The sequence below is a fragment of the Hyperoodon ampullatus genome (assembly GCF_949752795.1).
Source record: "Hyperoodon ampullatus genome assembly, chromosome: 5".
Lineage (NCBI taxonomy): Eukaryota > Metazoa > Chordata > Mammalia > Artiodactyla > Ziphiidae > Hyperoodon > Hyperoodon ampullatus.
In genome coordinates, this window is record NC_136918.1 from 143241592 (window position 1) to 143384842 (window position 143251).

At 50.4% G+C, this 143251-nt stretch overlaps 2 protein-coding genes across 2 annotated transcripts; one reads left to right on the plus strand and one right to left on the minus strand.

Moving 5' to 3' along the window:
- Nucleotides 1–1469: 1469 nt before the first annotated feature.
- On the minus strand, nucleotides 1470–14430 carry RSPH1 (radial spoke head component 1; the record flags this gene model as incomplete). Its single annotated transcript, XM_079705304.1, has 10 exons — nucleotides 1470–1495; nucleotides 1666–1806; nucleotides 2568–2727; nucleotides 4959–5030; nucleotides 8076–8211; nucleotides 8697–8787; nucleotides 11094–11136; nucleotides 11386–11448; nucleotides 11551–11664; nucleotides 14377–14430. 10 exons carry the CDS (start codon nucleotides 14428–14430, stop codon nucleotides 1470–1472), a joined length of 900 nt encoding a protein of 299 aa, XP_079561430.1.
- A 27675-nt stretch (nucleotides 14431–42105) lies between these two features.
- Nucleotides 42106–102577, plus strand: SLC37A1 (solute carrier family 37 member 1; the record flags this gene model as incomplete). Its single annotated transcript, XM_079704376.1, has 19 exons — nucleotides 42106–42161; nucleotides 50485–50566; nucleotides 58966–59098; nucleotides 59747–59825; nucleotides 63453–63588; nucleotides 65079–65155; nucleotides 66079–66245; nucleotides 70973–71010; nucleotides 76625–76705; nucleotides 81616–81747; nucleotides 84981–85071; nucleotides 86765–86827; nucleotides 87276–87361; nucleotides 88524–88572; nucleotides 89927–90000; nucleotides 91431–91509; nucleotides 97368–97465; nucleotides 101134–101198; nucleotides 101636–102577. The coding sequence occupies 19 exons, from the start codon at nucleotides 42106–42108 to the stop codon at nucleotides 101649–101651; spliced, it is 1602 nt and encodes a 533-aa protein (XP_079560502.1). The 3' UTR covers nucleotides 101652–102577.
- Nucleotides 102578–143251: the final 40674 nt, after the last annotated feature.

Genomic DNA, 143251 nt, shown 5'->3' on the forward strand with positions numbered 1-143251 from the left:
CCCGGCAGGGAGCCCCAAAGCCCACCCCGAGATGCTGAAGGCGCAGAACGGATGGGAGTGCCCCCTCCAGCGGCACCTGAGGGCTTCTTACCCAAGCCTGACATGTATTTATTACGTTGTGTTTTATGAGCATTGCACACAGGAATTCTTATTTTCTAGGTGTTTTCCTGGCTCGCTTGAGGGTAATTTGAGAGAGGGACTTCACTATCTAGTCACTCAGCTAACTTAGCCAGAATCCATTTCCATTAACCATCTCCAGCAGAGTTACAGTCATATGATATTTTTCTTTCTCCTAGGAGAAAATAGCACTTAAAAAATCATGGCAAAATAACCTGGTAACTTTTTTTTTTTTTTTTGGCTGTGTTGGGTCTTCATTGCTGCACATGGCCTTTCTCTAGTTGCGGCTAGCAGGGGCTGGTGGCTTCTCTTGTTGCGGAGCACGGGCTCTAGGCGCACGGGCTTCATTAGTTGTGGCACACGGGCTCAGTAGTTGTGGCACACAGGCTTAGTTGCTCGGCAGTATGTGGGATCTTCCTGGACAAGGGCTCAAACCCGTGTCCCCTGCATTGGCAGGCAGATTCTTTACCACTGTGCCACCAGGGAAGTCCCAACCAGGTAACTTTTAAAGAACTAGAAGCAGAGGCTATTTCATAAACAAATGATAATGAAGAAATTTATTTGCAATTGTAAAACATCTTAACAAACAACTAAGTAAGAAAGATTAGCGATAGATTAGTAATAACTACCCTGGTAACAGAAGCATCTTTAAGACTCAATCTCCTACCACTCTGGCTTTTGCTTCATCTTAATCCAGCAGTTCTGGCTGTCTGACTTCCTGTTCTTCAAGATTAATGTTTCCTGGAAAGAAAAAGGAAATGTGAGTGTATTACCTTTTTTCTATTTAAAAATGCATGATTTGCTAGCAGATCTTTTGCAGTAGGTATTATAAATATTAAACATTTCTATTTATCAGGCAAAATCATGGAATGTTAAATTTTATCTTACACAGACTTTTATAGTTTTTCTTTTGGTACCAGTAATAAACTAAGCAAAAGGTTTATTCAGAGTAAATGCTAAGACAAAGAATATCCATGTAAGTGAGAGTAAAGGCCCAGCATTATCTTTTGCCTGCACACACTCATCAGTGAATAAAATTGCTGGACTATAATTTATAAGTAACACTGTTGAACCTCTGATCTCTATGGAAGCTGTACTCCACACTTCCCACCCTCCTCCCACACCCCCGTAAGAGCATTTGTGTGTATTAATGCTGAAAAATTAAATGGTAAGAGGGTTTAAATTTTGAAGGTGTTTGCTCTATATTATTATACATGCATTATAAAGCGTTATAAAGGTAAAAACATGTAGTAACATGAAGCCATGGGATCAGTCGACTGGGACCTGTGGCCCGAGGCATGCCGTATTGGTGAAATGCAGATTAGCAAGGACCGAGTTAGAGAGAACGTGCATCACACGGCTGTTCCTACCAGGACACCTAAGAAGGAACGACATTCCCAGCAGGGCAGGTCCTCTGAGACGTCCCATCCCTCAGGCCTGGCCCAAGGACGGCCTCGGTCAAAGGCAGAGAAAACCCTGCGCGCCCACCCCGGTGTGCCTTGTACCTCCTTCCCTCCCGCCCTCCGGGCCCCCAGAGCTCAGGCTCACCCTGGTCCAAGCTGTTGTAGCGGAATTCCTCTCCGACCTCCCTGCTGGCATCTCCCTCCTCCTCTCCGGGCTGCACTGAATCTAATTCCCCCTCTGACACGTCGGTCAGAGGCTGGACCTCCTCCGCCGGCTCTCCCCTGCCTGAGATGGAACAAAGAGAAACGGTATCAGCAGGTGCCTTGCCGCACCCACCCTGCTGGCAGCAGTGCCCGCTTCTGCATCGGGGGACCACTCCCCAACTCAGAGTCACAGCTCCACCCAGGCCTGGCCTCTGTTCCCTCATCCCCATCACAGTGATAGGTTCAGGGATGGGCATCACTGGTCTGAAACGCTAATTCCCAAGGGCTTTTTATTTTAAGTGTACAATATATAGCCCAAGGGTTTTGATGAGCATATGGAGAAAGAAGCTCTCTGTTCCCTAGGGTTCTTGAGCGGATTGGGGGGCAATCTGATAAAGTCACTGAGGTTTGGTCGCCAAAGGGGAGAGGGTGCTGGCGAGCAGAGCCCGTGCACAGAAGAGTGGAGATCCGAGCGCAGAGGCCTGATCCAGCCACACCTGAGGCTCTCTCACCCCCACCGCTCCAGTTGTACGAACCAATGAGTCAGTATCAGTATTTTTCCACTTAGGCCAATTGGAATTGGTCTTCAATCACTTGCAACAGAAGGGCTCCTGCCCAGTGTACCCTTTGACACTCCACAGCCCCCTGAGGACTTCTTAGGAAGCCCCCTGTGAGGGTCACAGAGAAATGCTGTCCAGATCCCCTTTAGGAAGGACCTGTCACCCCAGCTGCTGTCGGAGCCTTGCCCAGGTCACACCCACGGCCAATCACTGACCGAGGGGAGGGACTCAGAGCCTGCTTCCCGAGGAGCCCCACTCCATCTGCCCCCCAGGGCCTCCATACCCTCAGCTCCTGGGGCCTCCCCCTGGCCTGGTCCATCCGCAGCGGGCTGCTCCTGGGGGAGGGTCGGGGTCCACAAGGCCAATTCTGTGATTTTGGTCACTTTCCATTTTGGAACGACAGTTTCCAGTGTCTCCTCCTCCTCTTCCTCTTCTCCTCTTTCCTAAGTTAAAAAATGTAACTTGACCAACATGCATGGGATATTTAAAGTGAGGGGAGACGGGACAGGTTTTGAATTGCATTTGGGCATTTTTATAACAGGATTCAGTGATCAGAGTAATTGCCAACTCTCCATAGTATAATCCAAGGGCTGAAAATGAATCTTGAGAGAACGAGGATGAGACACGAAGGTGAGGGCAACACAGTTCCTGTGCTCATTCCACTGACAGCACAGAAGGCTCTCAGACGTAACGCTTCCTGGTTAAGAGATGACCAGGACTGGGCTTCCCTGGTGGCGCAGTGGTTGAGAGTCCGCCTGCCAACGCAGGGGACACGGGTTCGTGCCCCGGTCCGGGAGGATCCCACATGCCGTGGAGCGGCTGGGCCCGTGAGCCATGGCCACTGAGCCTGTGCGTCCGGAGCCTGTGCTCCACAACGGGAGAGGCCACAACAGTGAGAGGCCCGCATACCGCAAAAAAAAAAAAAAAGAAAAAGAAATGACCAGGACTAAGTGCCCTTTGCAGCTGCTCAGCCACATTTCAGCTCTAAGTTTCTTTAAACATAACAAAACAAACATTGAAACTGAGCAGGACCTTGTGAAGCTCCTGGACACAAAAGCCTTTCTGTGTCCCCCGTTTTTTGTTTGAGGGAATAGGCCCCTAAAACAAGACCTTCCCTAAATTCCAAAGGGCAGGTTCAAGCAGTTACTAATCAGGAAAGGGAGGGGATGCAGAGATAAGGGGGGAGGAACCAAGAAACAGTGGTGCAGCCTTGGGGCAGGGTCCTCCTTCTGCCTCAAGGGATACACGAAACAATGTCTTTGAGCTCTTCTGCAGAACTGAAACCCCCAAGAAATGGAAGATGTTAACTACTTGATGAAACATTGCTCATTCCAGAGAGAAGGTCACAGTTTGATAACCTTGAGAAGCTCATCAGGAGACCACCTGAGGCCAGATTAAAGGAGTGCAGGCCCTGCACACACCCTGATCCTTATCAGCAACCCTTCCCTTGAAACATTGCTATAAAACTCCTCACCAAATCCCACCAGGTTGGGACACACAGTTTTGAGGGCATTAGCCAACTGTGTCCCCCTTTGCCTGGCAAAGCAGTAAAGCTGTTCTTTTCTGCTTCACCCAAAACTCTGTCTTTGAGATTCGATTCAGCACAGGTGTACAGAGGCCAAGTTTCAGTATCAACATCATTGTAAGAAAAGGCCTAAAAACACCCAAAGACATCCATGTAATGACATGGAAGGGCATAAACCCTGAAGCTCTAGTCTCAAGGATTATGGAGAGAAAAATAAAATGCAATGAAAGTAGACAAAGTTCATCAGTTCCAAATGTGGAATAATTTATAATAATGAATAATTCCGACAAAGGTTAACAGCCAACACATGTCAATCTTACCAAGCATACTGGTCTACTTCTCAGTTTTGTAACTATCACAAAACTCCAAAGATTGAACATCAATCTATAAATATGGAAAACTTCACCGTCGCAAAGATGATAATACCTGTGACAAAGAGTGACAGACCCCTGCCTATTAGTTCCATTGAGTCACTCAGAAATACACTGCTCTCCTCCGTGTCCAAATGTCTGAGTTTCTCCAGGACAGTGGTGCTCAAACTTGAACTGCACCAGAATCCCGTGGAGGGGTTGTTGAAGTCCAGATCGCTGGCCCCAGCCTGAGTTTCTGATTCAGGAAGAATGGGGTGGGGCCCAAAACTCTTCATTTCAAAGAGATTCCCAGGTAGGGCCAAAGCTGCACGCCGCCAGGACTGCGCTTTGAGAACCACCCCCAGGGGTGTCTGCTCTCTCATTGGCTCCTATGTGTTTACGTGATCTCCCCCACCCTGCCCCCGTTCAGGCGCTCACTCCTCCAGCTGCTGGGGGTGTTGACAGCTGGTTGCTCATAACAGAGCTCCTCCCAGGAACTGCCCTCCATCAAAGGAGGCCACATCGTCCAGGTTTCATGCCCCTGTCCACGGGCAGCCCACAGCCGGTGACTGGTCCACATGCAGGTCAAAGGTCCTGGCCTCCATTCAGGACACTTTGAAGGGTCATCCCATTTCAGAGCTCCCATGGGGTCCCGTCAGAACCCAGCTTCCCCTTCTGCCCAACCCCCTTTCCTATACTCCCGTAGGGCAATTGGTCCCGACACAGATCTGTAGGATCAGTATCACCGAGCAGCTCGTTGGCCTATGAACGTAGGAGTGATATAGACTCTGCAACCTACCACGTCTGTTAAGCGATATTCCCCGTGCTGTTCACAGCCAATATCAAACACGTACTTTCCAGGGCCAACGGGCTACGAGCAAAGAGAAACCAAGAAATACTTCACTCTTGAGCGCCAACACCCAGTAGAAAGTACAAAATGCTTTATAAATGTGACTTTCATAAAACCTACCCCAAATCACGGAACTGGGGAAAATTCAGTATGGATTAAAGATGCTTTTGTGAACTAATGGCTAATGGAATGCAAAGTATAGGTCCCCTTTTGTTTGTTTTAAAAAAAACTTGAACTACATTTTATCTCTTTATAAAAGTAATGTATTTATGACAAAAATTTCACTTAGTTCACCCTCACAGTCAAACTAGCTAAAAATAGTACTACTGATATTTTAAAAAATTTTATCTATAATTGATTTACAATATTGTGTTAGGACTACTAATATTTTGATGTAGTCTCTGTAACCTTATTTCTAATACAGAGATTTTTTTAAAATAAAAATCTGACCGTAACTACACGTGCTGACTCTTATTCTATTTTTACTTAGAAATAGGGCATGAATGACCTCCCATATCACAGATATTCTTCCATAACATCAGTTGTCAACCTGGTATGTTATTTCATCAAAGAATTATAATCTGTTTTACTCACTTACTATTGTTGATATTTGGTATGCTGATACTTTGACAAAAAGTGCTATGGTAAACATACCCTGAGTTAAATCTTTAGGTCCACCCTTGACATTTTCCTCGGGGTAAATTTTCAGAAGTTGAATTTCTGGACAAAAGTATGTGTTTTATATATATATATATATATATATATATATATATATATATATATATATATATATACATACACCAGAGTAAGGCTCTAATAATTTTCTTTCCCACAGCAGCACTTAAGAGCCTCTCATCCGCAAACCCTTATTTTTTCTGGGCTTAACATTTGTTATACTTTTACATTTTTTATATATATGTAAAAAACAGGACCTCATCATTTTAAGTCACACCTTTTAAGTTATTCATAAGGCTGAATTTTTTTTCAACATTCTTGAAATTTAAATCATGTTGATTAAGTGCTTTACAAATTAAATGTTACAAATATCCCAACCCCATTTGTCAGATATCTTTTAAATTTTCTTTATGGTGTTCTCTAATCTATATTAGATTATTTTTATCAAGTGAAATCTTTTGGTTTTTCCTTTCTATTTCTGTATAGAAAGTCCTCTTCCTCATTCCAAAGGTCATAAATACTTATTCTTCTGTGACTTTCTTGTTTGCATTTAAATCTTTATTTCTTCTAGTAAGTTTCTTCATCTACATGCTGGAGGACAAACTTTGGTTTTATTTTTTCTCCCAAATGGTCATCAAGCTGTCCCAGCACCATTTCTTGACTTCTCCCCACCACTCCTTTTAACTGGAAATGACATCCTTTCAAGTGCTAAATTATTTTATATACTTCGATCTGTCTGTGGACTCTCTAACCTGCTTCACTGATCTATATTTCTCTATCCTAGTATCACACTATTTTCATTACTGAAGCTTTATAGTGTGTTTTCATAACTTGTCAGCAAGGATGTGAACAGGTAATTGTCTGAATGAAGAAAGTCAAACCAGCAATAAAAGTGTGTAAAGTTGCTGGGCCTCACCAGGAATCAGGGAATTGTATGTTAAAACTATGAGATAACATTTTTTAACCATCAGATTTGAAAAGAAAATGTTAAAGACTAATACTATCCAATGTTGATAGAAGAAGTGATGAAGAGACTCCCATATCCTGCTGACCAGAGTATAAACTGGCTTAGCTTTTCAGGACAATTAGAGTATCCATCATCATTTAAAATGTCAATACCTGTAGATTTCGCAATTCCAGTAACTAACCTACATAAAAACTTCTGAATGCACAAAAAGATAGCTTTTTCTCGGGGTATATTTTTGTGTCCTGATATAGTGTGGTTCTGTTTATGTAATTAAAATCCCCGTGCTGTAATTCTGTATAAGCTGTACGTATAAGTCTGTGCCTTTGCGATGCTTAAGGAGGGCAGGGAGGATCCAGAGCCTGGGCGTTTCACAGTTGGAAGCTCTGGCACAACTTTAAAGTCTTTTTCTAACTAGCAGAACAAAGCCCCACTTCTGCTCTTTTTCCTCAGATGAGTGTAGGTCCGCAACATTCATTGGTCCCTCCCAATTAACTTGTATCAAAGTCTCTTTCTCCTCCCACCTCCGTGTGCCGAAAAATATCTCATAGGGATTGGGAGTGACCTATTCCATGTACAGATCTGAGGGGAACGTGCCTTCACTTACAAAGACTAAAAGTAGAGTCTGCAATTAGGGCATGAATTATGTGGAAATGAAAACTGAGTTTTAAGGGTCTGAGGCTACTTTATTAAATCAGTTAGATGTTCCTCTGTCAAACTCTTAACACCTTTCATTTGCTCAGCAAACTCTTTCTTCGGGGAAAGTTTCTGCTCAACCCCTGATCAAGGCTACATGGCAAATGCAGGGTCGTAGGTAGGTTCCAAATTATTCAGGGTTTCTCTGCATCCCATCAGGGCTCGGGCAACAAGGACACGCAAGGCCACAGAGTCCTCCAAACAGAAATGACTCATCACGGGTACTGCGAACCGGAAGCCTTCAGACCCAAGGCCTCCAGTCCCACCACCACCTGGAGCAGGTGGGTGGGCGTGAGGTTCCAGGGAGGACCTGGTGGGTCTTCCTCCCTGCGGCTCTGGCTGCAGGCCTCCCAGGGAAAAGAAAGTCAAAACACCCACAGGCTCAACTGCAGGAAACGCTCAGTCGTTCCAGACAAATATGTATTTCATATCCGATTTACTCATGAGACCAAGGTCAAGATGCCCCCAGTGCTATAATGATTCCTGCTGCTGGGAGAGAGCATGGATGTTACTGAGATGCAGAGAAACGGGCTGAGCTTCCCCCGCCCCCGCCCTGCCCTCTGTGGGTATCAGTGAGGCTCGGAGCTCAGCACGGCTGCCCCGTTTCCCTATCTGGAGCGGGTGGGAGGGTTTGCCTGGGTTTGTCCTATTTTCTGCTCACACATTCACACGGGCTCGGGGAGGAGGGTGTTGCTTATTTCATTGGCAAACATTGCTGCCCGTTGACTTACATTTTTGTTCAAGAACTTGCCCTGGTACCTGTGGTTCAGGTGGATGAGCTCGGCCGTGCCCTTCTGCCGGCCGTTCACCCAGGAACCCACGTACTTGCTGCCCGTCTCCGCGTAGAAGTAGGTGCCTTGCCCGTGCCTGGTGAAGATGAGGAGCACGATGCACTTGGTTCCGTTGCAGTGAAAACCCTTCCAGGTTTATGAGACACACATTTAAATCAAGGGGGGGCCTAGGCTGAGGCGGGCTCACAAGAGGCTTCTATAACTGGGCCCAATCGAAGCACACCTCCTGCTCGTGGCCCAAGCTGAGAGCAGGCATCCCTGCTGGACAGCGGCAGCCTCCTGCCTATCAGCTGGCTGGCTCGGGGGAAAAGGCAGGGCTCCTGGGAGCTGCAACTCAGCCCCCAGAAGGTTCTCCTGTGCCCTCCGTGGCCTCTGGGGCCCTTGGGTGGGTTCCCGGGAACCTGCGCCTGCGCAGCAGTCCATTGCTCCCATGCTGGCCTTAAAGCCATGCACCGTGGGGCAGAGCTGGCCAGTGGGCTCTCCGGCCGTGATTCTGTTGCTTAGTCACCGTCATGTGCTCATGACGTGAACGGATCTGTGGGCCCAGGGAGAGAACCGAACCTTTGGTGAGCAAACCACTCCCCGGTGTAGCTGTCATTGTTGACATAGTAGTACACGCCGTGGCCATGCCTCAGGTCGTCTGCCCACTCCCCTGGAAGGGCCACACAAAAGCAGGGGTCAGGAGGAAACAGCTCCGCCCTTCACCGCTGCCCCTGCCCACTCTGACCCCCCTCCATCCCTGCCTCTCGGCCGGACCGATGGACACATGGAGCGGGGAGCCGGCGGAGGGAGGCTCAGCCGGGCCTCCAGGGGGACGGGCTGGCAGGTGTATGTACTGGGCCACTGTCGCCTGCAAGTGCTAACAGCGGCTTTCCCACTTGGCCGGCGGCACAGCAAGGCTTCAAGCCAGGGTTTGCTGCCCTAAGGACAGTGGCCCCAGCTCCACACTCCTGCTGCCTTGCGTGCGTTCAGTGATCCAGCAACAACTTGGAGGCTCCGTGGTCTATTCTCAGCCACTTGCCAGCATTTCAATCTGTTTCCCACCTCGCACCTGCTCCAGCGCCTGGGGCCGCCCCACCTGCACACCTGTGCTGAGCATCCTCGCCAAGCGGCCGGGAGCCGGTCTGCGCCCCTCTCGGCCAAAGCAGTGGCGAAGAAGTCTCATGTTAACTTGGGCTTTGGGCTGGAAGACTGTTGACTTACTGAGCTAAAATGAGTACTTAGCCTCCGACCTCAGAGAAGAAATCCCTGGGCAGTGACTGCGTCCTGCACCCGCTAAGGTACAAGACACGACAACTTACAACTGCCTCCAAAGACGTTTTATATGTTAGCTAATAACGTTCACAGTAAAAACTCCTTCAATCCCCTATTCTGAGTGCGTGTATATGTATCTCCACATATGCATATATCTTCTCATACATAACATATATAATATATATATAAATATATATGTTGTTCAAATTAGATTAACATCTACGCTGAAATCAAAATGACAATAATGAAATTAGGTTCATCAGAATCTGGAAAGAATTAAATCCTAAATTAGATTGTGTCAAGTTGATTTAAAAAGCAGATGGGCCCTACGTCTGGAGCCAGGCTTCCAAGATTTATGAAACAAAACCCAAGAGAAATTCCATCTCTAGTAGGAACAGCAGTGACACTGTCCACCCAGGTGTCGGATTCCAGCAGAAGCCCTGTTTCAGGATGGCTGTGTTCTGGTTTTATGTGGCCACCAGACAGGCAGCTCCAGCCCACACCCCCAGAGGGTGGAATCCGTGCTAAGAAGTGCTGCTATCACACAAGCTACATTGTCACCCACCAACATTTACTGAACACATACGATCCGTCAGGTCTGGTTCTGAGCATCTCACGTGTGTTCACCCATCTGATCCTCGCACTGCAGGGGAGAAGGCTGAGGCAGGGAGGGATGGGGTCCCCTGAACCAGGTCACACCTACTGTCACACTAGTTCCAGGGTTGGGCTCACAGATCTTTTTGGAAATCTGATGAAAACTAGATAACTTCTTCCCAGAAAAGCAGCCCAGAACATAACCTTTGCACACCATTTGCGAGGCTCACAACCCACCCCGGCTCGTCTCTCTCCCTGGGTTAGGAATGGCCTTCACCGGTCTTTGGGGTGAGACGTCACACTGTCGTCACACCAGGTGACAATGGTGGGTGGGGCGGCAGTGCAGTTCTTGGAAATAAGGTGACAAGAATCTTCCTGAGCCATAACATTGGCACGTAACGCACTGCGGCAGAGGTAAGAACATCAGTTTAACGAGGCAGAACGCCTCCCAGATCAGAAGCCTTCAGTGAAGGAACCACCATCTAAACCAACAGTGTGTTCATCAGAAGAGGGGCTGGTCAGAAGTGGAAGAGAGAGGGCTTCCCTGGTGGCGCAGTGGTCGAGAGTCCGCCTGCCCATGAAGGGGACACGGGTTCGTGCCCCGGTCCGGGAAGATCCCACATGCCGTGGAGCGGCTGGGCCCGTGAGCCATGGCCGCTGAGCCTGCGCGTCCGGAGCCTGTGCTCCGCAACGGGAGAGGCCACAGCGGTGAGAAGCCCGCGTACCGCAAAAAAAAAAAAAAATAATAATAATAATAAAGAAATGGAAGAGAGCAAGAACAGCTCCAAGAAGAAGACCCACTGAGCACCAGTTGACCTGGGTCCAACCCACTCCCCGAGGTCCGTGCTCGCCCAGGAGCCTCTCTCAGCACGTGGGCCCCCAGGAGGGAATGTGCAGGTCACAGGGACAGTCACATGTCCCCCTGTGGATCAGTTCACTAATTACAAGGCTCTCTGGTTTGTGCATCAACCCTGTGAGCACAGGAACATAGTTCGTACTTGTTGAATGACTGGGGAACTTGAAGCTTTCACGTGTGTCTCAGCATCCACAGAGAAGGTCCAGCCCCAAGTCCCCCACAACACGGACGTCTGCTCTGTGGTGCTATTTTACCTTCATATCTTGATCCGTCTGGATAGATAAAAGTGCCTTGACCGTGTTTTTTTTTTTTTTTTTTTTTTTTTTTTTTTTTTTTTTTTTTTTTTTTTTTTTGTGGTATGCGGGCCTCTCACTGTTGTGGCCTCTCCCGTTGCGGAGCACAGGCTCCGGACGCGCAGGCTCAGCAGCCATGGCTCACGGGCCCAGCCGCTCCGCGGCATATGGGATCCTCCCAGACCGGGGCACGAACCCGTATCCCCTGCATCGGCAGGCGGACTCTCAACCACTGCGCCACCAGGGAGGCCCCGTGTTTTTTATTTTTAACGTATTCTCCAATGTACCGCGCACCACTTTTAAATTTGTAGGTCCCCTGAAACACATTGATTATATAATTCATATCAATCCTGAATTTAAGAATTGCTAACAGAGTATTAAACTGGGTAAACCACCCACTCAAGTCACCGATTCTGACCTGGCCGTGTCTTTTGCCATGTTCGTATTTCCCTTCATACGTGTCCCCATTGGGCAGCCTCGCTTTCCCGTGTCCGTGCCGCTCACCGGCCTCGTTCCGCTCCCCTTCGTATTCCTGGACCGAAGGAAACAAGACGATCACAGTTACCGTTTATTACGCACTAACCAGGGACCTCCCTGGTGGTCCAGTGGGTAAGACTCTGCGCTCCCAAAGCAGGGGACCTGGGTTTGAACCCTGGTTAGGGGACTAGATCCTGCATGCTACAACTAAAGATCCCGCACGCTGCAAGGAAGATCCCACGTGCCAAAACGAAGACCCAGCGCAGCCAAAATAAATTTTTTAAAAAAGGAATAAAATAAATAAAAGCACTAAGTATGTGTTAGGCATTTTATAAATAGTATTCCATTGCATCCTCCCAGTGCTTGGCCTTGTCTTACAGGTGAGGTAGGTACCAGACCTGGGTGACATGGAGCATCCGTCCAAGGTCACACAGCTGGCACCTGTCCATGGTGGGACTTTCACTCTCTCCCTCCAATGTATTATGATAATCCTTTACACTGTAAACAAAACTGACCATTTTGAGGAAAATGCGAGGTGCTCCAAGTTGTGTTCTTTATAGGAACACATTTGAAGTAGCATTTGTGGGTGGAACATGTCCTAAACCCACCTTCCTCCAATAATACAGAACTTAAAATGCAAATCATCCCTGGGGTGTCTGTGGCCTGAAGGCAGCTTTGACCTTCAAGGAAGCTCTGATGGTGGGAGAAGGGCAGGGGGAGCTGAGGAATAAACTGGGCTCAGTTGTCAACTTGAGTCTCCCAACTCAATTTAGTTTATCTTATCTTTAAACTCCTATCAAGAGACTTAAGGTTCAAACACTCATAGCTAAGATCGATAATTAATCTATCTTAAAAGTAAATCAATAAAAAACATAATACAAGCTCGTCGCTTCCCTATTTTCTCGATCCTTCATGAAATAAACGTTTCTCAAGCACCTAATACATGAGTGTAGAGTGCAAATAATGAATAATGAAATGGCGAGGGCATAGAGCAATGACTTGACATGGCATTGGCTCTGGATGGACATTACACACAAGCTCAGACACATTAAGTCAAGGGCTTCAGAAACAAACATTTTTTGCAGTTCTTGTGCTTTTCTAGCACTGTTTGGGTTAGAAATTCATGCTCAGATTATAAGAAAGAATTTTATAACCTTACAAACTTGTTTCAGGGTTATTCTAAGTCAAAGTGTACAAAAGGCTCCTCCTCCCGCCCCAAAGACCTCTCAATACACCCAGTACTGAGACGCTGGGGTGCCTGAATAGGAAGAGAACCCTTGAAAATGACCCCAACTGTGAATCGAACCTGAAAATTATGGGCACTAAAAAGTTACAGATCAGTAGGGCCATTTGAGGGGACGAACTAGAAAGCTTACTAGGAAGGTGATGTAGCTTGGGTTCCCCAGAAGCAGACCTTGGATGGAGAGAGATTTTTTTTTAAGTGCTCCCAGGAGAAACCAGCAAAGGGGGTGCGAAAACAGACGTGAAAGAGGCGGCTGCCAAGCACGGGTGATGCCGGGTGATGTCCCAGACTCAGCCTCGTCGCACAGGGGGTTCTGCAGTGTAGATCACTGCAGTTTGTCCTGCCTTTTAGCACTAGCTGCTGGCTGTCCCGGGATGCGTACATCCCAGGCACTTCCACCGCTCCCTACTGGCCAGGTGGCTCCAGTGCACAGAGGTGCTTGTCTTGAGCAGCAAATCAGGCAGAAGCTGGAAGATGGGTGTGCAGAACTAGTAAAAAGGTCTGAGCAAGCACATCTATCTCAGCAGGGGTGCTAGATTTTTCAGGTAATTCTGAAACTATTTCAACTCTGTACCCTGCACACACACAACAGATGAGGTTCCCAACCTGCCAGCCAGGCAGTAGTCACCCTCTGGCTTCGGGTAGTACAAATATGCCCACATGGAGCCCAGCTCACATCACTGAATGTGCATCCCTTACCTCCTCTCTGCAGTCTAAACCAGGAAATAGTTCCAAAGACCCGGGTCATTTCCAACAAGAGTGAAGAAAGCACATGTGATTACAGGCCTGCATGGTAATACTTCAGGAAGCCTTCGCTGAGCCTGGGACCTCCTTGGCATTCCCTGAAGGCTGCCAGGAAGCAGCTTTCCTTCATCTTCCTTTAATCCTGAGGAGCCAGGCTCCATTACAGAAATAGTTTCAGAATAATATACAAAATTACATTCAAGAATAGTATGGTAGGGCTTCCCTGGTGGCGCAGTGGTTGAGAGTCCGCCTGCCGATGCAGGGGACACGGGTTCGTGCCCCGGTCTGGGAAGATCTCACATGCCGCGGAGCGGCTGGGCCCGTGAGCCATGGCCGCTGAGCCTGCGCGTCCGGAGCCTGTGCTCCGCGACGGGAGAAGCCACAACAGTGAGAGGCCCGCGTACCGCAAAAAAAAAAAAAAAAAAAGAATAGTATGGTAGCTTGGGATGACCCAACCATCCAAGGAAACTGCCTCGATGGAAGGTAACAGCAGGGAGGAGGACGCTTCCAAAGCCTTGGATTTGGAAATCTTTGCCTTTAACGGTAGGAGGAATCGGTGGAGGGGGAGCGAGAAGGGATTCGGCAGGCGGACGTCGTAACGTTTCACCTTTCACAGCCATCTTGCAGGACGCAGCGCCCGCTGTGGCCTGCGTGGTCCTTGTTCTTGGCTGGGCCTCCCAGTGGGACTGTGGCTGGCCTCCAGGCCACCCCACTCTCCGAAACCGGCTTCCAAGGGTCCGCGCACCCCTGGGACACCGCCCCCTTACCCGGAGATCTCACCCCAAGATCATTCTCTCCCTCCTCCTCCAACTCTTCCGAGCCCAGGTCCGACATGATCCCGCCCCAGTCTGGATCCCGGCTGCAGTCTGAGCCTTTCTAGTCGGTAGGTACCAACTGCCTGCGCCGCGTCCGCCGTCGCCATGGAGACGCGTCCAGGCCCGCCTCCCTCCCAACTGGGGCTTAGAAGCCGGAAGGTGGGGGTAGGAATCACTGTTAACCAACGCATGCTGTCATAGCAACGGGATGCATCCACCAATCGCCGCTTCGGACGGGAGAGAGGCGGGGCCTGGGGCGGGAAGGCGTGGGGAGAAGCCAATGGCAGCCTTCGGGGGCTGTCATAGCAACGAAAAGGGGAGCCTCGGCCAATCGTCGCGCAAGAGGAGGGAGGGGGCGGGGCCTGAGGCTTACTGGGTACCCACCTGCTCGCTAACCTGGACACCACGTGGCTGGCCCCCTTTAACCAGCTTCTGGGTGATGCTGCAACGAGGAGGGGTGCAGGAAGCGCGTCGGGCCAGTTCTCTTGAGGCCTTCACCCCTGCCTAGGGCTGGGCACTGCCCCTTCCGAGCCCCGGCCACTGGTTCCTCGGGTCCCTCGGCAGGCCCTCTTCACCTTTCTGAGCTCTTCTGATCCTTCGGTGTTGGCGGTCCACAGAGGTGTGTTCTTCGAGATCTTTTCTCGTGTTTGTAAACATCTCCTCCTGACTCAAGGAGTCGGCTCCGACCTATTAGCAGATGCAATCTACCCTGATGCCCGTCAGGGTTTGACGTCTCTCCTCCACCCTGGGTGTGAGTCCAGCCCCCTGGGGTTCCCATATGGAGCTCGCTCCCTCACACACGCCTAGACAGTCGCTCACGCGCGCGCGCGCGCACATACACCTGCACATTCACACTCACTCCCACTCGTTAACGGGCCCCTCCTCCTAGCTTCCCTCCGGTCATCTGACCCTCGGCCTGCCCAGGGCCCCTCATGATCTCCTTCCCAACTCGTCTGTCACCAGCGCTGATCCCAGCCTGTAAGCGCTAGCCATGGCCTCTAATTCAGCCTCTCTATCTCTAGCCTTCGGGACTCTCCGCCACCTCACGTTCCTCCTCTGCTCCGAAGCCCAAATGCAGACCAGCCTTATCCACTGGCGTTCAGTCCCTCCACGTTCAAGCCCTAAGTCGTCCTCTCAGCCTCACGGCCCACCATCCCCTTCCTATACTGGTTTAGATGCTTCAGACAAAAGAAAACCACAGGCACTTGCCGCAGTACATCCTTCACTTCCCCACTTCTATGCCTTTGCCTGTGCCAGACTCTCTCCCTGGAAAGTCTTCCTTCCCCCAGCCTCACCTATCAAAAGTCATAGCCATTCATCAAAGACTGGATAAGAGACCACTTCCAGAAAAAGCTCCAAATTCATGGTAAGGGTGCCCTCGTGGAGGAAGAGGGGAATGGGGCTTAGAGAAAGAGGAAAGGACTTCAGCTCTCTGTATCATCTATCTGGCTCTCATCCATCCATCTACCTATATATTTTAAAGGTCTGAGTGTGACAACATGCAAAATTTAATTTTAAGTAGTGAGTTTTTATTAGTATATATTAACCATAGTTCTCTGTATTTTTAATGTTTTGCTCTAAATGTCGGACACCTCCCTCCTGTGTTTCTATTGATCCTTCAAGTTAGCTGTGCTCACTGTCTCTCTCTTAATTCCCATCGTACCTTTAACCATCTTCATCAAATACACAAGACAAGTTCTGTCTCATGTGACAGTCATCTGGGTGGTTGTCTGATTTCTGGGTATCAGGAGCCATGCCGCCCTCATCTTCATTTCCCCCTCAGCCCCTCACATTTTGCACACAGTGGATGCTCAACCAACCCAAGGAAATCCAGTCCATATGGGCCTTTAGATCCCCTGGTGAGATAGAAATATGTTTTTCCTTTATCACTTTTATTTAAAAGAATCTCTATTTTGTGTGTGGAAATAAACAAAGACCACCCAATGAGGACAAGCAAAGACTATTTATTCGCGGCTTGCTATATAGCAAGGGATTCAGCCACCATCACTTGCATTTTGGCAGAGACCCAAAGGCAGGCAGAGGAGTGGGAAAGCTTTACAGTGGGAAAAAGGAAAGGGGTTGGTGCCCTGATTGCACGCTGTGGTTGTGGGAAAGCTGCCAGAGGGCTCACGAGAACCGAGACATCCCATGTGTTTGGTTACGGTAAACACTCAGCTTTCTCTGGTTGGTCCTAAGGGGGAAGGGGGGTCAGAAATGAGGGTGCCTCTCAGTTACGATCAAGTCCTGGCCGTTTGGAGCCGATTGTTAAAGGGCTTGTTGTTTGTTCCTGGATCAGTTAGTAGAGCTCGCAGCTGACTTCCTGCCAGTCTGGCCTACAGCAGGCTGGCTTCTTGCAATGGTTACTGTAGATAGTGGGTTGGTTTCCTGGGCTTGTTGCTGCAACTTGTGGGTCAGAGTTCTATTCCTATATACGGTTTGGCCATCGTACATTTGTATATCCAATTTTAAGGTGTTTTTGCAAATTATACAAATAACTGTGTTTCATCTTAAATCTAAATATTGCATGGTGCTCTTAGTTGCTTTTGAGATTTAATACCTTCAACAAAAAATAATAACCCCAACTTTTTATTTATTTAAATCTAATATTTAATTATTTTAAAAAATTGATCTAAATGGAGGGAAAACAGGTCTTAAAGTCATCATCATTTAGTGGAAATATTACTCACCTAGAGCCAGAATGCCCAATTTCAAATTCTGGGTTCCCACGGCCGATTAGCTTTGGTGACCTCAGGCAACTCACCTGCCCTGAGCCTCAGTTTCCTATTCTGTAAACTGAGGGGAATAAACCCTTCCAAACTCAAAGAGCTGCCCTGGGGATCAAAAATGGTGTTTTATTAATGTATTGTTATTTATTATGATAGCTATATAATGCCATCAGTGAAGATCTAACAAAGAAATCACATATCATTAATAGAAAGTTCTCCTCACACCCACCCACCCCCCTCCTGTGTTGTGTGATGTTGCTGGGGGATGGGGAGATGGGGGAGGGTAGCAGTGCCTGAGTAAACACAAAGGCCAAATCCATGAGGCGAACAGCTGAAGAATCGACAGATCTTCCAGAACACACATAGCATAATGGAAGGTTGCAATCTTAACCACATCTCAGGCCCCAATCCATCACTTACTGAAAAAAGAAACAATGTACAAGCAAATTAGCACACAAGACCCTACAATTATATTGTTTGTTAGTTGCAAAGATAAAAAGATTGTAAACACCCCAAATTAACAGTTTTTCTTGTGGGGACTTTAGGAGGACAGATGACTATGATTTTCTTCTTTATACTTGTCAGTTGCCACATTTACTACAATGGGGTGTGTCTTTTGATAATAATACCTCAAAATATTTTAAATATTAGAGATCTGGAATGGTAATACCATCAAGAATATGCAACCAGATGTTAGCTTTTTTGCATATAAAAATAAATGTCAGAAATTCAACTTTCAAATTTTCTCTAAAAATGCCAGTGAGTAATGTTTGCTAAGTCCTGACTCTGTGCTGGCAGTGTTTGAAGCATTTTATATATGAATTATCTTAACAAATCCTCACTGTCATTTCTCCATTGTACAGCTAAGGAAAGGGAGCCACAGAGAGGTAAAGACATTGCTCAGAATCACACAGCGAGTGGGATTCCAACCATGCCATCTGACTCAAGCTATTGCTGTAAATCACTACACCCTAATGCCCCACAGATCTCTGATTTAAAGGAATAACTATGCTTTTCTGGGAGTTACTTTAACCATCTACCAAGCAGAGAACCACTGGCTCAGAGAGCCTTGGATTAAAAGTCTCAAAAAGTGGTTTAAGCACACCCTGCCCTGGATCACATCATAAGCAGTTGGGTGCCTAGCCATTGAATGATTAGATCCTAAAATTTACAACTGGATTTATGGCTTGTGCAAATTAGCCAGAATCTTCCCCACCCACCCAAATCTTTCAGTCAATCTATAGTAATTTCATTACCCTGCAGGTTTAGCAATCGTCCAAATAAGGCAAGATCAGGTAAACATCAGGACCGGCCTCCCAGCCTCCTGCAGCAAAGAGCCCAGAAACTCCTTCCAGAAAGAGGCTGCTCCCCGCTCAGGGCAGGTAGAAAGCCCCACCTACCCTCTCCCTATGAGACCTGCGTAGTCCAGAAAGACCTCATTAGGCCAGCCTGATGCCGGGCAGCCCCAAACTCCTTGACCCTTAAGCCCCACGTGACACGCAAGTACTTGGTGATCACAGAAGCAGCGATTTCAAAACCCGAAGGCCTGCGAAACTGTGGCATAGCTCATCCTCCTCCTTTCCCGGAGACAAAAAGGTGAGGCCTCACTAGGAGGAGTTCCTTCACTGGAAAAAGGAGGAAATCCTACTTCTCAACCTTGACAGGGAGGCACTTCCCCTACTCCCCCAGCCGGCCCTTCCCATCACCCCCCGGGAGGGGGTTCCCTGCTTCTCCCCCCTCCCCCCACCGCAGGGAGCATGCGCAGATGAGCCCCCCGTGGAGAAGGGAGGGGCGAGGCGGCAGGGCTTCAGGTGAGCGGAGGAGGTGAAGGACCAAGGTATCTCCCAGCTCCATTCCCCCAGGCAGAAATTATCTTCTTGCTTTTCGTAAATATAAATGAGACCCTCCTCTCTCTACTTCTCCCACCCCCGCCAAAAGAAGGAGTGAAGGAAACCCGATCCATGGTTCTTCCCAGAGGGACTGGGGATAGTGGCTTCGGCTTCTACGGCGGGACCGCCCCGGGGGGAGGAAGGTGACTTGGAGGCCTCCTGGGGGTCCGCTTCCCATGTTCCACACCTTTCTGACCCACCTCCGAGCTGGGTCGGGGCTGCCTGGCAGTTGCCATGGCGACAGGCTGAGGTCCTGAGCCTGTGCCTTCTGGACCGTGGAGGACAAGGCAGAGGGGAGTCGGCAAAATGCAAACAGGGTTGTTTCTGTGTTTGTTTACGAACTGCTCAGATAAAAAGCAGGGACTTTCAACAAAATGAATTCAGGCCCATCTTCAGTGTGGAAATGTGTGGTTGTTTATTAAAATACTTGTGTTCTTGAGAATGGAACTATTATATATATATATATATATGCACATTTATAAACATACACTTTTAGGTATATCTATAGGTAGATATAAAAACACAGGCCTTGTAACTTCTTTTTTTAAATGGAGTTTTTATGGCATTTAGTGGGTGGGAGTCAGACCCAGGTTTGAAATCCTAGCTCCGTTTGCTTCTTTCTGAAGCCAATTTACCCACCTGTAAAACGGAGGTAATAGTTCACTGCCCTTTTGCGGCTGTTGTGAGGTCTAAATAAGATGTTTATAATGAGCTTAGCACGGGCCTTGCACAGTAAAACACCTAGTAAATATGAGCTATTATTATTAATAATTGCATTATTGTTACTCAGCACTTAGTAACTGTTAAATAATTACTCTGCGGTTACTCGTATAGTAACCAAGCACGTTCTGTCTATCCGTAGGTCTTTGGGGAAGTTCTGACTTCGGGTTGTCTTGTCATTTTCAATTGTGTCTTCCCGGAGAGGATCAAACTGCCAAAGATGGTTCAACCAGGTAATCGTGACAATCAGAAGTTAGTCTGGGAAAAACAGATTATGTTTAATGCTTATATCCATTAGCACTGATACACATGAAGGTGGGAAGAGACCAAAGTTTCTAGAAAGATATAGACGTGTAGATTCTTATGTAAAAGGAACTCTTTTAACTGTTTGAGGTTATGTCTCTTATAAAAGTGACAACTGATGAGGAAGTAAACAGATACACACACACACACACACACACACACACACACACACGCCCCTACACACCTACGTGAGGTATTCGGTTTCATGGAAGGATATTGAGAATGCTGTAGTCCAGAAAGGAAGTAAATTATTTTCCATCCAGGTAGTGGGATTATTCAGTAATTCAGCAGCAGCAGCAGTGGGCGGACGGGTTCATGCAGTCAGACAGGGTGGAGCCAGGAGACATCAGGAAGTTGGGCCAGCTGGAGCTCATGTGGGGCAGCAACTTGAGGGCACAGACTGTGCTCACCTGTGCTCCCCTGGGCTCCCCTCAGCCCCCTCGTAGCAGTGCCCGGCACACAGTAAGCCCTCAATCAAAGAAGCTTGTGATCGTGGTGTTAGGTAGCATTTTGTAACAGAGTTGTACTTTATGCAACACTTGGGAAAGAAAAAAAAAAAAGGTAAAGTATATCAATTTCTCATTCTTTCTCATTCTTTTTTTCTTCTAGCTCATATAATATCTTTTTTTAATTCTCCTTAAATCAGATTCCATTTTCCAGGGGCTCTCTCCGTATGTGAGTTAAATAACTATGGCTTAGTGTGTGCTGGGTCCCTGGTCATATACTAGGGGTTATGAGGAAATGAGGAAAGAAAAAGTACAGACCCATTTGGGGCAAGTTTGACATGAATCCATGCTATTTAAAAAATTACCAAAACTATGATATCTGATGGCTACATGTTAGTGCCTCAACCTAGAATGGATGTCCTTTCCGACTAGTGGATAGGAAGGTTGCTTCTATGTTTGATATTACCTGTCACCTTGCTCTGGCCAGTGGTAGAGGTGGTGGGAGATCCCATGGTACAAGGGGCTGCACCTTCCAGGCCTAAGGATGGATCAGTCTCTCTGAGCAAGGAGCATGTGGGGAGGCTGCAGGCCGCTCTCCCCAGAGTCAGGCTCACCCTACCCAACCTGCAGGAGGTCGTAAGGACCAAATAAGACGGTGAGGATGAGAATGCTCTGGAAACGGCAGATGCTGGAGAAATGTAATGTGTAAGTTTAACTCACATTTTTAATTCACTGATCGTACAATATTTGATGCATACAGAAGAATACATATTCATATGTGTCAGTGATGTAGCAAAGTCACACACAAATACCTGGGAACCTACTTCTCCAAATAAAGAAATGAATGAAGAAATAAAGAGAATCACCATGGACATCTGAGTGCAGAGATCTCTGTCCACATCTCAAATCCGACTCTGTAGAATTTGGTTATAGAGAATGAAGAGTTACTGCGCCGGTGGGAAGGAACCTTAAGACTAAATACCCACTACCACTTTGCCTTTTAGAACGGCCGGCCTAGGCCCGCTCCCTCCAGCAGAGTGACTGATTCCTGCTGCCTCCTCGTCTGCTGTAAGTCATTTCTCTTCTTTGCTAATTTGCTGGGCAAAACAGCGTCTCCTGGTGCCTTTACTTTGTATTTCCTTGATTATTTGTGAAGATAAGCACTTTCCCCTAAGGCTCGTTCTTCTTCCACATTAGCTGTTGTTAACTATTTAGATCACATTTCTCCAGGACACCCTCAGAGATCCATGTATGTCGTTCTCTCTTTCTGAAACGCAAGACCTACCTGGGTCTTGTTTCTCTACCTGGGGAATAGTTCTTCAACTTTAATACCTTACCCAGATGTCACCTCCTGGGGACGCCTTTCCCGACTGCTTCAGGCCCCTTCTGACCACCCCTCTGGCTGTGCCTGTTGCCCTCCTCGCATAGTTGTGACTTGTGTTTCGGGGTCAGCCTCCCTAAGGGCCCCAGGGCCTTGGCCCCTGCAGTCTAGCGCAGAGCCTAGGCTCGGATTATTAAAAATTACTAAACGCTCTCGGTAAATTGGGGAAATAGAGTAAAGTATAAAGAAGAAAGTAAAGATGACCACTAACCCCACCTCCCAGAGGGAGGTGCCACTGCTGTCCTCTGGTGCGTGTCCTCCCAGGCTTTTTGAATGGGTATATATAATGTTTGTACTTAATTGAAGTCGTTTTATTTATCACTTGCCATTATCACTTACCATTATGGGGTGACATGTCCAAACTTCTTCAAAAGTGTTTAAAAGACTGAAAAGTATGTCACCTTCAGGATATACCAAAATTATCTTGACTCAATCAAGATTTGATAAAAGAATGAATGAGAGGGCTTCCCTGGTGGCACAGTGGTTGAGAGTCCGCCTGCCGATGCAGGGGACACGGGTTCGTGCCCCGGTCCGGGAAGATCCCACATGCCGCGGAGCGGCTGGGCCCGTGAGCCATGGCCGCTGAGCCTGCGCGTCCGGAGGCTGTGCTCCGCAACGGGAGAGGCCAAAACAGTGAGAGGCCTGCATACCGCAAAAAAAAAAAAAAAAGAAAAAACCCAAAAAACTAATGGTTTCAACCATAGGAGTTAAACAATGGGTGAGCTAGGAAATGTAGCACCTGGAGGACCCCAGGGCCAAGCCTTCCTGTGACCACAGCAAGAGCTGAGGTCATTAGTGGAGGCTGTGAGGAGGAGTTGCCTCTGTGGACTGTCACCCCCTGTCTACCCCCGGTAGACTCAGCTGACTGGGCAAAGACCCTCGCCGTGCAAGGTCGGACTTTCCCAGGCTCCATGTTGGCTGGGAAAAGATGGGCAGGCAAGACCGCTAAGGTTTGGTAGAGAGAACAGGAGGACAATTGTCCCTCGGTTTCTGTTGGGGTTCCAGTACCCTCCCCCCATGCCCACCCCGCAGATACCGATCTCCAAGGATGCTCAAGTGCCTTATATAAAATGGCCTATTTGCGTATAACCTACACACATCCTCCCGTATACTTTGAATCATCTCTAGATGACCTCTGATACCTAATACAATGTCAGTGCTGTGTCAAAAGTCGTTGGTGTGCGGCAACTTCAAGTTTTGCTTTTTGGCGCTTTCTGGAATTTTTTTTTTCCGAATGTTTTCCATCCACGGTTGGTTGACTCCACAGATGCAGAACCCAAGGATCCAGAGGGCCCACTGTAACTGCATTCTCCCACCAGGCTGTTAACATATTGTTTCACGTAAAAGTACCCTCTCTGCGTAAAGCACCAAATACAGGCCCAGAGGGAGCTTTAAAGTACAGTCCCTTGGTTTATAACACATATTTTACCAAACCACACTTAGGCTGAAAAGTATTGAGCCTTGCTGAAGACCTTATAAAAATATTCCAGCTTGGTTATCCTATTTCTCTGCACTAGCTCAGCTGAGGGGTGACTCCCTAGTTGATGGACCAGCTTCCTATTTCCCTTTCCCTGACCTGCCATGACGTTATAGGCTTAAAACTAGGAGGAATTTACAGCGGATGGGCTCGGGCAACACGTGAGCTCCAGAGGGGAGCTCCACTGCCAGGAACACTTGGCTGATGGAAGCAAAAGTCCCTGCGTTCAGTGCAAGCCTCTCTAGCAGCCCCGCTGGAGTCAGGGTCCAGCTACGCCGAAGGCACTCAGGCATCTTCCAGCGACCACTCCCTTCACCCCAATACAGAAGAAAAGCAAGAAAGCTCTCAACTAGGAAAAACTGCCAGGGCCCTGGAACCAGGGACATTTGCCCACCTGTCTTACACGAGCAGTTTGCCAAGGACCACCCTTGCAAATGGCAGTTGCCTCAAGTGTTAGGTGTTATCATAGGACTTACAAAGCTCCTCTCCCCCAAATGCGTCCTAACTTCGGTATCACGGGCTCTAAAATCCTACTGCTAACAAGCCATTGCCTAGGCTAAGCACATCATTCTATCTTTTTTTTTAACATTAATGTTTATTTTTATTCTGTTTGAAAACACACAGCTTTGTGCTTTTTGTGCCTTTTCTCACAGCCCAGAGGCAACTGCCTTCCATTCTTAGCCTTTTCTCCACGTTTCTAAAGACGATGAGTCCACTGCGACTTTACTGTCCAGCTTAGACCTCTTGCTTTGCAGACGAGATCTAGCTGTCTGACATCCCCGAGGATAATTCTAAGTGCTGTTAAGGCTGCTGCCTGGGCTTTTCCCATCCGGGAGGAGAGCCTTGGGTGGAGACAGAAGGGGTGACTCACAGAATACGCGAGTCAACTAGGGTCGAATCAAGAGATCTGCAGCCCGAGGCGGCCGGAGGCCTGGCCGTCTCCTCTCTGGGCCCCTGGGCATCCAGCAGACCTGCTCCTCCATTCTTGGTCAGGCTACGGCTCCTTGGTGTGTGGACTCTTGTCTGCCTGGAACACAAGACGTGCTTCTAGTGGGAGGCTCTTCATCCTGTTCTTTACCAACCACATTAGCAATGGAACCAAAAATCTCCCCGGCTCACCGGTTGATCGCCCCGTACTGCTAAAATATTTCTTTTTGATCAGTGGAGGTAAAATGAAACTCCTTCACGGTCAGGAAACACGTTCTGTTTCCTTATCTCTCTAATAATATTTCATGCTTTTCTGCTTTCCAAGCTGGAGGCATTTTCACGAGCTCTGAAGCCCAGTATCCTCAAAGCTCCCTACAGGGAGCCCTCGGCCCGCTTCCGCCCTCCCCAGGCAATGTCTGCTCCTCCCTGGATGCACACGCCTCGTGGTTTCCCTGCAGAGACAGAGCTTCTGGGCAGAAGGTCCTTTTTTCCAGTCTTACTTCTCCTTGCAATGCCCACTACTAGCACAGAGCTTGTTTTGCACATAGTAGGTTTGCATTCCTAGTGCCTCTCCACCATGGATGACCCAACCCTCCAGCAGGTGTCAGAGTGACCTCTTTCTTAAGACCAGGGAAAAGGAGTGAGTCTTCCCTGCGAGTTGGGGGCGGCGAAAGCCGACCCTTCCAAGTGGAGCTGTCCACCTGTCTGTCCTCTCTCAGCGCCGCTGGGGCTCACGGACACGCTCGCACCACCTCCCAGAGCGGCGCTGAGAGAAGTTCATTGTCTCATGACCTTCCGTCTTGTCTCCGGGCCACACCTGCTGTCCCCTCCCCGGGGTCCCCAATGGTTCCCCAGAACCCTCTCCATTTCCCCAAAACACCTCCCTCTTCACTTTCACAACTGACTCCCTTCTGCGACAAAGGGGACAGAGTGAAGCACCCTCCCCTCGTACCTGCCCACCGGCAAAGTGACGGCTCTCTGACCTTTTCCCATCGTTTCTTCTTCTCCAACCCGAGGCTCATTCCTCCTCACGTATTCTGGATTCCTTGTCTTTCGCCTCTGGAGGGACATGTGTCATTCAAGCACGCAGCTCCCTTTCCTGGACGTGTCCACGCCCACCCTCCCTTCTGGCTGCTCTGGAACCTGGGCCTCCTGTGAGAAGGGGCTAATTTCCAGGTCTGGGGCAGGAGGTGCATGGGATGAGCTCGTAAGGACATCTTGTCACCCTAGAAAGCAAGGACACTATCAAAGGTACCCGGGTCATGTCAGAAGGACTCACTGGCCAATGCGATTCAACGAGGAGAGTAACTGGAATGGATACAAATCCAGCAACTGTGGCTCAGCCCACTAGTGCGGAGAAGAAAAAAGCAGAACAAAGGAAAACTCATGGCTAACTTTTGAAGAATAGTAGAAAGCCAACTCATTACTTTGACAAGAGGCAAATAAAGGAATTCCACATGTATCCTGCCTTTCCTATATGAACTGTGCTTCAGAGTTAACTAAGTAACTGATGAGGGGAAGTTTCTCTTTAGAGAAGTAGGCTAGCAAATAAAAAAGAAACAATGGAATTATGATGTCACCATTTCACAACTATGAATTCTACTTCTAATGAATTAATGAACTTAGGCAAGGAACGTCTAAATACGGCAGAAGATGACCAGATGCCAGATGCCTCACTGGCTTGAATCGACCCGAATCTGATCAAGCCTCGGGAGCTCCTTGCCAATTTCAGGTAGTACACAGGAAGTACATACAGAATATGTTCGGGGGCTTCCCTGGTGGCGCAGTGGTTGAGAGTCCGCCTGCCGATGCAGGGGACATGGGTTCGTGCCCCGGTCCGGGAGGATCCCACGTGCGGCGGAGCTGCTGGGCCCATGAGCCATGGCTGCTGAGCCTGTGCGTCCGGAGCCTGTGCTCTGCAGCGGGAGAGGCCACAGCAGTGAGAGGCCCGCGTACAGCAAGAAGAAAAGAAAAAAAAAAAAAAAAAGGAATATGTTCGACCGTATCATAACGATGGGGTCAGCACAATGCAGAGTGTAGGAAACTCTGCAAGAAGAATGGCCTGGCCTCCGTGACAACAGCAAGAAATTGCTTCGGACAAAGACGCAGGGGAATCTCCAGATGGAGAGACCTAGGAGACACATCAGACAATACATGTGTGGACTGTTTGGGTCCCCATCTGAAAGTAAACTGACAGAGAGAGACCCTTTATAGGGCACTCAGGGGAGTGAGAACACGGGCTGGGTGTTTGATGCTATTACGGAATTATTCTTGCTTGGGGAGCCCTGATGACGGTAGAGTGATTATGTTTAAAACTATCTTTTAGAGATACACACTGAAACTTTACAGGTGAAATATAATGTCTGGGATTTTCTGCAAAATATCCTGAGGCAGGAAGTGTGTCAAGACAGAGAGGAAACAAAATTGGTGCATTGATCATTGATGAAGCCAGGCGATGGGTACCTGGGGCTTCATTATAATGTTCTCTCGACTTCTGTCTACGCTTGAAAACGTACATGCACTTCCCTGGTGGTCCAGTGGGTAAGACTCCGCACTCCCAATGCAGGGGGCCCGGGTTCGATCCCTGGAGGGGGAACTAGATCCCCCATGCACGCCACAACTAAGACCCAGCACAGCCTAAATAAAGAAAGAAATATTAAAAAAAAAAAAAAAGAAAGAAAGAAAGAAAATGCCCTTGCGTTTAAGAAATGTCCTTCCTCCCCCTGAGTCTTTCTCCAGCTTTGGGCCCTTCACCTCTCCCCAGCGCAGCCAAACTTCCTGAAATGGTTTTCTGCTCTCCTTCCTCACCACCACTCAGGCCTCCGCCCACCCCACCCCCGGCCCAGGAAGCTTCAGTCACGACCTTCAGGGTGAGGCCAGTAGACAATGACTTCCTTGCAGCCTCCAGCTCCACGCCCACTCCCTCCCCATCAGCAAACACTGCCTTGCTGGGGCTTCCTGGACATCACACTCTCCTGGCTTTTCCCTCAGCTCCATCCACAGCTTCCAGCACCTCCTCCCTGCCTGGCCCTTAGATACTGGCACCCCTGGGGGCTCAGCCCTAGTCTCCGCCCCGGGCAAGCTTTCTCCTCCCCCGCTGTCTGTACCAGGTCTCTCTCACCCACCTCGGATTCTTCCAGAGACTCCAGACTCACACATCCAACCCCAGTCAACGGCCTCACTGAGACACCCCACGGGAACCAAACGCTCAACAAGTATAAATTAATTCGTTGCCCGCACCCTGCCCCTCAAGTCTGTCGGTCCTTTGTCTGTCGACTCTCTCCACGAAGATGCCACCATCTAGCTGGCTGCCCAAGCCAGACAGCTGGGTGTCATCCCAGCTTCTTCTTCTGCTTTCTCTCACCTCTTGGGCCTTCCTTAAGTCTGCGCTCCCAGACAACCATCCTCGGGCCTAGATTGCTGCCAGGGTCCTCAGCCCTCCCGCCTCCCTTTCCCTGCTCCATCCCCGCTCCCCATACCAGCCTGCGGGCTTTTGTCTATGCTGTGCTCCCTCTGCACAGACCATGTCCCTTCTCTTCCCCGAACGCTTGGCCAACTCCTTTTTTTTATTATTATTATTAGTTTCTGCTTTATAACAAAGTGAATCAGCTATACATATACATATGTTCCCATATCCCTTCCCTCTTGCGTCTCCCTCCCTCCCACCCTCCCTATCCCACCCCTCCAGGCGGTCACAAAGCACTGAGCTGATCTCCCTGTGCTATGCGGCTGCTTCCCACTAGCTATCTACCTTACGTTTGGTAGTGTATATATGTCCATGTCTCTCTCTCACTTTGTCACAGCTTACCCTTCCCCCTCCCCATATCCTCAAGTCCATTCTCAAGTAGGTCTGTGTCTTTATTCCTGTTTTACCCCTAGGTTCTTCATGACATTTTTTTTTCTTAAATTCCATATATATGTGTTAGCATACGGTATTTGTCTTTCTCTTTCTGACTTACTTCACTCTGTATGACAGACTCTAGGTCTATCCACCTCATTACAAATAGCTCAATTTCGTTTCTTTTTATGGCTGAGTAATATTCCATTGTATATATGTGCCACATCTTCTTTATCCATTCATCCAATGATGGACACTTAGGTTGTTTCCATCTCCAGGCTATTGTAAACAGAGCTGCAATGAACATTTTGGTACATGTCTCTTTTTGAATTATGGTTTTCTCAGGGTATATGCCCAGTTGTGGGATTGCTGGGTCATATGGTAGCTCTATTTGCAGTTTTTTAAGGAACCTCCATACTGTTCTCCATAGTGGCTGTACCAATTCACATTCCCGCCAGCAGTGCAAGAGTGTTACCTTTTCTCCACACCCTCTCCAACATTTATTGTTTCTAGATTTTTTGATGATGGCCATTCTGACTGGTGTGAGATGATATCTCATTGTAGTTTTGATTTGCATTTCTCTAATGACTAATGATGTTGAGCATTCTTTCATGTGTTTGTTGGCAGTCTGTATATCTTCTTTGGAGAAATGTCTATTTAGGTCTTCTGCCCATTTTTGGATTGGGTTGTTTGTTTTTTTGCTATTGAGCTGCATGAGCTGCTTGTAAATTTTGGAGATTAATCCTTTGTCAGTTGCTTCATTTGCAAATATTTTCTCCCATTCTGAGGGTTGTCTTTTGGTCTTGTTTATGGTTTCCTTTGCTGTGCAAAAGCTTTGAAGTTTCATTAGGTCCCATTTGTTTATTTTTGTTTTTATTTCCATTTCTCTAGGACGTGGGTCAAACAGGATCTTGCTGTGATTTATGTCATAGAGTGTTCTGCCTATGTTTTCCTCTAAGAGTTTGATAGTTTCTGGCCTTACATTTAGGGCTTTAATCCATTTTGAGCTTATTTTGGTGTATGGTGTTAGGGAGTGATCTAATCTCATACTTTTACATGTACCTGTCCAGTTTTCCCAACACCACTTATTGAAGAGGCTGTCCTTCTCCACTGTACATTCCTGCCTCCTTTATCAAAGATAAGGTGTCCATATGTGCGTGGGTTTATCTCTGGGCTTTCTATGCTGTTTCATTGATCTATCTTTCTGTTTTTGTGCCAGTACCATACTGTCTTGATTACTGTAGCTTTGTAGTATAGTCTGAAGTCAGGGAGCCTGATTCCTCCAGCTCCGTTTTTTGTTCTCAAGATTGCTTTGGCTATTCGGGGTCTTTTGTTTTTCCAAACAAATTTTGAAATATTTTGTTCTAGTTCCGTGAAAAATGCCAGTGGTAGTTTGATAGGGATTGCATTGAATCTGTAGATTGCTTTGGGTAGTAGAGTCATTTTCACAGTATTGATTCTTCCAATCCAGGAACATGGTATATCTCTCCATCTATTTGTATCATCTTTAATTTCTTTCATCAGTGGAGAAGAGCTAACACCCATCCTTCTCAAACTCTTCCAAAATATAGCAGAGGGAGGAACACTCCCAAACTCATTCTATGAGGCCACCATAACCTTGATACCAAAACCAGACAAGGGATGTCACAAAGAAAGAAAACTACAGGCCAATATCACTGATGAACATAGATGCAAAAATCCTCAACAAATTACTAGCAAACAGAATCCAACAGCACATTAAAAGGATCATACATGATCAAGTGGGGTTTATTCCAGGAATGCAAGGATTCCTCAGTATACGCACATCAATCAACGTGATACACCATAATAACAAATTGAAGGAGAAAAACCATATGATCATCTCAATAGATGCAGAGAAAGCTTTCGACAAAATTCAACACCCATTTATGATAAAAACCCTGCAGAAAGTAGGCATAGAGGGAACTTTCCTCAACATAATAAAGGCCATATATGACAAACCCACAGCCAACATCGTCCTCAATGGTGAAAAACTGAAACCATTTCCACTAAGATCAGGAACAAGACAAGGCTGCCCACTCTCACCACTCTTATTCAACATAGTTTTGGAAGTTTTGGCCACAGCAATCAGAGAAGAAAAGGAAATAAAAGGAATCCAAATCAGAAAAGAAGAAGTAAAGCTGTCACTGTTTGCAGATGACATGATACTATACATAGAGAATCCTAAAGATGCTACCAGAAAACTACTAGAGCTAATCAATGAATCTGGTAACGTAGCAGGATACAAAATTAATGCACAGAAATCTCTGGCATTCCTGTACACTAATAATGAAAAATCTGAAAGTGAAATCAAGAAAACACTCCCACTTACCATTGCAAAAAAAAGAATAAAATATCTAGGAATAAACCTACCTAAGGAGACAAAAGACCTGTATGGCCAACTCCTTGTATGCTGCAGAGATGTCACCTCCTGTGACCATCAAGTCTGGGTCAGGTGACCCTCCATTGCACCCCTGTGTCCCCTACTGCACTGTGTGACACAGTGTTGTGATGAACGCTGGTGCCCTGTCGTCTGACCTCTCCACTAGCTGGGAGCTCTTGACGGGAAGGACCACATCTGTCCTGGGCTGCGCTGCGTCAGGGGGCTCCCCCGGCCTCCGCCCCACTCCTAGATCAGGACAGTTGGAGGGCAGGAGGGGAAGTGGGGCTGCGGACTCTCTGCTTCTTCCCCGCTGCTGCTTCTCTGCCAAAGCGCCGCCCTGGTCCAGGGGGTCCCTCTTCAGCCTCAGCGCCCTGGGTTCCAGGAATGGCTCACTCCCCGGGCCTCTTCAGGCCTCGGGTGCCAACTTCCTGATGCCGCTGGCCTGGGAGTGCCTTCTCCACCACCTGCTCAGACTTATTTAGCCTCGTAGTGGGTTAAATAATGTCCCCCTCCTGCCCCGCCCCACCCCGCCCCACAAACTCATGTCCCTCCCTGAAGCTCTGAACATGACCTTACTTGGAAATAGGATCATTGCGGATACAGTCAGCTCCGCTGAAGTCCTCCCGGAGTAGGGTACAGCCTAAATCCAACACGACTGGTGTCCTTACAAGAGGGGGAACACAGAGACACAGACACACGGAGAGATGATGTGAACACAGACAGGCCAGGTGATGATAGAGGCTTATTAGAGCGATGCACCTACAAGCTAAGAAACACCCAGGATTGCCAGCGACGCTGCAAGCTGAGAGAAGGGCACGAAACCCATTCTCCCCTGGAGGCTTCAGAAGGAGCACGGCCCCGCCAGCATCTTGATCTAGACCTGTGGCCTCCAGACCTGTGAGACCATAAACGTCCATTGTCTTAAGTCCCCCAGTCAGAGGTCATTTTTTACGGCCGCCCCAGGAAATGAACCCAAGGCCCTTCCTCACGTTCGCATCAGTGACCACCCGCTCTCACCGCAAGCCTCTTGCTCTGTGGATTCTGCAAAGGCAAGGCCCCTGTTGACTGAGGCCTCAGTGCCTGGCACGCTCTGGCCCAGGTAGGCACCCAAGATACATCTGTTGGATAAGAATGAATGTGCCTCTCATTTGGTCTGTTCCTCTTGTTCTGAAATAAAAATCAAAATAAATTCAAAGCAAGCGTGGAAGTCTCGAGTTAAAGCAGAGGCCCGGCCAGGCAGGTGTGTTGAGTGGGCAGCCCCAGGTCTGGGCACCCTGGACTCATCTCTCTGGAAGCCTGGCCATGGGCTGTGGCAGTGGCAGCCTGAGGGCACACTGCCACCGGTCCCCACACTGTGTCATGAGTTCGAAATGCTGGATATGAAAAGTTCAACTGGGTTGGAAATTCATTTATTGATTCGCACAAGAAATGTCAATATTACATGTAGAAAGAAAAGGAAGAGTGTCAGAGTCTTAAAAATAATTTCAACTTTTGTGAAATTTGTGTGATTGTAAAAAAGACTTTAAAGTTATCATCTACCTGCACCAAGAAAGTGTCTCCAGGGTGACATCCCAGCTGTGCCCCCGTCCTGAGCTTGTGTGCAGCCATTTCAAGCATGACACCTGATATGATCATCAAAGCAATCACGTTTTCATTTCAAATGTGAACTGTTTTATTTGGAGATTTCATACAAATTTACTAACTCCCCTAATCCATTTTTAGGTGTTTCTTACAATCATACAAAAGATTAATATAGAAATTAATGTTTTCTAAAAGATTAATATTTTAATCTTTGTAAAATTAATAGATGAATATTTTGGCAAATATTATATAGACCACCTCAGGTCCGTCTGGTTTTCCCCAGTGTGCCATACAAACATCATCATTTTCTAGGTGAGAAATGGTGTGGAAACGTGGAGCATCCCTGTGCTGAGTCCTTCCGCACCTGTTTATGCAGTTGGCAAACGTGGATGAGACCTTCTGGGTCGGGCAGGGCCCTGAGAACCCCTCCAGTCTCAGGCTAGGGGCCAGGAGATAGAATCAGAAAGAACCAGTACCAGTCTGGTGTGCTGTCAGGCACAAGAGGTATCTACAGTGCCCTGGGAAAGCAGTGAAGATGGCCTGAGAGAACAGACAGACACTTGACCTGGGTCTCGCAGTCCGAGCTCACTAGGAAGAGCCGGGGTCTGGAGGACTAAGGCAGAAATAGCCACTCAACGTGTGAGAAAGTCCTGGAAACTAAAAGAGCGGTCCTGAGCTTTGGTTGTGAAGTCAAGAGTGGGTTAGGGTCTTGTTTTCCAGCTACTAAGGACTGAGGCTCTCTCCTGACCCGGAGGGGGATCTTGAAGGGTTCTCATCAGGATCGCCAGCATCCCATCTGCTTTAGGAGGGCCATTTGAAGGGCTGGAGGAGTGGATCTGGGGAGGGAGAGCTTGCAGGCAGGGAGGCTGATGCACAAGCTCAGGGAGAGAAGAGGAGCCCGGAGCAGAGGCTGGGGCGGGTTTAGAGCAGGGTGATCTGGAGAGAGAGACGTGCCAGGCTGGGCAGGCTTGGATCACCATGAACGGAGAGTTGGGGAAGGGAGGGAGGAGGACTGTCTGAGAGAGGAGGTCTGCGGAAAGAGACCTTGCCAAGGGGAGGGAGAAAGCAGAAGGCGCGGGCCACCTCCCTTGCAGGTGAGGGGCCAGCAGCCATCCTGCGGCTGAACCTCAGGGCTACAGTGAGGCTGGCCAGTCTCCTTCCTGCACTGAGAACGCTTCTCAAAGGCCTACAGAAGCGGAGCGTTTGACATGCAACTCAGCCAACGGGAAAGGATAGCAGGGTGTCCCCAAACACAGCAGGGTGTCCCCAAACGCAGGCCTGGCAGGGGAGGTGGGTACCTGCCAGGAGGCTGTGCGCGCTCTCCTTCTGACCTCTTTGGGCAGCTACTGCCAGACCTTGCATTGGTGTTATTTATTTATTTATTTATTAACACCTTTATTGGAGTATAACTGCTTTACAATGGTGTTAGTTTCTGCTTTATAAACAAAGTGAATCAGCTATATGTATATATATGTCCCCACATCTCCTCCCTCTTAAGCCTCCCTCCCACCCTCCCTATCCCACCCCTCTAGGTGATCGCAAAGCACCGAGCTGATCTCCCTGTGCTATGCGGCTGCTTCCCACTAGCCATCTATTTTACCTTTGGTAGTGTATATATCCATGCCACTCTCTCACTTCATCCCCGCTTACCCTTCCCCCTCTCTGTGTCAAGTCCATTCTCTACGTCAGCGTCTTTATTCCTGCTTGGATTGGTTTTAACTTTAAGCATTGTTTTAACCAGGGGGAGACTTCTTCCTGCAATTTCTTCTGCAAAACATGCTTTCTGCCTCACTGGGCCCTTCCAGGGAGGTGCTTTCCTGGGAGCTGGGCACCTGGGCTGGATTTAGATGCCATGTGTCTACCGCGGGTGCTTTGCAGGTACCCCAGGAAAATAATCAGGCTTGTGGGGGGCGGTGCCCGAGGTCAATTTTGGGCAAGAAGTGAGCGTGGGATTCGCAGAACACTGTTCCTGGGTGAGGTGGGAAGCCTGTTATGGCACCGGGGAGGGTCCGTCTGGTTCAGGTGACTGAGACCCAGTGAGGTTCTCCAGCACAGCCACGTGAGGGGCGTGTCACACACACACACACACACACACACACACACAGGTGTGATCAAAGATGGTTCACCACAGTCGATCGTGGGCCCATTTTCACTTAATACGAGGCTAGTCTCATGAGTCTGACCCCTGAGAGGAGGTAATAAGAATATGTCCAGGAGACCAAGGCTGGCCCCCTTTAGTGCCGGTCCTTTCTCGGGAAGCCCGGCTCCGCTGCTGTCGGGGAGGACTTACCTTGAGGACAAAGGGTCCTTGGGGAGCTCCTCTTTGGTCACTTTCGAACTCAAGCCCGGGCGCCCGCAGGCAGGTGCAAGGAGCGGGGAGCGCGGGGAGGACTCCTGAGCGGCGGTGGCCCGGGGTCTCCTCGTGGGGGCGCCCCCGCCCGGCCTCCCCGGGGCTGGCTGGGCCCCCGGGTGCGCTCCGGGGCCGCGGGAGGACCGACCGAGGGGATGAGTCGGAGGGGGAGGGGCCGAGCCGCCGCCGCCGCCGCCGCCGCCACCGCCCGGCCGGGCGCCCCGCGGCCTCAGGAAAGTGAAGGCCGCCGGGGCCTCCGCGCGCCGCCCCAGGAAGTCGCGAGCAGGAAGCGCCGGCGGCTGCCGGGCCGGGCGGCGGGGCTCGGGCTTGGGGGCGCAGGTGAGACGCGGGGACCGGGACGGGGCCGGGGGGGGGTAGCGGGCGGCGCGGGGACCCCCTCCCCACCGCCCGCGCCGGCCGGGCCGCGGGACTCGGGCGCCGCGGCCGAGCGACACCTGCCAGCGCGGACGACGGGCGGGGAGGCCGGGGGTCCCTGCGCCGTGCGTGCGTCTTTGTGCTCGTCCGGGGCGGAGGCATCCGGCGGGCCCCGGGCCCGGGGCGGCCCTTGCAGCGGGCGGGGGCGGGGCTGGAGGAGCGGCCGGGCGCCACCGGACCCGGCGAGCGGAGCCCGGGGAGCCGGTGCTGGGCCGTCAGCCGCCCACCGGAGACCCGGGCGGGGGCGAGCCCAGCCGTCCTCCGGGCCTTCTCCCCGGCCCGCGCGGCCGCGGTGACAGCCCAGCCCGGGGCTCAAGAGGGGGAGCCCCGCGCGGGGTGGGCGGCGCGGCGGGACGTGGGTGTGCCCGCCAGTCCTCCTCCGGGACGGGCCGCCGGGGAGGAGCCGACGCCAAAGCCCGCGGGAGGCTCGGGAGGCTCGGAGCGCCGGCACCCTGGGCCTTCTGATTGTTGGTCTGAGCAGCTGGTTCCCGGAGCCGGTGAGCCTCCTGGAGGGATTTTACTGGACTCAAAGCCCCAGAAAGTCACCCGGCCTCTGGGCCCCAACCGTCAGGCTCTTTTTTCCAGTTCCCCCCCGCCACCCGCCGCCGGCCCTCCCAGCCTCTGCAGCCACGCTGCTGATCCTGTGGACCTGGCGACCTAGGACTGCGACCAGGATCCTGGAAGGCCCCTCTGCACACCGCAGGTTTGAATTTCTCCGGGTGGAATTCCAAAGCCCGCCTTTCCTTTAGTCTCCCTGAGCTTTCTGTCTGGAAAGTGCCCACCTGCCCTTGAATCTCAATTGTGTGAGGATGTTCGAGTTGGTAACTAGATGAGATCTCCCCCTCCCCCCATGGCTCCTTCTTTAATGTCTTTTAAGGTCAACCTTGAGAACCCAGGGCTGTAGACCTCCAGTGTCTCACCATGTGGCTTTGGAACGGCATTTGCAGGTTCTGTGTTGTACCCGCCACCCTGAGGTTCTGTTTGTTGGTGGAAGAAAGTGGTACAGGTAGAGGATTCCTTTTTGTATTTAAGCCCAGGAAAGAAATACTGGCTGTTGTCATTCATTTTTAATATTGCTTACAGCCTTTAAAGCACAGACCATAGAAAGTGTTTTCTCGGAAAAGGAAGTTGTGTTTCTCTCTCTCTCTCTCTCTCCTAAAAGAAAAATGTCTGAAAACTTGTTTGGGGGACATGCATTCCCCCCGCCCCCTGCATTTGCCTTTAAATAAGATCTACTTTTAAAAACCTTGCCTTTAAGTAGATTCTTTAAGATGCGCCTGGGGCTGCTTTGATTACTGACCACAGCGCTTCAGTTGTGGGAAGACCCTTTCAGTGTTATGCGCATCATTGCTTTTGAGTCTCATTTTCGTCTCCAGCGAGTACACGGAACTGTTCCCCAGGTAGTGCGTCTGAGGGTGGGGCTCCAGAATGCGTATTGCCCTCAGGTCATCCCATTTTATAGTTATGTAGTTTATAGACTAGGTTGGGCACTTCCGGAACATGGGTATAAAAATGTGCATTTTAGATAGTAAGAGAGATGCTCTAATGGGGTGTTTCTGAAGTTGCTGTCTTTGACAGTAGAATGAAACTGGGTATTCTGACACGTTTCCCTACTGGAGTGGTGAGTTCCAAGGGTGCCTATTAAGAGCCGTTATTTTTAAAGTACGTTTTCTTTTTTTTCTTTTTTTTTTTTTTTTTTGTGGTACGCGGGCCTCTCACTGTTGTGGCCTCTCCCGTTGCCAGAGCACAGGCTCTGGACGCGCCGGATGCGCAGGCTCAGCGGCCGTGGCTCACGGGCCCAGCCGCTCCGCGGCATGTGGGACCTTCCCGTACCGGGGCACGAACCCGTGTTCCCTGCATCGGCAGGCGGACTCTCAACCACTGCGCCACCAGGGAAGCCCACGTTTTCTTTTTTATGTGCCCAAAACGGGGCTTAAACCAAGTGATATGCTCCAGTTCTGCCGCCCTCTCTTTGGAGGAGACCTGCCCGGAGGAAGCGGGTTGGAGGGAGGAGGGCACTGCGGGAAACTGGACCAACCTGAATTCGTCCCACAGCGTCCAGCCAACCCGGACCAGCCTCCGGGCCTCTTCCTCGACAAGGCAGTGGGGCTCACAGGAGAGCACGGAATTTGTCACTGATGACCTTGGCGGTCTTGACCGGCTCTCGCTGGAATGATTTTCAGTGGGCACGGTCCAGGCCTTGGAGGAAGGGGCCTCATTAAATCGAGCTCTTAATGTCCTACGTGTAAAATCTCTATGTTTACACATCTTAATTGCACTTAGAGTGAAAACTTATAGCACTCGAGTTAACCCATTTTACAGAGGTAAGAACCATGGTTTTAAAAGGAAATCAAGATTTTTTCTTTTCCTGCTGACTTTTCCAGTGTCTTCTGGATTTTTTTTTTTAACATTACAGGTTTTACCAGAATTGAATTGAGATTTATTGATTAGTTGATGTAATAGATGGCAATAGACTATTTCCAGATGAGCTGTAGGTACCTAGAGAAGCAGCGTCTGGACAGAGGAGGAAACTTGACTCTGACCATCCATTTCCAGGTGCTGTAAAACTTAGACCAAATCCTTTACTCTAAAGGAATCACTCAAAGATTGTTTCTCAAAGTATATTTAGGCCCAAACAGAAGCCCACTCATTTTGAGCAGAATTTTAGTAAAACGGTTTTTTGAAATCTAGAGATTTGAGCAGAAACATTGCAAAGCACTTGTGGAGCTTGGTTCAGCGCATCTCTTGACCGCTTGCTCTGTGCTGGGTTCTGAACCAGGGGATGGGGACCAGGTGGCAGCCTGCAGCCCTGGGCCATCCTCCCCTGATTTCTACTGAGAACGGTACCAGCTGCTGTTTACTGAGCATCTCGTCCACATCGGGCTCTGTGCTGAGGGCTGTCCGTGGATCACTCATTTCATCTTTACAAGAACCCTAAGTAGGTGCCATATCCCTGTTTTTCAGCTGGGGAAGGTGAGGGAGCAGAAAGTCTGTGGCATGCCTGGGATTCCCCAGCCCAGGGCCAGCTGTCGGGGCAGGTGGCACTCTGGTGGGATGAAGAGCTGTGGCTGTGACATAGTTAGGGCCCCGGTGGGGTGTGGGTGCAGGCCGAGTGGCCAGGCTGGCTGTCCAGAGCAAAGGTGTAGTTCCCCTGGCTGGAGCAGAGAGGCCTCAGTGCCTCACTGAGAGGAGATGGTGGTGGTGGGGGGATGGTGTGAGAGCTCGGCAAGGTGCACTTTGAAAACTCACTCTGGAGGGAGAGCGGGAACGAACACGGGGAAACTCTTAATTGGGAAGACACAGGCACTGAGGAATAGTTTAGGTCTTCTAAATGGGAACTATTTGCTATTACTTATCTGTTCTCTCAAGGAAGTTGTTTAAAGACACTGAATACGTTTCAGCTTTAACTGGAGGTTAATGTTTAGTCAAAAGTAGCTTTCTTTAAAAACGTTATATAACCTGTGACTTTTTGATGAGTATTAAGGTAGAACAGTGCATGCTTCTGCATGCACTGTGTGCCGTGTGATTTAATGCATGGGTCCCAAAGATTCCTTGTCACCGAACATAGGAGAAAAACTGAAGAATAGCACAAGTCATTAGGTTGGCTTTGGGACAGGAGACCAGGCCTCCCTGCGCCTTCCTTCCCGTCTGGCTCTGCCTTCAGCCCTGACTGCAGAATGGGGCCATTTTCCAAGGCCTCTGAGGTGACCACAGGTGTGAGAAATGAGGTGGCACAGACGAGCTGAAGTTCATTCCCACGGCATTACGTGCATTTAGACTCCATTGCAAAGCCACAGTCAAATGATGGGCTTCATGACCTGCCACCTTGTCCAGGCCTATGTTCCTCTCTGTTACTGTGGCTCAGACGTAGCCTGGGACACAGCTTGGGGGAATGGAGCACGGCCAGTTCCCTGGCGCTCTGGTGATTGAGCACCTGGTGCGACCACTGGGCACATATGGGTCTCCTGTGAATATAAATGTTAGCTGTACAGAGTATTGTGATTGAGAGTGAACAGGTTGATCTCAGGAGGGCTTCCAGATAAAGAGGAGTTCAGTGGTTCTTTCTATTTTTTTCCCACTGTCCATCTGTTTATTATTATTATTTTTTTACATCTTTATTGGGGTGTAATTGCTTTACAATGCTGTGTTAGTTTCTGCTTTATAACAAAGTGAATCAGTTATACATATACGTATGTTCCCATATCTCTTCCCCCTTGTGTCTCCCTCCCTCCCACCCTCCCTATCCCACCCTTCTAGGTGGTCACAAAGCACCAAGCTGATCTCCCTGTGCTATGCGGCTGCTTCCCACTAGCTATCTATTCTACATTTGGTAGTGTATATATGTCCATGACACTCTCACTTTGTCACAGCTTACCCTTCCCCCTCCCTATACTCTCAAGTCCATGCTCCAGTAGGTCTGTGTCTTTATTCCCGTCTTACCCCAGGTACTTCATGACCTTTTTTTTTTTTTTTTTTAGATTCCATATGTATGTGTTAGCATACAGTATTTGTTTTTCTCTTTCTGACTTACTTCACTCTGTATGACAGACTATAGGTCCATCCACCTCACTACAAATAACTCAATTTCGTTTCTTTTTATGGCTGAGTAATATTCCATTGTATACATGTGTCACATCTTCTTTATCCATTCATCTGTCGATGGACACTTAGGTTGCTTCCATGTCCTGGCTATTGTAAACAGAGCTGCAATGAACATTTTGGTACATGTCTCTTTTTGAATTATGGTTTTCTCAGGGTATATGCCCCATAGTGGGATTGCTGGGTCTTATGGTAGTTCTATTTGTAGTTTTTTAAGGACCCTCCATACTGTTCTTCATAGTGGCTGTATCAATTTACATTCCCACCAACAGTGCAAGAGTGTTCCCTTTTCTCCACACCCTCTCCGGCATTTATTGTTTCTAGATTTTTTGATGATGGCCATTCTGACTGGTGTGAGATGATATCTCATTGTAGTTTTGATTTGCATTTCTCTAATCATTAATGATGTTGAGCATTCTTTCATGTGTTTGTTGGCCATCTGTATATCTTCTTTGGAGAAATGTCTATTTAGGTCTTCTGCCCATTTTTGGATTGGGTTGTTTGTTTTTTTGTTATTGAGCTGCATGAGCTGCTTGTAAATTTTGGAGATTAATCCTTTGTCAGTTGCTTCATTTGCAAATATTTTCTCCCATTCTGAGGGTTGTCTTTTGGTCTTGTTTATGGTTTCCTTTGCTGTGCAAAAGCTTTGAAGTTTCATTAGGTCCCATTTGTTTATTTTTGTTTTTATTTCCATTTCTCTCCGAGGTGGGTCAAAAAGGATCTTGCTGTGATTTATGTCAAAGAGTGTTCTTCCTATGTTTTCCTCTAACAGTTGTATAGTGTCTGGCCTTACATTTAGGTCTTTAGTCCATTTTGAGTTTATTTTTGTGTATGGTGTTAGGGGGTGATCTATCTCATACTTTTACATGTTCCTGTCCAGTTTTCCCAGCAGCACTTATTGAAGAGGCTGTCTTTTCTCCACTGTATATTCTTGCCTCCTTTATCAAAGATAAGGTGACCATATGTGCGTGGGTTTATCTCTGGGCTTTGTCTCCTGTTCCATTGATCTATATTTTTGTTTTTGTGCCAGTATCATACTGTCTTGATTACTGTAGCTTTGTAGTATAGTCTGAAGTCAGGGAGCCTGATTCCTCCAGCTCCGTTTTTCGTTCTCAAGATTGCTTTGGCTATTCGGGGTCTTTTGTGTTTCCATACAAATTGTGAAATTTTTTGTTCTAGTTCTGTGAAAAATGCCAGCGGTAGTTTGATAGGGATTGCATTGAATCTGTAGATTGCTTTGGGTAGTAGAGTCATTTTCACAATGTTGATTCTTCCAATCCAAGAACATGGTATATCTCTCCATCTATTTGTATCGCCTTTAATTTCTTTCATCAGTGTCTTATAATTTTCTGCATACAGGTCTTTTGTCTCCTTAGGTAGGTTTATTCCTAGATATTTTATTCTTTTTGTTGCAATGGTAAGTGGGAGTGTTTTCTTAGTTTCACTTTCAGATTTTTCATCATTATTGTATAGGAATGCAAATGCATTAATTTTGTATCCTGCTACTTTACCGAATTCATTGATTAGCTCTAGTAGTTTTCTGGTAGCATCTTTAGGATTCTCTATGTATAGTATCATGTCATCTGCAAACAGTGACAGCTTTACTTCTTCTTTTCCCATTTGGATTCCTTTTATTTCCTTTTCTTCTCTGATTGCTGTGGCCAAAACTTCCAAAAGTATGTTGAATAAGAGTGGTGAGAGTGGGCAACCTTGTCTTGTTCCTGATCTTAGTGGAAATGGTTTCAGATTTTCACCATTGAGGACAAAGTTGGCTGTGGGTTTGTCATATATGGCCTTTATTATGTTGAGGAAAGTTCCCTCTATGCCTACTTTCTGCAGGGTTTTTTATCATAAATGGGTGTTGAATTTTGTCGAAAGCTTTCTCTGCATCTTTTGAGATGATCATATGGTTTTTCTCCTTCAATTTGTTATTATGGTGTATCACGTTGATTGATTTGCATATATTGAAGAATCCTTGCATTCCTGGAATAAACCCCACTTGATCGTGGTGTATTATCCTTTTAATGTGCTGTTGGATTTTGTTTGCTAGTATTTTTTGAGAATTTTTGCATCTATGTTCATCAGTGATATTGGCCTGTAGTTTTCTTTCTTTGTGACATCTTTGTCTGGTTTTGGTATCAGGGTGATGGTGGCCTCCTAGAATGAGTTTGGGAGTGTTCCTCCCTCTGCTGTGTTTTGGAAGAGTTTGAGAAGGATAGGTGTTAGCGCTTCTCTAATCAGTGGTTCTTTCTTACACATCACGTGAAGTTCATTTCAGTGACCTTTGAACAAGCTGCCCCCCACCCCACCCCAGGACGGATGCTCTACCCCTACCTGGTGGCTCTCGTGGTGGGAGCACCCTGTTGCAAGGAAGTCCAGCTCTGCTGTGGGCTGGGTGACCACACCATGTGCGGTTACTTCTGCCAGGGCCTCCGACGGTGCCATTGTCAGACCACTTGACCTTTCCACCCCTCCTTCTCCTTGTAGAGAGCCGAGCCTCTGCTGGAAGGAAGAGGGGAGGCGAGACCCCACAGGACACCCCTGCATGCTTCCCAGGATTAAGAACCTATTTATGAAGCATCTTATTTCGTGACCGAAGCTCCACGGTCAGTGAGACATAAATGGCCCGACTTCCCCCCGGCATTCGCTTCATCGTCTCGTTCTCCAGGGATCAGTGGTAAGTCCTTGGGCGCGGTGCCTCCGAGCAGCCAGTGCCCCCTGCCCCCAGTTTCATGATAAAACGCACGTGGATGACCGGCCTCCCCATAACTGTTGAATGGTTTATTGGTGGTGGAAGCGGTGACCCGGAACACGGCCGAGTTGTCCATCTTTGGTTCTGGCAGTGACAGACAGACCGAAAACCTTCGAGGTTTTCCGTGGTTTCTGGTCCACTGAAGATAATCCTGGTCCCCACCCACAGAAAAATGACCACTGACTACTGGCAGGATAGTAAAATGGCTGTAGGTGAAATAAGTATATTAACTCTGAGCTTAGTGAATGGCCTCGCTGGGTCAGGACTTTCAGAGAGAAAATGAAATCTGAACAAGTTAAACACAGATCACTTTGTGTTCTGAGAGCACCTGGTGTGCTCTGAGAATCTTTCTCAGAGGAGGTTCGTGAATCCCACACTCCTTGGAGCAGGCAGATGGTGAGGGCGGAGTGCAGAGCTGGGCTGTCTAGTCTCTAACCCACACTCTCAGTGGGTTTTCTCCCCTGCTGATCTCTGTTGGGAAGGAAGAATTGTTCCTCTACCCTCTTAGGTTGGATGATTGGGGGCATGTGAATTAAACTGACAAAAAACAGATTCACAAGAGAAAAGACAGATTTAACCACATATGTGTGGGAGTTCACAGAAAAACGTGACTCAAGGGGGCCTTAGAGTTTGGGGATTGTATACCATCTTAATAGGGGAAGAGGAGCAAGGGAAGGGCACTTTTGGGAAAACAGGTAACTTTTTGGAAAGGTAAATGTGCCCTTAGGAGACTAGTTGAGAGCTAGGATACCATTGTGACAATGTCTGTTTAGGTGTGATGTGGGCACATCCCGTTTCTGGTATTAAGACTCAGTCTCTCCTGGCTGCTCCCAGGGGAGGATTTATGACAGCTGGGTTCTTTCTCAGAGGTTCTGCTTTTAGGCAGATAAGAGATTTCAGGACTCACGTGCCTTCTGCTCAAAATAACGTTGACGCTGCAGCAGCGTGTTCTGAATCCCTTCAGCTCCGTCTCACCAGCGCACTCTTGGCCTCCGCACCTTGTGCAGCTTCTCAGGCCCAGGCTGGTGGGTGGAGCGCCCACAGTGTCTCAGGTGTGACTTCAGACATCTGGCTCTTTCCACAGCAGTTCGCTTGTCCACTCATCTCCCGTCTACTGCTAATCTAGCCACAAGTGGTTCCCTTTTATTTAGTGGGTGTTCATCTTTCCCTTGTTCTGAAACTTCATTTTGATACAATTTCAAACTCACAGCAGAAAATACGAATGTTACCAGGAGCTCCTGTAGAACTCTTATAATCACAAATTCTATTTTTTTTTAAGGTTGAGACCTACAGAGATAGAACAGTGCTTCTCACACTTTAGTGTGCATGGGAATCAACTGAAACTTGTTAAAATGCAGATTCTGACTCAGTAGATCTGGGTGGTGCCTGAGAGTCTGCATTTCCCAGGTGATGCGGTGCTTTGTGTCCATAGACCACACTGTGAGTTGCAAGGAGATAGCATATTTGTCTTCATTTCTATTCCATCTCTACCTCAAACTTGCTCTTCGACCTTGAAAGGTTACTTAACCTTTCTAGATCTCAGCTTCCTTAGCTGTAAAAGAAGAGAATTAGCTTTTCTTCTAACATTCCTGCGAAGGACATTTTTTATGTTTTTCTACCCAGCATGCGTTGCCTCTTCCTAACAGCACTTTGATTTCCTTTGGAGAATTGACTTCCCTCCTTTGTGTGCAGGTGTGATAGGTAGGTGAGTCTCAGGATTTTCCATCCCGTTATGGCAGCCCCGTGACCTTCCTCCATAGCCCAGGTCCAGCAGGAGGCAGGAGAGGACCTAAGGTGGGCTACGGGCCTCTCTCTTCTGGGACTTTCTGTCTTGAGTTGAGTGAACCTAGGGCAGAGGAAATGGTGACTCACCTCTGGTCCAGCCGTGGGGGGCCAGGTTCAACTGGCAGACAGATTCTTAACATTTGTCCTCATCTGCTTCTCCCCCTACCTTCTCTCATCTGTGTGTGTGTGTGTGTGTGTGTGTAGATGTATGTATATACACACACACATTTTTTTCCTGAACCATTTGAAAGCAAGTTAAAGACATTATGCCCTTTTATTTTTAAATACTTCAGTATGTACTTCCTGTGAACAAGACATTTTCATATAACTGCACACAAAGATCAAACTAAACACGTTTAACACAGATATAATGCTATTATCTAATCCACAGTCCATACTCAAAATTATATCAAATGTCCAATCATGTCTTTTATAGATTTTTTTTTCCCCGGGCCAGGATCTAGTCTGGGGCCACACTTTACATTTAGTTGTCCTGTGGGTTTAGTCTCCTTTAATTTGGAACCGTCTCTTGGCCTTCCTTTGTCTTTCATGAGCTTGCCATTTCTGAAGGCTACAAGCCATTTATTTTATAGACTGTCCCTTGTTTTGTGTGTGTCTGGCATTTCTTCATGGTTAGATTCAGATTATGCGTCTTTGTCAAGAATAACACAGAAGAGAGACAGCTTCTCGCTGATGGTAAAGGACTTACGAGTATTGGTGGCGGGGGGAGGAGAGACAGAATGAATCATGTGGTGTTGGGTTGGAATTAAAGATGTCGAGAAGAACTGGAGAGGAAGTGGGGGGAGAAATATGTGTGTGTGTGATGTGTGTGTATGTAGTGTGTGTGTGTGTGTGTGTGTGATGTGTGTGTATGGGTCGTGTGTGCGTGTATGTAAAATGCCCTCTCTCTGCCCGCTGAGGGGCCCTGGGAACAGTAACACCCCGGCAGCAGTGAGCACACCCGGTGCTGGATCTCAGTTTCTCTGTAACGTTTTCCACTGAAGGAGCCAGTCAGGCATCCTTGGAGGCTGGGTCAGCACTGGGCAGGGAAAGTGAGATGAGCCTGGAATATCTTGTGCCAAAAAATAAGGAAGTGCTTAAAAACGAAGGGGCGCTCCCTGGCCCAATCTGGGATGAGATTTTAAATAAACGATACCAGTAATGGATTATAGCCCATTGAATAAAACAAGAGTCCAGTGAGTCCATTCTGCTCTAACTAAATAATGCATAAATGGGAGGAAGGAAAGCTCTTTCCCGCAGTAGAATGCCAGCCACTAAGTAGAGCAGGAGTGTCCAAGCTGGAGCATCACCATCTGAGACCATCAGGGATGCTTGGTTTAGGCAAGGATCATCAGTGGACACACACGACGGGGGGAAGGTTGGAGGAACAGGATATCTATGTAACCTCAAAGTACATAGCCACAAACTCCTTATTGACTACTAGAGGGAAAAACTGTAGCTTCTCTGAGGGGCGACCAGACAGAAAGCCCCTGAACCAAGCGGTCAGTGATAACGTTACTACATCGTGGCCCTCCTTTAGGGCGCTCTGGAGAGACTCATAGCACAGAATGCCTCATTTCCTTGTTCCTAAATTAGGGTGTCTTCTTACTAATTTCTGTGCCAAATGAGACTGTTCAGTAACTCTCGTCTAAAGAATTTTTTACTTCTTATTTGCATGTGACCGAGATAAATAACACTCAAATAAGGAAACGATGTTCTCCCTTGAGTCTCTGAATTGTCTGGGAATGCTTCTCAACCACTGCGCCACCAGGGAAGCCTCTGAGATAGGCTTTTTTTGCTAGAAACTTGGGGTTAACCCAAACACTATTCTTGTAGTATTGGTGGATACAGAGAATGCTATCTATTGTTACAGAAAGTAAGTGGAAAACTGATGAAGTAAGGGTTTAAATAATTCATTTTTAATTGTATTTGCTTAATATTCATAAGCCTAAATGTAACACAAAGCAGAAATTAAAGTATCGGATTATATTCATTTCCTGGGGCTGCTATAACAAGTCCACAAACTGGGTGGCTTAAAAGAACAGAAATTGGGCTTCCCTGGTGGTGCAGTGGTTGAGAGTCCGCCTGCCAATGCAGGGGACACGGGTTCGTGCCCTGGTCCGGGAAGATCCCACATGCCGCGGAGCGGCTGGGCCCGCGAGCCATGGCCGCTGAGCCTGCGTGTCCGGAGCCTGTGCTCCGCAACGGGAGAGGCCACAACAGTGAGAGGCCCGCGTACCACACACACACAAAAAAAAGAACAGAAATTACTTTTCTCATGGTTCTGGAAGGCAGACGTCCGAGATCAAGGTGTCGGTAGGGCCGCACCCCCACGGAAGGCTCAAGGGAAGCACGCTTCCTTTCTCTCCCCGTTTCTGGCGGCTGCTGGCCGTCCTAGTGCTCCTTGTCCTGCCCTACCTGCATCACCACGTGGCCTTCCTCCCTGTCTGTCTCTGTGTCTCCTCATGGCCTTTTATAAGGACACGGAGCTGGATTTAGGATCTTAGTGGATTTTAGGTCATACGTGAGTTAAGTATGACCTCAGCGTAACTAATTACATCTGCAAGACCCGATTTCCAAATGAGGCCACATTCTAAGATTTATGGTGGACATCAGTTTTGGGGGGGACAGTATTCAACCCACTGCAAGATGGATAAAAGGAAACAAATATTATCCAAAGTCCTTGCTTCACAGGTGATAAAGGAAGAAGGTGGACAAGGATAGAATTACAAGATGGCAAAGGGCTTCTGGAGGGCTGTTTAGTCCTCATAACCCAGGGTGATCCTGCAGAAGTAAAAAGTCTGCTCGCTCTCCAGGACGAGGGTATTGCCATGGCCACTGGGAAGGCACCGGCCCCACCGTGGTTTAAAAGTGACCATTGGGGCTGTGTTTAGGCCTTCCAGAAGTGGAAAACCCCTCTCCTCAAATCCTACGTAATAAGATGAGGAAAGAGAGAGGAAGGATTTGAAAACAGAGGGAATAGAGTTGGCCTGATACTGGCGAAATGAAAGATCGGGTTCCTCTTTAGGAGACAGACATACATTCTGTGTCTAGGAAACTCCCGGTTTGCAGGGTAGGTTGACCCTTTGCCCTGATTCTGCAGAGCAGGTTCCCTCCGAGAACCCTGCTAACCGGCAGGCTGGTACTCTTCCCAAAGGGGCTGATTCATCAAGGTGGTGTTTCACCTCCACCCAAAACTGAACTGAAAACGTCTGGAGGCAAGTTCTCCACTCTGTAGCCCTCGGTGTTCTCGGGGCTTCCATGGCTGTGCTCCAGCGTGTGGCATCTCCCAGCACGGGGCGGTCATGGGAACTACTTCCACCCCTGCAGGCTCTGGGCAGGGGAGCATCATATGCAAGACCGCCCGCTAGACAAGAAGACAAGGGCCCGGGAATGGCTGCTGGGTTCCAATAACCTGGACAGCTTGACAGCCTAGTAATGAATGCAGGTGTGTTAGGGCCCCAGGGGTCTTCAGACCTGATCGAGGTTATGGACGAGCTCGTTATTTCGGGGTTTATTTATTCTATTTAATAAATATATTAAATGCATTTAATAAAACTAGAATATTTATATATACATATAATATATATATATATAAGTGGAATGTTCTGGGTAGAGAGTGGAGACCATGAACCTGAGGCCCACTTTCGTTTTTAATTTATTTATTTAATTTATTTTATTTCTGGCTACGTTGGGTCTTTGTTGCTGTGCATGGGCTTTCTCTTGTTGCAGCGAGCGGGAGCTACTCTTCGTTGTGGTGCACGGGCTTCTCATTGCGGTGGCTTCTCTTGTTGCAGAGCATGGGCTCTAGGCATGCGGGTTTCAGTAGTGGTGGCTCGCGGGCTCAGTAGTTGTGGCTCGCGGGCTCTAGAGCGCAGGCTCAACGGCCATGGCTCATGGGCTCAGTTGCTCCGCGACATGTGGGATCTTCCCAGACCAAGGCTCGAACCCGTGTTGCTGCATTGGCAGGCGGATTCTTAACCACTGCACCACCAGGGAAGTCCCCCAAGGCCCATTTAAGTAGACCTGCTCTTTCCAAATCCTTGTGAGCCGGGTGATGATGAAATTCAGAGTCTCCTGGCCAATGGCACACCTGTAAGCTGGTTGTATGTAGCATCCTTGAGGGCTCCAAATCCTTCTCTCAGACTCTGATTTGGGAGGGACTGGAGGTAACTCAGACAGAGAATATTTTCTTACTCCTTGTGGAGATGGGAAAAGGGAGCTCTGTACCCAGATGGGGGCCGATCGGGGTCCCCCACAGTCCACACTAGCCCTAGCAAGTGGGCATCAAGCAACCAGTGAGTCTAGCTGTGGGCTGGAAATTCGGGTGTTGAAAGTTCCAGTGGCCTAGAACCTTCATAAGCTGGAGCAGGGGAGCAGGGGCTGGGGTGCGGAGAGCTTCCAGCAAGGCTTGAGAGACCTCCACCCCCTACCAAAACGGGTGACCTTCAGAAACACAAGGACAGAGGCCTAGACTCTTGTCACAGGTCCGCCGTACTTGCATAGTCTGTGTTCTTTGCGATAGACGACACACTCACTTGGTTCTAGTTTCACTCTTTTCCTACCTGCTCATTGGCAGGGGCTCGAAGAGCAAAGAATCCTAGGAAAACCATCAGTAAATGTTTCCTTGATGACGTCGGTGTGGTGTGCCCTCGCTAAGCGCAGGTGTTCCAGAGGTTGAAGGTTTGAGTCCCACGGTACTACCAAGCCTTTTTTCCCACCTGAACTATGACCTTTTGTTAAAAAGTTGGCAATATTTATTTGACTCCTGCCTTTTCTGGTGGCCAAGGAGCCAGACACCCTCAGGAGTCTTCCGGTTAGTCCAGAAAGCTACCCTTGAGAAGTAAATCACAACACTGGAAATGTGGGTGGGAGACAGGAGGAAGGTCCCCTCCTCATCGAGGGCCTTGAATGAGCCGCGTCCCCGGGGGCCGTGACCCCCCTGCAGCCCCTCTCTGTTCTGTGGCCCCTGCCTCCGCCTTGGGTCATTACGGGTTTAAGCCCGCACGCAGCTGGAAGGTCACTGGCCTTTCCAGACCAGAACAGGACAGGTTCTTCACGGTTAGGGGCGGGGCCTCAGGACGCAGAGGGCCCGCCTTCCTGCTGGGTACTGCTTGTCATCATCTCTTGCCAAGGACTTTTTCCTCCTGACCCGTTGTCTTCCCCGAAGGGCCGCTTTTCTATAGGGTGGTTCAAACATTTAGAACCACATTTAGACCTGAATGAACTTTCATCTTCTTGCTAAAGTATCTTCTTGTCTGTAGTCTCCATACACCTCAGCACTTCCTCTCGAACTGCTTTTCTCATAAACCAAGAGCAGCAGCAGGGCTTTGGGCCAATAGTTTTTATGCCATTGGCCTCATTCATAGCTTGTCAGCGTCACTGAGTTGTTCTCACTGAGGCCGGTGAAATAGTTATATTTCTGCCTTGCTTGTGTCCTTCCAAAAAGTAAAAAATAAATATGATCTTAAATGCCCAGGGTAGCAGGCTTATAAGTCACTTGCAGTTGATTTTATTACAAACTAAATCATCATTCCTTTTTGTCTGCTTTGTAAACCTATGTGTACATCTGTGTCCCAGGTTTCTCTTTGATTAGTTTTTCTCACGATGGTTTAAATAGTTTCAATTAACAAAGTAAAAGTGGCACATTTTTAAAAGATTATAATGGTGTTATAAACAGGATTGATCTTTGATGTAGCACTGAGTAAAAAACATACAGCATAAGGAAATTTAAGAATACTGTTGTAATGGATTCTTAATGCACCTTTTTTTTTATTGAAGTATGTTTGATTTACAACGTTGTGTTTAATTTCTGCTGTACAGCAAAGTGATACATGTATATGTTCGTTATACATATATATGTTCGTTTTCATATTCTTTTCCATCATGGATTATCACAGGATGTTGACTATAGTTCCCTGTGCTCTACAGTAGGACCTTGTTGTCTATCCATTCTCTATGTAGTAGTTTTTGCATCTACTAACCCCAAACTCCCAGTCCATCCCTCCCCTCAGCTTCCCTCCCCCTTGGCAACCACAAGTCTGTTCTCTATGTCTGTGAGTCTGTTTCTGATTTGCAGATAGCTTCATTTGTATCATATTTTAGATTCCACATATAAGTGATATCATATGATATTTGTCTTTCTGACTCACTTCACTTAGTATGATAATCTCTAGGCCCATCCATGTTGCTGCAAATGGCATTATTACATTCTGTCTTATGGCTGAGTAATATTCCATTGCATATATGTACCACATCTTGTTTATCCATTCATCTGTCGATGGACGTTTAGGCTGTTTCCATGTCTTGGCTATTGTAACTAGTGCTGCTATGAACAAACATAAGGTGCATGTATCTTTCCGAATTATGGTTTTGTCTGGGTGTATGCCCAGGAGTGGGATTGCTGGATCATATGGCATCTTATATTATTTTATGTCACCCCTGCCACTGTTTTGTGTTTCAGGTACAGAGCCTTCATTTTTATTTTGACATTTTTGCTGTATGCAAGTTTTCACTTATCTCGAAAGCCTATCAGCATAGTTAAGGTAAGAAATCATTAAAAGCACTCGATGTCATTTCCTGCCTGTAATCTCTGTAAGGAACTAGTAAGCCGGTTGGGGGAAAGGGAGTTTGGGCGAGAGCAGTGAGATAAATGGAGAAAATGGATTGTTGAGAAGCAAGGTATTTTGCTGCTTTGGTTTTTAGTTTCTCTTTTCTGAAGTTAATAGCTTTAAAATGGTTTTAGGATTTATAATTTCAGAGGTAGTATACTTTCGGTTATATTCGTTGACTGTTCCAGAATTCTAAAGCTTAATTAAATATCTATTCTGTCTTGTGTGAACTTTCCCTCCAAATATATCCAGTCTAAAAATGTTCCCCAAATCGCTTCTACGGTCATTAGGCTTTGATCCTAAGTCTGGCTGTGGTGGTGTTTCTCCATTATTCTTAGAACACTGAGTTTCTGTGTGAGTCATGGGTGGGCAGGAAGGTATTAAGCAGGCATTTAACTCGACTTGGGGAAAAGAAGATTAAAGGAGACAATCCTACGTAGTAGCCAGTTGTACCCTGGGAAAAAGCAGAGTAGTTTTCTCACCCTCACTGGCATACCATCATTTTGCCTGCAGACTGTCAACTGGCTTGAATGGCTGCTGAGCCTTTATTATAGAAGGGACGAGGACATCGTCCAGGGCCAAAGGTAGTTCATTTACAGCCCCACTGCCCCTCCCTCACTTTCTCCTCATTGGCCGGCACGCAGGTCCAGGACTGTAATTCCATTGACCTTTGTAGCCCTGCTTCCTGTGCTCCCCGGGTCGGGGGGAGGAGGGGCCGACTGCTGCACAGCTGTCCTCTCGGGCTCCCAGCCGGTGGCAGAGGCAGTGCCGAGGCTGTTGCTTCTCTGGACGGTTCTGTGTTCCCCGGTCTCTAGCAACTCCCAGTGGGCTGGGCGTGAAACATCGTCTGTCTACTCCAAGGATCCTAAAATTCCTCCTTGACCCCTAGTAAGGAGGAATTTCCCCGGCCCTTCAAGTCGCTTGTAAACTTCTCCCTTTTTTGATGTACAAAGTTTGAATAACTATGGCAATCTTTGCAGACCTTTTACAATGCAGTTTTCAAAAAAGAGAAAAGGATGGGACAGGAGAGGGTGGGCCCTCATCCACTTGACCAGTGTCTCTAATATCAAGACCAAGGACCAACCCGCCCCTGTCGACTTAAATACTACTAATTCCTGTCTTCCTGGTTAGGGAAATACACCTATGGCTCAAGAAAAAGGCAAGTCATGAAAAGGGAAGAGACCGTTGAAGGGACCTTAGAAAGCGCCTAGAACTGAAGGAGCCGGCGGGGTCGGGAGCCTTCCTGAGGCTCCGATGGATCCTGGAAGGCCGGGCGTGGATCCTGGGGCCAGTCCTGGCCTGCTGGGGGCGTCGCGGTGCAGCAGCAACCGGACAGGCGCAGGGCCTGTGTTGGGACCGAGGCAGCATGCTGAGGGGGGCTGGCCACTGGAGGGTCTCCTTCTGGTGGTCACCAGGGTCCCCATTTAGCCAGGAAGGGAGGCGGCATCGTTCCAGGCCACTCTCCCGGCTTCCCCGTCGAGGGCTTGGGGCTTAGTGATGAGGGGTCCGGCTCTTAGTTCAGTTTTCATCAGTCACGGCGACTGCCACTGGCCGAGTCCCGCGCCTGACAAGGTGCACGCCTCCCTCATTTAATATCATTGTCACGGCAGTCCTGTGAGTGTCCTTTTGAGGAAACAGACTCAGGAGCCTAATTCCTCTGTGCAGGCCAGGGCCACCGCAGGTGAATTCCACGGGGTCGGGCTGACTCCAGGGTCCCTGCCCTTACCCTCCCTGCCACAGGGTCTCCAGGGCACGTGTAAGAAGCTGGGTACAGTCGCAGCATCACACCCAGATTTTCTTCAACGCGCAGATTGTCTGACTTAGCACCTTAGACGTGTCTGGATGTGGATTGGCCTAACTCAGAACCCCGGGGCTTGTTTGCCTTCTGAGATAGATAAGATGTCACACTACATATGATAACTTTCTTTGCAATGCCTTACAAGGCTTTCACGTGCTTTATTTAGCTCATCTTATTTATAAAACTAGAAGTAGTGATGGTGCTGTTGACCCAAGGAACAGTCTGAATTATCTATAACCTATATTTATTAGCACATTATGAGCAAAACAAAATTAAAATATATTTGCGTACCTGGAATTGATCACCAGGGGTGACGAATCATAAAATGATTCATATTCTTTAGTGTCACTTACAGTGATGTGACATGTCGTGGTGGCATGAGGCTACTCTGTTTAGATTTAGTTTAACCACTGATGAAACCTTTCATTTTTCTCTGATTTTAGTATATAACAAAAAGGAAAAATAAGTGATAGTGATGAAAACAGGGCTGGGAGGAGGTGGGGTTACAACCCCGCTCTCTTCTGAGAGCTGCTCCAGCGCTAGCCCTGCCTCTTAACTGGAGGCCGATGGACAGGTGGGGTCTGCACGCTGCCCGAGGGACACTCTGGGGTGGGGGGGGTCTTCCCTGGCCCCCCACCCCCGGGGTGGGCCAGAACAAAAGCCTGGAAGCAGAGGGTTCTTGGGAAGAGCCTGAGCTGCAGGGGATCCAAGGTCCCCGAGGGGAGCCGTCCCATTGACCTGTCTGAGTGTGAATGTCCAGCCCTCTCTGCACACACGGGACCCAGGAAAAGAAAGCCGTGAAATCCTCAGTGGCGGACAGAAAACAAAGCCTGAAAGGCTGGAAGTGCGTACCTTGGCTTTGGGTGGGAAACTTGCTCTCTGGAAAGTTCTACTGTTCCCAGTATTAGTATTTAAATAGGACACAACTCCAAGGAAAATCTCAGAAATGTCTTTTTTAACTGAATACAGTAATCTTAGAGTTTATGTGAAAAGAATGACCAAGAATTAATTACCAAGGAAAGTGTGGAAAAGGGAACATTTTTTAAGCCACTATAATCAAATTATTATGGTATTGCATGAGGATAGACAAAGAGGTCAGTAGAAAAGTATAGAAAATACTGTGGAAACATACAGTAGAATGGCTGACAGAGGTGATGGGAAAAGTATAGTTCATCTAATACATGGTGTTGACACAACTGCAGATCATCTGGAATAAAGTTGAATCCCTATCTTATAAAGAATAGATGGATGGATTAGAGATTTAAATGTAAAAAATAAAAAGTAAAAATCCAAGAACAAGATGATGTCCATCTTAGGGGTATGAAGTTGGGAAATCCAAAGGAATGATGGACAGATGGGGTGAAGACGCAGTTCACAGACAAGGGATATACCACTTTATACCCACAAAGTGACAAAACACCTAAAAGAGTAATAGCCCCTGTTGCTGGCAGTGATGGCGGGAGAAGACTTTCAGGTATGGGTGATAGAGATGTGAAGTGTTACGGCCTTTTGGAAGGCATCTGGGTAACACCTGTTGAAATTAAAGATGCTTGTCCTTCAGTCCTGCTTCTGGGAATCTTGTCCATAAAAATGAAAGCGCCAGCACTTAGGAGTATTTGCATAAGCATCTTTTTTGTAGCATTGTCTGCAATTTTTTTAAAGGAAAAAGAAAAACCTGGCTATTATGTGAACTTAATCAGCAGCTGAAAGTTTGAATAAATTATGGCACATCCATATTCTGATATGTGCAACTACTTAAAAGAATTAATTAGAGCCAAACCAGTTGACTCAGAAGGATTCCCAGCAGGTATTTTTGAGTAAGAAGAGTCAAGGTGGACATAAGTCCATGTAGAATGATCCCATTTAAAAAAAAGAGACAGTGACCCAAAAGCTTCCCTATGTATTTCTGTGTACACCTTTGTGAGTGGGTGTACCTTTGCATATGCAGGTGTGTGTCTGGTCCATTTTCATGTGGCTCCTGTGAACTTACCACCTCCAGGTGCTATTGTAAATGGGGCCCAGGTTGTCTGTTCTTCCTGTTTTGAGCACTGTCTCATCCACTCTTGCTGCTGTAACAAAATACCATAGACTGGGTGGCTGTGGACAGCAGACGTTTGTTGCTCACAGTTCTGAAGGCTGGACATCCCAGATCAGGGTGGGTGCCAGCATGGTCAGTTTCTGGTGAGGGCCCTCTTCCAGCTTGCAGACGGCCGCTTCCTTGTAGCTTCACTTGGGGGAAGGTTGAGGAGCTCTCTGGAGTCCGTTTAAAAGAGCAGTAATCCCATTCATGAGGGCTCCACCCTCATGACCTACCTACCTCCTAATACCATCACCTCAGGGGTTAGGTTTCAACACATGAATTTGATGGGAACACCAGCATTCAGAGCATAGCAGGCACCAGAACTTTCATTTCTCTTCTAGGACTTCTTTTGCATAATGCTTTGGAGAGTTCTTTCAACAGAGCTTTATAAAAGGAGTCTAAAGGACTAGTTAAAATAAATGGACCCACACAACCTAATGAACCCTAGAAAATTTGCTAAACATACACGCTCTGTATAGATTATGTACACACTCACATGGACACACGCGTGCACATATGTGCGCACACAGGAAACCCTGTGTGTCGTTCAGAGGTGAAGTGAAGCTGACACAACCCCTCTCCTCCTGATGGGGCCCGAATCCCCGGCTCTCCGTCTCCTGCCCCTCTTCCTGTCACCTCTCAGCATCTTCTGGACCCCTTCCCCGTTCCCACCGGGCTGTCTCCTCCGTTACAGGCAACAGGCAACGAGCAGCTCGCTGTAGCCTTGGCCAGGGAACCGAAGAGCCCATGTTTTTGGAATGAATGAGTGGATAAAGAGTTTCTCAGGGTGAAGCTGCTCAAGTTCAGAGTTTAGCGTGTAGAGTCTTCATTAATGTACATTTATATGAGAACATTGGTGCCTAAGTGACTGCATGGGCCGGTGTGTGTGGAGCTTACGGGGAGCATGTCTGCTGCAGCTCCAGCTGCCCAGTGCTGGGAGTGGAGGGCGCTAGAGAGGGGATCTGTAGATGGGAGGTAAGTGCACACCCCCGTGTCCCTGCCCCTCCCCCCACACGGCGCTCCGTGACATCATGGCCGTTTTCTGCATCCTCCCATCATGGCCACACCTGTCTTCTCTCACTGCCCCCCGCCGCCCACCTTCCGGTGACTCTGGCGTCTTGCGGTTTATTGTGTTGTTGCCGTTCCTTTGTGTATTACACAGACATTTTTTTTTTTTTTTTTTTTTTTTTTTTTTTTTTTTTTTTTTTTTTTTTTGCGGTACGCGGGCCTCTCACTGTTGTGGCCTCTCCCGTTGCGGAGCGCAGGCTCCGGATGCGCAGGCTCAGCGGCCATGGCTCACGGGCCCAGCCGCTCCGCGGCATGTGGGATCTTCCCGGACCGGGGCACGAACCTGCGTCTCCTGCATCGGCAGGCGGACTCTCAACCACTGCGCCACCAGGGAGGCCCTACACAGACATTTGTAAACACTTATGAGCCCCAGGAACCTGGAATGTTCCATTCTGCTCTTCCTCCCTTGGCGTTTCACAACCGTATTTCTCAGCTGCCCCATTATCTTTTGATTAATCGGCTTTTAATCACTGCCTGGTGTATTTTGATTAATTTTATGTGTTATCTGTGGAAAGGCACATGTGTAAGAAATGTGCAAAGGAGACTGCTTTTATGAAAGCAAAGGACTAGCTCCCCACCCCCGAAATGATTTTAGAACATGGTAAGAATCAGTTCACCTGGTGAGTTTTCTTTCTGACAAACTTAAGTTTATCTTAGTTTCATTAATCCTTAATTTTCCTGCAAACACCAGGTTTGGGGAATAAAAGTCATTGAAAAGTTAAAATATGGCAGTCTTATTAAAAGCTAAGATGTGGTCATTTAAATATCCTCAGAACTCTTTATGCTCAAGTAATGTTAAGTCTTTTATTGCTTTTGCTTCCGCTTTTCAGTGGGGTGGGCTGGAGATTGCATTTCTCATATGAAGGAGGAGGGCTGGGGGAAGAAGGGAGCTGAATGAGATCAGGGCCAGCTGGAGGCCCTGGGGTGCCCCTGTGTGGGTGGACCCCAAACAGCTGCCAGTCGCTGAGCCTTTCTGAGGGCAAGGGACCCGGACAGGAGCTCTCTGCACACACCTCCACGTGCTCATCTTTACAGCAGCGCCGGACGGGCCACGCTGTGCTGGCCTCTTAAGGGGCCGTGGGGAGTCCCCGTGAGTCGGCCGAGGTTGGAAACCGGCACAGCAGCACCAGGATCCCGGCTCAGAGCCCGTGTCCCTGACCGGCACCTCTCATCCCGGGACAAACCAAAACAGAAAACCTCTTCTGCTTGTTTATGAAACAAGAAGGGATGCTTTGTAATCCTTTATATCCCCCGTGGATGGTGAAGGAGGGTGTGGGCCTGCCAGTGGGAGCCGCGTCCCTAACGGTCCTCTTCCCGGGCTTCCGTGTAAGGTGTGTGTTAGGAACCCCACGCCAGCCCCGCTCGAGGGTCCCCCTCAGCCCATGGGGGTCCTTGCGTCCTGCCTGTGGCTCCCTTATTGAAAGGTGAATAGACAGCGTCAGTGGTGCCTCCGGGCCCGGCTGGCTTCCAAGAGAAGCAGCAGAGAAAGGTGGGCGGACACACCTGACTTCTGAAGGCAAAGAGGAGAAGGAAATAATCACCTCAGGCGGGTGGGGAAGTGCTGGAAATCCAGCTTTATGCAGAAAGGCAGGGCTCCCCCGTGTCCCCGTCCCAAATTCACAGCCACGTCCACAGTTTCTCAGGCGGGCAGGGAAGGGACTCCGAGGATCCCAGGATGACAGTGCCCGGCCTCCACCACTGGGGAGTGTGAGCTGGGCTGAGGAAAGCTATTTGCAAAGTGTTACTTTGAGTTTGGAAAGCGGAACCTTGGCTAGTTTTAGCAGAACCTTGTGTTTAAATTACAGCAGAGCAGCCCAGCGATGATGACAAAGCCACGTGACCACAGAGTGGCTGGGTCCCGTGTGCCAAGGCCAGGTCTCGGGGACGTGTGTCCATGTAAAATCAGGTGTCCCGCCGTGGCTGACCACAGCCCTAGCAAGGCGGCCTTTTAAAGGACATCAGCCTCTTTAGTGACCCCCTCCTGAAGAGGCGGGGTACCCACAAAGCGAAGGTGGTGGACAGGCCTCCTGGCTGCCCCCCACCTGGTGGACTGGGGTGCAGCTCCCTGCCCGCTGCCCTGTGTCTTGACCCCGGGGTGGATGCTCCTCCGGGGCCAGCCTTCCTCACAGCCCCCCAGGCCCTCTCTCAGGTCGCGGCTCACTAAAGGACACCCCTTCAGGACCTCTGCTCCCGCTGAGGGCCACCTCCTTGACCTTGAGGACGCCCCCTGTCTGCCCTCGCTCACACCTGATGGATGGGTTCGTCTGAGCCCCGTGTAGCGGAAACCCCAGAAAGCGCCCAGCAGGGGAGAAGTGGGAGCCGGGGGCCACCTGGGAGGGGACACGTGTGACCCCCAGGTGGCACCGCAGGCGCATGGAGTCCTGTCTGCTGCCCCTTGTGTTGTTTTTTTTTGTTGGTTTTTTTGTGTGTGTGGTACGCGGGCCTCTCACTGCTGTGGCCTCTCCCGTTGCGGAGCACAGGCTCCGGACGCGCAGGCTCAGCGGCCATGGCTCACGGGCCCAGCCGCTCCGCGGCATGTGGGATCTTCCCGGACCGGGGCACGAACCCGCGTCCCCTGCATCGGCAGGCGGACTCTCAACCACTGCACCACCAGGGAAGCCCCCCTTGTATTTTAAGGAACAAGTCACCTGTTACTCAGGTCCCCATAACAGGACAGCCCCGGCTGCCCTGCGGCACTTTTCTGGAAGTGTGGATGCCTCCTTAAGGAGCACCTTGAGCTAGTTTTAGGGGGAGTTTTGACATGTGATTTGCACATAGTAAAGTGCACAGATCTGCGGTGTCTAGCCTGGCAAATATTTACATGCTCACCTGGGAAATCATCACCTAGGTTAAGGTCTGGTCCCTGTCCAGCTCCCTGTGCCTGGTCCCTGTCACTGTTACCCTTCTCTAGGTGACCACCATTCTCGCCAATGTCACCTGGATTTATTTCCCTCCTCCTGAGCTTTGTAAACAGAGTTTTCCCATTTGTGCTCCTTTGTGTCAGGCTTATTTTGTTTCGAGATTCATCCTCATCCTTGTGTGGACCTTTAACTTGTAGTCAATGATATAAATCCAGCAAGATGAATCCATTCTTCCGTTCTGGGCAGCTGGTCCCCCATGCTGCCCGGCTGCTCTGAGCACTCGTCTCTGGGTGGCCCGGTGCAGGCTGTGTCGGCTGTGTCTGTGCTCAGGAGGGGACGGCCGCTAGGGAGCTCGAGAAACCGTCCTCGTTGGCAGGCACTCTGTGGGTCCCCTAGACACACCGCCCCAGAGGTGCCGTATTCTAGAACGCAGTCACCCTAGGACAGCTGTAAGGAGAGGGGCGGCTGAGCCCCATGTGAGTGCACTCTCTCTCTCTGGCTTCTGTCCTCCCCATGGATGTCCCAGGGTGAGCTGCACAGCTACTGCACGGCTTCATATGAGGGGGAGGTCGGATTCAACAGCCAGAGCCGAAAAGCCGGGGACACCCCCGCTCACCAGCTCCCAGACAACGGGACCGACTGCGGCTGGGCCCCATTTGGTGAGTTCTCCGTCCGTCCCCCTGCTTTCGTCCCGTGGGTGAAGCTGGCCATCCCTGCAGGCCTCCTCCCCAGGTGGCAGTCCCCGAGCCGGCTGGCTGGTCTCAGCAGCGGTGACGATGCTGTCAGATGCAGCTCCGCGTCCAGGTGCAAACTAACCTCTCCTCCCAGCAAACCAGCCTCGCACCTTCAGCGGCCGCACGTTTCCCGTGCCCGTGTGCACAGGTGTCGCTCAGTGGTCAGATCTGCTGAAGGTCATCTGCGGGTTGCATTTGTCCAAGCTGGAAGTTAGGACTTACAGAGCGTAAGCTGTGGGTGGAAAGAAGAGAGCAATCTCCGAGCTGTGGTGTGGGGCTGGCCTGGGGGGCCCGGACCAAAGCCGGTGTAACATGTGAAACAGAACAGAACCCACAAGCTCACCGCCAGCAATGGGGATTTGACCTAATGGGAGTAATGTTTATGTAGCGATTATTGGAAACATGGTGACTCGCTTTCCAGTTGCTGTATTTTCTGTGTTCCCTTCTGAGGACGCCACCCAGACGTAGAGGGCAGAGGCCTCGTATGTCACTGTACCTCTCCCGGACATAAATTGGTATTCAGTGAAGAGTAAACAATACTCTCCTTTTCCTGTTGCTTTTCGCCCCGTGTAGATCAGGAAAACTACCAGCAGCTGCTCGGCGCCCTGGACTACTCTTTCCTGTGTGCGTACGCTGTGGGCATGTACCTGAGGTAGGTCTGGCCAAGACTGCAAGACCCAGGTGGTCCGCTGGGCGCAGAGCGCGGCTCAGGTACGCTGAAGACGCGGCCCCGCCCGCATGTGGCTGGTCCTCCAGTCTCTCCTCAGAGACAAGGATGAGGTGGAAGCCAGCGCACGGCCCGGGTATCCTGCTGATCGGGCAGACTGTCCTCGGACGGCTTTCCTGGCCCCGGGGTTGGATGCACCGTGAGCCCTGCCGGGACCCGGTCACCCAGGAGCACGGCACTGGCAGCTCCCCACCCGGCGAGCGCGGCAGAGCCTCCTCTCCTCTGGTTTCAGGGGCCGCCGTCTCTCTCCTAGCCTCGCCTGGCATCAGAGCAGTTCACAGAGCGGGTGCTTGGCGTGTCCACCTGGATGCCCCGCCAGGCCGGAACAGAGCTTCCCCTGAGCGCCGAGGCCGTCCTGCCTGGCGGTGGGAGGTGTGGACCCCAGAGGCACGTTGCTGGGATTTGATCCCGGCTTGACTGCTCGCTTGGGGGGCTTTGGACGAGTTACTGCACCTCCTTGGGCCTCAGTTTCCCCTTTGCAAAATGGGGGAAACAGTAGTTCTTAAGTCACAGGAGTGTGGTGAGGTTTAAATGAGTTAATACACGCAGAATGCTCAGAACAGGGCCTGGCCGGTGCTGTGTTCCCAGCGTCTGTTACATACGATCGTTACCCCATTCTTTTTTCTTTTTTTTTTTTTTGTGGTACGCGGGCCTCTCACTGTTGTGGCCTCTCCCATTGCGGAGCACAGGCTCCGGACGCGCAGGCTCAGCGGCCATGGCTCACAGGCCCAGCCGCTCCGCGGCATGTGGGATCTTCCTGGACCGGGGCGCGAACCCGTGTCCCCTGTGTCAGCAGGCGGACTCTCAACCACTGCGCCACCAGGGAAGCCCGTTACCCCATTCTTGATCCAGTTCTGAATTGGCCTAGGGAGGTGGTAAATATTAGTGGGTAATAACAGGACATGCAGTCGGCCGGTTAAAAACTGCTATTGTGTCAGTCCAGCCAGGTTGAACAAAAAAAAACAAAACAAAACTTATAGGGACTAAGGCCTTTAGTCCAAAGAGGGCTTTGTTCAGAGACACAAGAGTTTTAGAGCTTTGGGAATCTCTGGAATCCCTGTAAATGTTTACCTTCTTCCCTGAGATCCACCCAGACTGTGTTATCACTGAGACCTGGACCCCCTCCCCAGCGCAGGACCGTCTGGGTGTCTGGTACCCAGACAGGCGGTTTCTGCTGATGCAGTGGCTGTCACCCCTTTGTTGAACTTGCACATCTGCATAGAGCTGCAGGGCTTGTCTGAGTGCGGAATGAATAATACGGATGCCGCACAGAACAGAAGCCCAGCTGCGGAGAAGGACAGTGTAAGCCTCAGGCACCTTAGGGCGTGGGCTGCAACCGGGCTGCCAGCCATATTCCATCCTGCGGTCAAATATTTATGTTCTAAAAACCGCAGTTTTACTGGACACCAATAATCAATAATATAAAAAGACCCCAAGGCTGGAGTGTGTTTTTCTCAGTTACTAGAAAACACTAGTTAAATGTGGTTCTCAGCTGGGAGTGATGTTGTCTCCTAGGAAACTTTTAGCAATATCTGGAGACAGTTTTGGTCGCCTCAGCTGGAGAAGGGGGTGCTACTGGCATCTAGTGGGCAGAGACCGGGGGTGCCGCTAAGTGTGCTACAGGACACAAGACAGCCCCACGCCACAAAGAATTACCCAGCCCAACACGCCAAGGGTGCTGAGGCTAAGAAAACTGGTTTGAATAAAGTGGTTTTTTTATTGCTTATTTATTGGCAAAGATCATTCTTCATGCAACTCGCCAACGAAGGTTCTTATTAAATAATTTTATTTTATTATGGAATAGTATTATTTATTTCATAATAACCTAATGTGAAATCCGCAGTGGACTCATGACGGGGATGAGGGTGTACCCTGCTTCCTTGCATGCTTCCTTGCATGGCTTCTTGGCGACATCATGACACATTGCTAGCGAGATGGATGGTGTTAGTGTAGCAGACAACTTAGACGTGGTGGCACCTTCGCTAACCCAGGTCATTGCCGGCAGGTTCAAGCAGGTGTGGCGTGGCCTTTCTTACCTGTAGGAGCCTGATACGATGTGGAATGCTGTCCATTCCATTAGGCCTTTTCTTTAAAACTTTAAAATAGAGACCAAATTGAGTCCCAGTATTGTCTAGCAAGACTAGAGGACATTTGTAAGCCCCAGCCGATGGCACTAGCTTGCAGGAGGCCCATCTGACTCTGGCACTTACTCCGTGACCTTGGGCAGGTCTGCCACCTCCTCTGGGACATGTTCCCTCTTCTCTGACGTGAGCAAGATGAAGCAGATAATTCCTTTAGCTCTGGAATGCTCTCGAGTTTGTATGTGGTCAGTTTCTACTCAGCTTAAAATTTGACCTGAATGCTGTTTACAATTTTAAATTACTTCCTCTGCTTTAGTGTTTAATAGGTCATTTGCGTGTTACTAGGTTGATCTTCTTTTTCCTTGGTAAATTCTGAAGGAAGGTCTCTCTGAGGTATTTGTTGTTGAGATGAAAGACCAGAATTTTGGAGCTGGTTCCCAGAGTACTGTTCACGGACAGGCAGGCATCATCCTTCATTACGTTTCCTATTTATCTGACTCCTAGAATGATTATGTGGAAGAAAACGAGACCCACAGAGTGTATGTAAGGATTGCAAAAGGCTCACAGTCCTTTGTGATTGTTCTTCAGCCCTTTATTCACTCAATAAGTCACAGTGTCAAGCTGTTCCATAGTGACATGTCCTACAAGGCAGTAAAGGACGTATTTCATATGGCATTGGGTAGTGAGGTGTGATGGTGGTAAAGGCCTGTTGAATGTATGTCCCAGTATGAAACTGGAGATTTTCACCCTCCCCGGCAGCACTGGAGCTGTTTGATTGAGCACCCACTCCCTGCCAGGCACTTAACCGAATTTATCTCGTTTGAGCACCCGGGCAGCTCTAGGAAGCAATTCTCCAGAGAGATCAGCTCTTTATGGCATCACGTTGCTGTTCAAAGAGCGCATGGAGGCTTTGCCCCACGTTTCAGACTTTACCTTAAGGAAAATGCTCTGTCTTTAAACCAGATCACAGTGCTTACGGCCAGAGGGTCGTCGGCAAGAGAGCCTCTGGCCTGGCCGCTGATGCCGCGGCTTAATGCCAGCCCGAGGGCCAAGAGACGTGCTCAAGGTCACAGGTGACCCCTTTTCATATTTGTCTACAGTTCGACAGTTGAAATCTTAAAATACCCTATACATTCACAGGCTGTTGTTTATATAAAACAGGATCAGCTAGCAGGACAAGTTTGGGGTTTTGTTTTTTTAATTGGCAGGCATCATATATGTCAGAGCGTTTCAGTTTTATTATTTGACAGTGACTTTTGTTAGAAAGTCTTAAAAGGTGTTGCCAGTTTCTGGTTAATAAATGCTCCACTGAAAAATAATTGTGATTAAAAGTTACTGGAAATTGGAGTGCTTTCAAGTTCTAAAAGCTCAGAGAACAGCATGAAAGCATCCAGAAAGGAATCACTGGGTCATTTACATTACGGGTGTGTTTGTTTTCTCATATTTGTCTCTCTTTTATCTCCCTCCTCAGTGGCATAATAGGGGAACGCCTGTCAATTAGGTATTACCTCACTTTCGGAATGGTGGCCAGTGGTGCTTTTACTGCCCTGTTTGGGGTAGGGTATTTCTACAACATCCACAGTTTTGGATTCTACGTGGTGACCCAGGTAAGGTCTGGTCCACGGCTCACCATGCATGGGATTTCCGTGATGAGCCAGGCGGGGTGTTAATGTCACGGGTCCCCAGCTCTGCCAAGAGAGAACGTGGCAGGTGGTGGGGGTGGGCGCAGAACTGTGTCCTGGCTGAGGTCAGGGTCAGCGCTGGCACATCCAGCCCCTCTTCTCTGCTCTGCTCTGAAATTCCAGCAGCCACGCAGTGTTTCTCAGTTTCAGGAGTTGCCACCTAAAGAATCCTGTTTGTCGGGACCCCAGCAGGGGACTGAAGCAGGAAGCCCTTCTGAGTCCTGCCTTAATTTGGGTGCATTTGAGATGTTCTGTCTTGTGTCAGACTTGACCGCTCTGGGGTTGGGGGGATGAGGGGCGTGGTGAGGGGAGGAGGTTGAGGGGTCTCGGGGATAGTCGGCAGTTGGGCAGCGTTGGGGGCAGTCAGCGGGGGTGGGGGTGAAGGCGAGGGCCTAAGGGTGCTGCAGGGGAGTGAGGGCCAGACGAGCATGCGGCCCGGCCCTTCCAGCGGTTCCCGGAACTCTTGGCTTTGCCCCTCCCCACAGCCCTGTGGATAATATTGGCTAGAAATGGGAAATGACTTGAAACAATGATGCTCAGCTTCCGAGGCTCTCCAGACACAGCCCAGGGAGATGTTGCAAGGTCATCAGGGCAAATTGTATGTAATTCGCTTGTAAAATTTTCACCATAGGACTTGAAAGAGTTTGGCTGTTTTAATTACCAAAGCGATGCACACTTTATGGTGATACAGAAAATCAGAGAGAAGGAAAAACCTATTTCCCAGAGTCCCAGCACGTTCCTGGAGGGAAGGCTGAGCCTGGCCGGCCCTGAGGCTGGACCAGCGTCTCCCAGTCCGCCTCTGGAGCCTGGTCCTTCCCGGAGGCAGTTGGAGGAGGCTGCCCCTGAGGCCCCCGAGGCTAAAGCAGAGCCAGTTGCTGATACACTTCCTAAATCCCTTCTTCAAACAAAAGCTCCGGGCGCTCTTGGCAAGTTGCAGAAATCATTTCTCTAGGCACTAGGTCAAGGTTCTGCTCCCTTCGGTGGATCCTTAGCAACAGTACCTTCTTCACGACGTAAGAAGGGAAAACGTGCAATTTACAAGCCACCCTTATGGTATCATCACAGTTCTGTAAAAAGGAGAGGGTTTTTCTCTTTTCATAAAGTTTTAGCTTGGAAAGAGAGCGGACAGCTTGACCCCAAGCTGTTAACAGTAGTTCATCTCCGAGCAAGAGATTTTCTTTTCTTTTTTTTTCTCTACTTACTCTAAGATTTTCACAACAGGCACGTACGACTCTCGTGGTAAGATGTCTGCGTATATTGTTAAAATACACGTCTGGCTGTCGAGGCTCATATCGAATCGGGTTCTGCTCCTTCCTTTTGTGAGAGTCCCCACTGGGCGCCCAAACCCCTGAGGCCAGTCTCCCGGGTGTGGGTGTCCCCCCCTCAGCGGTCTCTTCCTTTGCCCTCTGTCACAGATCATCAACGGACTGGTACAGACCACCGGCTGGCCCAGCGTCGTCACCTGCCTCGGCAACTGGTTTGGAAAAGGGAGGTGAGGAAGGCAGCCCTGCTTCCAGCAGCGTTCGTTTCCAGAAGATTCTGATGAAAACCAGACCGCTTTATGTTTAGTTTTTCTTTAGATTCATTACAGAAAAAAACACGTCAGGCTACTGTATGAAATAAGATGACTGAAACCTCTGGGTCTTGAGGGTCTAAAACTCAGGCGGGCCTCTGTCCCAGAGATGCCCCCCCCGTTGTGGGCAGGGTGGAGTCTCGGTCATCTGCGCAGCCAGCCAGCAGCCGGGCCTCACCTGGCGTCCTGGGAACCTGGGAGAAATGCAGTCAGGGCCTTGCCCCAGGCCTTTCGAAGCAGAAGCTACATTTTCACAGGACTGAAAGACACAGGGAAGTGTGACCTGTCCAGGTCACCCAGGGCCTGGTAGCAGAGCTGTACCCAGCCTCTGGTGACCTCACTGCGGTCAGATTCCATTGTAACGTCTGTGTGACAGGCAGCACGGCCAGGCCCACGGTTAGGAAGTGGTCCAAGATGCCGGACAAGATGGGGAAACTAAAACAGGAAACTCACTCATCCAGTCTTATTAAGCCCCGTTCATCTGGCAGGTTCTTCAGCGTGAACTTTGGTTCATGGGATATTTCATCAAATGATTGTATTTAGATTGCAAAGGCACAAATTTAAATTTGGGGCCTTCCAAGAATTCTAGGAAAAGGCCTCTTTCTTCTCTTAATCATAGAACGAATAAGCTCAGAGAGATGTAATTATGCAGCCGGAGGTAAGTGAAGATACTGTCCTCTTGTAAGCACCCCTGGTCCCAAGCCTTGCAGAGGTGGTGTGTTGCACTGCCTTTTTATTTCTACACCAGCTCTTACGCTGTGCAGGCACTGTTGTAACCTCACGTACTGATCCATGTAAGCCCCGAGACATCATTTGCCACCTTGTGTTTTGCTGTGTTGCAGGCGAGGTTTGATTATGGGGGTCTGGAATTCCCACACCTCTGTGGGCAACATTCTGGGGTCCTTGATCGCTGGCTACTGGGTGTCCACCTGCTGGGGCCTGTCCTTCGTCGTGCCCGGGGCCATCGTGGCAGCCATGGGGATAGTGTGCTTTCTCTTTCTCATAGAACGTAAGTACCGGTGGATGATGACCTCTCCCCGGGAGGGCTTTGCGGGGGAGTCGGGGGGCGAGTTTAGGAGAAGAGGCTGCTGCTGCTTCGTCCCAGGCAGGGTTGGGATTGTCCAGCTCTCCCTTGCCAGAAAGACTTCCTTCTTAGGTATAGGCTTCCCTGATGAGCCGTTGCTCTCCGGGTCTTGCTGGATTTTCTGCTGTTTCCTGATTTCTAGAGTAACCAGTGTTGAAACTCCTCCCGCCCTGTCCTCTGGCCCCGCGGCACTGGGCATGCATGGTCTTCCGCCACGTTGCTCACTGCCCAGCCCATGTGGCTGCACCTGCTCACGCCAATCTTGCTGTCACAAACTGAAATGTGCCTCACCAGCTTGTTTGCCTTCTGATAAGATATATCCTTGACAATGTTTTAAAATCATGACATGACTTAAGATCATATACCTTAGTTAGGTAGTGTTGTACCAGAAAATCCAAGCCTTTGTTCCATCCTAGACTCAATCCCAGACTTTTGTTTTAATTGAATTTTAAATTAATTTTTAAAATAGAGATCGGCAGGACAAGCATTCCTAGCAATTACACTAATGATAGAGAAGCAGGTGCTGCTTTAGCTGTTACATGTCAGGGTGCCTAAACCCACGAGCTATTCTGATGAGTTATATTTCGCGTTTGCCTCTTTGATTTGGCTTAAAGCCAAATAAAATCATATGGTACTAGATAGCTCCCACTGTCAGCTCCCAGGTAGGGATGCTCCGGAGTCAGATGACTTCATCCCTGGGGAGCGTTAACTGTAGCTTCAGCTTTGCATGCGGAGTTGCCGGTTTTATCATCCAAAAGGTTAAGGCACTGTGAAGTTTCTCACTTCCTTTTTCTTGTTGCTAATGCTAACCTTTTCATTTTTAAAATAACCGCCATTTAGTGGAGCACACGTGCGGCTCTCAGGCCAGCGTTGTCCTGTCAGTGAAGAAGGAAGCCAAGGTTAGATGAGGGATCAGACGCCCCCCTCCCCTGGGTGTGAGCAGAGGGCACGGGGTTGCTCAGCTCCCGTCTTCACCGTTTTCTCCAGGGGCCCAGTAAGCTTTTAGCAACATCTCGAAATGGCCCAAACAAGTGAATTGTTAAACAGATAGGGGGCCGGGGGGAGGGTGGGTATTGTGACTTCCTTGCCGACATGCCGACCTGTGGCATTAACTGTCGCTTGTGTGTCACCGGAGTTCCGGGAAGGATCATCCTGTCACCTGGACTCTCCAGGGGCTGCTTCCACACCATCACCTGGACAACGACGCGCTTCCTCTATGTTAGGGCAGGGACCCCCCCACCCCCGACCCCGCCGCCCCGGCGTGCCTTCGGCCTGAGGTCCAGAGTCCACGGTGGCTTTTATTCTCTTCCTCAACTGATAAAGGGGCGGAGTGACAAGGAACGGAGGGCATGGCAGTGGACGGGAGCTTGTTTGCTGGCCTGGCCAGGGCTCTCAGCGCGAGCACCATTCAGCTCAGTCATCCTGGGCGGGGCAGGATTTCCAAGAACGCGGAAGCCCTGGTTTGGTCTTTTGTAGTAAAATGAGAGCATCCTCGCCACTGAGCCGCCGCTCCTGTAGCTTCCGAGGGGGCGGCGAGGCTGGGGGGCTCTCCTGGAGCTGCTTTCCCACCGCTGGCCGTCCTCTCACCCCTTCTCCTGTTTCCATGGTGACCGTGGGGCTCCGCCTCCCTCCGCCCCGCCCCGCCCCGCCCCGCCCCACTCTGGGATGACATGCACTCGCTCAGCTTCCCCCAGGCCGGTAAGGTGTTCCCGGGAGACGTACTGGTACTGACTCAGGGGACAGATGAGCACTCGGGCCCCCCCTTGGCCTGTGGGCCGGCGGCCTCAGCGGGCAGTGAGGACGGACGGGGCCCTGGGGGCCGCGGGGAGGGCGCTGTGGGCTGAGGTCCGGGCCACACAGGCCGTTCTCTCCTCCCCCCTCAGCCCATCGCATTCCCCTGGGCCGTGCTGGTTCTCTTTACCTGGGGTCTTAGCCTTTAGCCGTTAGGTGTTCAAGGTCCATATGGTCAGGGTTGTGCAGGATCGTCCGTTGAGTTCCGTGTCCCCGTTCCTCACGGGGCCGCCGAGGATTTCCTCCCACTGGGCCTCCTTTCCTGCCCTCACGCCTGCGCCCTCCTCCCGCTCTCCCCATGGCTGGGGCAGGGCCGTCTGGTGTCCCGCGAGCATCGCTCAGTCACCTGGTCCTCGCTGTCTCTGCGCTGGGCCGGTCACCTCTCCCCGGGGCTGGCCGGCTTTGTCAGACCGCCCTCGGCTGCTGCTTCTGTCCTTGCCTGGCCCCCGCCCGGGTCACCAGGGCCCAGCTTGTGCGGCCTGGGGCACCTTCCGGACTTGGCGTTTCTCCACCTTGCCTCTGGACGTCTTCCTCTTGAGCTCAGGCCCTGGAGGCACTGCTCTGCGCACGTGACGTGGACAGGACGCCGGCCGACCGTGCCTCTGACGCTTCCCTCTGGGGGCAGCTCCTGCAGCCGGCCTCACGGGAGGAGGCATTTCTGTGGCCCCCTAACCCTCCCACGCTGGGACCCGGCACCCAGGGCCCCGTGTCCACGGGTGTCTCAGCGAACGGAGAGAAGCCCGTCCGCAGGCTCGGACACCCTTACTCCTCCTCGCTCAGCACGAGCCGGGCCCGTGGGAACGAGGCCTCCTCCTGGGCCCGACGTCGCCTGTCAGCCTGAGTCCACTGCAGGCACAGGCCTGCTGCTCTAACAGAGACCCTCCACGGCAGAACGAGAATCAGACCGCCGGGCCCTTTCTGCTGAGGGGATTGGTACCTGTACTTCCCTGGTGACAAGGAGGTGGCGTCTGTATGAGTGATGATGAAAGCCAGCTGCAGGCAGTGACCGGCAAATCCTGTGTCCAAGGGCAGAACACTGCAGAGAGGGGAGACCGGAGCCACATGCATCTCGGTGGTTTGCTTCGGCTTCCTCCCGGTCCCCAGTCCCCTACTGCAGGGTGCGCGGGGGAAAAAGCCCCAGGAGCGCCCCTTCTCGTGACCGGCAGCGAGGGACCGGCTCGGCCCGTTCCTCCTTCCTGCCGGGGCTGGGCCCAAGGGACAGGGCACCCCAGGCCCCTCCACAGCTGCCTGGGAAGCTGCCCTCATACGTGTCCCAGCCAAGGGTCACTGGTACTAATGTCCTGCAGGGTGAAAGCCCAAGAAAAGCCATGTCCTGGGGACCAGCCATACCCCATCGAGACTGACCCTGGGGCTCACAGCACAGCTGGGGAAAGCCACGGGCTGGGGAACTGCTGACGTCACTGCACATCCCCAGGGCCATCGGGACCATCAGGGCTCCCCAGGCCCACCCTCCGCAGAGGGCAGCGGGGAGGAGCCTCCAGCCCAGGAGCACATGTGGTCCAGGGGCCCCTCCACGGTGTCACCCTCTGTATCTCGCGGGAGGGAATGCCGCTGTGGGAAGTTTAAAGCCCTGTGGCTCGGTTTGTGTTTCAGGGCGGTTAAGCTGTCTCACCAAAAATTATAAAAAAGACCCGGGTTCTGGGTGATGGGGAAGGAGCAAAGTTTTTAAAAGGCGGCTGTCTAGATCCTCAAGAAGTGGAGTCTGCTTACCAGGGCTACTCGTGGCCCTAAGCCTGGCTCTCATTCCCGGGTCACACCAGCGTGATTTTAAAGTACGAAGATGAAGAAAGCCTAGCTTCTGGTTTTGTTCGCTTCCACATGTCCTTCCCTCTGTCAACAAAAAGTTAAGCAGTGGATCTAAGAAAAAATTGGGAAATTTTATTCAAGCCATATTTGAGGATTCTAACCCAGGAAGAGCATCTCAGAAAGCCCTGAGGACTGTTCCGCCCATTAGAAGTCAAGACACAGTTATGTAAGTTTTTTGAGACCGAGGGATTATTGACAGTTTACATAATTCAGGTCTAAGTGGCATCGTGGTGGGTCATGAGACCCCTTACAAGATCAGGAAGGACTGTGATCTTTAAGGAGTTGTCTTGTGGATGCTGGGAGAATGTTGCTCCTCTTGGCTGCACAGGTATTCCTGCTCATGGGGGAGGCTGGGTTGATGCCTAATGCAGATACATGATGCACGGTGCGGGGGAGAGGACGCCAAAGGGCAGAGAATCATTTTTATGTGTAAGTTTTCCTTGTCTTGCCGTAAAACATGAATTTTATTTCACACCTCCTTGCATTTAGGTAAAAGGCATTTTGTTCTATTTCAAGGTAGATGTTTTGTGCCCGCTAATTTTATTTCTAGTTAATTCCATAACATTAAGTGACATCCCAGATGTTATTCAGAACCCACTACTCTGATCTGCTGGTCATGTTTTTCTAGTTCCTTCTGATACTTACCCTTTAAATGTATCTTACATGGCTTGTCACCATAGTGTACTTATGCTCTGCTTATTTTTATTTGTAAACTATCTTCCATATTGGAAAGCAGGCTTCATATTCGTGACAATTTGCGTTTGTCGGTGCTGGTTTCATACTCTCCTGGCTTCAGCGCGTGGGGATCAGGCAGTCACGGGGCCCGAGTGAGGGAAGGGGCGCGTGTGGGTTCTCACAGGGGTGGCCGAGCTGCGCCTTCACCCCACCAAACATGCTGCCTCGTGCATTGCCTTTTTTCTTAAATTGTTGCTAATTTAGTAAAAGCATCAGAGGGTGCCTTGTTTTGGTTTACTTTCTTGTGTCGGAGGAAGCACCCAGCCCTGGTTCACACTGTCTCGTGTTTGGTGTTTCAGATCCGAAGGACATCGCCTGTTCTTCCTCCCTGGCCACGGTAAGGACGTGCTCCCTGCTTCTCGTGTCTTCAGTATGGTGTGCCGTCTGCCAGGTGTCTGATGACTGTCACCAGCCTGGCCCTGTCTGTCCTGTCAGTGGGTAACAAAGTATGGGCACAGGTCCTTCCCTCAAAATATCGGCAGTTTTAGAAAAAGATTAATCATAATGAGAACAACCAAAACCAGACGAGAAGCTTGGTGCGGTCTGGGTTAGGGACTCAGAGAGTGACCAGGAGCTGGGGACCGGCCGGGCCTCACAAGGAGCGGGGACATCATACCTTTCCTGGGCGGGTGTCGTGGTGTGACTACAGGATGATGCAAAGCTAAGCTGGCTGACATCACTTGAAACTGGCGTCCACACCTGGCAGGTGGCCTGTTAGGATCGCCCAGCACCAGGACCACATTCCCTGGGTCATTGTCACTGCTCACTGCCACCCCTTTCCTGACCTGCTCACGCCCAGCTGGTGAGCGACCCTGCGGTCTTCGCGGCCCTGGAAGGGCGCTTGCCCCGCCGGCGTCCGCTGAGGTCTCTGCCTACCCCCAGGTGACAGTAACTCTGGGAGCTGCCCAGGCCAGCTCCCCACCCCTGGCCTCAGGGCCTTGCTCTTGCAGTCCCCTCCCCTGGCCTCCGGCTTGCCCTGTCTCCTCTGTCGATCCCAGCAGGGCTGTCGCCCTCGCACCCGGTTTCCTGCTTACCTTAGAGTAGACCCCCCGAGTCATGCTCCCTGACTGCCCTTGCCTGACTCCCCTCCTGTCCTCCGGCCTCCCCAGCTCTGCCAAAGCCACCCGCCAGGGCCCCCAGCAGCACGGTCTGGCCGCGTGTGGCCGGCACTCTGGCCTCACCCCTGGCCTGTCACCAGCGTGTGACGTAGTGGTCTCCTCTCTCCATGAGAGGCTCCCTTTGGGGGCTTATAACACGCTCTGCTGCTTCTCTGGTAACATGCAGAGCGCTTTGCTGGCCCTACTCTGCCAGACCCCCAAACGTGGGAGCCCCCCGGCCTGGTCCTTGGCCCCTTCTCCCCTCGTTCCTGCTCTCACCATAGGAGATCCTGCGCGGGCAGGGCTTTCAGCATCCTCACAACACCTCTGTGTGCGTTGACGTGGAGTCCCCAGCATGGTCCTCTCCCCTGAGCTCCGTGGTCATAGGTCACACCGCCCACCCGACATCCCCATAGAGGCGTCTGTGTGTCTTGCCAGACTTGACACAACCAGAATGTTCTCTTTATTTTCACCCCATAAACTTGCTAGGCCCCTGGCATTCCCTGTGTCAGTCGGAGAACCGCTCTCCACCCCTTGGACAGGCTGGATCCAGAGGACTCATCCCACCTCCTCCTTCCGTCAGCCCCGTGGCCCATCCATCACCAGGCCCGTCAGCTCTGTGTGTGTGTGTGTGTGCACGTGCACATGTGTGTATGGAATCATCCTTGTGCACAGCTTCAGACGTACGGGAAAGCATACCTGTGCTAGAGGCGTTCCTGCACTTGTGTGTGTGACCTGGGGCCCAGGCTGTGTCATCTTCCCCTGCTGAATCCTCCCTGACAGCTCACTGAGCCTCCCCAGGAGACATGGGGCGGGGTGGCCCACGGAGCTGGGGCTCCTATTCCTCTTTCTTCCTCTCAGGGGTCGGTCAGAGGGAGAGATTGGACTGATTTCTGGGGGCGTTTCATCAGCTTCTACTACAGCCCCAAAGTTCTCTTTCCCACAGGAACTCTACTCACTTCCTGTAGGGCCCTGGAGAGACCCGTGTCACAGGACCTCCTCGAGGGGCCCCAGAGCCTGGGGAACTGAGGGCAAGCTTGGCTGGTTCTCTATCTGCTCTGTCCTTTTGCACCTCCCCCTTATCATAAGCAGAGCTTCTGTGCAAAGCCGGATGCACTTGCAAGACATTTCACAGGTGCTGACTTCTAAGTAGAGCCTTGTCCTGGGAATTTCCCATCTGAAGGTGTTATTTTCAGCATCAAGTTCTTACCTTTTCCAGTTCTTTGAAGTTTTCGTTATGGAAATTTTAAAACGTAAAAAGGTAAAAAGAATAGTATCATGAACCCGCGTGTACCCATCACCCTGCCAGTCTTATTTCATCAGTACCCCTTCTAATACTCCCTCCGTCTCCTCATGATTTATTTTGTAAGCAAATACCAATCATCATAGTATTTTGTCTCCGACTATTTCAGTATATGTTTCTAAACTCTAAGGATTCTTTTATTAAAAACAAACAAACAACAAAAAAACATTACTATACCATTAGCACACCTAAAGACCAACAGTAAAGAACAGAAAAAAAAATAAAGATAATCAATTAAGCCTGACAACTGAAGAAACACACAACCTAAAAGTTGTGAGTAATGTTTATTCAGGGACCTTACTAAGGACTGTAGCCCAGGAGATAGCCTCTCCGTAGCTCTGAGGAACTGTTCCAAAGAGGTAAGGTAGGAGCCAGGATATATAGGAGCTTTTGCTGAAAAAAAAAAAAAAAAAAAAAAAGCCATGTGGTCAAACATCTAAAGATTACTGTTAATCATAAAAAACAGACATCTCAAGTTAATGATTTTATTGCTTGTCTCTGTATGGGAAGATGCAGGGGTCTGGGCTCATTGAAATTATTCCTTAGATATGCATCTTAACTATCTAGGGCCAGTGTCCTGTTTCTCTCCTTCCTGAATTCCCCTCAGGGCACACAGATGGGAGGGGCTGAGGTGGGGACTGCAGTGGCTGATAGCTTGGTGGCAGCAATATTCTTTGTTTACTGAAACGGCAGACAACATTTTTTGTCCACAAGCCAAAATTTGTTCTTCGAAAAGATCAACAAAATTGACAATCCTTTAGACTGACCAGGAAAAAAAGATTCAAATTACCAAAATCTGGAATGAGAAAGGGGACGTTACTACCAACTTCACAGAAAGAAAAAGAATTATAAAGGAATTCTATGAACAACTGTATGCTAACAAGTTAGATAACTTAGAATAAATGGAAAAATTCCTAGAAAGATATAAACTACCAAAACTGACTCAAGAGATAGAAAATCTGAATACACCTATAACAAGGAAAGAAACTGAATTATTAATTTAAAAATTGACTACAAAGAAAATTCCAGGACAAGATGGCTTCATTGGTGAATTCTATCAGACATTTAAAGAAAAATTAGCACCAACTATTCACAAACTCTTCCAAAAAAATAAGAGAACACTCCCCATTCACTCTCTGAGGTATTATCCTGATAACGAAAGGAGACATCACAAGAAAACTATAGACCAAGCTCTCTTATGAATGTACATGCAAAACTCAACAAAATACTAATCCAGCAACATATAAAAAAGGATTAAATATCATGATCAAATGGGATTTATTCCAGGAATATACAGTTGGTTAAACATCTGAAAATCAATTAATGTAATATTCCACATGAATAGAGTACAGGACAAAAACCACAGGGTCATTTCATTAGAAGCAGAAAAAGCGTTCGACAAAATCCAACACCCCTTCATAATGAAACACTCAACAAACTAGGAATAGAAAGGAACTGCCTCAACCAGATAAAGAATATCTATAAAAAGCCACAGCTAATGTCATACTTAATGGTGAAAGCTTGGATGCTTTCCCCATAACATCAGGAACAAGACAAAGATACCAGCTCTCACCATTTCTATTTAACGTTGTACAGGAGGTTCTAGCCAGAGCATTTAGGCAAGAAAGTGAAATAAAAGACATGTAGATTGGACAAGAAGAAGTAAAAGTGCCTCTATTAGCAGATGACATGATCTTGTATATAGAAAATCCCAAGGAATCCACCAAAAACCTATTCGAGCTAATTAAAAAGCAAGGTTGCAGGATACAAGATCAGTATATAAAAATCAATTATATTTCTATACATTAGCCATGAACAATCCAAAAATGAAAATTAAAAAAACTTCATTAACAGCAGCATCAAAAGGAATAAACAACTCCGGAATAAATTTAACCAAGGAAGTACAAGACTGATACATTGCAAACTACAAAAACATTGTTGAAAGAAGTTAAAGAAGACCTAAATAAGTGAACAGACACCCTGTGTTCACTGACAGGAAGATTTAATACTGTCAAGATGGCAATATTGCCCAAAATTGATCTACGGATTCCGTGTAATCTATATCAAAACCCCAGCTGGCTTCTTGGCAGAAATTGACAAGCCGATCCTTGATTTCATATGAAAATTCAAGGAATCCAGAGTAGCCAAAAGAATTCTGACAAAGAACAAAGTTGGATGCACACTTCCCAATTTCAAAACTTATTACAAAGCTGCAGTATTCAAGACTCTGTATTACTATCGTAAGGGTAGATGTACAGATCAATGGAATAGAACTGAATTCAGAAATTAAACCCTCATGGTCAATTGTTTTTTGACAAGGTGCTAGGACCATTCAGTGGGGAAAGGATAATCTTTTTAACATGTGGTGCTGGGACAGCTGGGTATCCACAGGCAAAGAGTGAATTTGGAACTGTTTGTCACTGCGTACACAACATTTAAATGCATCAAAGACCTAAATGTGAGAGCTAAAACTATAAAACTCCTAGAAGAAAATATAGGAGGACATCTTCATGACCTTGGATTAAGCAAAGCCTTCTTAGATATGACACCAAAAGCACAAGGGGTGGAAGGAAAAATAGATAAATTGGACTTCACTGAATTTAAAACTTTTATGCTTCAAAGGGTACCATCAAGAAGGTGAAAATACAACCCAAAGAATGGGAGACAATATGTGCAAATCATATATCTGATGAGACTTGTATCTAGAATACATAAAGAACACTTAGAACTCAGTAATAAAAAGACAAGCTAGTTTAAAAAGGGGCAAAGGATCTGAAGAGACATTTTGCCAGAGAAGATAAATAAATGGCCAGTAAGCACATGAAAAGGTGTTTAATATCATTGGCTATCAGGGAAATGCAATCAAAGTCACAATGAGATACCACTTCAGACCCACTTAGATGGCTAGAATCAAAAAGAGATAATAAACTGGAACCCTCATACACTGCTGGTGGGGATGTTAAAATGGTGCAACCACTTTGGAAAACAGTCTGGCAATTCCTCAAAAGGCTAAGCATAGAGTCACCATATGAGCCAGCAATTTCACTCCTAGGTATATCCAAGAGAAATTAAAACATATGTTCATTGTGTACACACACACACACACACACACACACACACACACACACAGGTCAATCTCTGTCTTGTCTGGCAAGCCATGCTTTCCTTCTATATGGAGGGTGTTTTCTTCCTTCTGAATCAATCTGCTGTTGTAGGAAGGGACTCTGTTTTTCACTGGTTAGAGGAAAAGTCGTTTAGAAATGTCAAAGCTGTTAAGGAAATTTAAGTTGCCTTAATCGGCAGTTTTACGTTTCTTTATTCCTCAGTCTTGGATTATTCTTCAGGGAAGGATTTTATTTTCACCCTCTGTTATCTGAGAGTCTGGAGCCTTGAGATTAAACTGATTAGCCTTTGTTTTGTTTTAATCATTTGTCTTATTTTCCCTTGATAGCATTTTTGTGAAGATATTTAGTGTCCTTGCTGCAGTGAGTTTAGGTGTAATTTCTGTCCATTGATTCGGTAATTGCTCTAATTAAATGTTTTTCTCCCAGCATCCAAAAGGCTACGAGAACGGCACGCACAGATTTCGGCTGCAGAAGCAGGTGCTAACCGAGGAGAGGGGCAAACCTCCGGTGAGTTGCACACGAGGCCGCTTGGCAGGAAAGCAGAGTCCTGCCTCGGTGACACCTGTCACAGACATCCAGGGTCTTGTATTTCTTCAGTTTGCCTTTGTTCGTTTGTAAATCAAATTTGTCAGCGATTCATTCATCCGACAACTGTCTGCAGCATTCAGGGTTGCAGCACCTGTGCCATGGACATCAGTCCCAGGATGTGGAACTCCCATGCTGGGGCGGGACGAGTGTGGGGTAGAGAGAAAACCAGCAGACAGAGCCGCCCAGAGAGGACTGAGCAGGCACTCATTCAGGCCTGGTCTTGGGAGCTTCCCTAAGCTGGTGGCTTTGCGTGGAGCTGTCAAGGAGGTGAGGAGTGAGTCTACACACACGTGGCCCAAGGGGCTTTCAGGTGGAGAGAGCATAGGGTGGTCTGGGAATAAGAAGAGCGACCCGAAGGCAACATAGAAAGTCCACTCCCAGCCCCCCGCCCCTTCACTGCCCCTCCGTTGTACAGAAGAGGAAGTTGAGGCACGGAGATGCTCGGTTCCCTGCCTGGTCCCCTTCACAAGTGGGGAGGCCAGGATGCAGCCCAGGGCTCTTCCCCGGCGCTGGCCTCGCCCTCCCCTCTCCGTTCAAAACGCAGTCAGCCTCCGTATCCACAGATGCGAACCCGCCCATACAAGGGCTGACTGTACTAAGCCATTGTACGTAAGGGACTTGAGCATCTGCAGATTGTGGTCTCAGCGGGGCATCCCTGGGACCAATCCCCTACAGATCCCGGGTACCAAGGGATGAGTGTCCTTCCAAGAAATTCCTCCCATTACTTCTGCCTAGCTGACCACATGGAGCCGCAAGGGCATTTTAGGTTTAGTTTTAATTCTTGAAAGTATAAGATATTCCCTTTTCTTTTTAAATCAGTTAGCTTAAAGGATACATGTACTAAACAGGCTTCTTACTTTTTCTTCTTTATTGCCCAAGGAAGTTATTTCTGGTGGTTGAAAGAATGGAAGAGGGAAAAATGGTGTCTCATACATCTTGGTTCTTAGATCTTAGTGAAATTCAACTGAAATGCTTTAAAATCTCTACTCACTTCTGAGTGTACATCAGAAGCAGGTGTCTTAGATTGGGCTGCTGTAACAAAAATACCCTGGACTGGGTGGCTTAAACAGTAAACATTTATTTCTCGCATTTCAAACATTTGTTTCTGGAGGCTGGGAAGTCCCAGATCAAGGCACCAGCAGGTCTGATGTCTGGTGAGAGCCTTCTTCCTGGCTGGTAGGCAGCCGCCGTCTCTGTGGATCCTCAGGTAGCAGAGCAGGGAGAGAAGCAAGTTCTCTGCTGTCTCTTCCTATAAGGGTATTAATCCCATCGTGCGGGCTCCACCCACATGGCCTCATTACCTCCCAAAGACCCCACCTCCCAGTACCATCATATTAGAGATGGGGGTTCAACATACAGATTTGTGGGGAACACAAATATCAGTCCATAGCATCAGGTCTTAATCAATGTCCAAATGGCTCTAATTCCTCTCCACTTCTTACTGAAGACTTATCTTTTCCTTGAGGCAAGAGCCAGGCCCTGTGTTCTAATGTAGTTACTGACCAGTAAAGCTAGCTCTGTCTTCTGAGCATAACTTCCCTCTTCCTTTTTTCTGTTCCTTCTATTAAAGTCTGTTTACTAACATGTCACCAAAGAGACAGTTACATATTTAGAGGCCCCCGTACGTCCTGTTTCAGGCCCTGCCACGCCGCAGGCTGACTTTGATGTGGACATGACCGGGCAGGTGTTGGCCGCAGTGGATGGGTGTCCCCTTTCAGCTGGCCCCTGCGTGCTAACCAGGCTTTGTTTGGTCCCCGCCCTTCTGTAGCGTGGAGAGCTCACGTGCTGGAGGTGGCTCTTGGGTCAGCAGGCAGGATGTCCCACACGTTTGGCAAGACACACTGGTGTCACCCTTCCCAGAGTGACCTGGCTCAGATCCATGGGCTCAGAGTGCAGCCTTACCCAGGACCCTGAGCTGGGACTGCTTAATTCCCTTCTATGCCAGGCATGGTTCTTAGACTTCGTGGGGAAATACATAAAGAAGGGGGTGGTCAAGGAAGAGAATGTGAACAAAGAGAAAGAGGCTCCGGGGTCTCTTGCCACGCAGCGGACCTGCGTCCAGCCCTCGTGGGTGTTTATCATGTCGTCTTGGGGATGTCGACCTCTGTCGTCTTTGTAGTCACATGTCCTTCATGTCATCCTTGGCTTCTCTGAGGGTCTTTCTTTATTTTTTTTCTTTTTACATTCTTTCCATTTTGTGTTCTTATTTTTTATTTTTGTTTATCTTTTTTTAAATTTATTTTCATTGACATATAGTTGAATTACAACGTCACGTTAGTTTCTGCTGTACAGCAAAGTGACTCAGTTATACATACATATATATTCCTTTTCATATTCTTTTCCATGATGGTTTATCACAGGATATTGACTAGAGTACCCTGTGCTCTACAGGAGGACCTTGTTGTTTATCCATTCTCTGTGTACCAGTTTCCACCTGCTAACCCCAACCTCCCAGTCCAACCCTCTCCCACCCCTCTGAGGGCCTTTCTGATTGGCTGTGGCTCAGCGGCCACTTAAAGACCGCTGAGTGGGTGTTTTGACGCTGACGGTTTCTCCACCCAGCGTGCCAGCGCGACTCCGTGTGAGGCCAGCACGTGTGAGGCCAGCACGTGTGAGGCAGGGCCAAGCCGTCATCCGTGCAAACTCCCCGTGTGCGTTTGCTCTCATCACACGGAGCCCTTTCACCCTGTGCATGCATAAACCTCAGAGGCGGGTCCCCAGCTGAATAAGCCCCCAGCCCACTGAGGGCTCCCCACCCCAGCAGATCCCCTGGGGGCTCCAGGCACACCGCTTCCCCTGCCCTGTCCTCCCGGCAGGTCTCTGTTGGCTCCGAGGAAGAGGCAGCCTTGGTTTCCTGATTTGCTTTGGAAAACCCGCCGTGACCTCACGCATCCCTCTGTCTCCTGCAGACACTGCAAAAGACTGGACTTGGGTGGCTGGGACGGCCAACCAGCCCAGTTTACAGAACAAGGAAGGGCCAGGTGCTGACCCCGGGCTGTGACCTGGTGGGTTTCTGTGCTGGACCTGCAATTACTACTGTCCTGGCTGAGCAGAGTCTTTTCACTTTCTTTTTTCTCTTTATCTGGCTGCGTTTCATGGTCCACCAGTCAGACCACTTAGTGTTAAAAAAGTCTGTCCAGTGGTTCTCAGCCTTGACTACACATCGGGCTCTCCTGGGGCCTGCCTCCTGAGACTGCAGTATTCAGTCTGGGGTGCAGCCTGGGCACCGGGGTCTCTCAGAGCCCCCAGGAGATACCAGGGTGGAGAACTAAAGATTTCGTCTCCTACACTGGACAGCCGGCATAATTCACGAGAGAAAACTTTATTTCCAAACTCAAATCATAATTCTCTGTCTTCATATACCTTTGCGGAATTGTTGTCAGGAGGATGTTCTGCTTCCACACGGGGGTTTGTCGTCTGCATCCTGAAACATCAGAGCACGTGGTTACCTGCGACCATGTTCACCAAAGGCCAGTTCTCGATGCCTGAGTCATGGTGGGCGCTGGGCTTCTCGGTGATGCAGCCCTTGCTGCCCGAGAGGTGAGGCGCTGGGTGCTCAGTGCCCGTAGGGCTGCAGTTGCTGTAACCTGCCATCCCATTTCCCAATTTCTGTCTTTCACCAGGAGAGAATTCTAATATCAAGAGTGGAATACTGCAATGCATTGTCATTTTTTTTAATTTAACTGCATTTTTAAATCTAACTCGTGTAGATTACAGTGAGATAAGTACAATAAAATCTATTTGGTTTTGTGGTAAGTCCAATATACATAGAAACATTTCTTTTTCAATCCTTGACCTATATAGTGCCCTCATGAAGGACTCTTTTAGATGATCATCCTTGCTCTGACTTGATATCCCCCCCAGAGTTGAGGACCACTGTTCTTTGTTTTAATGAAGATAAACTTTGTTTGTTTGCGGTACGCGGGCCTCTCACTGTTGTGGCCTCTCCCGTTGCGGAGCACAGGCTCCGGACGCGCAGGCTCAGCGGCCATGGCTCACGGGCCCAGCCGCTCCGTGGCATGTGGGATCCTCCCAGACCGGGGCACGAATCCGCGTCCCCTGCATCGGCAGGCAGACTCCGAACCACTGCACCACCGGGGAAGCCCTAATGAAGATAAACTTTGTCCTTTAGGGATGTCCAGAATCAGAATTTATGGAATAGTGGAATTGGTTTATGAATTTTAAAATAATATTGTTTTTGATCGTGTATGTCCTTTGTGAACTCCTTAAAAAATACAGGATCATGGAAAGAATTTATCGACATTTCATACAAATTACATGTAATTCTACCATTCAGTGATAACCATTGTCGGTTTAGAATTTAGCTTCTTTTTTCCTGTAAATAGATCCTTTAGTTACCTACTTACATAGGTACATATTTAAACATTCTTTGAGATCATAATGAAAACGTGCTTTTGAATGATGTCTTACTACTTAATGTACCGTAAGCACCTTCCCATGTCATCAAATCTCACAAACTTTTTTTTTTACAACTGCAAGATATTTATATGGATGTACTTTAGCAATTTTTCTCAGTGATGGTGTGACATTAATTTTATGATATAAGTATTTTTCCACTTCCCAAATTATTTTTCACAGAGTCCTAGAATTGTTGGATCAAAGGATAGGATTTTGTGTGTTTTTAGTTAGTATTTCCCAAAACCACGTGAATGTTAATGGTCATAAAGCAATGGCTACAGTGAGGGTGTTATCCAAGCCATTCCCCAAGACCTTTAGTGGAGCAGCTTACCACACCTCGACCAAATAGACTACCTGGTGACACCTTTTCTTTTCTTTTCTTTTATCTTTTCAATGGGATCTGTCTCCAGGACCCAGAGATGCAGTGCTTACTGCTGTCGGATGGAAAGCGCTCCAGCCACCAGAACCACGTGGTCATTCTCCCGGCAGACGGCGGGGGCGGCGTCACGGCCATCAGCTTCGTAGGGGCCTTGAAAATTCCCGTGAGTACACGTGCCCAGGAGAGTTTCAAACGGGGGCATTTATGCTTACTATGAACAGAAACTGGCCTGTTGATAATCAAGCTTAAAAAGAGAAATCTGATTCTCCAGATCACGTAATCCATAAATTAGAAATCCATAGCATGAACCAGAAGTTGCAGACAGGTCAGCTCAGGAATGAATAAGGCTGCAGAGTTGTGTTAGCCTCTTAATAGTTATAAAATATATTATATATGTAGATTATGTATACGAAATTCATGGGCTCCCTCAGCAGAGCCTCTGGGGAGCCATGCAGAGGACTTTGAGGAGCTGTGTTCTTCTAACGGGGAGCCCGTGGAGGGTGATGAAGGCAGAGCCAAGAACAGAGGCAGGATGAGAGGAGAGAGCACACCCTGCCCCTGGGGGCCAGGATGGACGACCCCATGGGCCACACTCAGAAACACCTGGGCTCCTGCCCTTGGGTCCTATTCAGGGGAACAGACGTGGGTCTCATACAGCAAGATCACTTCCCTCACGCTGGCCTCGGGGGAAACCAGCCGAGAGAACCCAGAGGCTCCGTAGCGACCATGTGGGAGCTGGAAGCTAAACAGTGCACCCAGAGCCTTAGAATCATGGCCCAGAAGTGAAAGAACTGAGAACCTCGGCTTTCGAACAGAAGCTTCTGCCAGCACCCAGATGAAACTGGGCTGTGGAGGACCCTGTTGCCGGTCTCCTGCCAGAAGAGAATGTTGAAGGCCAGGCCTGGACTCCTGGGGTCACTAAAAAAGATCTCTGTGGGCTGGCCAGAGGACATGCTGGTTCTAAATTAAGAAGTTATTTTTTAAATGTTGCTAGTAACAACAAGTAACTTTTCTGTTGTACTTTATTGTGTAGCCACCTCAAGTACTTTTGCTAAAAAGTAGGGTGCACACTATAAATAGAAGTGGGGTGGTGGAGAGAACAGGCTTCAGAGCCCTGGCCTGGCCTGACCTGGCCCTGCTGCAGAGGAGCTGGGTGTGCCTGGCAAGGGTGTTAACCACTCTGGGCCTCCATTTCCTCACCTTAATACAGGCTCAGGACCTGAATTACTACTTAATGCTGCTCTGAGGATCAAATGAGATCATTCACTACACAATAAGCACAGTGCCAGGCACATGGTAAGCATGCAGTACCTCACCCACACACACCCTCATACTGGGTCTGACTGTGAAAACATAACTTGCTTAATCTCAAAGGCACTGACATGAGTTGCATAGTGTGTGCTTTGCCTAGTTTTGAGGGATGCTTGTAACTATGCAGTATAACCTGGGGGTAGCAGAGGAGGGCGTCAGTACCTTAGTGTTACCCGATTCCTCACTCAAACTTCCCAAGTGATATCTGGACTTACTGTCTCACAAGGGCCACCTCTTTCTAAACGCAGACATAAAATGGAACACAAGCATTTCACAGTAGCCGTGAGACTCCAAACCTCAGTATCCTCATCAAGATCTACGTTTCCCTTTTGGGCGTTACCAAACTCAGGTCCTGCTGCTCGCCCTCGAAAATCAGTACTGAAGAGGCGAGTGTCGGTTAGAAAGGAAAGTCTCTTTAATCAGAAAAGCTGACAACCCGGGGAGAAGGCAGACTCATGTCCCCAAAACCAACTCCAAAGATTCTGCTCGGCCATGAAAGTTTTTAAAGAGAAAAGGAGAAGAAATCTCAGTTAATCATTGAGATAAGGGGTCAGAGTTGTCACCATCCCCCAGTGTGTGCAGGCTTGTGTGCAGGCCTGTTGACTTCTTGTGGTCTTTCTTTAGATGCTCTCTTGTTCACACAGTTTGTTCACAGGCTTACTGACAGGGAAGCTAAGGAAGAGATCTGGTCCTCCATCGATATTAATTACTTATTCTTCATTTTTACTTCTTTGATCTAGGAAAGAACCAACAGGCTAGGCAAGGTATTGTGTAATCAAAAGATTTGACAGGTGTGCTTAGGCCAGAGACGCGTAGACCATGGGGGTGCCTGGTTTAAGGTTAGTTACAGTACAGCTCTGCCAAAGTGACGAGAGAAAGGGCATCTCCTGCAGAGAGCTCTTGCCTTCCAAAAGCTGCTGACAGATCCCCCTTGTCAGAGCATCATCCCATTTCTGTGGGTCCATGGGGGAAGGTCCATCTTCTATAATTTCTTCATGCTGACATAGGATGCCATATTCTCGGAGTGGGAGAAGTTGACATGGGGCACCTCTTTGCTGACAATTTTAGTTGCCTGCTTATGTTCATGGGCAGAACAAGCTACAATTATTGGGTTGGCCAAAAAGTTCTTTCAGGTTTTTCCATAACACCTTACGAAAAGACCCAAATGAATTTTCTGGTCAACACAATATTTTGATGCCCACAAAGACAGAGATTATTATGTGTGATAGTGTTAATCCCGTTCTCTTGAGGCCAGTTCTCGGAACTGTGCTAACCATAGATCCAGTACTGCTGAAGATGAAGCAGCTTTGTCATGGCTACAGTCTGGTCATCATGCAGTCAGCTTTTTCCTCCGGTGGCAGTTACAGTATCTGTAAAACAACTCAGGAATGTGCATCAGATACTGAAAGATTCTGTGACTCTGTTATCCTAGTTATTAACTGCTCAAGCCTATTCCCTTGTGACTCCGGGAGGCCTGGGAGACTTCAGCTTCTCCACAAACAAGAGGCAGGGGCATGGAGGGGCCTTTGGACTTGGAGGGGGTGGGGGCGTTACAGGATTCTGCCTGGTTCCCTGGGTGTTTCCCCAACACCCACTCGTTTGCTTAGTCCCAGGCAGGTGGGGGTAGCCTGTGTATCTTACAGAATAGTCGGAATTGTTTGTGCTGTGTGTTTCCAGATCTCTATCCTTTGTAGTGATTTCAGTTTTAGGGGAAAAAGACATAGCCAATAAATACTCAGTAACTAGATGACTCTGCACAACAACTGTGCCCTTTGAGAACCCCTTTAATAGCTAAGTTTCAGAGAGATGTGGGGTGAGAATTAAAGCAGTAGTATTTTTATTGACTCTAATCCGATGTAAAGACATTGAATTTCAACCTTAAAAGGTAAGAGTCCGTATCGATCAGTTCTCCAGTTACCTCACATCCTCCACAGCGATACAGTATCCGTGCATCTGGAGGTGCTAAAACCAGACCCAAGATGAGGGCTGTTTCTACGGGAATGAAGTGCTGTGTAATTCTATAGCATATCTCAGCAAACCTGCTGAGTCCACTTCCGGGGTGAACCCCTGCTCTCTCTCTCTCAGGGCGTGATCGAGTTCTCTCTGTGTCTGCTGTTTGCCAAGCTGGTCAGCTATACTTTCCTCTTCTGGCTTCCACTGTACATCACAAATGTAGGTGAGTACCTGCGGCTAGCCTCACAGCTGGGAGGTTCTGGGCAGGGTCTGTGATTGGGACGCCCTTTTATCCACTGGTGTCTACAGTCTTGGAAAGGAAAGGGATGCATGATGCTTTTGAATCAAACAACATGATTAGTAGAAATGTACAGACAAAAAGAATTCAGACAGCCACGTTTCATTGCCATAATGATAACCTGGATGGGGTGTGAAGGGTTGACACGGTATATCCCAGCTGCGGCTACAAATTCCACGGGGTTCTTCCTATCTGGGGCAGCGTGCTTTTAAATGTAGGCTGCATCGGACTTTGGGTCACAGCAGCTGGTGAACAGGAGCAGAGGCCTGAGGGATCTGAGCTAAGAGAGGCTGAGGAACTGGCCTGGAAATTGCTTCTTGGAGACAAGCCTAATTCTGGGGAGCGGACAGTTTGTCTCGCATTTCCAGTCCAGCAGGGGCTGAAGCTGGCGATTCTGACAGAGCAGACTCGCCCCGCAGTAACGCCCACTCCCTGTCCCGTGCGTGACCACACGGGAAGATGGGCAGGGACCAGCAGCTCCTCCGGGGAGAGGTCCTGTGCAGGGGCTGCAGCCGCGGCTAAATGGGGACAGGGATGGTCAAGGAGGGCCCCGAGCTCTGGGCCCCGGGGTCAGGGAGTGTGAGGACAAAGCAAAGAAACCAGGGTCCCCGGGAGGAGCGGGCTCTAGCGAACGTGAAAAGAGGAGACATTTGGGACATGGGGGCTCCAGAGTACAGACCAGTAATTCCTGGCAGTGTCGTAGGACCAGCAGAGGTGGATGTGAGCCCGAGGCCAGAGGGCTGAGTTTCTCGGGGATGGAGGCTGTGGAGGCGGTGAGGGGACCACCCTGTGTTAGCAGGGACCCGGTCAAGGCGGGGCTTCGGAGCTTCCTTCCCGGGCTAGCGACCTCCACTCGTTACCGCAGGCAAGGCGCACGCAGCGTAGACACATGGGCCCTTGATAGGCCAGCCCTGCGCCTTCCACCCCAGCGGTCTCCTGTGGCTGCGAAGGGCTCACATCATGAGTTACCGGCATTTACCATCTGAGGGGTTGTTTGAAAGGAGCAGTGTTCCCGGTACGTGCCGTTCGGGCCTCTCAGAAGGGCACGACCTGACTCACAGGCCGGAGGCTCCCAAACCTCCAGGTGCTGGCCAGCCGGAATCCAGCTTGAAGCTCAGGCTTTGTGCTAAATCCAGCGACGGATCCTGAGCTGAGCGTGAGGACACCTCGGTCTCCTCCTCTGGAGGAGAAGGTTCCAGCGCCCCCACCCCCGGCCTGAAAGCTGGGGGTCGTATGGTCCGTGTCCAGAGCGCTCTTACAGGCCAGCCCATTCCCCAGGTGGTGCCCCACGGGCCCTGCCTCGCCTTCGGGCCGTGTCTGACTTCACAGCTGCCCCGAGGGGGACCCTGAGCAAAGGCGGGGTGATGCTTAGACCGAGCCGGGGAATCCTCACCTTACGGTTAAGAGTGTTCGGTTTCCATCCTTTCTGTGTGTCTGCCCGCAGAGTGGACTCTTTTTCTTCCTTCTCCTCTGTAATTACTACCTTGACCCTAATCTGATAATGGATCTAATAACTGCTGCTTGGTTTAAATCATGCTTCTGAAACAAAAGAATGTTGTGTGAGGCTCGCGCGCTGCTGCGACTTGCTTGCGGTGACGCTCTGCTGTCCCGTTACTAGATCACCTCGATGCCAAGAAGGCCGGGGAGCTCTCCACCTTGTTTGATGTGGGCGGGATCTTCGGTGAGTTCATTTTTGTTCTACTTTGACTAAAGCCTTCACCACTGCGGCGCTGCGAGAAGGCCCGTGGCCCGCACGCTCTTTGAGTGGACTTCCAACTGGGAGGCCCCCGAGCCGGGCCTCTGAGGGCAGGTCCCTCCCCATCCTGGGCCATGAGCTGGTGCTCCCTGGGGACCAGGGCACGCCTCACGTGGGCGACAGACGGGCAGTGTTAGGACCCTCACAGGCAAAGGGGCTTTGAGGCCAGCCTGAAAGCCGACCCCTGGACCTAGGTGCCCTTGGGTCACGGGTCGCCAGCGCTGAGGCAGCTTCCTGCTCACGGGCTCTGGAAACGGGTCTGGAGAGGAGCTCGTTCTCTTCTTGCCGCTGCTGCGACGCGGGTCCTGCTCCCTCTCCACGGGGTCCTGCCCTGGCCACACACGCCCCTCAGGACCCTCCCTCTCCCTTGCAGGTGGGATCCTGGCAGGTGTGATCTCCGATCGACTGGAGAAAAGGGCCTCCACCTGCGGCCTGATGCTGCTGCTCGCAGCCCCGACGGTGAGAGCAGCCCCCAACCTCGTCAGGGCCCCTGTGCCTCTGGAAACAGCTTCTCTGTCTTCCCCCCAGCACACACGCCAGCTGCCCGGGCCCCCTCCTCTCAGGGCTCTGGTTTCTGGGAACTGGCATCACCTCAGCCCCGATCAGTGCCCCCCGCCCCCTCTCACTCTCCCCCTCCCCCATGCACACTGCACAGTGCTCACTGCACACTCCCTGCACACTGCACACTCTCCCTGCTCCCTGCACACTGCTCCCTTCACACTGCACACTCCCTGCACACTGCACACTCCCTGCACACTGCTCACTGCACACTCTCCCTGCACACTGCTCCCTTCACACTGCACACTCCCTGCACACTGCACACTCCCTGCACACTGCTCACTGTTCCCTGCACGATGCACACTCCCTGCACACTGCACACTCTCCCTGCACACTCTCCCTGCACACTGCTCACTGTTCCCTGCACGATGCACACTCCCTGCACACTGCACACTCTCCCTGCACACTGCTCCCTGCACACTGCTCCCTGCACACTCTCCCTGCACACTGCTCCCTGCACACTCTCCCTGCACACTCTCCCTGCACACTGCTCCCTGCACACTCTCCCTGCACACTGCACACTGCTCCCTGCACACTGCTCCCTGCACACTGCACACTCTCCCTGCACACTGCTCCCGGCTCCCTGCACACTCTCCCTGCACACTGCTCACGGCTCCCTGCACAGTCCCGGGGCCTTGGACACTGCCCAGCACAGACACTCAAAGAACCTTGACTCAGAAGTGCTGAGTGTGGCCCCCTTGCCACCCAGGCCCTGGTGTTCGGGACAGACAGCCTGGGAGGGGACACGGAGCTCAGGGGGAGCTGCCCCAAACGCAGGCCCCTCCCCTGGGAGCTCAGAGTGGGGACACCCCCCTGGGTTCCCAGCTCACAGGGTGATCAGACCCTGTGTGTCTGGGACAAGCCTGGGGACAGTTTGCCGAGCACCCTGGATGCCCGTCTTTGGGTAGCCTGCCAGGGCGGCGTGGCCGTCCTTCCTTTCTCGGGGTTTCCACTGTCTGGTTGGCTGCCTGAGAATCACTTTTCAGAAATACAGATTCCTGGGTAACCTCTCAGCTAGTCGTAGTAAACCTTTGTCTTTCTCTGGTTTTGACACCGTTCACAGCTCTACGTATTTTCTGCCATCAGCAAAATGGGTCTAGAAGCCACCATCGGTGAGTCTATGAGGCCTTTCTTTTCTTTCACACACAGTTTTTTTTTTGTCCACACGGCCTTGTGAAATGAAATTTAAAATCAACAAAGAAGCATGCAGTTTGTGCGATGCGGCTAAAATCGTCCCCGTGTCCCTCTTTGGGGGATGGGGGGGCAGATGGGAGGGACCCATAGAGACTTCTGCTCCCAGACCTGAGGCCTCAGGTTTAAGGGCCAGCGTGGGAGGGTGCAGGCCCCTGGACTGAGGCGGTGAGAAGCTCTGGGTGCCCAGTGCAGGAGGCACTCAGAGAAGCCGCACATGCCCCGGAAGGCAGCAGGCGGGGCTGCGGAGACCTGCACCCCCAGCATCACCAGCCCAGGGGCACCGTCCCCTCTTAGCTGCTCTGTCAGCTGCCATTCTGGGCACAGTTGCTATTTTTAACGTCCTGCAAGGAGCGCTATCAAATTATGGCTCTGACCCTGAGTAACTACTTTTTCTCTTGTCACGTGACAGCAGTGGGGCTTGGCAGGGATCCCATTAAAAGTTATCCAGAGGGCAGGTTCCTGATTCAAGGAGACCATGGAGTTTCCTGGGACCCCTCGCTCCAGAAGCTTCTGCACAGAGGAATGTGAACCAGAGGATGGTCTGGGAAAGTGAGCCCAGGGGACAGGTTATGAGCTCGGTGGCCCCGCCCAGGCGGAGCTGGGCTGTGCAGCTGTGGGTGCAGAGAGGAAGCCCTGTCTGCTGCAGACGAGGCTGTGGCTGGTGGTGGCATCCAGGCGCTCACCCGCGTCATGTCTATGGTCACGTCTGTGGTCCCGTCTGTGCCCGGGCACCGGGGCTCTCGGTTCCTCTTGGCTTTTTTTTTTTCTTTTTTTTTTTTGCGGCACGCGGGCCTCTCACTGCTGTGGCCTCTCCTGGTGCGGAGCACAGGCTCCAGACGCGCAGGCTCAGCGGCCATGGCGCACGGGCCCAGCCGCTCCGCGGCATGTGGGATCTTCCCGGACCAGGGCACGAACCCGTGTCCCCTGCATCGGCAGGCGGACTCTCAACCACTGCGCCACCAGGGAAGCCCCCTCTTGGCTTTTGACAACAGCTGCTGCCCGTCAGGTTTGAGCAGGCGGGGACCAGGTCCTCTGAACAGAGCTTGGATCTTTGGGAAAGTGTGATTGGACTTAGAGACACCTCAGGGCAAGTTTGAAGGAAGATGTTTGTGACGCTTGCCCCAGCAGTGGCCACTCCCCGCACCGGCCTGCGTCCCGACCCGTGTGTGATGCCGGGATGCCCACCTAGGGAGTAGCTAAGACAGTAGAGGCTCTCCCGCAGGGCCCTGTTCTTCTGGCTGAATCCCCGCTCCCGGTTTCTGTTTCCCTCAGCCATGCTGCTCCTCAGCGGGGCCCTGGTCAGCGGGCCGTATGCACTGATCACGACCGCCGTCTCCGCCGACCTGGTGAGTGCGGGCAGCTCAGCGCAGAGCCGGGGCCAGATGCTGCCCGGGGCGGCCGCCCCTTCCATCGTGACGCAGTGGTCTCTGTTAGTTAAATGGTCTGTTTCTATAAGCACTCTTTTGCAGATGACCAGTAAGGATGCCAAGAGTCTTCTGAAGCAAATAAGGGGACATGGCAGTCCCATCCCATAAACAAGTGGGCTGAGATGGTCTGAGGCCCGAGGTCCGAAGCCAGCATCTGGCTCGCTCCTCTGAGCTGCCCTGGCAGCCCCGGAGGCTGGTGGCCGTGTGCCCCAGAGCCCCGCCTCGGGGCCTCAGCAGAGTCCAGCCCATCCCGGGTGCTCCCTCTGTGCCCAGCCCCCTGCTGGTCTTGGGGACTTCAGGGACAAGCCCAGTGGGGTCCTGGCCCTGGGAGGACATACTCCAGGTAGTAGGCCAACATGGTAAAGAAGTAGTTCAGGTACAGGGTGGTGAATGCCATGGCAGGGCCACCCAGGGCTTTGGAATCCACAGGGGCTCCTGACCAGTTCTCCCTGGAGGGGAGGCTTCTTACAGATGACATTTGACTGTCGACCTTAGGGGCCCTGAGAGAGCAGGGCTGTCTCATCCACCTGATAGGAAAGACGGTCATTTCGTGCGGTGGCCACGTGCAGACATCTGAAGGACACACTGCACTGAAATACAAAATCCCCTGTTAGAAGGTAGTTTCCATAAATAAACGGGAGAGAAGAGGCAAGTGTCCTGCACAGAAGGGTTTATGCAGGTCCTCTGCCCTGGGGGAGGAAGAACACCTCCCCTTTCCTAAGGGGCAGGCTGTGCACAGGGATGTCCTCCCACAGAGGGCAGCATGGGGAGGGGGAAATGGAGTAACTTCTCAGGGGAGAAACCTGACAGCCCCACCTCCGCCAGGGGTCACCATCAACACCAGCAGCGATGTGTCATGTTGATGCACAGATGCCGGATAAGAGGTGATGAGCACGGCCCTTCACCTCCGTGGTCCCCCTCCCAGAACCCACACCCCACCCAATCACAAGAAACAAGGAAAGTCCCAGAAATAAAGTCTGAGAAGCTGTCACAGCCAAGAGGAGCCCCAGGAGACACAACGACTAAATGTTATTCAGTCCTGGGTGAGATCCTGGGACAGAGAGGGATTAAATTAGACACTAGGTAAAAACCCAGGGGGTCTGAATACAGTGTAGATTTTCGTGAGTACTGCATCGGTAGTGGGTCATTCATCATGAGAAACACAGCCGAAAGGTGTAAGATGTTAACACGGGAGAAAGTGGGAGCAGGGTTTGCCACACTCTGCTCTCTCTTTGCAAATTTTCCGTGACTCTAAGACTATTCTAAAATTAAAAGCATATCTAAAATCATGAGCATTTGCTCTGCTGTTGCTGGGACGTGTTTCACATTTGTGTTTCCCTCTCTTCTAGGGGACTCATAAAAGTCTGAAGGGAAACTCCCACGCCCTGGCCACCGTGACCGCCATCATTGATGGAACTGGGTCTGTAGGTACGTGGATGCTTTTAGCCCATCATTGTGGCCCTAGGGGAGACACATCGTCATATCCTAGTTAACAGACGCCCAGGATTCCAGTTGCCTTGGTGATATCAGGATCAGCTGGCCTTCTTAAAATGTGAGCAGATCAAAAGCACATGCAAACCCAGAGCAAACAGGTGGCTGGCCCTGCCTATCCTCTTTGTTCGGATGGTTCCAGAGGAGACCTGTGCACGTGGCTGGCAAAACAAGGTTTCCTCGGTCTGAAAGGAGGTGGACCCAGGTTTTCTTCCAAGCCGGTGGTGGGCAGACTATGGCTCATGGGCCACTGGGCCACTGACTGTTTATCACAGTCGTTTCAAGGGAGATAGAATCTTATTTCAATATAAATGACAGGTGAACTTGTGGGTCCCATGGCACACAAGCCTCCGAGTGTTACCAGCCCCGTTAAGGATCTTGGAGAGAATGCACTAGAATGTTCTGGAGGGAAAAGGAGCAAAATGAGCAACTCACCGCTCTGAGCTGGGCAGATGGGAGCTGGTAAACAGCAAGCCCGTCCTGATCCGTGAGTCAGAAGGCTGACAGCAATGTCCTTGACCTTTGTTGAGCCTCTTGGGAGGAGCATACAGACCGCAGGACCCCTCCCGCCAAGACCCCAGAGCTGCCTGCCCCGGGCTCCTGCGTTGGCGAGGGCCCCTCTCTGGAGACACGGGAACTGAAGCTGGGAGGTGGGCTGGAGTGGCCCCGATGGCTGCTGCGGAGGATCTCGGTTGCATCCTGATGTGTCACCTACTGCCCCAGGCCCCTGAAGTAGGGGGACAATGAGAGGGCAGGCCAGGTGGGGAGGGGCCCTGGGGGGTCTGGATCACCCTTGTAGCAGTAAACCAAGTGCTTCCCGGACAAAAGCGGCTCTGTAAGCACAGTTCCACCCGATACTGGCCTCTCCGTGGGCCCTCCTCGGTCCACCCTGTCTGGGGCGTACGGACCCCTCCCTGCCCAGGCTCAGGGCCTCTGTCCGCTGGCCCACCCTCCTCTGGAGCACCGTCCACCTGTCTGCTCTGTACTGTCCTCTCTCCCTGCACCTGAATGGAAGCCCCAGGAGGACAGGAGTTTGTTTCATTCTCGTTTGTATTCTGAGCCCCGAGACGGTGCCTGGGATGGAGCAGGCACTCAGTAAGTGGGTGAGGAAGGAATTGCCCGGTGGCTCTAAGACGGGAGATCGCAGGTGGGCCAGGCGGTCTCCCATCCAGGCTGTCGGGTTCGAAGATGCGGGGCCGGGTAGCAGAGGCCTCAGCCTGCACGGCTCCGTGGGACGGGGCCTCCCCGGTCCCTGCTCGTGTCGCACTGTGACAGTGGTCACCACTCTGATGTTCTCGGTGAGACCATCCCCTTGGGGGCACCTCTTGGGAATCGGGGTACAGGTCTGGGGTTAGGGTGGTGGGGCAGGGGCCCGTGCCGGGTGACGGGTGTCCGCAGCATGCCAGCACGCCCCCTCGGGCTCACGTGGCCCCTGAGAAGTTTCCCACGGCCTGGAAGATGCGCCGTCGGGAGACTCCTGGGCTGAGCACGGCTCTGAGGGGCTGTGTGACCCGGCAGCATCCTCTCTACATTCTGTCCACAGAGGGCTCTGTCTGAGTCAGTCCAGTGCCCACTGTGACACCCTTTTCTGAAAGCAAATTGGGAGCTTGGCCGGCAGCCCTGATTGCATTTTAAAGCAGAAGATGGGGGGTTAAAAAGAAGGAAATTGTGAAGTAGCCTAAAGAATACATTTTTCTTGATCTCCTTCTCAAAACAAGAGGGAAGCAGAAGTCCTTGGCCCAGGGTAGAAACTCTGCATCTCTAATCGGGGGCAGGCTCTGAGCCGCGGGAGGCACCAAAGCCCAGCTCTGGATGCCTGTCACCCCTCACGGAAGGAGGGCAGAGGCTAACTCAGACCATCTCTGACCTCTGCGCTCGCTGCAGGTCCTGCATCCGGGGTCTGGCTGAGACTGAGACTCCATGGGCTCTGGCAGCCCCAGTGCACCGGGACAGAGGAGGCGGTCGCCATGGAAACGGCATGCAGGCATGCAGACACCACTGTGTCTCCCCCACTGTTTCTCTGCCTAAGTGCTGCCCAAGTAGATGGAAGCAAAGCCAGGCTCAAGCGGGAATGCACACTGTTCCAGCAGAAATTCTGTTCACAAGGGCATTTACCCTGATGTATTTATTAAATGTTGTAAATGTTGGTTCCGACGGAGACAGCTCGACTAATTGTGAACAAGCTGGTGCCTTCTTGCAATTCACCAGAGCCAGACGGTTGCAGGGACACCAGTTCATGTGTGTGGTGCGTTCGCAGGGTTGAGAATGGCATCCCAGTGGGCTGCAAGGCTGGCTGTTTCTATATGTTTATGCAGAGCAATTAAAGAGAGCCCTGAATTTCTTCAAGTTAATTTTTATTTTCTCAAAGTAACACACAGTGTTACTTTAGAAACCAGATAGCAGTCTTAGAAACTTGCTATAATGCAAAATGCCAGCCCCCTGCCCACGCCCCCTCTGCCCCCTCTTTCTAGAAGCCATCACTTTCGACCAGTCTTTCCAGTCTTCCCCACATACACATTCCCAGGTTTCTTGATCCATCACCTTTCGACCTTCTCTGCTGTCCTCCTGGTGAGGAAGCTGGGGACCCTGCTCCCCAAGCCCCTCCTCTCCTCTCCTCCCCAGCCATCCTGACTGCTTCACTTCGCTCACTCTTGAGCCCAGAAATAAACTTTAACTGCACACCCTTAATATGCACATTTTTGTTTTTCCCCAAAGTAACAAATGTCCTGTTTTCCCTTTTGTTTACATTTCTGTCTCGGCTGTTCCTTCCTCTCCAGCATGGCCGGCAGCCTGCAAGGGGCCCTGCAGCCACGTGACCCCTGTGCTCTGCCTAGGACACGGCTCTCATCCCAGAGCTGCTTGTACCGCCCTCCTGCAAGCCCCATTCATGTCTTGCCCACGGTGGACCCCTGTTTCCTAGATCCCGTGTTTACTTCTCCTCTTTGGTGGAAAACGTCTCCTAGTAGCTTCCGAGGAATAGTTTGCAGGAGGCAGATTTGAGAGCTCGGGAGTCTGGGGGTTCTGGATTCAGTTCTCTCCCTTGGTGGATAGTCTGTCTGGGTATAGAATTCTAGCTGAGAGTCCTTTTTCTCCAGAATTCTAGTGTCTTCTAGCTCCCGTTGTCACCACAGAGAAGCCCGTTGTCACCCTTAGCCCAGGCCTCCACCTCTGACCTCTGGTCTTTCCTCTTGGAGGCCCCCAGGCTCGCTGTACCTCTGCAGCCTCTGTGCATCCCCCATGCCCTGGGTACCTGGGGCCCAGCCCGTCTGGAAACACATGCCCTGCATCCCTGGGAAAGTGTGCTGTGTTTTCTCTTTGACGAGTCTCCTCTACTGTTTCTGTCTTCCTAGGAAACCTATTCGTTGGATGTTTAACTTTCTGGATTCATCCTTCAATTTTCTTCTTTCCTTGCCTGACGATGTCTTTGAGGTTGTCCTCTACTTTCTCAGAGATGTTCTTGGCTTTCCTCTCCAACTTCCGTACTGAACTTTTTAGTTCAGGCATCACAATGTTATATTCATTAGTGTCATTCTGCCCTTTTAGTGCATCCTGTTCTTACTTCTTGGATGCGGTGTTGTGAGATTGAATGCTGTGAAATTGCTGAAGTTGGATGGTTTTCAGACACAAAAGTGGGAGTTTCGCATGATTCAACTTATTTTTCTGTTAGTTCTCGGAGGGTATGACATTTTCCTGGGAATGTTCTTCTCCACAGCTTCTTTATTTCCTCCAGATTCCCCCTCCTCCCAGCTTGTTTGCTTTCACGTTGAGGCTTTCCTCTACACAGGTGAACCTTGGCCATCCCGTCATATATTCATATTTAAGACGGAGCCACTAAGAACTCGTCAGAAGCCCTTTCTGCATGGGGGGCATGTCAACTGCTGGTCTTCAGGGTCCGACTGGGGTCTGGAGGAGGAGACTCCCCCCCCAGGACCCACAGGGGTGTGACCTCACTGCCAGCATTCTTGGCACTGGGAGGCAAGGTTAAGCTTCTGCTCTCCTGGGGGGTGGGTGTGTGGGGGGGTGATCACTGTGTAGTGATGCTGAGGAGGAGAAACCTGGGATCAGAGGGGCCGGAGGGTCGTATCTAACAGTTCATTATAGAAGAGTCTCAGCCAGATCCCGTTTTCTCCTCCTGCCCCCGCTCCCCTGCCTCGTGCACTTGGGCAGTCTGGCTCTGAGCTGGGAGTCCCCGGCCCCTTCTCGTGAGCAAGGGAAACCGTGCCAGTCACGCCCTTTAAATCCCATCCTCAAAAGCAGTGCCTTCTCTCATCCACCCGTCTCCTTGTGGGTTTTAATTTTTTTTAACTCAGCTATGGTTCATCCTGGGGTGTTCGGGAGGGAAGAGATAAGCCGTGTGAACAATCCACGTTTACCTGGAGTCCTTCTGTGACTTTCAAAAAACACGATTGCTTCTCCGATTGTAAAAGTAGTAAGCACGCTTTGTGAGCACTTAGAACAACACTAGCACATCTAACATAGGAAAGACCCTCATCATCCTGTCTCTCAGCAGTTAAATCTCAGTAACTTGGTGTGAATTCTCCATGCTTCTTCCTGTTCCAAGCCACTGAACCATCCTACACGCGTTTCATAACTTATTCCAGTCTCTCTTAGGAAAATAAACAACTGCTGCAACAAACATTCTTAAACGGATATCTTTGGATATTTTGAGGAATATTTGCTTTCTTTTGTTTTATCGTTTTTTTTGTTTGTTTGTTTGTTTTTGCGGTACGCGGGCCTCTCACTGCTGTGGCCTCTCCCGTTGTGGAGCACAGGCTCCGGACGTGCAGGCTCAGCGGCCATGGCTCACGGGCCCAGCCGCTCCGCGGTATGTGGGATCTTCCCGGACCGGGGCACAAACCCGTGTCCCCTGCATCGGCAGGCGGACTCTCAACCACTGCGCCACCAGGGAAGCCCTGTTTTATCGTTTTTTTAAAAATTATTTTGACATAATTTGAGACTTACAAAAAGGTTTCAAAAATAGTACAAAGAAATCACATTTGCTTTATCATTCCCTCTCCCTCCCTCTCTCTCTCTTTTCTCTGTCGCTATACATACACACCCACACACGGGCGCATATGTATACACACGTGCGTATATACTTATGAATATACACGTGCATGTTTTTTCCCAAACCACTTAAGAGTAAATTGCAGACATGCTGCCCCTTTTACCAATAGCTATGTATTCAGCGTGTATTACCCCAAAACAAGAAATTCCTGGTATAACCCCAGTACAATGATCAGAATCAGGAAGTTAACAGTGGTACAGTATTAATATCTACGAACCTTATTCATATTTAACCAAACATTTTTATAGCATAAGAATATCTAAGGTTGTGCATTAGGTTCTGACTACTTTATAATAATTTTTTAATGGAATTGTTGGGTCAAAAGAATGGTTATTGTAAAGTGAAGACACATTTTTAGATTTGCGTCCAAAAAAAGCTTGTACCAATCCTGCCTTCACCAGTACAAGTACCAGGCTTGTTTATCCCTTATCAATCTGACAGGTGAGAGTGAAATTTTAGCGTTTAATGTGGTTTTCTTTTTTTGGGCCATGTGCTGTGGCTTGCGGGATCTTAGTTCCCCAACCAGGGATTGAACCCGTGCCCCCTGAAGTGGAAGCTTGACATCTTAACCACTGGACCGCCAGGGAAGTCCCCTTAATGTGCTCTTTTAAGTTAGGAGTAAGGTGTTGAGCACCTTCCTGTATATTTACTGGGCCTGGGTATTGGGTAGTCACGTTCCAGAGTTTTCTGCACACAGCACCACGCGTGTCCCTTTGCCTCGTTCCAGGAGCAGCGCTGGGCCCGTTGCTGGCCGGGCTCCTCTCCCCGTCGGGATGGAGCAACGTGTTCTACATGCTGATGTTTGCAGACGCCTGTGCCTTAGTGGTGAGTCATCTTGCTTTTCACCCAAGCAGCTTTCACGAGTGTCTCTGTGGCTCTCCGCCAAACACCAGTGGCACTTTTTCCTGCAGACTCCTGCGGCTCTTGGCAGAGTTTGGGCCGGTGACAGACCCCTAAATGTTCGTGGTCCTAGGCCCTTTCTCTGGTTTAAACAGATGTCCGAAGCAGCAGCAGGTGGTTTCCAGCAGGATGGGAGAGAGGCTGAGAGGGGGCTCGTGTGTGCCTCGGGCGGGTTCTTGAGCCCCTCTGCTCTGAAGCGTCCACCTGTGAAGTGGGCAGAATAACAGCACCAGGGACGGGATCACTGTGGGGATTAAAGGGGACGGTGCACCGAGCTGGCCTCCCACCCGGTGCCACGACTGCTCCCGTACCCCTCCTGCCCCCAGTCGGCCGCACTGGGGAAGCAGCTGGTTCCCGCACCCAAAGGGCTGGAGTTCAGAACAGGAGCCAGGGCCGCCCATGCAGCGCTGAGCACTGCGGTCTCTGTGCCCCATGTGTGTCCCCTCCTGCACACGAAGGTCGGAGGCTTTCCCCGGGATGGAGAAGGCCGGTCCCGACGGCACAGCCCTGCAGCAGCCACCTGCAAGAGTGGCCACCGTGCCCCCCGACTGGTCACCCAGCGCAGGGTCCCAGACCTGAAGCCACCGTCTCCTCCGCATCACCCGGAAAACCAAATGTTGATCCCATTACAAATGAGCTGAGGATCTTGGAAATACCAACTCCATCAATGAAATGAAACTTTTATATTTTCATTCCCGGAAGCCCTAAGACACAGCTCCCCCCATTTCATACAGAATCAAATACCGACTCTCAACCTGTGAACCTGTTAGGTGATAAAAGCAGCTCTTCAATTAAGTCCCCAGATTATTTCCGCCAAGTAGCAGTGAAACTTCCATCGTTATGGCTGTTTAAGGCTGAAAACACTTCAATTTCAGAAATACCAGGTAATATATACACTAAACTCGTAAGAAAGGAAAGGATATCCCCAGGACCCCAGAATGTAAAGATAACTAAAATAAGTACCCAAGCTGATGCTGGAGCAGCCAGGGTGAGTCGTCGGTCTCAGGAATTGAGGGGCTGGATGGTTATGCCTCCCCTCCCACAGCCCTGGGACTAAGAGGCGAGGTGCTGGGCTGGCCCAGGATGCAGAGCTGGAAGTGGAGACCCCTCGTCAAGCCCGGACCGTCGGGGGTCCCTGCGTGTAGTGAAAGCATGCACGTTTGCACACTGGTACAGAAGACAGCCAGGATCTGTGCCGTCTCAGCCCACACGCCAGACTGGGGGGAAGTCTTCCCTGAGAACTTTTAGCCATGGACCTGCTTACAGTAACCTCCCATTTTTAAACTTAGCATTATGTAAATATTACATAACACCTACAAAAAAATTAAGTACAGTTGGTTCTAGGGTGGTGATGTACCTGGTTCTTCGGCAGAAGCAAATCCCAAATCATGTGAGAGGGACAAAGCTCACCGCCCGCTGCGTGGGGTCTCTAACACCCAGCTGCAGATGAGCTCACACTCCCAAATCAGGAAACAGTAGGAAACGGCCTGCTGTGATGGAGTGACACGCACAAGAAACAGACCCCCAAGCGGCAGGTAAAAGGGTTATCAGATAAACTGTAAAAATAAACACTTGTAACATTACTAAGATGATCATACTGAGTGAAGTAAGTCAGAAAGGGAAAGGCAAATACCATATGATAATACCTATATGTGGAATCTAAAATATGGCACAAATGAGCCCATCTTCAAAACAGAAACAAACAGGCATAGAGAACAGACTGTGGTGGCCAAGGGGGAGGGGGAGTGGGGGAGGGAAGGATTGGGAGTTTGGGGTCAGCAGATGCCAACTAGTATATATAGAGGATGGATACACAACAAGGTCCTACTGTAGAGCACAGGGAACTATATTCAATATCCTGTGAGAAACCATCATGGAAAAGAATATAAAAAAAGATTGTCTAGGGCTTCCCTGGTGGCGCAGTGGTTGGGAGTCCGCCTGCCGATGCAGGGGACGTGGGTTCGTGCCCCGGTCCGGGAAGATCCCACATGCCACGGAGCGGCTGGGCCCGTGAGCCATGGCCGCTGAGCCTGCGCGTCTGGAGCCTGTGCTCCACAATGGGAGAGGCCACAGCAGTGAGAGGCCCACATACCGCAAAAAAAAAAAAAAGATTGTCTATATGTGTATAACTGAGTCACTTTGCTGTACAGCAGAGACTGGCTCCACATTGTAAATCAACTAGACTCCAATTAAAAAAAGATGAAAAAAAAATTACTAAAGATGGCAAAGAAGGACCTGAATTCATGTGCAAAGAACAAGAACTAAAAAAGACAGAGCTGGTGACACACAGGTATAAGGAAATCATCCAGAATGCAGCCCAGAAAGAGAAAGATGGAAAATACTAGGGAGCAGATAGAGATTGGAGGCTCAGATGAGACGGCCCAGCACCGTCCAGGAGGAGTCCCAGAGGAAGAAACTGGAGAACCTGAGGTCGAAGCAGTCGTTGAAGAGAAAAGAGCTGGGTGTGAGGGGTGTGGGAGAGAGTCCAAGCGGACCTGTGGTCGCCAGCGGACGGCACACTGGCCTGGAAACCCCGACGCCAGTTACTTACAGGAAACTCACCTGAAATGTCAGCAAGGACGAAAGGGAAAACACATAACAGGCAAACAATAACTGCGAGGCTGAGGCACCGGCTAGGTTAGATGAGAGACTACAGCCAGAATCGCTGCGGGAGATAGAGCAAGAAGGACAGTCAGCAGACGGCCGGTGGTTCCCCTGAGGACAGTCTTTTCAGCCTTAAAGACCAGACACGCCTCTTCTCTTCTGGGGTCAGTAGGCCAGTTTCACCTCCTGCCACGTCTGAGGCTGGACCTCCGCGAACCCGGCAGGTGACCCTGGGGGCCTGCGCACTGTCCGGCTGTGATCACGCCTGGGGCCCTGCTCTCCCTCTGACCCCCGTCACACGGGGCTGCAGCCACCTGGGCGGGCTCTGGGGCCAAGAGGCCCTCTCCCTGCTGGGCAGTGCACACAGACGGCCGCTTCTGTCACGTCTGAGAAGTTGGTGGGGCGGCCAGCAGGCCCTGAGGCGGCACGGCCGGGGAAGCTACCCCAGGAAACAGGGCTGCTCCAAGGGTGGCCGGGCAGCCTCCGGTGCCGCTGGCTGCGAACCCTCGCCTGGTCCTCAGTCACCCTAGTCTCCCGCAGTGTCACCGTGACCATGGGTCACCTTGTCCTCACTCTCTTTTTCCCATGTGGACACTTTATAACTGGACTGGTTTCATTTTAAACAGACATCCTTCTGGCTGAAATCTGTCCTAAGGGCTTTATTCCCAGGAGCACGGCCTCCGCAGTGACACACGGGACTCAGTGCCTAGCAGCCCTGCCCTGGGACCTGGCCCGTGGGCAGCTGTGCGGAGCACTCCCGCCGCTCTGCTTGAGGCTTTTAAGTTCTTTACGTTCTGAGGAAGAGGCCCCTCTGTGGGCAGCCGGTCCCCAGTGCCCCACGGGAGAGCCGCAGACACAGTGAACTTGAGCGCCCGCTGGGTTGGGCTCCCGGGGGGAGGGTCTGCTCCGGCACCCTCCCGGTGACAGCAGGGCACCACCCCCAGGGTCTCCCAGCAGTAACCGTGGCCTTGTCTTTGCTCTGGGTGCAGTTCCTGCTCCGCCTCATACACAAGGAGCTGAGTTGCCCAGGGTCGGCGACGGGAAACCAACCTCTGTAAGTGCACCCTGCCCCCTGCGCCCTGCGCCCCTCAGCCTCTGAGCGCCAGCCCGGCCTGTCTGCTGCCACACCTGCTCTCCTAAAAGACCACGCCTCCCCCGTGGTCCCTGGCACTGCACGCCTCATTCACGCTCATTTTTCCTTTCCTGATCAATACCTGGTGTGGATACGATCCCGGCAATCTCTCCTCAAAATGGAGGGAAAAAATGTGGGAAATTTGCCTCTTTTGTTCTGTTCTTTGAGCTGCAGCTTTCGGACAAACAGAGCAGCTCCCAGGCTCAGCCTGCCTCTGCTCCGCCTTGCTGTGTCCTCTCCCCTTTTCTGTCCCCAAGGCCTCAGGACGGGAAGGGAGAGGCTCCAGGCTCTGCGCTTGGGGCATGCATTGAGCGCTGCAGGCTGGGTGACCAGCTGCTGTTTCACCCTTCCTCTTGCAGGTTTAAGGAGCACTGACCCCTCGAGTCCCGTGGAGGGAGGCTGGGCCAGTCCTCCACAAACTGTCTTTCAAGGAAGAGTTCAAATAAAGGATCCTGTGTTGAAAAGAGTGATTTACCCTTGCCTTTTGCACATTCACCTGGGAAAGACACACAAGCCACTTTGAGAAATCCTGGTACTATGTCAGCCGGGCCGTGGAGCTCCCCGGCAGTGGTGGAGCAGCTCGTGGGCAGTGCTGGCTGCCGCCCGCTGAGCCCCACGCACTGGCACCTCGGGGCGCCGGGTGGCCCCTCCGCATCCTGCGTGGCAGCGGCCGGGACTGGTGTGCGGCGCCCAGGGGAGCCTCGGTCTCTCTCAGGTATTTCAGCGCGGGATGTCGGAGTGGGTGGAGCTCAGATGGCAGGAACGTGCCGGGGGACAGTCAGGATGTTGCAGGCGGTCGGGTGAGACTGCCTGCAGAGACGCCTCTGCGAGGACAAAGCTGACGCCTGCATCAAAACCAAGACAGAGCTCAGACCCATCATGTCACCTAAAAGATGTCCCCAGCGCTTCCCCCTGTTCTGCACCCACCCGGAAACGGTCCAGGGTGGACTGCGGTGAAGCCGTCAAAGCCTGTGGACAGGCTGGAGGACAGATGGCTGCCCCGGAACCCCGGGGGTTCCCGTCACCAGAGCCCCAAGGGCCCCGAAGCCACTGGCCCCAGGTGGGGTCGCGGGGGGGACGCAGCGAGGCCGGGCCCCCAGCCCAGCCCTCTGTCTCCCCCATGACACCACGCACAGACCTGGGCCTGTCCTTGGCGACACAGCACTGGAGCGGATTTATTTATTGAAATGGGTAATGTGTTACAGAAGCTTAGGGAACATACGTGGCATCTTGTTATTGATTCAGACAAACTCCGATTGTTCTCTGACCACTTGTTGCCTCGGGTGTTGCCTCTCGGTTGTTGACCTTTGAAATAAAATGTTTAAAAAAAAAACAAACTCAGGCAGAATGTCAGTTATTTCTGCTCACATCTCCGTAACATTCAAAAAAGAAAACTTCCAAATAGAGCCTCGGGCTCTTGGTTTCCTCAGGGTCGGACATGGTCCGTGGTTTTGCAGCTGGAAGCAGAGACCGTTTCCAGCAAAGCCAGCGGCTGGAGATTTTGTAAATCATGTGATGCAAGGAATACCCCAAGGCTTGTCCTTGACGATGAAATGTCACACCGGCAGGGGCAGGGCTGCACTTGAACACTGCACAGTTCAGGGCAGGCTTTCAGACGTCCTTCTTAGAACAGGCATCTTCTAAGGTGACACACGTCTCTGTCAGACAGGGTGCCGCGTGTTAACACCTATGCACTGAAAGGCAGACTGTCCCTGGGGCCGTGGTCAGGGTCTGGCCGTAGATCACAGCCATCTTGTGGTCCCCGCTCTCCAGTGGAGGGCAGGCGAGGTGAGGGCTCTTCTGAGCACTGGTCCTCACAGGGAGCTTGCTTTTTCATTAACCAGAGTTACTTACACACTTGGAAAGTTTCCTCCTCCTAAAGATAAAATTTCCATCGACGTCCAGTGGATTCCGCACCGTTTCGCGCACACGGTTCCCTCAGCCTCATCCTCCTATCCCTCCGGGATCCTGTGTTTCATCCTCTGCCTCTGGCCCACACGTCATTCTCCCTCCCTGCCCTTAAGGGCTGTAAGCCTCCTTCTCGCCTGGCCTCCAGGGATCTTGGTGGCCTGAGCTTGCCTGTGCCCTGCAGGCTGCGGCCCTCTTGCTACCATATGGCCTCTGTCCTTCTTTCTTTACTAAATTGCATCAACAAGGGCAGGAAAAGGCTCGGAGCTCCCGCCTCAGAGCACAGTTCTGTCTGGGGCCTGAGCTGCTCAGATGCCCAGGTGAGGTCTTGAGCTGACCCAATTCAATTTTGCACCTTCCCCGAAGAATAGCTACCCTCTGCTGTGGTCCAGCAACAGAAAGCTTTCTAGGAGGCGATCGTTGTTTTTCCCAACCCAGGGCACTAAGGTATTAGAAGAAAATCTTCCACAACCCACAGAGGAAGAGGGACAGCTGTTCTGAGCCTGCAAAGGGACAGCAGACAACGCCCTTGGAGGGGAGAGTGGACCCCTTTAGAAAAGGAGGCTCACACATGGCTATTTTTTTAAAGCCGCTTGGCTGAAGCATTCTCTGTCCATGATGGAAGATTTCATCCTGACTTTTAAGGAAAAAAGTATATGATTTCAGTATAAAACTACATCATTGTTTCATTCCGTGCAGTAGCTGGGATAATATCCTTCTGCAGATAGCCAGCCGTGGTGCCTGCATGCTTGTATTCATGTGGAAATGTAACTCTGCCCTTCTTGATTTATACGTCAGTAAGATTTTCCTATTCAAATCCATAAAAAATGCCCAGGATGGGCTTCCCTGGTGGCGCAGCGGTTGAGAGTCCGCCTGCCGATGCAGGGGACATGGGTTCGTGCCCCGGTCCGGGAGGATCCCACATGCCGCAGAGCGGCTGGGCCTGTGAGCCATGGCCGCTGAGCCTGTGCGTCCGGAGCCTGTGCTCCGCAACGGGAGAGGCCACAACAGTGAGAGGCCCGCGTTCCACAAAAAAAAAAAAAAAAAAAAAAAATGCCCAGGATGATTGAAATGCAAGCTTGTGACAGGGGCAGTGAAGGAGCCAAGGGCAGGGCTACAGCCCTCCAATCACAAAGGAAAGAGAAACTGGTCCTAGAAACTCGCCATAGTAAAGAGCCCCTCAAAGTCAAAAACCAGAACCCCCTCCGATCACCAGCTTGTAAAATCCAATAAAGATAAATTACTGGAAAAAATGAGCTGGAAAAAGAATACAAGTCATAATTTTTTATCATGAGATTCAATACACATACAAGCACTCTGCCACATTGCTGTGGAAGTTTGTGAATGCTTACTCCCCTCTCTGCTCACCCTTTATAAAAAATTTTACTGGAGTCGAGTTGATTTACAACGTTGGCGTTAGTTGCAGGTGTACAGCAAAGTGATTCAGTTACACATACACATACATTCATTCTTCTTCAGGTTCTTTTCCCATATAGGTCATTACAGAATATTGAGTAGAGTTCCCTGTGCTCTACAGTAGGACCTTGTTGGCTGTCTATTTTATATATAGTCGTGTGTGTATGTGAATCCCAAACTCCTAATTCATCCCTCCCCCGCAACCCACGTTTCCCCTTCAGTAACCATCCATTTGTTTTCGAAATCTGCTCAGCTTATCGTGAACTGTAACCAGTGACCCACCAGACACACCCGGAATAGGAGGGAAACTTGCAGGGCAGGGAGCTGCGTGGCTGCCCCAACCCCGGGGATGGGGGCTCCAGGGTGGATGGCTTGGAGGCTGGCTGTGGGGGTGCAGGGGCTGCTGTGGGTGACCCACACTGTGCGTCACGTGAAGGCTCCCCAAGGAGCCTCAGCAGCCTGGCTTCCGGGGTGCCCCAGGTCCGCGAGGCTGGGAAGTGCCAGCAGCTCCTCTGCTGACTGGCCGGGCTGGCAGGCTTCTGTTTCTCCAACCAGAGCGCAGTGTCAAAGGAACACATGGGCCCCTTGTTCAAAAGTCAGAAGAAAGTGCTGTTGAAAGTACTAGAATATGGACCGTTCTCCCTCTTCCCTGGGAAGAGGCAGTGGGAGACAGGATCCCGGGGCCGCTGAGGATCCAGCCCTACAGCCCCTTAACACTGCCCCACCGGGCTTCACTACAAACCACAGACCCAGAGAGAACACCCTGCAGGACTCTACACCGCAACGGCAGAGCAGGAAACCCATGCACAGGGCCCTTGGCTGCGGCGGCCGGGGCCTGTGAAGCCATCACGGCGACGCCGCTGCCCCACCCAGGCTTAGACAGGACCTGCAGGCCAGACGGGGAGCCCTGGGCCAGAGTCAGCCGGAGGGGGCTCGCGTGCTCTCCCTGCCACTGTGCGGCCCCTGCCCGTCGTGCGGCCCGTTCGGGTTAGGGTGGCCTGTGGGCGCCCTCCTCTAGGGTGTCCGAAATGTACCCCCCCACACCAGGAACGGACACGGGTTCTGGGCTCGTCCTGTTACGGACCAGGGTTCTTGGCTTCCTTAACCAATAGAAGTTGATCAGAGGCCAGACAAGAAATTCAGGCAGGGCTTTACTGGGGCCCCTGCTGCAGCGGGCGGGATCGGCAACAGACCGCAGGTTCCCTTGCCTGCCTGCTCCCCGAGGGGGGGCGAGCTGTTCCTTACATGGGGTGAGGGTAGGGTGTGTCCAGGGGTCAGGCCGGAGGGTGGCTTAGGTGGTCTGCCCACCCCTTAGGTGGTGGTGTGTGCAGGGGGCATGTGCAGTGCCCTGCTTTTGCTCTTGGCTCTTCAGAAGTGGCACTTGGGTTTTGGTCTTTTTATACCTTGCTGTCATTAATTTGCCCCAGCTGTGCCTGCACGCAGTTATGTTTAGTCCCTTATAGTTTCTTTGTATTTTGTTGCTTGAGGAGACGTTTGTCCAGGTGCAAGCCTTGCAGCAAAGGGTCCCGGGTCCCAGCCTGTCTCAGTCCTTCCAGGGGCTGGGCTGACCTGCCTCTCCAGCTGAGCCAGTCAGTTCCTTTCAAGTCACCCTTTCACCAGCCAGCCTGGTGTCACTGTCCCCTGAAGGCTCAGACTTCCTGATATGCTTCTAAGGAAGCGTGCTTAAGTGTCCCCATCCCCGGCCTGTTCCCACCCGGCCACTGCCGAGGGTGCTAACTGACCGGGGCTGCTTTACCAAGGCCCATGGGAGCCAGGCTCCGAGGGCAGTGACACCGCCACGGGGAAGGGGTTCCACGCCAGGAGCCGGACTTCCCCACACCCCAAATAAAGCACAGGAGCTGGCACCCTAGACCCACACAAAGCCTGACCCTGAAACTGGTGAGTCACCATCCCAACTGAGATGCTTCTGTGACAGGGCAGGGGCGTCACCTCCAAACTCCCTGCGAGCCAAATGGAGACCTTGTGACATCTTGACGGAGGGTGTCAAGCCTGGGTGGGGCAGCGGCGTCGCCGTGCTGGCTTCACGGGCCCCGGCCGCCGCAGCCAAGGGCCCCATGCGTGGGTTTCCTGCTCTGCTGTTGCGGTGTTGAGTCCTGCAGGGTGTTCTGGCCCCGCTGAGCCCTTGCAGGGGTTACCCCGCGGGCAGAGCTGGGCTGTGTCCTGCAGCTCAGAAGGCGGGCAGGCTGCTAGAGTTTTGCCCCTTTTGATGGGCTCATCCCCCCTTTGCTTTTCAGTCAGATGCCTCGGTACCTGTGTCCTAAACACCATTTCCTCTCCTCCTCCCATTGGTTTTACTTATTGATGATTTCCCAACAGCACCAAATGGCTTACTGTCCGGCCGGGACACATCACACATGTGTGTAAGTGTGCACGGGTCCACCAGTGTTTCAAATAGATCAATTTAGACTAACTATTTTTACTACTTTGAGTCAAACTAAACCTACAACCAAAAACAGATAACCCTGGCCAAAACATATCTTTGTGTGTCGAAGTCGATGTGACTGAGGTCCCCGCGTGGGTTGCATTTGCACCAGAAAAGCCGGGTGCTTTGGGGGCCGCAGGAGAAGCAGGTGGCTTTGCTCCAGAGGGCAGGGGCTACAGCATTCTCTCCACAAACGTGTCTGACCCCAAAAGGCTGAGGCCAGTACTGCCTTCCCTCTACCCCCTAAGCGAGAACCAGCCCCGTTCCAGGGGAGCCCCTCACCCCTTCATGTACAACTGATCAATGACTGTAACTTCACAGCCACGTAGCAGGGATCCAGGGCAAAAGGTAGAAGGTTACCCCTACCCTGGAGAGGGCCCTGGCCTCCCTGCCCTTAAAAGTCAACATTATTCTGACCTTCCCAGTTTTCCTGTACTGCAGCGAGTGAGGGTGTGTTTCCTGTCGTGTGTCGGCGGCCCCCGGGCACCTGCGCCGGCCCCTTGAGAGCTTTTGCCCGTTTTCCTGTTGGGCTGCTGGCCTTTTTCTTTCTGCCTGGCATGGCAGAGTACCTCCTGGAGCTGGTCCCCATCTCTGATGGTTGGCTTTCCACTTGGCGGGTGTGTGTCTGTGTGTGGGTGTGCATGTGTAGTCCCCTACTGGTTCTGGGTGTCTGTTGGAAGCCTGACTTGTACAATGTCTTCCTCTCTTGTCTTCAGGTTTTAAGGGGACATGTCTTATTTTTATAATCAGAACAAGTAATAAAGTTAATTTTGAAAGTAGGGATAACACTAGAGAGAAAGTAAAGACCACTGCTGTGGGTTGTGCTCTCCCGGGCCAGTTGTGTTTCAGCACGTTCTTCCAGGGGCTGCAGCAGCAGCAGCAGGGCTGTGCAGCCTAGGACCCTGCCACACCCTCAGGGACATCAGATGTCACCAACTGCACCAGCGCTGCATTCAGAATCCTGGGCTGGGAAGCCACACCCGTGAAGACGCCTCTCCGATCGGTAGACTGGAGTCATTCTTTCATCCACCACACGTGTCTCCCAGCGCTGAAGAGAACCAGTGACAAGCAGGGTGAGTGCAGCCCCTGCCTCGTGGGGTTGATTCTGTGGGACACAGACCAGAGCAGCAGACAGACCAGCGGTGCCGCGTCAGGGGGCCAGTTCTAGGAGAAACTAAACCAGCGCGAGGGGACCGGAGGGAAGAGGTTATGTTACGTCGGATGGTCGTCTTTGAGGTAGGGGTACTTGAGCAGAGGATTCAGTGACGGGATGGAGTGAACCATCCAGGGACCCGGGCAAGCTGGCAGGACGGTCAGCGGGCACCATCCACAGTGGACGCTGCCTTAACCAGGACTGGCAGGGCCAGGGAAGGAGGGATGGAGGTGCAGGGGGAGGCGGGGAGGGGGGACGGGATCCCCGGTGGGGGAAGGGGCGGGTGGTAGGGGGACTGAGGACCTGATGGAGGGACAGTGCTGCACGGTCCGGACGGGCAGAGGAGGTGGTCAGCGGGCCTCAGAGCAGAGACTCGGGAGGTGGTGGCGATCCTGGCCACAGCAAGGCTGAGGTTGTGATGGCGGGAACGGGGGCTGACATGGGGGAAGGCGGGCCAAGCTGGGCAGCAGCTGATCGGGAGACAAGGGTTAGAGACGGAGGGTCCAGAAGGAAAGCCGATCTGGGTGAAGAGTAGCAGGCTCGACGTGGGCACAGATCACAAGCTCAGAGCTGACAGAGGTCACTTGACGATGGAGGACACTGAGACCCAAAGAGAGGCCCAGTGGAGACCAGCCCAGGCCTGCCGGCCACTGGTCTGAGCTTTGCCCACCGTCCCTTATAAATGCCGAGTCCAGCTGACCTATGATCGCCGGTAGCCCCGGAGACGCCCTTGTCTTTACAGCGTTCCTTCCGGCTGCCGTGACTCATGCCTCGCAACCCACGGGACCGCCCACGCTCCACGGGTCCCGGCCACTGACGGACCGCCAGGGGCTCCCCCTCAGCCAAGGGTCTGGAGGGCTCACGGGACCTGCATGCCTGAGGGTCTGAAAGGCCAAGACCCCTGTTATGTGTTTTCTTTTGTTTTGGTTTAATAGAACCCAGATCTTTTGCTGCCACCAGAGGGCTTCCCTGCGCTGAGTCACAGAAGGACCTGGAGAAGTACGGCCACGTCCCTGGGGGGCTCCTCTGCAGGGGATCCCTGGGCCCCCAGCCAAGCCCCCAGGCTTCCCTCAAGGGCTGGGTTTTCAGAGGGTCGTTTTGCTTCGCTGTCACATTTAATGTGGTACAGGAAACCAAAGGGCAGGTGCCGTGTGTCAGATGGCCAGCCTGGCCAGGGGAAAGATGGACCTGCAGACCGCGGGGAGGGGCTGGGCCCGGTGCAGCCGGGGGAGGGGGGCGGAGGGGGGCCTGGGAGGCGCCGACCTTGTCAAGCTCAGCTCCACCGCGGGGGGGAAGCTCCATCACGTCCAGTCACCACCGCCTCCTCCCAACACTTGTGAGGCCCCGTCTTCCCCTTTGTTTAATAAAATAACGAAGGGACCGAGGCCTAGACAGGTTGGCTGCTCGAGCTCCCTGAGCCAGGTAAGCATCCACGTGTCTGCCCGCAGCTCACCGTCCGTCTGTCCTTCCCCAGAGAGGCCGGAGCAAACCAGCAAAATCCTTGTGATTTTGTTCTATGGTTTTTTTTTTTTAATACTTCTTATTAAGGGAATTTTCATGCCTACATGAAATTGACAAGATAACGTAATAAGCTCCACACTCCCGTCCACGGCCTCAACAGCCATCCCGGCGCATTTCCTGTTTCCTCTCCGCCTTTGCATTTTCATTTTCCTCTTATAACGTTATGTATCTTTAGGTAAAATCTGGAATCATATCATTGCACGCAAACACCTTCAGTGGCTTCACCAGCCGTTTGCTCGGCTCTCTCCTGTAGGAGCAAAGACCAGACGCTCATCTCCACTGTCCAGACAAAGTCACTGACGGCCCGAGAGCCTGAGCAGCTTCCCACAGCACGTCCACAAGATTCAGAGCTGGGACCCCTGGGGACACGGGTCCTGCTGGTGACCTGACCCCAAGGGCAAGGAGCGAGCCCCACCGACGTGGTGTCGCCTCTGCAGGTGACCACACAGGTGCCACCTGGACCGAAGCAGAAGGGTGACAACACATGTGCTGAGTAACTAGGTCCTCCACTCACCTCCTCGGCCCCAAGATTTCATAAATCCAATCGCCTGGGGTTGAAAAGGAAGAGAAATGAGTAAGAAACTCAAGATACCACTAAGTTCATTTTTAGAAACCACAGCATGAAATGAAAAATGAGTGTCTCTAGAATACCAAGTAGGGGAAATGATAAATCGATGCCTCCAAATCATATGAAATGCCAGGAAACCATCCAAGTACCCGTGACTCAGAGGGGCCTGGGGGCGGGATTTGATCAGGACCGGGAACCACTGCAGGGCTTGCAATTCAGCAAAAAATTGATGGTGTTAATGACATCCTCCAGGAAAGATCAGCTCGCTCTCCACCAAAGCAAATGCAGCGTGAGGAACAGTGGTGGCTCAGTACTTCTAGGGCTCCTGAGTCAAGTGGGAACAAAACTTCAGGCCTGTTCCCTGAGCTAGGACCCATGGAGGGACCCCCAAAGGGCTTTCAGGTACATGGCCGGGTGTGTGCCAGGGTTTACCCAACCCCGAGAGCTGAGTCACCACACCTCAGACACCGCCCCGTGTGTGGCCAGCACAAACTGGAGCAGGGGCTGGACCATGAAACCGTGTGTGCTCACCCTGACCACCCTGGCAAGCCCGCCCTGACCACCCTGGGAAGCCCGCCCTGCAGAGCTGGTCCTCCCAGCCCTGAAGCTACATCAAGCAGGCTTGTGATGCGTCTGCTCCCCTGGAGTCCCTAAAAGTACTCCTGCTTCTTTAGTCCTCTGTGGCAGGCATTCGCATTTTCTACCAAATATTCTCGCCCCTTCCAAGCACACGCAGCCACTGTGCTGCCAGCCCCCTGCCTGTTCAGCCAACATGTTGTGAGAGGGGTGATGCGTGTCCCTTCTGGGCTGAAGCATTTAACTGCCTGAGTGTCACCCTCCAGAGCAGTTTTTTCTCTGCCGTTGTGGCTGGTGACGTTGAGATGCTGGCTGCTCTGTGAGCCTGGCTTAGATGTGAGCAGAGTCCCTGACAGGCCCAGGGGCGGGGTCCCCGCTGCAAAACCTACACAGCTGAGGGGCTAGCAGGAGGGCCGTGCAGAGACCATCATCAGATGCGAGAAGAGGGTCATTCCTGGTGGGCTTGGTCACTCATTTTTTTAAAATTTTATTCTTTTATTAATGTTTGATATATATATATATATATGTATTTATTAATAAAATTCAGAGTTGCTATATGGAGAAATAGCTTTGTACCAATATTGACTTTGTATGTGTTTATCAATAATGTATGAGAGTGCCTCCTATGCTCCTTTTCCTTTATTCTCTTGCAGGCAGTAGATGTAGTTATCAGTTGTTTTTAAAATTTCTAGGCAGCCAAAGGACTAGTATCACTTAAATAAAGAAGGCAAATTGTCCCAAAGTAGGAACAATTTTCCTTCATTATGGAACATAAAGTCCTCATATGAAGGGGGAAGAATTTCATAGCTAAAAGCTTTCAACTACAGAAGATTTATGAGTAACTACGTATGTTGTTTCAAAGTGGACTCTCTATAATTAATGTCTAGGGGTTATCTTTGGTATACAATGGATTTTGATTTTTAAAATATTATTAGATAATATACAAAAGAATATATTTAATTGTTTGTAAGTTATGAGAAATAATAAAAACTCCTGCAAACACACCACCAAAACTAAGAACTGGAATCAAAACTGCTGAGTCTTCTCTCTGTTCTCTACCCTGATCACTCGTTTAGTAAAACTGTCACCTGTGACCCATGGGAAGCAGGTCCTCCACCTTAGGACACCGTAGCTCTAGGGGACACGGTTGGAAATTGGATTTTAGCGTGTGTGGGTTTAGTTGCTACTGGAAAGACATTATACAAAAAGATGAGCTCGGAAAATAATTCTCTGGTTTGTAAGTGGGATGGAAGGCAGAGAGTCAACACATTCAGGAACTCACAGGACTGGAAAGACGCTACTGATTCTCAAACCCCAATGGCAAAGTGGTGAAACCAAGAAATGCCTGAAGCAGCAGCTGCATGAACCTCAGTCATTTCCGAGGGTGAGATAAGGGCACGGCCTTGCGTCCGTTCCTAAAACCTCTCCGTGGACCAAGGCGACTCCCAGGGAGTCATTCCAGGTGGACACAAGCAAAGAGAAGGTCGTGTCCCCCATGTCGGCTCGTAGGCTCACAGACCACAGCCATCTCTCCACCGTCGGGGTAAGAGGACGATCCCCCAAAGAGGCTACAAACCAGGAGGAAAACAGCCATTGCTCATCATTTGCAGCAGCTACAATGCACGAAGTCACTTTGAACCCAGAATTAGTGAAATCTGAGCCATGGCTCCAAAGGGAAAAAACACAGGGTCAGGGTCCTGCGAGCCTCTGGTCACTACATTTTCATCAGTCAATGAGCCTCTTTGGTGTGTGTTGCTGCGCAAAGACAGCTAATTTCATACGTGTTGTTGATTCTGCTGAACCCACGCCAGCAGCCCCATAACTCACTCCTGTAACGAAGCTCATCTGACACGTGTCTTCTCCGGGAAGGCACGTCCCAGCCTTCCTGCACTTAGGACACTAGACAGCCCTTCCCGCTGTGCTTGGGGCCATTTAAAAAGCAAAATCACCAGCAAAAAGCACAAAAATGTGAAAAACATGGCACTAAATAGGCCCTGGAATGGATGCTGTTTTGCAGCACGAGCTGAAACAAGCAGGCAGAGTCACCCTGTCACCCTCAGCTGGGGACTTGCACATCCAGCCACTCAGATCCTTTGCCCCCCTGTGCATGTCAGAAAAGGCCCCTAAATTCCTCGAGTATTGATTCGAGGTTACAAATAAATTTTCTCGAGTAGATGAATTGAAAAACAGAATCCGCAAATAAAGAGGACCAGCTGTGGTTGAGACTGATGGGGACTTAAACATACCCTGTTCTCATAGGAGCAGACAGGCTAGGAAAGCAGCGCAGCCCCCAGGAGGGCGGTTCCCCCACGTCCAGTTCAGATGTGACCGAAGACAGCAACAGCAAAGGGAAAACACCCAAGAGGCAGAACCACAGCCAGGGCACGGTGGACGGGGCTCTTCCCACCCCACCGGGGTTCCAGGATGGCGCAGACCTGGGACTCCTGTGTGCCTGTCCTCCTGCCCCTTTCCAATGGGTGTGAGGATCGCTGTCATCCCAGCCCAGTTCCGACATTTTATATTCAATGTGGAGGGGATAATTTGCCTTTTCATCCAGATCTCTGACCCCATGGGAACCGCTGGGCATCACCCCCAATGCAGAGACCCCTCCCACACACACACACCACCCAGAGAGCCGGAGAGCTTTGTCCAGGACTGAACAGGAACTGGGGGTGGTGAGGGCAGCGCTGTTTCCAATGTGAGGAGAGGGGACCTTGGGCAGCGGAGCGGATGCGTGGGCGTCAGCGCTGCTCACAATGGCCTCGGTTCCCTTCATTAGGCACCGAGCCGGGCTCCCAGGGAGCAGACCCTGAGACGGAGCTGAGCACGCAGGGCGTTTGTCAGGAGTTCCCTTGGGACCGAAGCCGTGGTGGAAAGGAGGGGCGGAGAAGGACGTGGCAAAGGGCGCTGTGGAGCTGCTGTGTGGGCCAGACCACGGCCTTGGGTCCCCGGGGCGGGGAGCTGAGCAAGGACGGCCCTCAGGTCCGGGACGCGGGCCTGGTCCTCCTGCTGGGCTGCTGGCTGCGTCCCCCCTTGCCGATGCCCCCCTGCTGCCCAGAGAGCCTCTCTTTGTGCCACTCGTGTCTACCCAGCAACGCCTCCACTTACACCTCCGTGTTCCCCCCTCACGTCCCCCCTCCCCACCTCTGTTCAGTGGCCAAGTCCTGCCCCATCGCTCGTGAATTCCAGTACCTTCTAAGCTTGGGGCTGCTTCTCCTTCCACACAGAGCGGAGGACCAGGTGGGCCCAAAGCTCTGCCCACGGGGAGAACATTCCCTCTCCCTGGAGCAACCTGAGAGAGGCTGTCGTGCGGCAGCCGTGCTGTCTTGGCTGGAATGGACCCGTCCCTGAACTGGGCGGGGCTTCTCCTCCTGTATCTGCTCACCGGGAGTGTTTTTCATTTACTATCTTGACCAGGGTCAGGGGCATTTCCAGAGGCTTCCACCTGTCATGTCCCACTGTGATTGTTTTTACCCCCCAGGCTAAAGACCCAAAGACAGCTTGCTCCAAGTTTGCCTATCCTAATTATAATCTGGGGTTGGGGGACGTGACCATAGGGGGTCAGAGACCCAGTGGACCCACTGTAAGCCAGTCCTTGGCCATGACCACCTATAATTACTACCTGGCTTCTATATACCCACCCCCCAACAGGGGGCCACTGTGGAGCTCTGGGTCCTTAGGTACCAAAGTAAATTCTAACCTATGTCTAGCGATCCTTAAAATGTTTGGAGACCTCCCCGCCCACAAGGGAATGGCTGCAAGTCATTGTAACAAGCTCGTGTGTTACATGGTCCATTCTCCTAGGGACCCAGGCTTCTCAGGTCTGGAAAGAGGGCAAAGGATCATGACTCTTTAATGGGGCAGCTGTTTTTACCCTCCAGATATGCATCCTTGCTTTTGTCTCATGGTCTGCGTTGAGTGGTCCCCTTGTTGGCTGCATGTACATTTTGCCCCTGAGGATGCTATGCTCTATTAACCATTTCAGAGGTCCGCAGGTTGCCACACCGACCCTTCTGCTCTCTGCAATGATTCTGTCCACCTGTGTTCTGACGGGTCCTCACCCACACCTGATCTTGTGGTTTTCATGTCCTTGTCTCTGTTGTTCTTGGTGATCCTGGTTCTCATGGCCCCTCCTCTGGTGAGCCTGTTCCACAGACGAGGCCGCTACTGACTTCTTCGTGAGGCTGGTTCTCGTCTCACCAACGCATTTCATGTGCCTATTGTCAATGGTGTGACCTGCAGGACTTCCCAAGGAAAAGAAGCATCTCGTGGGTTTGGGGCTTACACAGTTTACACATTCCAGCCAGGTGTGTTAACATCTCCCGCTATCGTTGCATTCGTAGATTTTTCTACTTATTTTCATTCTGTCAATTTTTAAAATATATTTTGGTAACATGTTATTAAGTGCATACAAATTTAGAATTGCTATATCTTCCTGGTGAGTCAAAGTATCCCCGTTTGTCATTCGAAAATGTGTGTTTCTAGTGATTTTAATCTTGAAGTCAATTTTGTCTGAAATTAGTATATATACACTAGTTTTCTCTTTGTGAGTATTTGCCTGGCATGTTTTTTTCATTCTTTTGTTTTAAGCCATTTTTATCCTTACTTTTTAGATACTGTGGGATGCAACAAAGCAGTGTCTAGAGAAACATTTTGGGTCTTGAATGCCTTTCTTCAATGAGAAAAATTCTTAGCCAATATTTCTTCAATATTGCTTCTGCCAATTCTTTTTTCCCTTTCCTTTTCAGACTCCTGTAAATATTTACAAAATCTTCTCACAGTAGCCTTTATGTCTTTTACCCCCTATTTTGTATGTTCGGTCCTGTGTCTTTCCTTGCTTTATTCTGGATGTTTGCTTTTAACCTGTTTCAGATTCACTCATTTTCTCATGAGGTAATCGAACATTCTGTTAAACCAATCCACTGAGTTTTTATTTCAATAATTGTATATTGCTATTCTCAAATTTGTATTTGGTTATTTTCATTTATGTTATATCATTTTTTATAGTTTTCAATTCTTACTCACTTTAACATTTTGCCTGGTCAATTCCAATATCTAGAGCCCCTGAGGGTCTGTCTAATTTCATTGTCCTTTGTTTCTGCTGGTTCTTGTCAATACTATCTTTTCTCTTAGTGTGTTTGGTTATTCTAGATTTTGTACTGGACAATGCACTTGGAGAAAAAATATTTTATAGAAATAATTGATGAAAATATTTTTCTCTGAGAACTTTTTGTGACTGCCAGGCTCCTGGTTATATTAGCAAAATCTGGAACCATTTTAATCTAATTGTAATAAATGAGATTTTCTGAGACATCCTAATGTCTGAAAACTGGACTGAACTTTTCGTGAAGGCTTGTTTATTTCCAATTCACTTTTTTTCCTTAGGCGTAACACTTTGGGGTCCCAGCCCAAAGAAGAAGGCTTGCTAAGACCTCCAAACTTGGAGGACCTTGAACTCTAAATGTCATCCTCTCTTCCTATGGGATGGCAACAGGCACTGCTCAACTTCTCAGTGGCCTCTTCCATGACTGGCAAACATTCTTAGTGGAAAAATTGCCCCAGAAGCTGGGTTCATCTTTCCAAATTTTGATCTTCTCCCTGATGTTGGCCTCGTGGTTTTTACTATCTTATTAGTCCATCGGTAGTCAAGAATTTTTTTCAGGTATTTTGTTCAAATATATCTTGTTGTCCTCTGAGGGAGGGTTGGTCCAAATTGTTTAGGTCAGTATTCCTGGAAGCACAAGTCTTTACACTGTTGTTCTCAGCATAAATTTAACAATTCACTCTTCTGACACCAAGAGATCAAAGCTTCAAATATGCTCATTTTGTTAGCCTGACTACGTCATTCTACACCCTGAATAAAAATGGGAAAAAAAATACAGTCAAACTTTGTACGAAGTTCAGAAGCTTGAGGACAAGCTGACCTAGAACTCTGAATAGGTTGCATTTCAAAGTTCACCTGTCAGTGGGTTGTCTAGATTTCAGAGTGTGTGTTCCCATGTAGGACAACCAGCCCACAAGAGCCCCGAAGTGGGGCTGAGCCACTGAGGCCTCATGAATTCTGTGTCACAGCATCAGAGGTGCAGATGGGAGGAAAACTACAGGAGCCAGAGATGGGACAGCTCCCTGTCTGCCAAGTAGGAGGAGGGCCCAGGAGAAGGTGTTTAATAGGCTCACTCTGCCTTTGGTGTTTGCCCACCTCTCTGCGTTCTGAGCACCCAGCCTCCAGGCACCCTGTGCCTCCCTGGGGTCCCCAGTGCCCTGTGCCTCCCTGGGGTCCCCAGTGCCCTGTGCCTTCCTGGGGTCCCCAGCACCCTGTCACCCCTCCTGCCCCACACTCACAATTCATCTCATCATAAAATCTCATACTCCTCCTTTGCAGCCCGTCTCAGCTCATAGCTGACAGAGGGAGGAATCCGCTCAGACTAATTCCAAGTTTGTAAAAAGGCATCTGTTATAACACGACTCTATCATTTCAGGCAGCAGAGGTAACAGAGTGGATGGAACGCTTGCAGAGAAAGTTGGTGAAATTATCTGGGGGGGAGACAATAGGAGAGACAGTCACTGAGGTGCCTCTACTTTAACTATTCAATTCCCTTAATCAGGTCCTACTTTTCCAGCGCTTTCTCTCCCTCCAATTCTGAATCCTAGTCTGGATGTTTTTTCAGCTGCTCCAGGGCAGAGCAGTGTCTGCCTTGTATCAAAGGGGACCAGTGATGGGGAGACAGAGAATGGGAGAGGTCAGGGGCCGCCCTGAGGCTTCTGTAGCTATTTGTGTTAATAAACCAGGCGTCTGTAAGGCTGAGATTATCTGGAGTCACATTTTTTAGGTTTTTGCCTTGACTGAATCAAATTTGATTTACATGCTACAGTGTTGCTGCTGGGGCTTTGGGGTTTTTTTTCTTATTATTATCAGTTTACAAACAAATCAAAATCAAGCGGGTTTCGGTTGCCTACGCTTTATTTAGTGGACAATTCTATTGTGCTCAGCTTTTCTAGAAAGCTGGAAACCTGCCTGGTTTTGTTGCAACCACGAGAGAAGCTCACGCTGTAAGCAGGTGGAGGGTCATTGGAGCACCTGAGCGGTTTACAACTCTTCCCTGATGGCCAAGCTTGGCCCCTACCCCCTACATGATCAGCGTGGCTTTTCCCCATTTACAGGTAAAGGAATGAGGCTCCTGGAAGCCAGCCTCCCTGCAGGTCACGGCTGCCGCCCAGGGCCCTCCCCCGACAGCTCTACAGCACTGCGTGCATTTCTCTGCAAACCCTGTTCTTATGGTTTACCGGGGTGTCTGATCAAAGTGTCTGTGGTAGAAAACCACATTCACAAAGGGGCTATTTTTGGACAACAAAACTTGGAATTGTTTTTTCCAAAAAGACTTCTCTGGGCTTTCCAGGGATGAGGGGACATTTGACATTCATGGCCCACTGCAGGTCTGGGCAGAGTTTACTCCCTGACAGTTTGGTTTTTGAAAACGACATGGCAAACTCCAGGAGAATGGAAGACGTCATGTGGACAGAGACCACGTACGCAGTGACGGTGCCTGTGCTTCCCAGCGGGCATGGCCTTCATGACGGACCTTGCTTTGGACTTCATCTGAGGTCTAGCCTGGCCAGCATGACCTATGGGGTCCCACGAGGGGCAGGACCCAGAACAGCCCTTCTGTGGCAAAGCTTGTCCCAATGCTGACCCATCCCTGAAGGTAACAGAACTAAGGCCCGAGCTGAAAGGGGTTTTAGGGGCTTCAGAGGCAGAAGCTGATTAAATGATTTGCTCAGAATCCCAAGGAAGCCAGGACCAGACTTCCCGCCATGCACCGCTCCACCCCTCCAGCCCACCTAGCCTCCTCGCCGCGCCAAGGCTGGGTGTGATCTCTCTCACACACATGTGCACACATACACACACTCGTCCGTGGCCAAGTTCATCTCTGCATTTTCACTAATCATTTTTCTAGCTCCACCAATAGGTATCATTCTGATCAGGAACGTTTTCTTCCTCCTGCCAGGTGTGATATCCTGCTCTGTAGCACGATCAAGGGTGTAATACTGGCCACCAGGCATTACGAGCGCCCAGATGAAATGAATGCTGTTTTGTGAACGAGAAGCAGCAAAGCTCACTGAATGGTGGCAGTTAAAGTAACAGAGGGACCAAATGAAACAGAAGCACAGAAAGGTGAGAGCAGGAAACAGACTCGAAAGCTTTTTTGTGTGTGTGGTACGGGGGCCTCTCACTGTTGTGGCCTCTCCCATTGAGGAGCACAGGCTCCGGACGCGCAGGTTCAGCGGCCATGGCTCACGGGCCCAGCCGCTCAGCGGCATGTGGGATCTTCCCGGACCGGGGCGCGAACCCGTGTCCCCTGCATCGGCAGGCGGACTCTCAACCACTGCGCCACCAGGGAAGCCCTCGAAAGCTTTTAAGCCAACTGCCAACTCCAAGTTTCCAAACTTCTCTTCAATCTTTGACAATTTGATAGGTAAAGGATGGGATTCCTGGTGAGATGGAGGAGGTCTTCACGTGCCCATCAGTGCACGTGGGTCCCAGTGGATTCCTTATTCCCAGCCTTCGCCCTGTCCCTGTACGGTTTGTCCACTGGACCTGAAAAGCTCTTGACATTGCCCACATTGCAAACATTGACAAGTTTTTGCCATAGTTGTTGATTTTTTTTCTAGGTATCCTGGAAATGCACCCAGCATGGGGATCCCAGCGGTCCGTGGTGGCCGGCCTCTGTAGGACAGGGCAGACGGTGGGTAGGCTCTTGCAGCCCGGGGCTTCCTGGTAATTGTAGGAAAGAGGGTCCAGGGAGAACAGGCAGGGTGGCAACAGCACTTGGGGCTCCTCACGCCAAGAGACCGACGGGCAGAGAAAGGTATCACCATGCTGGCCAGGATAACTGACCTTGATCGTCATGTGGCTGTAGGGTTGGTGACATGTAAAAATGTGTTTGGTACCCATCTAATCCCCTGGGGCATCTTTGTTCTCCTATGTCCAGTTCAAATGGTCAATAGACAAGCACAGCGAACGCAGCCCAGTGAGGGGATGGTGACCCTCAAGGATGACTGGCTGGCTTCACTGAGCTGGCTACCTACACCTGTGTGCTGTGGCCGAGAGAGGTGTGTCCAGAGGCAGCTATGCCACGATGGCCAGCGTCTGAAGGATCATCTGACTGTGCTGCCAGCTGCCAGCCCTGCTTGCTCCCTGCCCAGTCCCGGCCCATTCTGAGCCCGTCTCTCCAGCTTCTCCTTGATTCCGCGCACATTCATTATTCAGTGAGGGTGGCTTTCTATTGTTTCAAAACAAGAATCCAGGCTGGCACCCACGATTGGAACAGCAGGCAGGTACCCCAACGGTACACACTCTTTTAACCACAGATGCTCTTGTTGACGTCTGAAGTAATTGGCTCTGTTTTTCTTTCCAGGCTGCAGCCCAACCGGAAGATCACCGTGAATATCTCTAACCCTTCAGTGCATTTATTAAAGAGAAATTTGGCACGTAGGAGCCTTCTGGTGGTGGATTATTTTTCTCATCAGGAAGAGGGAAACTGGGGAACTCCCTGGTGGTCCAGTGGTTAGAACTCCGTGCTTTCACTGCTGAGGGCACGGGTTCAATCCCTGGTCGAGGAACTGAGGTCCCACAAGCCACACGGTGTGGCCAAAACACAAAAACCAAAGAAAGAGGGAAGCTGACAGCGTCTGTTAAAAGGGGAGAATCAGACAGTGTCCGAACTGCGTTCCACACTCAAACTGTCACTCCCCTCACGACCCCCTGCAGCTCCCACCCTCTGGTGGATCCTGGGACCAAGGCTCACATGTTTGCCACAGATATTACCTCTTGAAAAACTGTCACGAAGGAGACTTAAGGAGTTAGTTTCTGATTTAACTGGGTATCACCCTGGGGAGTCTCTCTATAGGGTCCTCAGGCCACCAACTCCTCCCACAGGCACCAGGGTGCCCTTCACATCAGACAGCAACCCCCTCGTGTGCTCACTTCCCTTCTTGTCATGGTGGGTCCAGAAAAACAAACATTTTAGGTTAAGTGGTTGTCTTCAAACAGCAGGGCCTCGAACCCAGACAGGACCTCATCGAGAAATCAGGAGGGCACAGAGCAAAAATCTCAAACAGGCCCATTTTGCCTTTCTGTTTTTTTTTTTTTTTTTATATAAAGATTTTTTTTTTATGTGGACCGTTTTTTAAACTCTTTATTGAATTTGTTACAATATTGCTTCTGTTTTATGTTTTGGTTTTTTGGCCGCGAGGCATGTGGGATCTTAGCTCCCCAACCAGGGATCAAACCCGCACCCCTTGCCTTGGAAGCTGAAATCTTAAGCACTGGACCACCAGGGAAGTCCCTCTCTCAGACTTCTAAAACTGGAAAATTCTGCCCCTTGTCCTGTGAGAAGTGGCACCTGCCTCGTCCTCGCTGCCAGCAGGACACCCCGTCCACTGCTCTCTTAGCATCTCTGCTGAGACTTAACTTGTCCCAGGGGGTGCCTGTGGTGGGAACACCCAACGTGAGTGGGATTCATGCCAAGCAGGTATTCTAGAAAGTCCCCACCTTTGTCCACAGGCATCTAAAGGTGAAGATGGACGAGGCCATGCTCACTGGAATAATTGCCAACTTGAGATGACTTGAGTTAACTCACAGCTACCTGGAAAATGGTGCCCGAGCGCACAGCTGGGCCCTTTGAGCTGAATTCTCTCTTCTCATCCCAGTACTTTCATGTTCTGTGTAACGCTAACAAAAAATCTGATCTCCATCCCTACTTCAAAAACATTACAAGGCACTGGCTCTGGCAGCAGAAGACGGGTAGAAATAGCAGATCTCAGGCATAAATGCAAACATCTGTTCCAAAGCACACTGTCTTCCATATGGACGAGTGAGAACACGTCCAGAAATGTAAACCATCTCTTTTGTATTAGTTTTGCAATGAACGCAATTCAAAGCTAAAAATAGGAAAATGTCTACCATTAAGACACAAAAACATTTAAAAAGGCGACTGCTGGGGCTTCCCTGGTGGCACAGTGGTTGAGAGTCCGCCTGCTGATGCAGGGGACACGGGTTCGTGCCCCGGTCCGGGCAGATCCCACATGCCGCAGAGCGGCTGGGCCAGTGAGCCATGGCCACTGAGCCTGCGCGTCCGGAGCCTATGCTCCACAACGGGAGAGGCCACAGCAGTGAGAGGCCCGCGTACCACAAAAAATTAAAAAAAAATTTTTTTTAAATAATAAATGAATAAATAAATAGGCGACTGCAACTGTCCCCATGCAGGGCGGGCATGCGCGTGGGTATTAAGCTCATCCATTTATCGTTCGCCAGCAATTTATTGGGAGCTTAATGTAAACAAGACACGGTTAGGGAACAAAGGTGACTAAACTGGTCATGAAAGATCCACTCCACATCCTCAGCTCACTCTGTACTTGACCCTCAGCAAAACCACTTGTTCTTGTCACCAAAGACGACTGATTTAACAGCATTCTGAGTAGTTTTGTAGAAGGTACACATTTTATCCTACTTCACCATAAACTCAGAGTCCAATACTCTTGTTTGACAATTCTATGCTTTGGGGTTCTGCACAGATGCTCCAAAGGCGCGCACGCGTGCGCACGTGCACACACACGCACACACACGCACACACACACACCCCACCCCGGGTCTTCTTCCCACTCTCCTAAAATCCACACCGTTAACCCAGAATGTTAAGTGGCCAGAGAACCAGAGAGCAGGAAGCCTGGTCCCACCTTTACCCCAGCTCCTCTGGATGAGAAATGCCCACGACAAGTGGGCTGCTCCCCGCTCCAGGCAGGGTCTGTACTTCTCCTCGGAGCCCCTTTGGTCCCCAGGCGCCATCTCCAGCCCTTGAAAGGAGTTGAAATTGTTTGTGTCAGAGTCTGTCTCCACATTGGGCGGTGATTCTATGAGGACAAGCTGTGGTCCCTCAGCCTGGGTCTCTGGGACCCAGCTCAGAGCCCAGAACATCCTGACGCTCAAAATAACACTGCGGGATGAAGGCGTGGGCGTACAAATGGTGCCCTGGCCAGTTTGCTGTCGCCCCTCACGAGAGCATTGCCCACAGGTCTCAGGTGCAGGATTCAGCCATCGTGACATGCCCGCTCCTGATGAAGACGTGACTCCCCGCCACACCTCCCCCTAACCCGTTCTGAGTCCAACACCTGGACTCAGAACCGGACTGGTCACCGCCCTGTTGGAAATACCAGCTGGCATCTGCCTGTCTCCCTAGTCATCCTGGGGCAGGAGGAATCTCAGTCCCCAGTGAGATGTGCCTCCTGTCACCTCATGGAAGCTGGTTTCATCTTCTACCTCCCAGACATCACTGCCTTTACTCTCATTCCTCAAAAAAAAAAGAGAGAAAAAGTATTTCTATTATGTGTCTGACATCATGCTGGCTGCCATGCAGATGACCGAGGTGAATAAGACATAGTCCCAGCCCTGGAGGAGTGTACAGCCCACTGGGAATGGGACGTGATTGGAGTCAGGGACACCACAGGGAGAAGTCCTGAGGCTCAACGCCTCCCCTCGGCCCTGCTGAGTCACGTCCCCACAGCTCAACTCACTGACTCAAGTTCACGACGACTGCATTCCCAGTGCGAGCCATGCCTCAACGTGTGGGGTCTTAAAAGTACTATCTATTCTATTTTGATTAAGCGTCTGTCATCTGCATTTCCACTTTGGGAGAAGCTGTCACTCACGGCTTCCTTGCGATGCACATGGAGATGCGCAGGCTAATTTAGGGGCAACTGGAGGATGACCCACATAGAAGAAGAACTGATGAGAGCTTGCCTGTTGGAGGAGCTGTCGAGATGGGGAGCATCCGTCCACTTTATAACCTCCCTGTATGCCCATCACACACCCTTGCCTGGGGTTGTCAGCCCCCTGGATAATCCTGATCAAGAGGCAAAGGGGATGGGGGCTTCCCACGGAGCCTGGCTGTGGACGCTGGGCCCACATTTCCTCACCAGCAACACCCACCCTGCTCCCTGCACCAGCCAGTCCCAGCCACAAAACCCATGGCGCCAAAACAGTTGGCTTCTGACTTTGCGGCAATCAGGAAACTCTGCGCAACAGTTCTCAGCACCCACCCAGGTGCTGTTTTAAAAATACATCTGCCCAAGCCTACCCTCAGAGATGCTGATTCCCTTAGTCTACGGTGGGCCCAGTCATCAGCATTTTTAAAAACTCCTCAGCAGATACCCAAGGGCACCCAGAGTTGAGAACCCCACTCGGCTGGAAGAACTTTTCTAGGACTCTGAGCCCTAGCAAAGGGTCTTCTTTCTCCTGGACTCGGCTTGTACCCAGCTCTGGAGCACATCCCTCAAAGCATCTTTGCTTGAATTAAAGTAGTGACTTCTCAAATTCTTGAACTGCTTTAGCCTATTTCACATGAGAAGCTATTGTTTCTTTTCCAAAACAATGAGTAAAATGGCTGTTTTTCGTATCTACCGATTTAGACGGTGAAATTTTGTATAAAACAGACACCCATACTAGTCATAAAATTAACCTGAAACTACATTCTTCTCCAGAGCCGGGGTCCAGGATGTGGTAATTGGAGTTACGCTCCACAGCCCCCTGCCGCATCAGAGGAGCCTGGTTTGTACTCACTGTGGTCTAAGCTCCTACAGACCCTGCAGACACCTACAGGGATCAGGCCTCCCAGTTCTGCAAGGAGGCAAGACACAGACCAGCACGGCCTCAGCCCCACGGGCGGAGAAGCTGCTGTGATGTTCACAACTTTCCTAACACAGACAAGACCAGGCCTTGAAGCGGAAAGCAGTCGATGTCACGTCTTCGAGCTGAGCTGGACTATGTATTCAACTTGGAAGACCGCGGATGCTCGCAGCATGGCCATTTTTTGTGCTAAGACTGAGATATTCCCTTCTATCCCAGGAGAAGATTTCTCCATGCCCCCTAATTATTTGTTTCTATTCTTTCTTTTTTTGGTTGATGTTATTCATGGATAATGGTCAACCTTCATTATGATCGTGGCACTGGTCACAGGTTGACCCAGAGAGAGACGAAAGCCGGGCCACATTACCTATGGACAGGTCCCCAGCACAGACACGCCGTGCCCCGCAAAGACCCTACTGTCCAAGGCCACCACACCTCCCTTCCCATCATCCTCCCCAGGCAGTACTTGACCCCAAAGGAAGAGAGTTGACAGGGCTGCCCCTGTTGCCCCCGCAGACTGGTTGCCCCCATCCCGACGTCGGACACCGGCTTCCATTCCCTCCTGTCCCCTTTGGGCTCTCGGACAGTTATTGCGGTGCTAACACCCCAACGTCTTCCCTTCACTGTTAGAGCTTCTCCACTTTACATGCAGCTGCCACCTGGAGGGAAGTTCCATAATTCCTTCATCTTCCAGAAGCGCCCATTAAACTCCTGCTTCACACAGTACGTTCTGGGGAGCACCACTCCCACCCACTCTCCCCTCGTCCACAGCAACACAACCAGGCTTGCTGTGTAGACCAAGGTGGTTCTGCCGTCCACAGCGGTGCCACCAGAGGGTTGAGTGGAGCTGGAACCCAGCTCATCTCCCGGTGTGGTCACAGAGTCGGCACAGGACACTGCAAAGGGGCGCCCTTGACCTCCACCAGCGAGTCTAGACTCCTGAGTCTGTTGGAGCGGGAACAGAACTAGAGGCGGGGACTCGGCCTGACCGTGGAGCTGGGGCCTCGGTCTCCTCCTGCCCTCGGGCTGGGATTTGCACCATCGGCTTCCCCAATTCTCAGACGGGACTGCCCGCCGGCCGTCCCGGGCCTCCAGTTTGCCGACGGTGGGTCCTAGGACTTCTCAGGCTCCCTCATCATGGAAGCCAGCTCCTTAGAATAAGTTTATGTGTATCTGGTTCTCTGGAGAGCCCTGACGCATCCGGCCACCCCGCCTGGATTCCGTCCAGTGTGTCTGTGCCCTGAGTCTGCCCTGCACCCCCTGAAGAGGACCCCACACAGGGCGGGACCCCGAGGGGCCCGTCTGTCTCTCTTGTTGCATGTAAAGGAGCAGAAGGGCCCTCATCTGGAAGCAGCTGTCACACCCACTCCCTCTCGGTAGTCTAAGTGGATTGTCGCCAGGTGGGGGGACTGCAGGAGCACCTCCACTTCTCCAGCTCAGCCTTCATGGACCGTCAACAAAACAGACCCAACCAAGGACAGAAAGACTGGCCGGGGAATTGCCCATCTCTGGGGCCACCGGGACAGAAACCCAGGGCAGCCGAGCGCCCAGCTGACACAGTGTGACACACAAGAGAGAGTCCAGGGCAGGGGATCCCCAATAAACCCCGTCCTGAAAGGCAAGAAGAGCCCGAAGGTGAGGAACAAAGAGCCACCCCTGCTGTGGAGTCTCTGTTCTGCCGCCTTCAGGAGGTGGGGGAGGGACGAGGGAAGGGAATAAAACAGGTTGTGATTGTGGCCACTCGCAGGGCTGGACAGCCTCCCTGGGCTGAGGCAATGTGGGTAGCCTTGAGGGGCTGCCTGCACAGGTTCGCTTCCCACCCAGAATTTACACCTATGTCCCGGTCACGCACTTAACCCTGTACATCAGGAGATGCTAGGGAAGCAGGTCGCTGTGGCCCAAGAGTGTGATTGGGCGGGAGATGTTCCCTGGGCAATAACTGGTCCTCCCACCCCATCCAGGAAGAGCAGGGTTGGAATGTGTGTGTGTGTCTGTTTGTTTGAAAATACACATCTGTGTTGAGGAGGGAAGGAAACTCCTCCATTGGGCTCAGAGAGAGAGCTGCCTGCATCTCCTTGGGAAGCGCTTTCTCTTAAATGCAGCCGGTGGGCCTTGGAGGGCAGCCCACCCTCCCTCTCCCACTGTAGCTCAGAGCAACTCAAAGGGTGAGGCATCCTCCCCTAGACCAGAGGGGAGGTCTGGCCCCCACCCCGTGGCCCCATTTCTGCGTGTGCAGCACCTCACTCTCCTTCCTCTCCCACACAGAAGCTTGCAGCCGCCTCTGCCTGGTATCTTCCCTCCTGCCAAAGTCACCCCCTCCCCGGAGCCCTGACGTCACCCCAACACATCTACTTTGGTAAAGAGGTGTCAACCGCAGCACTTGCCACCCCCAGAGCCCCTGCAAGGACCTCTGCACCCCGTCATGCTCCAGGTCCACGCTCGGACCACAAGGCTCCTCCCTCCCAGGCCCGGGTTGGGCCCCTGGTCCCAGCAGACAGAGGCTTGTTAGGCCATTGCTGACCGGTTCGGTCTGTGCCTTCTCTCTGACTTGTGTTCTCCCACAGACCTCACAGGCATGCCCTTAAGTAGCCCCCCTGAACTCGAGGGATTCTCAGAGTTCCTCTTCCCTTGTGCCCAGGAGCCCAAAGCATCTCCAAGCTCATCTGCCCCCTTCACCTCCCCTCCAGGCACTCTTCCCCCGGCCTCCACAGAGCCAGGCCTGGGCTCAGGGGCAGGACCCCTCCTGTCCCACCCCCAGGGCTGTGTCCCTGTGGACAGTTCTTTCACTTCCTGGCCTCCGGTTCCCTGATTGTAAAGGAAGATGAGAATGAGGTTTGAAAGGTACATAAAATCCCTAATGCAGACAGGTATATAATAGGTACTTGGAAAAATGTGTTTCCTTCTCCATCAACTCCCCTCTCTGCCACCCCAGTGAATCTGCCTAAACTACCACCCTGCTGTGTCCACCCCCTAGATTCATAGGTTGAAGCCCTAACTCCCCAGCGTGGCTGTAGTTGGGGTAAGGAAGTAATTAGGGTTAAATGAGGTCCTCAGGGTGGGGCCCTGGTCTGGTGGGATTAGTGCCCTTATCAGAGGAGACCCCAGAGCTCACTCTCTCGAGCTCTTCCTTCCTTCCTTCCTTTCTTTTTTTAAATGACATTTATTCACATCATTTTCAGAAAATAAAAATAAATGATGATTTAGAAAATAAAACCATTTAGATAATGGTTACCTTATTACTTTGGAAGGTGATTATTGCAATCATAAAATATGTCTCTCTTTCATTTTTTTTTATTGGGGTATAGTTGTTTTACAATGTTGTGCTAGTTTCTACTATACAGCAAAGTGAAGTAGGGTTCCCTGTGCTGCACAGCAGGTTCTCATTAGTTATATCTACTTTTGACAGATTAGTGTATATACGTCAATCCCAATCTCCCAGTTCATCCCACCTCCCACTCCCAGGCCCCGCTTTCTCCCCTTGGTGTCTATACATTTGTTCTCTACATCTTTCTCTCTTCCTTTCTTTCTTTCTTTCTTTCTTTCTTTCTCTCTTACTTTCTCCCTACCACACACCCCCCCCCCACTGAGTATATGAACCAAGGAAAGGCCACGTGAGGACACAGGGATACAGCAGGAAAACATCCATCTACAAGCCAGAAAGTGAAGCCTCACCAGAAACAGAATTTTCTGGTGCCTTAATCTCAGACGTCCAGCCTCCAGAACTGTGAGAAAATCAACTGCTGTAGTTCAAGTCGTATAAGCCTTGGTATTTTGTTACAGCAGCCCCAGCAGACAAAGATCCACCCCAACCATGTTACTCTCTTCCTGCCAATGGTTCTCCTCACTACTTAGTGAGGTCAAGGTCATCAGGCAGGTGATTCAGGCTTCCCCAGGTCTGACTACAGATACCTTTCTGGTATTATCACCCCACCACCTGCAAAACTCAACAGCCTGGCCATACTGGGCCCCACTGACGTCTGACTCACAGATGGACAGACAGATGGAGGGTCAGGAGGGCTCCTGAGAGGGGAGCAAATTCAGCACCTTTTACGGTGACACAGGTGGGGCCCGAGGGTGGAGTAAGTGTGGTCCTCATCAGTTCCTGTAGGGGGAACTCCACCCACAGGCATCTCCTTCCTGGAGCCCAGTCCTTCCTGGGGCCCACTCCTTCCTGGAGCCGGCTCCCTCTCCCCCACTCCAGGTGAGGGATGCTGAGAGATGAGGGATACTGACAAGTGAGGGATGCTGACAGAGGGAGTCATGTGTGCCATTGATCCTCCAGTGAGAGGGACAGGGGATGTGGTCCTCTGCTCTGTAGAGCCACGGTTTCCATTAGAGCTGTACTTTGCTTTCTACGATCCTTGAATTATTCACTTACTTTTATTTTATGTACTCAGTTATTCAACCAAGATTTATTGAGTCAACACTGTTTAAGGGGCAGCGTCCAGCAGCGAAAGAGTCTGACAAGTGTCTGTCCACTCAGAACCTGGAGTCTGACGGTCCATGTGGAAGAAACGCAGGACAACTAACAGCAAAGGACAATCTTCCAAAAGAGGCTTTTTCAGTCTCTGCAAAATTTTATCAAAAGTGAGTGATTTTATCTTTATGCAGGTGGCAGCCTTGTCTGTCTCGTGTTCCTGAAAGGCTGACACAGTCAAGTTTCCCATCTTTTTTTTTTTTTTTAATTTTACTTATTTGGCTGCTCTGGGTCTTAGTTGCAGCATGCGGGATCTTCGTTGCCGCATGTGGGATCTTTAGTTGTGACATGCAGGATCTAGTTCCTTGACCAGGGATCAAACCCGGGCCCCCTGAGTTGGGAGCACAGAGTCCTAACCACTGGACCACCAGGGAATTCCCTCCCATCTTATTTAAAAGGTCCCTGCAATGAAATGTGAGTTTTAAAAGTCATGGTCTAGAGGTAGGTGCTGCTGAGAATCTATGAAACCCGAGAGTTGCTCTGAAAAGGAGACACAGGAAAAAGTGTCCCCATCTGGCCTCCGTAAGCATGAGTGGGTGGGAGGAGGATGTCTGCTGCTGTGGCCTCGGGTGGGGTTTCTGCGAAGAGGCCCCTCGAGCTGGACTGCACTTTCCCCTGAAGCTGATCACAGACGAGAGCAGGCTCTTTCCAGCTCTCCTGGCTCATCTTTTACTTCTTTGGTGCCATGTGATTGGACAGGTGTTGCTAGGAAGAACAGACGTGTAGACACGCTTCCCGCACTGATGCTCTTCTCTTCCTAACGCTCCAATCAAAGGGCTCCACGCCCTGCACCTGCCTCTCAGGTACCAGAGGCCGCTCTGTGTCTGCCTCACTTTGGGCCTCTCCCAGCTCAGTCTAGACAGACTGGCATCTGAAAGGGATGGGCGAGCCTCCCACCATCTCCCCACAGAGAACAGTGCTGGTTTGCAAAGAGGAAGGACTGGCCTGAGGTGAAGGGCAGGTTGCCGGGGAGCAGGAGGCAGAAACTGTCTTTAGGTTTTCATCGTGCCCATAGGATGCATGTCTTCCCTGTTAACTTTTAGACATTTTTTCACCTAATTCAATAAATTCTAGTATATTTGGGCCATGACAACCATTGCACTATTTGTTTTCCTGGTTTCCACTATTTATATACCATTTTCTTTCCTGTCTTGTCTTCTTTAAGATTTTCCCAGTATTTTCTATGATCATTTCCTCCCCTCATTGTAGAATTTGTAACCAAATAGGAAAAAAAAAAAAAAAAACAGGAGGGAAACCCAGAAATGACTTGTATATCACTTTAATATCTATAAGAGAAAAAGAAGAAAGATTGTGAAAAAATGCAGGATTCCATAATGTTAAAGGTCAGTGCAAATAGATGAAAAAGTATTTAAATATCTTAAATGAATGGATATTAAAGATGGAAACAGAGGGTTCATTGTTCTCTCTACTTTGTGCATATTTGGAAATTTTCATGATGATAATATTTTGAGCACCAAGAAAAGGCAAGTCCCCCTGAAGCCTGGAGGGGATCTAACAGTCTTGGTGGGAATTGACGACTCTCTGAGTGGACAGAAAACTTGGGTCATATACAGCTTAAATCTTTGGGATGTGAAAACAAGGATTCAAAAGAAGGGATTTGTGTTATGAAAACACCCCTTTTAGTGGGGCTCTGTAAGTCCAAACGTGCTGTCAAAAATAATTCACTTAGCATCCTGGCCAGTGTAGACAGTCACACACAACTGCAGCAGGACAAGACTCCACTGCCCCTAGGTGGTTTGGGGATAAGCTATTGTTTCCATAGTGGCCTTTTAGGGTTCACTTCTTCAACGTCAGAAATATTTGGAATTATGTACAGAAACTTTAAGAAAATCAAACTCATAGCCTATAGTACTTTCAGGTTAAGGAATGTATGGACAGTTGAAATTTTATCTGCTCATAATTAGGTTCACTGCAATAAAAGCCCTGCCTGGTTTCTCCTTTCAATGAATATAGGAGTAATTGATTTGGACTTGGGATGTGAAATAGAAATTTTACTAAATTTATTTTCAGTTTTGAAACATACAAGAGAAGTCGCCATGTTTAGAAAGTTAATTTCTCAGATAATGAAATCAATGGTACAGTTTGATTTGTTAATCAAATAACTGAAGCTCTCACCAAGAAAATTAACTTTGCTAAACTTACACGCGCAGTTTAAAATATTCAGAGGGGTTTAACGTTTGTTTCCATTGATCAAAGCCTATTTTTTAAAAAATGAAACTGCTCCCAGTTACCAAAATTATAAATATGAGCTGATCTGAAATACAAGGAAGAACTAGTTATTCAAATTCTCAACTTTGATAACATGAAAATTATTTTTTAAGACCAAAGCCAATTTCTGAGTTACGTTTTCTGTACAAAATCCAACCTCGAGAGTGCCAAAACTCACATTTAACACAAGAGGGAAAAGGCAGACAGAAGCCAGCCGTCTACGACATTTGTTAAATTGCAAGTGTGCTCTGACCAGGGCGCTTTGTGAAGTTCCTGCTGGCCGGGAGGGGGCCCTGCAAGGGGCTTTTAACCTCGGAGAATCGGGACTCAGGGAGTCACCTCTCTGCTTGCCCATCTCTCTGCCACCTCCTCATCCGCACCTCCCTGGCTTCAGCTCTGCGTGGTGCCTCCCTCCCTGCATCGGCTGAGCCACTGTTCGTCTGTCCCAGACGCTTCAGGAGACAGCGTCCCCCTTGCTTCCTCCACACCAGGTCCCCACCCCACCCCAGGCCAACACGTGCTTATTCCTGGGGCCACGTGAACCATACGCGTGATCTCCGGTCCTCATAATGGTCAAGCACAGAGCACTGGACTGGGAGTTCCTGTTCCATTCGGCCACCAGACGCTGAGCCTGTCCTTGGGCCCTGCTCTCCCAGGGAGGGGGTGAGGTCACGGGGGACAAACGTCCACTGGAAATCTGGCCTTCCCCAGAGTCGGGGACCCCAGGGCACATCACCACAGCAGGGTCTCCGGGCCCACCTGCACTATTCCACTTTCCAGGATCTTTTCATGCTGACACCTGGGTCCCAGTTTATAAAATCAGGAAGCAAGCACTCACCCAGCAGCCTTTACAAATCCAGCAGAGACTCAGCTCAGAGAACATTTAAAAGCTCTTTAGATTATATCACCCCGGCATGTCTTTATGTAAAATTGTCCGTGTTTCTTCCCCACCGAGGACCATGACGTGCTCCCTTGTCTGTGTGATATTCCGAGGACCTTGCCCAGGAAGCGTTGGCTTGTCCATCTGAGAGCACAGCCGGGCCTCACTGTGTGTTCGATGTGGGATCCACTGGGGCCACAAGGAATCAGTCGGGCGACTGAGCCTGTTCCTATTGCCCCTGAAGCCCTGGACTGCACTGAGATCCTGATTCCACGTTCATGTCCAAGCTGGGAAGTCTTTATCAGGTGCCCCAGCTGCAGTGAAGACACCAAAACTGTGAGAGGCGCCTGGACCAGGGGCAGCAGGGGTTGAAACTCTCATCCAAATTGCAGCTCTGGGGGTCACGGACAGACGTGTTTAGTGCCAGCACCCGCCGGCTGTTGGCGTAAGTGACGCCATCTTGGGCCCGCTAGGTCCCTCCTGTCCTTCTGCTGACCCTACCCAGGACTGTACTGTGCAGAAAATCCCCTCTCTGTCATCACAGGCTCTGAGGTTAATAGATATCGTTTGATAATTATTAGGACCAGGTGGCTTCTATGCTTTGTTAGTCCCCAAACAATGATGATTGCTGATGTGTTCCCAGCATGAGGAGTGGTTGCCCATTCAATCTTCTTGATGTGGGAATGCACGTCCTATTTCTAAGCATGTGCCCCCATGCCCTAGGTTAACTGTAAAACTGTCCCAACGGCCCCTCAGGGGTGCAGAGTGCAGCTGTGAATACGGATCATTGCCTGCCCGATCCACCCTGCCAGTAAATTACCTAAAAATAAACCGATCCATTGATTAGATGGAGCTGCCTGCCTCGTATCTCGGTGTCAAGACGCCTTCTCAGGGAGGTGGGAGCTTTTCCTTCCCTCCATCCTTCAACACCCACCTCCCTTTGCCCCCTCAGGGCATCCTTCCCTTGGGGACCCCAGCCTGATTTCCTGCTGCCCCACCTGCGTTTTGATAGCTGAGCAGTGCTGTACCAACCAAAGTGGAGCCTGAGACAAAAGGGAAAAGATGCACCCCTATTCACATATTTTATGTCGTTTTATATGGTCATGTCTTTGCCAGAGCATTAAAATAGTTGCAAAGATAAAAAGCTGCAAAGTAGATGTATTAAAACTTACAACACGGGCTTCCCTGGTGGCGCAGTGGTTGAGAGTCCGCCTGCCGATGCAGGGGACACGGGTTCGTGCCCCAGTCCGGGAGGATCCCACATGCCGTGGAGCGGCTGGGCCCGTGAGCCATGGCCGCTGAGCCTGCGCGTCCGGAGCCTGCGCTCCACAACGGGAGAGGCCACAGCAGTGAGAGGCCCGCGTACCACAAAACAAAACAAAACAAAACAAAAAAACCTTACAACACTATTTTATTTATATCAAAACAGAATTAATTATAATCTTACTTCAACTTAAGTTAATTTAAAATTATTTAAGGTAATTACTTGGATAAGAAAAATTGTCAAACCTGGAAAATCTTAAGTAAAAATAAGAATAGTCTGAACCAAAGAATGTACGACACCAAAAGTGAGCTGTAAGGTAAATCACAGACTTGGGTGATTATGACACATCCATGTAGGGTCACCACCTATGACAAATGAACCGCTCAGGTAAGGGGTGTCGTTAATGGGGGAGAGGGCTGTGCATGCGTAGGGACAGCGGAGATGTGGGAAATTGCCGCATTTCCCCCATAACTTTGCTGTGAACCTTACACTTCTCTAAAAAAATCAAGTCTTTATAAAAATAATAAATCTAAAAAATAAGATTAGCAAACCAGTAGTTTTGGAAAATATTATTAAGTCCGCTTCCATGCAAGCCAGGTGTAGTGCATTGAGTGGTGGTCCCCACGCGCCCAAAAGGTGTTCGATCCGGAACCCATGAATGTGACCTTGTTTAGAGTAAGTGCCTCTGGAGGTGTAACCAAGTTAGGGCCTCAGTGTGAGGTCGTCCCGGACTAGGGTGGGCCCTGAAGCCAATGACAAGTGTCTTTATAAAGGACAAGAAGGGGAGGAGACACACGAGGACACCAGCTGGGAGGGACTCACGAGACTTCAGAAGCACCTGCCCTGCCCACACCTTGATTCCACACTCCTGTCCTCCAGGCTGGGAGAGAATACACTCCTCTTGTTCTAAGCCCCCCAGTTTGTGATAAATTGTCACAGCAACTCCAAGAAACGAATACACCAAGGTTTCACGTCCTCTCCCAATGCCCCCAGCCACCTTGCCCTGCTCACACTTCAATAAGGTTTGGTGCTGCACTGGTTTTTATTTTAAATATTGATATTTTGTTGATGGTGCATTTTTTCAATTTAATTTTGATTTTTTTTTTAATGTTGCCTCTTTTACATGGATCCAGTGAGCAAGCACCTGGGTGGTTGAAGGAAAAGACCAGCTGGTATCTGTAAGATGGGCCACCCTTGGCCCCCTGAATATTGAGACGCCCACGCCCCCCGTGGGTATTGACATGGGCCACAAACATCTTCTACGTGCCCATCCACGAGATCCACCAGTGTCTCCCTAAGGCCCACCTCGTCACCAGTTTTCCACCTGTGCTCCTTCCACGTCTCTGGCCGAAAGGCTAACCCTTTTGCCACCCACCATGAATCAACCGGGATCTGCTCCCCGGCCAGCGCTACACTCGCAGGAGGGGGACGACAGCTGGCTGTGCCTTTCGGAACTCTGCCCACTGGGAGCCTCCCTTCACCAGGGTCCTCCAGTGACACTTTGATGGCAGCACACCGACCGCGACTCCCAGCTGGTGGCAGCAAAATGCACAGAACCATCTCTTCACCAGGCCCACGCGTCTCCTGTGTGAAGGGGCCCCAGGCTTGGGCTGAGGAAGAGGTGGAGATGGAGCCGACGGGACCACAGGGCCCTAGCTCCCTGCTCAGACAGTTTCCAGTGCCTTCCAGGCTGCTCTGGCCTGGTTGTCCCACAAAAACTTCCGTCTGCTGCGGAATTCCACTGTGCATCTCCAATATCATGGTTGGGGCCACGTGGTCCCCAGAGACCTCTTTTAGGGGTGGCTGCACTTCCTTGCTATGAAATGTCTTAGCTTTTGGGGGTGATGCAGTGTGAAGACCACAGTGATGGAGGAGACCCTGTAAGTACAAGAATGTGGGTGCTGGTGGAGGACCAAGGGCAGGAAGGGAAACCTATTTATCCCCGTGAGGACAGAGCTCTGGCCCTCTGCGCGTGACGGGCTAGTAGTGTAATCCACCGGCCACCAGGAAGTCAGCCCGTCCCATGAGGGGACACAGGTGGCTCGGCAGTGGTCCAGGGCGGCACTCAGTGGTGGGAGAGCCAGGCTGGCTTTGGTGGAAGGAAGACCACGTGGACCAGGTGGTGCAGACCCTCCACCCTGCAAAAGCAGGCAGCTTATGCCTCTCCTTCCTGATCGGGATGGAGAACAGGCTTTCTCTGGGCAATAGCCGCGTAGCCACTACCGGGGCTGCACTGACCTCCTCCAGTAAGGATACAACCTCTGGACCACTGCTGAGCTTCGTGAAAACCCACTGTCATGCTCTGGGGTCCTTCGGATGTTTGCACCTGTGCAACAGGTGAGTTACATGGACTTATGGTGTGAATCTCTGCCCCAACACCTCTCCAGTGTCCACTGCTTTCTCCCAGGATGCAGTGTTGGGCTTGGTTCATTATTTCACAGGGTTGTGGTGTGGGGGCAGCTCCAGGGCTTCCTCGGCCCCCTCCACCACGATGGGCATTCGGCCAGCTGCTGAGCACATTCATTCCCCCTCTACATCCTGGGTCTGGGAAATAATCAAGGATGGAGACCATCTCTGCGGGGGAAGGAGGCTCAGGGAACTCAGAAGCTCAAAATGTTCCACTCACCTGGCCTCATCCCCCATCTCAGGGCCCCTGTCTTTACCCCCCCCAGGGCCCTTATGTCAGCTGCCTCTGTGCTGTTGATGTTGGGCCAGATCATTCTTTGCTGGGGGACCATCCTGTTTGCATCCCTGGCCTCTACCCACTAGATGCCAGTAGTACCCTTCCCAGTTGTGACAACCCCAAATATCCTCAGACTTTGCCAACCTTCCCCTGGGGGGTGACATGGCCCTGGTTGTGAACACACTTGTGCTTGGCTTCAGAGACCTGGCCACGCTCAAGAGCTTTCACTTGGCGGCCTCACAGCCAGACCCCTGTCCCGGTCCTGAGGCTGCATGGGCCATGGGGGTCCTTCACAGCTGCCCCTCTGGGTCTCCCTTGCTTATCCAGTAATTGGAATTCTCCTTGTTTCCTGTGTAGGTTAAGAAGAAGCCCAGAAGCTAAACTCTCTTCCATCTCCACTAGGAAACCATGACAACCTGGCTTCTCCCCTAGTGCTTTGCCTCCTTCCACGCTGGCCCCTTGATTATGGGAATCATCAAGATGCTGTGATACCCGTGTTTACCTCTGTTCTGTTTCCCCGGCCAAGAGGTTACCTTGCATCTATGACCAACCCAATGCCAGCCCCCACTCTGAGCATCTGTTTTCTGGGTCACCCCTTGTACTGACTCCCTTATCAGACAGGGCTGGGGGGATTCTTTATAAAGGTGTGGGCAGGGCACAGGGGAGCCTCAGAGATGGAAATCTGGAGATCATGGTGGTGGAGCTGTTTCCACCCTGGGCCCATGGGGTGGGTGGGTGAGCACTCACCAGGAACCTGAAAGAAGCCCACGGACAGCAGGCCACCATGAGCAGAGCGGTGACCTTCAGTCAAGGGAGACAACGGCCGGAGGCTCTCCTCCCACCACCAAGCTCCCGCCAGGGCTCCCTGTTGGCGGAACCCAACAGAAGCCAGAGGATAGGGACCTGGTGGTGCATCCACGTGGGTCAGCCCCAGGACAGGCAAAGAGGAGGAGGGAGAGGGTGCCTGCAGGGGCGGGGCCCACAGCACAGTGTTGCCTCCCTGCAGCCCTGTGTGCTGCCCCCCGCCGTCACAAGGCCGTCCCCTGTGCTGGAAGGCCGGGCCCCACCTGCTCAGGGCTGGCTCTTCTTCATTTGGGCCCAGGTCAGTGCCACCTCCTCAGAGGCCTTGCTGACTCTCTTAGATCCCCATTGTCCCCACTCCTTAGAAGGTAAGCCACATGCAGGCAGGAACCATGTGCCCCCAACACCTGGACCAGTGCCTGTCACAAAACAGGTACTCAATGAGTGTGTGTCCACCTGCCTACTAGACTTGGGAGTGAATGTGCTGACATTTGTCCAACCCACACCAAACATCTTATGTATTAATTCATCTATCCATACATCTAAGCATCCGTGCATGCATCCATACATCCATCAGTCATCCATACATGCATCCATACATATATCCAAGCATCCATCCAAACATCCACCCATCCACCCACCCATGCATTCATCTAAGCATCCATGATATCAGTACATACATATGTCCAAACATCCATATGTCCATTCATCCATTTAAGATATATTCTGCTGTCTCTTTCAGCACCAGCATCTCTCCACCCAGTGCCCATGGCTTAGGACAGTAACCTCATCTTTAACTCCTCCCCTGGCTTCTTTTTCCGGAGATAATGTGTTGAAACACACACAGCGACCCTGAGATGTAAATGCCATGGACAGAGAGAGCTTTGCCTGCTCTAAGGTCACCGTAGCTCACCTCCTCAGCAATGCAAAAGAGCTCTCCCAGTGATGGAGGGCCCAAGGTGGACATTTTCACACCCGCAAGGGGTGGGCAGGGAAGCCCTGGCTGATTGTAGCCGTTTTTCTTATTTTCCCCCGAATTAAAGCAAAGAATAGAACTCAGAGAACTCTGGTTTTCATTGTGTTTACTCAGAGATAGCGTTTTTCCTTTCTCTGTGAGGCAGCTAAATAGATTTAACAATGATTCATTTAAGTTCTGTCACCGAACATCAAATCATCATGGTAAAGATTTACATGCAGTCAGATAACTGGATGTTTATTCCACACAGTGATAAATATTCCATCTGACTAACTCTTCCACACTGACATGGATGGTGATACCAATATCATAACAAAGCCCTACAGACACCGCATCTCGGCTGAGGAGTGCTTCCAAAGAGGTCTGCCTTTTCCAGTTTTATGCCATTTTGTACACCATTTTCTTTTCTTTTTTAAAGCTAGAAAGTGGGTGGAAGGCCAGTGTGTAAAACCTACTGACAAACAGGGATGTTAATAGCATTTTGGGAGCTCCTGGCCTGGTGGTGTTTTTGTTACCACAAACACAATTACATCAAACCCACGTGCCTGAGAACAACATCCCTTCAAAGAATCCATCCGGATTGCAAAATGATAAAAATGACTATTTCTAGAAAACTGAAAGGCTGTGTGTTTTCGTCAGCTGCCGTGATGAGGTTTTCATGGAATTGGCCTTGGAGGCTCCCTGTGTTTTGTGGGTGGGATTAGATTAACCAGCACACACCTGAGAGGGGTTCGTGTGGAGTTTGGCTCATGAATAGAATTTTACAGAGTTCATGCACACACACAAAGCATGCACACACACATAGGCACACGCACACACAGGCACACACACAGGCGCACATGCACACACAGGCACACAGGCACACACAGGCACACAGGCACACACAGGCACACACACAAAGCACATGCACACACAGGCACACACAGGTGCAGGCACACACAGGCGCACATGTACACACAGGCACACACTCACAGGCACACACACAAACAAAGCACACACACAGGCACACACACAAAGCACATGCACACACAGGCACACATGCACACACAGGCACACGCACACACAAGCACACATGCACACACTGGGGGAAAGCTGCCTCTGACAGCCCACGCCTGCTTCCCAGAACCATGGAGCTATGAGTTCTGTGACCTCTCTTGCAAATTCTGATGAGAATCAACGTCTCAGAGATGGAGAAAGGAAAACATGACATTGATGCAATGTCCCAGCTATATTTGGGGTGGTGTCAGGGGGACAGAGAAGATGAAGTTTTCTTCACTCTCCTGGCAATCTACAAATGTCTACAAAAAACCCATCCTCAGGGTCAGGTTATGGGGGACTTCCTGGGTCCACTGACAGTGTTGAGCTACTATTGAGCAAAATATTCAGGCTAGCTCTGCTGATCCACAAAGCACAGACAGAGGGGCTCCTGGCCATGGCATGGGATGACCACAGCCGGCAAGTAACTTGCCCCAAACTCAGATGCCCTCCAAGGAGGGCAAAGTGACAGGAAGGGCTTCAACCCCAGCCCCAGTAGAGCCCTGTTCCAGGAGCAGACCCCGTGCTGAACCCTTATGAAACCATCAGTCTCATCAGGTGGGCTCCTGGGGCCCTGCCCACGCTACCTGGGTCTGGATTGGGGACTTTTCAAAGGGGAAGTCACTTTTTTTATTTTTTACTTTTTGTGTTATGCGGGCCTCTCACTGTTGTGGCCTCTCCCGTTGTGGAGCACAGGCTCCGGACGCGCAGGCTCAGCGGCCATGGCTCACGGGCCCAGCCGCTCCGCGGCACGTGGGATCTTCCCGGACCGGGGCACGAACCCGTGTCCCCTGCATCGACAGGCGGACACTCAACCACTGTGCCACCAGAGAAGCCCCGTGGCGGGGGAGGTCACTTTTGGATGAAAGGCTACCTTTCAACATTTTGCTTTGAAGTTGCCATTGCAACCTCGGGCTTCTCATCAAGAGATTCACTGCTTAGTTCAAAATTAACTCCTGGGGCTTCCCTGGTGGCGCAGTGGTTGAGTGTCCGCCTGCCGATGCAGGGGACATGGGTTCGTGCCCCAGTCCGGGAAGATCCCACGTGCCGTGGAGCGGCTGGGCCCGTGAGCCATGGCCGCTGAGCCTGCGCGTCCGGAGCCTGTGTTCCGCAACGGGAGAGGCCACAACAGTGAGAGGCCCACGTACCGCAAAAAAAAAAAACAACTTTTGTTTTTCCTCTTCCAGCACATGGAGAGTCTTTTTTTAATTTATTTTTATTTTTTTAATTGAAGTATAGTTGATTTAGAATGTCGTGTTAGTTCAGGTGTACAGCACAGTGATTCAGTTATACATATATATATATAAATCTATTCTTTTTCAGATTCTTTTCCCTTATTGAGGGAAAAGTATTGAGTACAGTTACATGTGCTATACAGTAGGTCTTTTTTTGTTTGAGACTCTTCATTCCTTATACATCCTTCCTGGGTTTAAGATTGTCTCAGGGTCATCTGATAGGTCCCTTCCCAGCATCTTTATTTATTCCCTCCAGCCTTGGGCGGTTTGCCGAGCTGTGCATTCTTCCTGCCCCCGACGTGTGAGCGCTCATCAAAACATCCTTCCTATCACCTCTTTCTTTCTGCAGCCACCGCATTCTGCCCGGGCTGGGAGGAAGAAAGGAGCATCTGTCCAGGGCCCTTATCGAACGCTCTGCAGAGAAGCAGCTCAGTCAACTGTGAATTCCACAGCAGATGATAAACTCCTGCAACACCGCTGGGCCTCAGCCTCCAGCTTGGGGAGCCTGGATTGCTCGGTGACCGTGGTCATGGAGCTGGGAGTGGGCAGCTCACAGGGTAGACTGGTTTCCCAGCCAGAAACCCCCTCCAGCCCTTCCTCACCTCTGCATCCAGATGGCCAGGCCCTGAGAGCCCGCCCACCCCTGACAAGCCCTGCAAACACCGAACACATAGATACTGGAGTTGAACAAGTAATGGGTGGTAGGCGGTGGCTTTCTCACTGTGGGAGTGGGAGGTAACAGATGAGCAAGAAGAGGGGCAAGAACGATCCACGTGGTAATGGACTCGAGCGGGAGATACCAATACGGTCATGTTTGACTTAACATAGATACCGAGGTTCTACGTGGAACTATTTATAGATATGCGTATATACACGGCTCAGGAGATTCACATATATTTTCTTGCTCAGTCAGCTGTAAGGGACAGCTGACCCTTGCAGCAACTCCAGCAGCACTGAGCACACTCAGGACCAGATGTTGGTTCTTAATACCATTCTCCAGTAAAAAGAACCAGGGTGCCTTGGAGAGATGGCTGATTCTAGGACCAGGGCAGGAAATATACAAGATGAGCTGCAACGTCTTGTGGTCTCAGAAAGTAAAGAAGTGCTGGGAAAAAAAAAAAAAGAAAAGAAAGAAAAAGCACATGGAGGAACGTCAGAGGCACAGAGGACCCCACTGAAAGAGCCCCCAGTGGCCAAAGTGGAACAATTTGAGCAAAAAAACAAAGTAGTAAGGATTATAGCACGAAGAGTAAAATAAATATCCATGAGTCCAGATAAATAAATGGTTGAATAAACAGATACACAGGGTGAGAAGAGAAGATGTTCCCTGCAGAAGAATTCAGAAGGGTTTATGCAGGTCCTCTGCCCTGGGGGAGGGAGAACACCTCCCCTTTCCTAAGGGGCAGGCTGTGCACAGGGATGTCCTCCCACAGAGGGCAGCGTGGGGAGGGGGAAATGGAGTAACTTCTCAGGGGAGAAACCTGACAGCCCCACCTCCGCCAGGGGTCACCATCAACACCAGCAGCGATGTGTCATGTTGATGCACAGATGCCGGATAAGAGGTGATGAGCACGGCCCTTCACCTCCGTGGTCCCCCTCCCAGAACCCACACCCCATCCAATTCCATCAGAAACACGTCAGACAGATCCCAAGTGAGGGGCATCCTGCAAAACAGCTGACCAGTCCTCCTCGAAACTCTCAAGGGCATCAAAACCCAGGAAAGTCTGAGAAGCTGTCACAGCCCAGAGGATCCCCAGGAGACAGGATGACTGATGTTATATGGTTTCCTGGCTGGGATCTTGGAACAGAAAAAACGATTAGGAAAAAAGAAAACAAGAACAAAGCACGCATTTTAGGTAAGAATAATGCATCAATATCTGTTAGTGGGAATGTAAATTGATACAGCCACTATGGAGAACAGTATGGAGGTTCCTCAAAAAACTAAAAATAGGGCTTCCCTGGTGGCGCAGTGGTTGGGAGTCTGCCTGCCGATGCAGGGGACGCGGGTTCGTGCCCCAGTCTGGGAAGATCCCACGTGCCGCGGACCGGCTGGGCCCATGAGCCATGGCCGCTGGGCCTGCGCGTCCGGAGCCTGTGCTCCACAACGGGAGAGGCCACAGCGGTGAGAGGCCCGCGTACCGCAAAAAAAAAAAAAAAAAAAAAAAACTAAAAATAGAATTACCATATGATCCAGCAATCCCACTCCTGGGCATATACCCAGACAAAGCTACAATTCCAAAAGATATATGCACCCTTATGTTCATAGCAGCACTATTCACATTAGCCAAGACATGGAAACAACCTAAATGTCCATCAACAGATGAATGGATAAAGAAGATGTGGTCTATATATATGCAATGGAATACTACTCAGCCCTAAAAAAGAATGAAATAATGCCATTTGCAGCAACACAGATAGACCTAGAGATGATCATACTAAGCAAAGTAAGTCAGAAAGAGAAAGACAAATACCGTATAATATCACTTATATGTGGAATCTAAAATACGACACAAGTGAACATGTCTATGAAACAGAAACAGACTCACAGACATAGAGAACAGAATTGTGGTTACCCAATGGTATGGGGGAGGGGAGGGATGGAGAGGGAGTTTGGGATTAGCAGATGCAAACTATTACATATAGAAAGGATGAGCAACAAGGTCCTACTGTAGAGCACAGGGAACCGGATTCAATATCCTGAGATAAACCATCATGGAAAAGAACATGGAAAAGAATACATATATGTATTACTGAGTCACTTGCTGTATTACAAAAATTAAACACAACATTGTAAATCAACTAGACTTCAATAAATTTTTTTTGAAAAGAATAATGTATCCATACCTGTTCATTAAGTCTGATAAGAGTAGCCCGCTGAGGTAAGATGTTGATCACGGGGGAAACTGGCACAGGGCCACGAGAACTCTGCATCCTATCTTTGTCATCTCTCTGTAAATTTAAAACAGATTGAAAGTAAAATTTTATTTAAAACAATATAATGAGCATATTAAGCTTGTGACTCATGGATGTTGCTGTGAAGTGACCAGGCACCTCAATCAGAGCGCCCGGCTCCCTGCTGAAATGACTCATGCTGGACCCAGTTTGGCCCCGTGGGGTTCTCCCTCCAGC